General features: G+C 40.4%; 6 protein-coding genes across 9 annotated transcripts; all 6 read left to right on the top strand.

Moving 5' to 3' along the window:
• Positions 1–23437: 23437 nt before the first annotated feature.
• LOC148373903 (vascular cell adhesion protein 1-like) lies at positions 23438–35948 on the top strand. Its single transcript, XM_088330275.1, has 11 exons — positions 23438–23569; positions 23866–24135; positions 24892–25221; positions 27395–27634; positions 27763–28026; positions 29362–29469; positions 31156–31416; positions 32036–32194; positions 33053–33271; positions 34220–34462; positions 35034–35948. The coding sequence occupies exons 1-11, from the start codon at positions 23512–23514 to the stop codon at positions 35234–35236; spliced, it is 2355 nt and encodes a 784-aa protein (XP_088186401.1). The 5' UTR covers positions 23438–23511; the 3' UTR covers positions 35237–35948.
• A 1013-nt stretch (positions 35949–36961) lies between these two features.
• LOC148373902 (vascular cell adhesion protein 1-like) lies at positions 36962–45021 on the top strand. Of its 3 annotated transcripts, none has more exons than XM_088330298.1 (6): positions 36962–37287; positions 40019–40062; positions 41013–41285; positions 41375–41704; positions 43765–44016; positions 44428–45021. In XM_088330298.1, the coding sequence occupies exons 1-6, from the start codon at positions 37268–37270 to the stop codon at positions 44580–44582; spliced, it is 1074 nt and encodes a 357-aa protein (XP_088186424.1). In that variant the 5' UTR covers positions 36962–37267; the 3' UTR covers positions 44583–45021. The 3 variants fall into 3 exon arrangements, with proteins under 3 accessions (XP_088186424.1, XP_088186434.1, XP_088186415.1); XM_088330289.1 differs by having other exon boundaries at positions 37000–37071; XM_088330308.1 differs by lacking the exon at positions 40019–40062 and having other exon boundaries at positions 36966–37287.
• Positions 45022–47379: 2358 nt separating this feature from the next.
• On the top strand, positions 47380–51975 carry LOC148373901 (transmembrane and immunoglobulin domain-containing protein 1-like). The gene is made up of 4 exons (XM_088330321.1): positions 47380–47547; positions 49742–50008; positions 50481–50813; positions 51541–51975. The coding sequence occupies exons 1-4, from the start codon at positions 47493–47495 to the stop codon at positions 51804–51806; spliced, it is 921 nt and encodes a 306-aa protein (XP_088186447.1). The 5' UTR covers positions 47380–47492; the 3' UTR covers positions 51807–51975.
• Positions 51976–54405: 2430 nt separating this feature from the next.
• Positions 54406–54809, top strand: LOC148373900 (cx9C motif-containing protein 4-like). The gene is made up of 2 exons (XM_088354106.1): positions 54406–54510; positions 54592–54809. Exons 1-2 carry the CDS (start codon positions 54453–54455, stop codon positions 54726–54728), a joined length of 195 nt encoding a protein of 64 aa, XP_088210232.1. The 5' UTR covers positions 54406–54452; the 3' UTR covers positions 54729–54809.
• Positions 54810–59826: 5017 nt separating this feature from the next.
• LOC148373899 (hsp90 co-chaperone Cdc37-like) lies at positions 59827–70013 on the top strand. Its single transcript, XM_088330267.1, has 8 exons — positions 59827–60197; positions 63082–63363; positions 65101–65206; positions 65293–65408; positions 67523–67645; positions 67731–67913; positions 68000–68071; positions 69756–70013. The coding sequence occupies exons 1-8, from the start codon at positions 60090–60092 to the stop codon at positions 69894–69896; spliced, it is 1131 nt and encodes a 376-aa protein (XP_088186393.1). The 5' UTR covers positions 59827–60089; the 3' UTR covers positions 69897–70013.
• A 1411-nt stretch (positions 70014–71424) lies between these two features.
• tyk2 (tyrosine kinase 2) lies at positions 71425–100438 on the top strand. 2 transcript variants are annotated; one of them, XM_088330250.1, is made up of 25 exons: positions 71425–72405; positions 73295–73500; positions 75209–75332; positions 75979–76083; positions 77036–77156; positions 77225–77388; positions 77452–77806; positions 77894–78064; positions 82117–82274; positions 88269–88386; positions 89037–89220; positions 91162–91277; positions 91358–91519; positions 91597–91684; positions 92441–92568; positions 93736–93871; positions 94958–95109; positions 95186–95336; positions 95405–95511; positions 95577–95766; positions 95831–95949; positions 97982–98154; positions 99450–99567; positions 99648–99758; positions 99838–100438. In XM_088330250.1, the coding sequence occupies exons 2-25, from the start codon at positions 73314–73316 to the stop codon at positions 99988–99990; spliced, it is 3591 nt and encodes a 1196-aa protein (XP_088186376.1). In that variant the 5' UTR covers positions 71425–72405; positions 73295–73313; the 3' UTR covers positions 99991–100438. The 2 variants fall into 2 exon arrangements, with proteins under 2 accessions (XP_088186376.1, XP_088186383.1); XM_088330257.1 differs by lacking the exons at positions 99450–99567; positions 99648–99758; positions 99838–100438 and having other exon boundaries at positions 97982–98158.
• The last annotated feature ends 2073 nt before the right edge of the window (positions 100439–102511 follow it).

Below are 102511 nucleotides of genomic sequence, written 5' to 3'. Positions count from 1 at the left end.
TGGCAGACTAGTCAGGATAGAAGGAAAAATGAATGCAGCAATATATAGAGATATCCTGGATGAAAACCTGCTCCAGAGCGCTCTTGACCTCAGGCTGGGGCGAAGGTTCATTTTTCAGCAGGACAACGACCCAAAGCACACAGCCAAGATCTCAAAAGATTGGCTTCAGAACCATTCCGTGAATGTCCTGGAGTGGCCCAGCCAGAGTCCAGACGTGAATCCGATCGAACATCTCTGGAGAGATCTGAAAATGGCTGTGCACAAACGTCTCCGATCCAACCTGATTGAGCTTGAGACTTATTGCAAAGAAGAATGGGCAAAACTGCCTAAAGATAGGTATGCTAAACTTGTGGTATCATATTCAAAAAGACTTTAAGCTGTATTTGCTGCCAAAGGTGGATCAATAAAGTATTCAGCAAAGGCTGTGAATACTTATGTAAATGTGATTTCTTAGTTTTCTATTTTTAATAAATTCAAAAAAAGTAAAAAAAAAAAAAACGTTTTCACAATGTCATAATGGAGTATTTTGTGTAGAATTTTGAAATAAGAGATTAAATTAATACAATTTGGAATGAGGCTGTAACATAACAAAATGTGGAAAAAGTGAAGCGCTGTGAATACTTTCCGGATGCACTGTAAGCATCTCTCTTGAGCAGAAGAGGACCCGTGATGTCACACGCAATACATTGTTGGCGGAAGTACTCATGAATGCTAACACAAAGCGCATCTAGAAATTTCAAAGTTATTGTGTTACTAGAGGGTGGACAAAATTGTCCCTCCAAACCTTACATTTCTAACATTGAATGCTATCAGCGTCTTTGTCCTCTATGGTGTGTTGATTTCTACGCTTGGCGGAAGATCATGGAAAGCGAGCAGCCGCAAATTCGTTGTTTGCTATTTTGTCCATTATTATTGCCGAAAGTTGTCCGTTATTTTGGCGCACTGTTTTTTGATATTTTGACATTGGCATTATTAGCCAATCATGTTGCTGTTCTTTGACATCCACTACCGTTGCTTACCGGGTTCGGAAAAAGACCTTTCAAAACAGGTTGGAATTTCTATACCCAAGGGTTTTCACCTGTTCTCCTCGCAACTTCAAAATGAATTGATGTCTTCTGTCCTTATTTTGAGTGTCCTGTTGATAAACTTTCCAGAAGATGAAATGAAGTTCAAAAAGAGACTTTTTTAATGATCGTTTTGTCACAATCTGCAAAAAATAGCTTTCTACATGTTTTGCAAGTGAACAGGCGGTGGAGCTGGAGAATGTATCAACACAACATCCCCTCCTACAAAGGCGAGCGGATGAAAACGCTGACACGAGTTTCAAATCTTGTCAACAAAGTCATTGCATTATTGTTCTTCACTAAAACTCCCCACCCAACACCACCACCACCACCCTGCATCAGCTCAAATGGAAAACATTGACAATTTATGACTCCCAGAATGCATGACATCATCCACTACTCAGCACTTACCCCACCTTAACCCACATTTCTCTCACATAATCAAACACAGACTTGAAAAGAAATATTCATAGATGCCCCACAACCCCACCCCGCCGTTCATGACAACTTTTCCACATTGGACATAGTGCCCCTTAAATATTCACATATGCTGATGATATTATTACATTTTACTCCACTCCTCCAATTGTATCGCTGGACATGTTAAAACCCGTCTGATTCTTGAAAATATTTATTGAGATCATATGCAAATGTGTCTTATAAACAGGGGTGCCTCATGCGGCCCATCAGGCTTTTTCATCCGGCCCGCCAAACGAAATCAGTCCAAACAAAATGATAATAAATATTATAGCAAATAAAGTATTACGGACAAAAAAAAAATTGGAGATGGCAACTTTGTCCCTTTGTGTCTCTATAACATGTGTACAACTACAGAAAAACTACAAAATTACTGCAGGACTGAATATCAAATGTATTGCTTAAAAACAAGGACCTAAATAATATTTTCCTTTCATCCTGAGAAGAAAGAAATACCAAATCAATGCAACAAAAATATAACTACAGTACTGCTCCAATAAAAAAACACATCTACAGAAGTATTAGATCAGAAATACTACAAAAATACTACAGAAATATTACACAGGAATACTACAGAAATACTATTACAGAAACCTTATGACGGAAATACTACAAAAATATTATCGCAGTAATACTACAATACAAAATACTACTACATAAATATTACAGCAGAAATACTACAAAAATACAAATACAATGATATTACAAAAATACTACAATAGAAATACCCCAAAAACACTACAGATATTGTCATGATTACTCATTGCACTCCCCTGTGCCCGCTCTTTTGGCGCCAGCTGCTGCTGGTTACCTGATTGGTTCCCCCTCCTATTTAAGCCCAGTACTTTCACTCTCCCTTTGTCAGTCCGTCAGCGAACATCTGTTTACACAAGGCAAGCATTTTGACTCTAACTCCCTTCCGTCCTGTTTTGTCACCCGTTTCCCACTCGTCTGTTCCTGATTTTGCCGTTTGTCTCTGGCTATGACCCGTTTTTTTACCCCGACCACGTTTTGATCTCCCGTCCCGGCTAACGACCCGTTCTTTTCCTGTTTGACCACGCTACAATCTTCCGCTTCAGACGATCCACTTCCGCATTCGGAACACGCTCTGATCCCGCGAACGGCTTGCTTCCCTCGCCTAGCGAGCACCGGATCGCTGGCGCTTGTTTTTTCCCCTTTATCTCAATAAACTTGTGAGTAAACGTTACGCGTCTGGGTCCTCCTCCTGTTCTGGTCTTTGTAGTAAAAATACTACAAAAATAAAACTTCGGATATTGCTACAAACATACACAGAAATTCTACAAAGACACTACCAAACAGCTACTACGGAAATACTACAAAAATATCACAAAAATAAATCTACAGTAATTTTACAAAAATAAAAAAAAAATAAAAACAGAAATCCTATGAAACTCCGACTGCAGAAATAGTACAAAAATCTTTAAAAAAAAGTACAACTACTGTAATATTACCAAACCAAATATCAAATCTAGTGCTTAACAGAGGTACGTAATACATTTATTTTTAACTCAATTTCAATTTGATGGAATCAATCATATTCAAAATAAATATGAAAATAAATATAACATGTATATTTATCCATAAATGAAAAAAAATGAACAAGACTCCAGAATTGGCCACAATTTTTCACCCACAGCAGCCCGCCACTCCAAATAGTTGCCCAGCCCTGCTTTGAATATATACATGTGTTTCGAGGCTTAAATGGAGAGTTGATTTTTGGATTGCTGATTCAGTCCTCATGTGAAAGCCATTCTGCAATTCCACCATTCCACAAGCAGCTGTGTTTGTCAGGAGTGTTTTGCAAAATCGAGCTGATTTTTTTTTTTATATAAACGTGATTATTCATGTTCCTAGTGTTGTCTCTGTAGTGCGTATGAACACATTAAGCGCTCGTTTAGACTCACTCCCAATCCATGCTCCCTCAAGCCCATTCAAGAAAGAAGTGGTTGCATTGTAACTGTAGTTGTAGACAACTTATTGTGTACAGGGCCCAGGTTTGTGGTCAACATTTAGAAATGTTATTATGGTCATGTCTATGGAAGTTGAGAGAAAATGGACTCTGCTGAAGTTGTGACCTAAAATTTCATAAATAAGGCCTATCAGTTGCTGCGACACAAAAAGAGAACATTCTAGATTAAAACGTGGGGATTTATTTTGAGCTGTAGGGATCGTCCAAGGTAAATAAAAAGAAAAGTCCCGAGATAGTCAAAACCCGTGCAGTAGAAACATTTCTTTATTAGATATCAGTAATATATATATATATATATATATATATATATATATATATATATATATATATATATATATATATATATATATATATATATATATATATATATATATATATATATATAAAATAAATAAACTATAACAGTTTGAGTTAAATTCAACTCGTTGCGTTACATCCTTGCTGCACTTAATCATTCAACAATGTCACAAAACAAATAAAAATTGGTAACTATGAATACAATTAATGAAGAGAGAGGGAGTAAGAAAAAAAAAACAAAAAAAACTAAGATATATATATATATATATATATATATATATATATATATATATATATATATATATATATATATATATATATATATATATATATATATATATATAGGGCAGCACGGCGACGCAGTGGTTAGCGCTTATGCGGCACAGTTCATGTCATGGGAACCTGTTGTGGGTTCAAAATCCAGCTCCAGACTTCCTGTGCGGAGTTTGTATGTTCTCCCCGTGCTTGCGTGGGTTTCCTCCGGGCACTCCGGTTTCCTCCCACGTTCCAAAAACATGCATTTCAGGTGAATTGGCCGGTCCAAATTGTCCCTAGGTGTGAATAAGCGAGTGAGAAGTCTGTCCCCGTATGCCCTGCGATTGGCTGGCAACCAGTTCAGGGTGTCCCCTGCCCACTGCCCGGAGATGGCTGGGATGGGCTCCAGCCCCCCGCGACCCTGATGAGGATAAGCGGTACGGCTGATGAGATGAGATGAGATATATATATATATATATATATATATATATATATATATGTATGAGCGGCACAGTTCATGTCATGGGAACCTGTCGTGGGTTCAAATCCAGCTCCAGACTGTCCCTAGGTGTGAATGAGCGAATGAGTTGTCTGTCCTTGTGTGCCCTGCAATTGGCTGGCAACCAGTTCAGGGTGTCCCCTGCCCACTGCCCGGAGATGGCTGGGATGGGCTCCAGGCCCCCTACCCCCCCACCCCACGACCCTAATGAGGATAAGCGGTACGGCTGATGAGATGAGATGATATATATATATATATATATATATATATATATATATATATATATATATATATATATATATATATATATACGACTACAACAAATAAAAACACAGAACACAGAAGTGCAAGCTAGCATCAGGGATCTTTGGGTTGAGCCAGGTCACCATGATGATTAAAACACAAGAGTCACAAATGTAGTGGTTTACAACGAGCTGCAACTCCAGGTCATCCGTTTATATGGGTAATAGATATGGCGTTGGTGAAATACAGGGGTGGCTTGTAAGAGTTGTTACGTAGCATAGCTGCAGTAAGCCAGACCTGTGGCACCGCTATTGCTTGCTCGGACAATGTTACCTAAGTCTCTTTTCAGACCAGATAACAATCCACGGAGCACCAGGTAGTGATCAGCATTTTTTCCGCGCTCTTCTGGCTGTCCTTAGAGTCTGATTTAATGTATATGTTTCTTTTTAATTTAACGAGCCGCTAAAATACTATCTGTTGTCATGCTTCGCAGTTTGTTAATTGCTGCACCCATTAACTTGTGCGTCTACCCAGATGTTTGATTGACAGCGTACACCAGCCTATCATAGTTGCCCACCCAACACACACACATGCACACACACACATATATATATACACACACAAGCACTCACTCACACGCACACACCCACACCCGCGCTCACACATAGCTCTCCACCATCTGCCCCTCTGATAGCATTTGTTGTGTGGTGTCTGCTGCTGAACACAATGCACGATAAAAATCTGTGAAGTATCAATACCGCGAAAAGCAAACTGCAATACAGAGAGAGATTACTTTATACCAAGGGTCACCAATTTTTGTTGGTTTGAACTTGATGTACAAAAAACTGAGCAGAACTGTCCCAAAATATGCACAGGCCAACATGATATTTTTTCCTTATGGATTGCAGGGATTGCAGAGGTATTATATTTTAGATAGTATGGGCGGATGGCTGGTTGGTTGGTTGGTTGGTTGGTTGGTTGGTTGGTTGGTTGGTTGGTTGGTTGGTTGGTTGGTTGGTTGGTTGGTTGGTTGGTTGGTTGGTTGGTTGGTTGGTTGGTTGCTTGTTTGGTTGCTTGGTTGGTCGGTTGGATCCCTTACCCACAAGGGCTGTAGGGGCATTTCCTGTGGTATGTTTTGGGCAAGTTCGGCCTGGTGTACATTTGTTTCCACCCAGGTAGATACAAAACATAAAATCAATAATTGTCTTCCCTGTGCTAAACTATATCGTATTATGAAATATCTTTAAATCTAAATCTCGTGAATCATGCCCCAATGCAAGTTGGCGATATTGGTGTAATCTGACATTATTACATGTATGTTACACTAATTGAAGCGAGACGTGCAATACATCAGTCTCTATCAGCACAGGACTGATCTGATTGATAATGCAGGAATGAATAAACAAAAAAACAAGGAGAGTGTTAAGTCAACACAATGCGATAAAGATAGATTTTTTTCCCAGTCACTTGTATGTAAGTACATCAATCAAGACTGCTTGGTGTCCTTTAATACTTCAGTGGAAGCTAACAACCTGAGTAATGATCCGTTCACATGTGCTAACACAATAATTATTTCTCAGAAATTACTTCGCTGTGGATATTTCTCTGAGGGATAAAAAGTAATGTTTCAAGTCCCACAATACTGATAACAACTGTATTTGCACACAAACCTTGTAACACATTATCCATTCACACACTATCCAGAACTAAACCACCCATCTACAATACTGAGTCTCAACTGGTTTGACTTCAGGACCCACCCTAATGACAACTTGAAACCCAAATGTAACAAATGAAATGATTGTGCAGTTTAGGGGGCGGTCACACAGCCGTTTGCGTCTGTATCGCGGGTAAAATTTTGCGGGGTTTTTTTGCCCGTGGTTGCCCGCGATGGTAAATGCGCGAAATTGGCCAACCCGCTGTTCATCGGTGGTATGCCCGCAAAACAGACGCCGGCGACTGTTCCGCTTCCTCATCGCGTCATTTCCGCGTCATTTTCTCGTGTGGACCACGGGTATAAAAGCTGCCGAGCACGTCATTCCACGTCATTTCCGCGTCATTACCTCGTGTGCCGCCCGCGGTTAACACGTGGTCTAAAGTTTTGAGCAGCGCAAAACTTTTTCGCGCGGCCAACCGCGTGTGAATTTCCGACCGCGTGTAAAGCACTGCTGTATCTCGTCTACAGGTATATGGCGATCTCAAAGCGTCCGACATCGTCTGCTTCACGGGCAGAAAATCCTGGCCGTGATTCAGCTTCGATACGCCCGTGAAAGGCTTGGTGACCGGGCCCTAAAGTTTTGAACAGCACAAAACTTTTTCGCTCTGCCAACCGTGTGTGAATTTCCGACCGAGTTTAAAGCACTGCTATATCTCGTCTGTATGGCGATCTCAAAGCGTCCAACAGCGTCTGCTTCACAGGCAGAAATTTCTGGCCGTGATTCAGACGCAAACGGCTGTGTGACCGGGCCCTAAAGCAGAGATAGAAGAATACATTCACCTTTTTTCTTCAATGAACAAAATGACCAGCAAAACCAATAAGGTATCAAATACCGTGTATATACTCACATATAAGCCTACATTGCATATGAGTGACACCCTAAAACTGCTTTAAAATAGCCATTCTAAAAGAAACTCACAACTCCAATGAAGCCTGTACCTAAACATGGATAATTATTTATTTAAAATAAAGATTAATACACTGGCATGTGCGGCACAGTTCATGTCTTGGGAACCTCCTGCATGGGTTCAAATCCAGCTCCAGACTTCCTGTGCGTAGTTTGTATGTTCTCCCCGTGCTTGCGTGGGTTTCCTCCGGGCACTCCGGTTTCCTCCCACAATCCAAAAATGTGCATGTCAGGTGAATTGCCCGGTCCAAATTGTCCCTAGGTGTGACTGAGCGAGTGAGTTGTCTGTCCCCGTGTGCCCTGCGACTGGCTGGCCACCAGTTCAGGGTGTCCCCTACCCACTGCCCGATGATTGCTGGGATGGGCTCCAGCACCCCCCCGACCCTACTGAGGATAAGCGGTGTAGCTAATGAGATAAGATGGGAGATGAGACACTGGTAAAAAGCTCAATATACAGGGAGTGCAGAATTATTAGGCAAATGAGTATTTTGACCACATCATCCTCTTTATGCATGTTGTCTTACTCCAAGCTGTATAGGCTCGAAAGCCTACTACCAATTAAGCATATCAGGTGATGTGCATCTCTGTAATGAGAAGGGGTGTGGTCTAATGACATCAACACCCTATATCAGGTGTGCATAATTATTAGGCAACTTCCTTTCCTTTGGCAAAATGGGTCAGAAGAGGGACTTGACAGGCTCTGAAAAGTCAAAAATAGTGAGATATCTTGCAGAGGGATGCAGCACTCTTAAAATTGCCAAGCTTCTGAAGCGTGATCATCGAACAATCAAGCGTTACATTCAAAATAGTCAACAGGGTCGCAAGAAGCGTGTAAAAAAACCAAGGCGCAAAATAACTGCCCGTGAACTGAGAAAAGTCAAGCGTACAGCTGCCAAGATGCCACTTGCCACCAGTTTTGCCATATTTCAGAGCTGCAACATCACTGGAGTGCCCAAAAGCACAAGGTGTGCAATACTCAGAGACATGGCCAAGGTAAGAAAGGCTGAAAAACGACCACCACTGAACAAGACACACAAGCTGAAACGTCAAGACTGGGCCAAGAAAAATCTCAAGACGGATTTTTCTAAGGTTTTATGGACTGATGAAATGAGAGTGAGTCTTGATGGGCCAGATGGATGGGCCCGTGGCTGGATCGGTAAAGGGCAGAGAGCTCCAGTCCGCCTCAGACGCCAGCAAGGTGGAGGTGGGGTACTAGTATGGGCTGGTATCATCAAAGATGAGCTTGTGGGGCCTTTTCGGGTTGAGGATGGACTCAAGCTCAACTCCCAGTCCTACTGCCAGTTTCTGGAAGACACCTTCTTCAAGCAGTGGTACAGGAAGAAGTCCGGATCCTTCAAGAAAAACATGATTTTCATGCAGGACAACGCTCCATCACACGCATCCAAGTACTCCACAGCGTGGCTGGCAAGAAAGGGTCTAAAAGAAGAAAAACTAATGACATGGCCTCCTTGTTCACCTGATCTGAACCCCATAGAGAACCTGTGGTCCCTCATCAAATGTGAGATTTACAAGGAGGGAAAACAGTACACCTCTCTGAACAGTGTCTGGGAGGCTGTGGTTGCTGCTGCACGCAATGTTGATCGTGAACAGATCAAAGCACTGACAGAATCCATGGATGGCAGGCTTTTGAGTGTCCTTGCAAAGAAAGGTGGCTATATTGGTCACTGATTTGTTTTTGTTTTGTTTTTGAATGTCAGAAATGTATATTTGTGAATGTTGAGCTGTTATATTGGTTTCCCTGATGAAAATAAATAATTGAAATGGGTATACATTTGTTTTTTGTTAAGTTGCCTAATAATTATGCACAGTAATAGTCACCTGCACACACAGATATCCTCCTAAAATAGCTAAAACTAAAAAAGCCCCACTCCAACTTCCAAAATATTCAGCTTTGATATTAATGAGACTTTTGGGTTCATTAAGAACATGGTTGTTGTTCAATAATAAAATTAATCCTCAAAAATACAACTTGCCTAATAATTCTGCACTCCCTGTATAACCCTTTAAACCATTTATTGGACTTTCTTGCAGTGAGTCAATGGCAGACACTAGTACAGCACTTTCGTATTTTGCAATCATTTATTTCTTTGACTCAGTTATTGTTGTCATTGTTTTACCCTTTTCTTTACTCATATTTCTAATTTCCTCCGGACCCATTATTATGCGCAGAAAATGGTAATGAAACCAAGAAATCACAGATAAAATGAGACGTAGTCTCTCCCAAAGAGGTCGGTTGAACAGGTAGAAGAGATCGAGGGGAGCATTAATGCCATCTACTGTTAAGGAGTGAAATTGGCCCTCTGTTTTTGTTTTTTTTTGTATTATTTTGCCAAGGAAACGGTCCACGACCCACTTGTGGGTCCCAAATCAACAGTTGAGAACCCTTGTTTTATAACATAACAGACTTCTCTGCTGCGAGTTAACAAAACAAGGGAATCCTGACAAAGGGAAAACTAAACATTTCAATTAGAGAGATAAGCTCTTTCTGAGTCAGAGGACCAACCCGGCCTCATTTCCACGTCTGGAGAGTGCTCACATGAAAAAAGGAAAGCCCTAGAAAGGAGCAGACAGAAAATAAAAGAGAGGAAAGAGAAGACGTGGGGTGCATTAAAACAGATGAAAACAAAAGTGTCATGCGGGGGGAGAGTTAGGCCGACCTCAGCTGAAATTACTTCGCACTGGCGCCACAGGAAGTCTTTGTGAAAAAGTTACAGGCTTCACTTTTCAAACAGACCACATTTGGATGACATTGAGCTGGGCAAGAGGTCATCAAATTGCAATGATTCCTGTCCTACTCCCATATAACATGTCCTGAATGTTTACATCCGCCATTATGTCCACAAAAAAGCTTGCGGTTTCAAAATGATACTGGATTAGCAGTCTTCTGGCTGACAAGCAAAACATTGTCTACCCAGATGAATTTAAGCTATAAAAGCTGCTAGTCCATGTTTACCATTATCACATTCTGCAGTCATACCATACAGAAATTCATCATCATGCTCGGGAAAATCATCAGCTGCTCTAACAGACTAACAGGCTCAGAGACAGTTTCTTCCCCAGAGCCATCACCACCCTAAACAAGAGCACAAGACTGAGAAAATACATATATCTTGCCTATGTATAAAAACAGTTATTCATATTTTATCTATCAATTTATTTTGGAATTATGTTGTTGCTAAGTGTCATTGCACTATTTTTGATTGGACTGTGTTGGTTAGCAAGCTCTCAAGATTGCACACGCCAAGACATTGTTGGGCATTGTTAACCCATATTTAATAGAGAATATGTTTGACTCTAAACCTTTTAAGGACACCTCAAATTACTTACCCCACCTGATGCACTTACAACTTAGGCCAGCCTGCACCTATTTTCCCAATTTATCCTGACATTCTTTTTATTTTGTTTTTAAGTCTTTATGACCTGTTTATCCTGGAGTGTCATGTCTAATCTCATTGTAAATAATGTTTACTAGGTTTTTTCAATGACAATAAAGACAGTTCTAATTCTTTAAATCACCGGGGACGAGAGGTAAGATCCTACGCCCAAGTCCGGCCCGAAATCGGGGTCGGGTCGGGGATAAAATGTCCATCGTTACGTTTGAGTTCGGGGCAGACCGGGCTTCTTTCTTGGGATTTATTTTTTTACTATCTGGTTCTTTGTTTCTTTTTCTTTGTGGAGGATTCTTTCCCGCTCTTGCGCAGCAAAGTCAAGTCAAGTCATGTTTATTTGTATAGCCCTCAATCACAAAGAGTCTCAAAGGGCTCCACAGACCACAGATTATTGCAAACCACAGACTATTATTACACCATCCCCTGATCTAAAACCTACATGACGGCAAGGAAAAACCTGCATTGCACAAACACCCCTTCTACTCCGGGGGGTCAAGGGAGTTCAGCTGCACTTGCTTTTCAGGATGAAAACTAGGGAAGAAAGTTTACGTCATTGAATACAATTTTTGTAGGCTGGAAAAATTGTGAATTCCTTTTTTGAACATTTTCATTTCATTGCTATGTTTTGCATTTTTAAGGTTTATATAAGTATGTTTAATGCCTATGTAAGTAACCTGTATTGTTTTGTACTAAAATATTAACATTTTATAAAAAAATGCTCTATAAAGGTAAACAAAGTTGATTTCAACTTACTTTTAGAAGATGGGCTTCAAGAATTAGGCTACTTCCTGCTCTGTGGTAAAAAGTGGCTGAAAAAAAGCGATTGAACCATTTTCTCAACAGCATCACGCGTCCATATTCCACTTTCATTTCAAATTAAACGGCTTGCGTCTTCTTTAGACTTTACACCAACCATATTGTATGGATGCAACAATAAACTACAACAATAAACATGTCAAAGTTCTTAGCACTCTAGAGATACAGTATAGAATGTTTACACACAAACTAGGAAGAGGAAGCGGGATTTCTTCTTCGAGTGGATGCTGGGTGACCTCTCATAGCGCTGGTAGCGGTGGAAAGAAGCACTACAGTAATGTCCTGTACTCTGAAAAAGGTCCACAATACAAAATCTAACTTACAGCAATGTCCAGATATTTTTCGCCATACCGAAATTTTTTTTCGTATCTACCGTTTTTCGTAAGTCGAACGGTCGTAAGTAGGGGAGCGTCTGTACTCGGCTAATATGTGGCTCTTTACAAAGCTCCACAAAGTTCCTGAATTTTTCAGTGCAGCCAAACTGATTGATCAAGGTATGTAAAGCCCTTATTGTTTTGGTCATTAAAATCAGACAAAATTCGTGACAAGAATGATAAACTGGAAGCCAAGGAGGGGTGCTCAATTCAAGAAGTAGTGCCTTGGATGTCAAATTTGGCTTTTGAGTTTATAAATCACAGGGTGCACACTACAACAAATGGGGTGTGAGGGATAATACATACAGCTAAAGAATATACTTCTAACATTGCATTACATTTGGAACACAGGGGAGATGAGATGCCAAAAAACGAAAACACTGAAATTTTTGACTTTTCTTCTTTTTAATTCCTGTGGGGGTGATCACCATTTCACATTCACTACTGACCTACCCATATGGTTGCAATCACATTGCAACATTCTCTCTCTTGGAACTGTGAACGTATGGAAAGGGACCTGTTTTTTTAATGCAGGCATGTATCCGAGGAAAGGTTTTGCTCTGTTTAAATAATGGTCCCTAACAATGGAATCATTTTTGGCAGATGTGCTCCAATAATTTCCAGTCTTGTGATGTTGGACCAGGAAGTTTTAAGCCTAGAATTGTTTGAAAAGAATGACAGGAAATGCACTTAATTAAACAAACTAAAGATGCTTTGGATAGCATTACATCCAAATATGCACTTTCCCCTAGTATGTCGAAATAAACGATTAACAGCCCTCTTATTTTTTTAGTGTTGGTTATTCGAATAAGTGGAACCTTAAAAGTCAATCGCACTTAGGAAAAAGATGATTGCCTTTAAAGTCACACAAATAAAAACGTTTGATGAGAATTCAACTTTACAATGATCAATGGAAAAACACCACGAACAAAAAGTATTAATTGAACATGGACTTACTTTGGGCTTTATTCAAGCATCGCTGAGATTCTTCTCCAACATCCTGAGAGCGGAAGTGAATCCATATTTCATAGGCCTACATCAGTGTAGGGGGTAACGTGTTACAAAGGTGTTCCTGGAACGCAATTACTTTTCTGAGTAACGAGTACTATAACGCTTTATACATAAAATTTTGTAACTCAACTGGTGTTAAAACATGGTGCATTGCTTGCTATTTTTTCAAAGACAAACATGCATTATTATGTTTCCAATACTCAGACTGATCCTCTTCCGCCTACGATGTAACATACAACCCTCAACCCACAACTGAATCCAGTTAGAGTGGTGCCGTCTCAAGCACAGTAAGAGGACGCTTAATTCATCCCAACTGATATTCTTCAGACCGTATTTACTCACATCCAAGCCATACTCAAAAATATGAAGTAAAATATTGAAATCAGGGGGGGTGTTCAGGTAATGCGCACATTTAGTTGGGTGTCACCAGTAGTGAACGGTAGGCAGCGTGTAGGGAGGGGCGTGGCTCATACAGGAACAACAAAATCATTTTGGCAAACGGGAGCACAGAATTTACAGTAAAAGTGCTGAATTTTGGTCTTTTTATTTGTGAAATTATTTTTGCAATACACCATGACTGGAGAAAAAAAAGGAAAAACACGTCTTGGCCATTACTGAGAAATAGAGTGGAGAGTTTTAAGACAAAATAGATATCAAGTGTCTCGGCTATGTTAGTTAGCAAGCGCTCAAGATTGCACAAGCCAAGAAATTGATGGGCATTGTTAACCCGTATTTAATAGAGAAAAAACTACTTACACACCTTTACCCGTATAAAAAATAGAAATATTTCTATTACAACTATTCCAGAACAAAAGCCAAGTGAGTCAAACCAAACAAGCAGCAGTGTACTGAAAAATCAAATACTTTACACCAATGTAAACTAAAGAACTAAAATACATTCCATTGCACTTTTTTGGGAAAATGAAGCCATTAACAAGAATGAAGTGCCAATTATCTCTTATTGGCTCTATTGCAATAGTGACAACACATTTATTGTTTTTTGTTTAAGAACAGCAACATGTTTGCAGCACGTTGCTCATTGTAGGGTGAGCTTTTTCATGATCTTATGTAAATTAGTGGTGTTGCCACAGTGAAACTGTGGCCGCTTCACCCCACAAATTAGACCTGGCATTGTCCTTTTCTGCAGCTAAAAAAAAACCCATCCCGCGTGCTGCACTTTCTGTTTACTTCTGTATTTTTTGTGTCTGGTAAGGAGTTAACATAAATTTTGACCTCTCTTTTGACTGGGCCCCGAAGGAGGAGTTGCTAAGAGTATGCCTGTCGGTCAAACACTCAGAGAGAGGCCAAAAGCAAACTCATACAGTGGCCGAAGGCATTGCGTGACAACAGCATTTGATACAAGTACTTTCTTAGTACCGATCATATTATCATTTGGATTGATCCCACACCTAGTCCATAGTATTATGAAAGTGGACGTTCTAAGAGATCGACTAAAAACAGGTGGATTTTAATTCTTTACTTATATTTGGCAAGCACAAAATGTATTCTTTAGATGACTAAGACCTTATACAATGTAAGGTTTTTAGGAAATCATTTGACTTGACATTGTCTTTAACGTTATGTACAACAAAGTGAGGCCAGCTAAATTGCTAATCTCACACTTCATAATATCCAACTTTGAAATGCGGACAGCTACGGTGCAGTATGTATATATTAAAGGATATTTGATCCGTCCTTCTCTTATAAGACTAATGGGCAATCAGACACTTAAACTGAGATTTATTTAGCAGTTTTTGCTGTCTTTTGGGTAGCATTCAAAGGAAAAAAGAGAGTCAAGGAAGATACTTGGATACTTCCCTTCTCTTGCACAAGAGGCTAAACAGACACGCAACAACGTGCGCACACAGAAGGACCACTGTTGCTACGATCACATTACACTAGGCCTTGTTTCACAAGGTCACTTGTGTTCTGGATTTGGTTATTAGAAGGGGAGGTAACGGCTGATATTGGAGGAATGGCGAAGAGAGGAGCATCTGGCCACCAAATGCTGATGTCAGTCTAAAACATACAAGTGTCTTGCTTCAACGCCACGCGATCTGACAAAACCTTCCTCGTTACTCATTCGGGGTCTGCGCTGTGTATGACTTGCAATTGTGCGTGCATTTCTCTTTCATTGTGGTTCTTTCGCAACCCTTTCCAAAATAAGTGTGTTCCTTGACAACACTTTCAAAACAATATATCTTAGTGACGTGACATGTGCGTAAACACATCACTTGGACTTTTTGTATGGATCCTTTTTAATATTACTGTTTGTATGCTATTTTTTGTGGGGTAATTTGGGTTTCTACTCAATATGTCATAATGAATCCTGGTAAATATGTATCATTTCTTTGCTCTTTTAAGACAGAATAATGCCCGATTGTGGACCGTAACAAGCAATAGTTACTAGTGTACGTGTGTGTGGGTATCTGTGTACATACGACTGCGGCCATTCTTGTGCATTTGCTACTCCTTACTGACTCAAGTAGTCAGGAAACCAACAGAGGTGAATTGTAGATGTGTGACGCCAAACTCCATCCTCATCAACTCCGCATTCTGAAAGCCAAAGCTGAAAAGAATTATGGAGTGGAGGGTGGGGATGTGGGTTGGGCTGTTCAGACAAGTATGTGGTAGTTCCTTAGTTTGCCAGATCATTTTCCTTCACCAGATCCAAAGTTTCACCGAAGTCAGTCCCTATCTTCAGAAACTATAAGAGAAATAATGATGAGATTAGCAGAAGTTAACTACAAACACTGGTAGCTATCATCTGAGTAATCTTGGGGAGATTTTTTTCCTGGATCATGGTAGACGCTAGTGTGGTGCAAGACCCTGACATGCAAGAATCCCGTATCAAAAGTGTGCAAAGCCCAACAGTGCGACATCCCCTCGCATCCAATCAACCCACAAGGCCCCCGGTAGGAGCCAGGCACGCCATTTCCATCCCTTTCTAATGAAAGTCTGCATTAATACTTACCGGTAATACTATTAATAATCATGAACAAGATGGTAAATCTGTCTTTGCATTAGTTTAATATGTGGACAGAAAACGTTGATGGGCAATACTCGTTAGTGAGGACATTTTCGTCATCCTATCGAACATTTTAAAGCACATGGGCAGGGTGGAGAAAAGGTCGCCTAATGTGATGTGATGGAGTGGAAATGTTTCAGCAGCATGGCTGAAATATCAGCGTTTTCTCACACTTCCAACATTTTCAGGCCCTTCCCTTGTTTAACATATCTGGCTTGTTAGAAAATTTGAAAAAAAAAAAAATCGAGGTAATAATGCGAGTTTAGGTTGATTATGGTTGACAATGTTGAATTGAAACAACTTGTGTTGGATTTTATTGCGCTCCGAAAAAATCAACTGGTAATTCGTGGAACTTATTGGCGCATCGAACACTACCAGCCTTCAAATCCATTAATGCCAGAGTTCACCTGCATTTCCTCTTAATTCCTGTATTTGTTCCACATATAACAGTGTACACGCTACAAACAGGATGTCAAGGGACAAAGTGGAAAACGTGAAGTCCAACGTTTATGTTGGCGCATCCCGAAAGCAACACAAAAGATATCTGGTTTCATCATAAGACCGGTTTCTTTTGTTTGTCTTAGAATTTTTAAAGTGAAAATATATACAGGAGTCTCTTTTCTTGCCATTGTAAGAATGGCCTCAGAGGAAACGCTGATTAAAAAAAGAAAAACATGCAGTTCTAGTTTGTGTCACGATCATCAACTAAAGAGGAAATGTCCATCCATTATCTGCACCGCTTATCCTCAGTAGGGTTGCGGGGATGCTGGAGCCCATCTCAGCTGTCCTCGGGCAGTGGGCAGGGGACACCCTGAACTGGTTGCCAGCCAGGGCACACAGGGACAGACAAATCGCTCGCTCATTCACACCTAGGGACAATTTGGACTATCCAATTAACATGACATGCATGTTTTGGGGAATGTGGGAGGAAACCGGAGTGCCCCGAGGAAACCCACGCAAGCACAGGGAGAACATGAAAACTCAACACAGAAAGGTTTGATCCGATGACCTCAGAACTGTGCCGCGGACGTGCTATTGACTCATCCGCCATGCTGCCCTTATCTTAAAAAAAGCAATGAAACCAAAAATCTTCGGTAATTGAAGCAAAAAAACACAAAAAAAAGACATAAACATAAATTAACTCATGCAGGAAGCTGTGCTCTATAGTGTAAATGCGGTGTATGGACATGACAGTAACATTTTATATTGTGGTATAAAAACGCACGCGTGCTTATTGTTCCTGTCATGTAAAAACAAATGTAGACCCAAGATTCTTGTTTTACAGGAAGATGAGAAAAAAAAAACATTTTTTGGATTCTGTGGATTTTATAAAAAACATTTTTTTGAAAGAAAGTAATGCTACATTTAATGTTGACATATTTAAAAAACGACTACTCTTAAACTAGCTCTAAGGCAGGGGTGGCAAACTCATTTTAACTCGGGGGCCACACAATAGAACAAACATTCTGTCAGGGGCCGGACTAGTAGATTGAAGAAAAAAAGAAATAAGAGAAAGAGAGAGGGAAAAGGAGAGGGGCAGGACAAAGAAAGAAAAAGAGAGAGAGGGAGAAACCGTGAGAAACAAAAGACAAAAAGTCGTGAGAGTTGGGGAAAAGAAAGGGAGAGGAAGAAAGAAATCCAAAGAGACAATGAAAGACAGAAGGAGAGAAAAGAGAAAAGAAAGCGCAAAGGGTATGAAAAGGGAAAGAGAAAAGAGAGAAAAGGAAAAAAGGAAGTTAGAGCGAAAGAGGTTAAAACACAGAGAGAGAAAGAAACAAAGAGCAACAAAGGAAGAGAAAAAGAGAGACACAGAGAGTGAAAGAGACGAAGACAGAGTGGGAGAAAAGGGGTGGAAAAGAAAGAGAGAGAGGGAAAGAAATACAAGTACAGTGTCTTTGTTTGCGGCACCTGGCTTTGGCAACATCAAGTGGACATATTTTAACCCGCAGCTTGTTTTTCTCTTGCGCTTCTCTGAGTGTTGTCTCGCGGGCCAGATTCAATCCCTGACCTGGCCCGCGGGCCGCCTGTTTGACACATGTGCTCTAAGAAATGATTTAAACGATGAACGAACAAAAACGGATAGATATGTTTTTCCACATGAGCGTAACATTATCTCATCTCATCTCATTAGCTACACAGCTTATCTTCAGTAGGGTCGCGGGGGTGCTGGAGCCCATCCCAGCAATCATCAGGCAGTGGGCAGGGGACACCCTGAACTGGTTGCCAGCCAATCGCAGGGCACACGGGAACAGACAACTCACTCGCTCATTTACACCTAGGGACAATTTGGACCGGCCAATTCACCTGAAATGCATGTTTTTGGAGTGCCCGGAGGAAACCCACGCAAGCACGGGGAGAACATACAAACTCCGCACAGGAAGTCTGGAGCTGGATTTGAACCCACGCAGAAGGTTCCCAAGACATGAACTGTGCCGCACATGCGCTAACCACTGCGCCGCCGTGCTGCCCAGCGTAACATTATGTCACTTGTTTGTTTATAAGGTTATTTGGTGTTTTACATAGAATGGGTGCTACTATATAAACATGTTTAAATATAAAGTAATTAACCAACCATTAAAAGGACATTGTGTATTACTTTGAGACTGGGAGGTCGGTGGTTCGCGCCCCGGCCGAGTCATTCCTAAGACTTAAAAAGTGGTCGGCGGCGCCCTCTGTTGGCTGCGGCTGCATCGGCTCGCTACAACGGGTCAGGTGCAATCGACATTTCGTTCTGTGTACATTGTTACACAGAATGACAATACAAGGAAATTATTATTATTATTATTATTATTTAACACCACCTTGTGGTAAAATATATCTTTAGTCATTTAAAAAAAACATGAATTTGAATGAGCAAAAAACTTAGACTAACCTATAAACGCACATTTTCAGAAAATGCTTGTAGGTCAAGAAATTAGTAGTATAAATTAGTTATTTGCAGCACTCTTTTTTGGTTGCACTATTAAAATAGCAATATCTAGGTGTGAAATGTTACACAGTGGCCCTTTTAAATATTCTTGACTTATTCAGAAGTATGATATTTTTGAAATTGTATTACATTGAAAAATGATAATGATCATTCAACATTTGTGATAGCCCTTTTAGCCCTAAAATAACCCAAAGTTCCTGAAAGTTTAAGTAAAATTGTGTCACCTGTCAGGAAAGAAAAGTCACCTGTCAGTTAACTTCATTGGCAAATATGAAGAATTATGGTCCGCACCGCTTATCCTCAGAAGGGTCGCGGGGATGCTAGAGCCCATCCCAGCTATCTTCGGGCAGTGAGCAGGGGACACCCTGAATTTATGGCCAGTTAGTCGCAGGGCAAACAGAGACAGATACTGTATATATTAGGTCAGGGACAAAACAGAGGTCTTAGACATTGGTCCTGAAAGTCAGAGTGAAACCTTTACCAAAACCATTTTAAAGCTTAAAAATGTGAGTGTTATTTTTGACTCTGGCTTCAATGTATTCCAAATATTAAAAAAAATAACTTCTATTGGGTTGTACAATTTGAAGAATATAGCCAGAGTCCGCCCATTTCTCTCTCAGATAAACACGTTGTAATGCCCTGTTCTCTGGTCTTTCCAAAAAGAACATTGCCAACTGTCAGCTACTACAAAAATCAGCAGCACGTGTGCTTATGGGGGTGGGAAGGATCACATTACACCAGTTTAAAAAATACTGCATTGGCTGCCCATGTGATTCAGGTATGATTTTAAGGTGCTTTTACTAGTTTTTAAATGTCTTAACAGGGCCATTCAAATCTGTTTGCTTTTATTGTATCAGCCCTCGTAGTCCCTGTGGTTCATTAGCAACGGTATGTTAACTGTTCCTAGGGTGAGGACCTAAACCTATGGTGAAACTGTCATGATTACTAACTCTGATCACCTGGATCAATAAGGTGGTGCCTGGGTGGGCGCCTTCTGATTGGCTGGCGCTTCGCTCTTAAGCGCGCTGCGCCTAAAGTTCGATGTCAGAGTGTACATTTGTAACTCTGTGTGACTCTCCTGATTTCCCGTTCGTCTAAGAACTCTGCTTACCTGTCACGGTCGCCTTGGTGACCAGTCTGCCCCGCCCCCTGGGCAACAGCTGAAAGCAGTTCCACTAATGGTGGGGCTGTATTTAAGGCTGCATGGTGGGCTCTGCGGTTGCGGGTTCATTAATACTCATTATTCACAATCCCGGTCTGTTATGCCTTGTCCTGTTTTAGTCTGTTATGCCTTGTCCTGTTGAGTTCGTGCCGGAGGAACTCTGTATTGTTCTGTTTTGCCTCGGAGTATTGGGCGACTTTTATTTTATTAAATAAAACCTATGGATCGTCAACGCATTTGAGTTCTCCCTTCATGCCTCCTGCCTCCGTTCTGGTCCGGTCACCTTCCACGCCACCACGCCATTCCGTGACAGAATGAACCCGCCAACAAATAGAACTCAGCGAACGATCCCAGCGCGACTTGGGGAGAGCTGTAGAGCGCAGTTCGGCAGGCGCCTACTGAGTTGGCCTTCCTTGCCCGTTCGAACCACGGCCCCGCCCGTCGTGGCCCTTGCTGTGCCTCGAATGGGATCCCAGGAAGAATTGACGCCTGCCTGCCCGACTCCCGTGCCGATTGCCTGCTATTCCCTCTCCCCTGCGTGCAAGTCCGAATCCGACTCCGCTGCCCGTCGGGCCGACTCCGACTCCCAAGCCTGCCTGTTCGACTCCCAAGCCTGCCTGTTCGACTCCCAAGCCTGCCTGTTCGACTCCCAAGCCTGCCTGTTCGACTCCCAAGCCTGCCTGTTCGACTCCCAAGCCTGCCTGTTCGACTCCCAAGCCTGCCTGTTCGACTCCCAAGCCTGCCTGTTCGACTCCCAAGCCTGCCTGTTCGACTCCCAAGCCTGCCTGTTCGACTCCCAAGCCTGCCTGTTCGACTCCCATGCCTGCCTGTTCGACTCCCATGCCTGCCTGTTCGACTCCCATGCCTGCCTGTTCGACTCCCATGCCTGCCTGTTCGACTCCCATGCCTGCCTGTTCGACTCCCATGCCTGCCTTGAGTCTCCCTGTACTGATTTTGTTCAGTCTTTCCTGTCCTGTCTTGTCTGTTCTGAATCTGATCCCCCCCGAGTCTGACTCTTCTGAATCTGATCCCCCCCTGAGTCTGACTCTTCTGAATCTGATCCCCCCCTGAGTCTGACTCTTCTGAACCTGAACCCCCAGAGTGCGACTCTTCTGCATCGGCCTGACCTGAGTGCGACTCTTCTGCATCGGCCTGACCTGAGTGCGACTCTTCTGTAGAGGCCTGTCCTGTTTACCTGTTCTGATTTTGCCTGTCCTGTTCTCGTCGGTTCTGCCTGTCTGTTATCCCCTGTCCAGCTTGCCCGCCGGACCCCCCCCTGCCGAGCGCCGATTCCGATCCGCCCGACGCAGATGGCGCCTGCCTCTCCCCGTTCCTGCGTGTTCGGAGGAGGGAGCGGGGTTGCCCCAATCGTGAGCGTCGAACCATTCCGGGGCGTGAGGTTGTAATTTTTTCTTTTTTGGGACCTCGGGAGCTGTCCCTTAAGAGGGGGGCTCTGTCACGGTCGCCTTGGTGACCAGTCTGCCCCGCCCCCTGGGCAACAGCTGAAAGCAGTTCCACTAATGGTGGGGCTGTATTTAAGGCTGCATGGTGGGCTCTGCGGTTGCGGGTTCATTAATACTCATTATTCACAATCCCGGTCTGTTATGCCTTGTCCTGTTTTAGTCTGTTATGCCTTGTCCTGTTGAGTTCGTGCCGGAGGAACTCTGTATTGTTCTGTTTTGCCTCGGAGTATTGGGCGACTTTTATTTTATTAAATAAAACCTATGGATCGTCAACGCATTTGAGTTCTCCCTTCATGCCTCCTGCCTCCGTTCTGGTCCGGTCACCTTCCACGCCACCACGCCAATCCGTGACATTACCTGTATCTGCCTGCCTCCGATCCGACCTGTTTCCGCCCCACGCTCTCGATCTCCTCTCCAGCCCCGGTAAACTCGACCTGCCTGATTTCCGCACTCCGATTTGCCACTCGATCCGAGGCTATCTCTCCGGCGCCGCTGCTGACGTCTGACGGCCATCACGTCTCCCGCAAGCCCTGAACGCTTCCTTAAATAAAGAACTAAAACGAATGCTCTGGGGTTTCCTGGTCTGTTTTGGTCTCCTGATAGAAACAGCATCCAGCTGCTTTGGTCCTCACCAATGAATGGAACGGTCTCCCAGAGGATATCAGGTCTGCAGGACCCTCGATATAATTAAGATGAGGCTCGAATCCAAATTTTTTAATTTGGCTTTTAATTCTTCTTCTTCTCGCCTTATCCCGATCAATCAGGGATTGCCTCCTGTACAAAAATGTGCAACTGTACAGAATTTTTGTTGTTGATGATACTACCAAAATGATGTGTTGCAACACCTGTCATTGGGAGTCATTAGGTGACCAAACCCTCCCATTTCAACTCCTATTGCTGAGTGCCAAGCAGGGAGGCAATAGGTACCAATGTTGTAAGTCTTTGGTAGGACTAGGACAAGGCACAAATCAGCGACCTCCCAGTATTGAGGTGGGCACCCTACCCCAAGGCCACCGAGCTGGTGAATTTGGCTTTTAATTGATCATTTTTATTTAGTTTGACTTGTTTAACTTTTTTTGCTGTAAAATACTTTACTTTTTACTTCACATTTTTGTGTTTTTTTAAAAAGTTATTTATTTAATTATTTCAGTGTGGGGGGAGGAGGTGGTTTGGGGTACTCTGTGTGGTTCAAATGCTGAAAATCCTGAGTTCATCTGCTGCCATCCTATCAGTGTGGATAAGCATCCCTCAAGTATCGTTCCTCGCATGGCCTTGCCATAATCCCATTTTATTTCCATTACTATTTTTATTGTTTTTATTGTATTTTAACAATTGTGTATGTCTGTGTTTTAGGTGCTTCGGGTTATTGGGGGGATAAAGGAGTTTTTATTATATTATTATATACTGAATGTCTTTAGACAGCACTTTGAGTTGCAATTTATTGCCCAAAAAGTGATTTATAAGTAAATTAGATTAAATGATAACCATTTACTTGATCACTCATTATTAGGGTCATTTTGGACCAGCCAATCAACCCGACATGCACGTGTTTGGAATGTGGGAGGAAACTGCAGCGCCCTGGAGAAACTTTTGCGACTTGGGTGGGTATTTTTTAACTCCCATCTGTGCTCTAATGCAGCTGCTGTGTTGACTTGTTGGTTGGCCTAACACTTTGGCGACAGGAATCTCTTGCTCACACATTCACATACGCACACACACATCCAGTGAAAGTACCTCCTTTTTTCTTTCTCCTCCTTCTCTCTCTAGCTATCCTTTTCTCCTCTTGTACTTGACTTTGGTGCAAAGCAAGAGAGCGGGACACGAAGGAAGCTGAACCACATAGACGGAACTTTTGTTTGCCATCGGAATATGCATGATAGGATGATGTTTGTGTGCCTCTTGATGGGGCTTATGCTGAGCACCAGAGGTAGGCAAATCTGTTTGCTTTTCAATCTATACATATACATATACATATACATATACATATACAGATGTACATTTGTACGTACATAAATACCGGCATACATTCATCCTTACATACATTCAAACACAAAAACATACATTCGTCCCCACATTCATACATACACATATATGTACATGCATTCATACACCCTACATTCAGATAGATAGATAGATAGATAGATAGATAAATGGTACGACAGTATCCCAAGGTAAAACTGCAAACTACAAAGTGACTTAAAGCCAAAATATCCCTCCACACAGGCATTTGCTGCCCAATTGAGTTGAGCCCATCCAAGGTGGCAGTCCGATATGGAGACCCGGTATCCATCAACTGCAGCACATCAGACCCTCTGTACAAAGGGATGGGTTGGGAGTCACCCTTAGGTGGCACGGGTCTGAAACGTGTGCGCCATCTGGCTTGGAGCGTGGACGCACTCACGGCGTGGAACATTTCACCCACGTGCTTCCTCAGCCCGGTGCCCAGAAGTGGGCGAGAGCAGTGCTACGAGAAGGCAAACGTGGTGGTTTACAGTGAGTATCTATTTGCTGTGGCTTAACAAATAATTGAATATTTTTGTTAATTCTGTCATTTGGATTTTAACAATCGGAGTCATTCTAAACCAAAGTTGAAATTTGTACTGCAAGTTCCTGCATTGTAAAAATACCCTGAATGCATCCTGTTGCTGACGCAGCAAGTGTTTCATGAGCGTTATCCTGCCCTCTCTAAACTGGCAGTTTTCCTACAACACTCCAGTTTGAGTACAGATCCAAACCACCAAAAAAAATCACAATTTCGTACTCGAGATTCAAATACAAAACACTGCTGTACTTTGCTTTACAAACATGATCACAGCAGACACCAAATCTTCCTGGCGTGCAAATCACAAAATTAGAATTCAGGTTCTAGTATGATTTTCTTTTGCCACAACACATGCGGAAGATAACAGTATCAACGAAATACAGTGAATTCTAATACGATATAAAATGTTTCACTTGAAACTTTCTTCTTCTATTGTTAAACTTTGATATTTCTGTACTGCACAGCTTCCTGTTACAACGAGATACCGACATACTCAATCTATACTGCTTCTTTCTTTGTGTCTTGCTTTTATTCTTTTTTTTTCTTAAATTATTTTTTTAGTTAATTTAAGTAATATTAAAAATTGGTAGATGAGACCCAATAGATATAAATCTTGTACACTAACTGCAATTTCAACGCCAATTAAAATAGATCTCCTTTAGATTACAGTGAAAAGATTGATCAATTTGTTCTTTTTTCTTCTCCAGCATTTCCAGAAAATATCTCCATTGAAGCAAACAATTCAGTTGTGAAAGAAGGAGATTCGATTGAAGTGACATGTGTCATAAGCATGATCGCGCCCAGTCAAAGTGTCACCGTCCGCTGGTACAATGGAGAAACAGTCATCATGGAAAAACAACCTGATGGGTCCCATAGTGGACCCGTTGATCTTATATTAGGTTACAGCTATCAATTCCTTGAGTCATTTTCCGAACCGGAGCAATTTGTCAAGCTCAAATGTGAGGCAGTGTTGGACCTGACACCTGAGGGCCCGCTACTCAACCTATTTTCACCTGAGTTAAATCTCATGGTTGAAAGTAAGTATACTGCATTCATATCTATCTATCTATCTATCTATCTATCTATCTATCTATCTATCTATCTATCTATCTATCTATCTATCTATCTATCTATCTATCTATCTATCTATCTATCTATCTATCTATCTATCTATCTATATCTATATCTATATCTATATCTATATCTATATCTATATCTATATCTATATCTATATCTATATCTATATCTATATCTATATCTATATATATATATATTGTTGTTTCAAACCTTGGCCTCAATGAAGTCCTTCTCAGCCTGGATTAAATAAATACCCCCCTTACCATCATTTATGACACCACAGCTGGAAAAATATACGGAAGCGCATATACAACCCCAATTTACATAAAATACATTTTAGAATATCACAATACATTTTACATCCATTTAAACAAGATACTTTTAACAAGAGATCGTATAGTGGATTTTTAACGTTTACAATGAATTCAACATATTTTTCTTTAGTCTGAATTTTAACCAACATCATCCTTTTTAATATATATGAGAAAATAGAAGTAGGAACAATAATGAGTATAAAAACGGATACAATTTACCTGCAAATGAATGAGTCACAACATTAGCTTTTCTGCTGGCTTTGATCTCTTTGATCTCTACAAGGGGAATTCATATTTTAGTAAAACAGAAACAAAACGAAAATAAATCTAAACAGCTTGACCACATCAATCACATTACTGTGCATGTTGAGAGAGCACCAAAAGATGTGTCTTACCAGTTGCAGTTCCCTCTGAAAACTGCCAACAAACCCCGCGTCCCGGTTACATGTCAGAAGCCAAAACTAACCCACCCCATAGCATATACAAAGACAATAAATACAGTTAAAACATGTTCTTTGTTCCTTTATCTCTTTGTTTCATTATCCTCACTGTAAAATGTGGAACTGGAGTCGTCCAATTTCGTTGTTACAATATATCCTATGTTGTAACAATGACAATAAAGGCATATTCTATTCTATTCTTTTCTATACACACTTCAGGGCGTTGCATCACCTCAATCATGTACAGCACGGGTTATTTTTAGTAGCTTTCAAACACTAATGAACCAGCCTCAGCAATTAAAACGTATCACTCGTGAGACCTAGCTTCTGTTGGAAAGTTTGTCTTGAAAATGGCGTTGCAAGAATATCCAAGACCAAATCAATGTTGTCATCTCCTTCAACCATTCTTGGTTAAAAGTTTTATTAAGACACTATTTTATCTTTAAAAAAGTCTAGATATATTTCATTATCGCAACTATCATTAACTATGTTCACTTACTGGGCAGACGCCTGCACTGTTGATTCTGAAGGCCTCAGGCAGATTTCATACAAGCTAGCTGAATTTCATTTGGATACTAAAACAACAAGACTGTAAGTGACTTAACCAAATGGATGTAACATATGAGAACCGAATATGGATATTAATTATATACACTTTTTGTACATATTTGAGAAAAAACATGTTTCAGATCCCCCTTTCCAACACAACAGAATCAAATAAACAGGATTCTTGGCAAACTGCTAAACGCTATATTTAGATATATTAAAGCAGGGAAACATGGATCTCTCAAGGACCCGACTTGGAAACACCTTGCATAAAACAGCATTTTGTTCTTTAACTTAAATTGTGTGTTTGGCAATAATTCTGGTACCTATTGTTAAAAAGAGAGGGGTCAATTAGTATAACAATTGGTTGCAGAAACACTTTTAACTTGGTGAAAAAAAGTGCAAGGACATATTGTTGACTTTAGAACATACAGTAAACCTTATCCTAGGATTCCTACACGATGGTCGTCTTCTGAGGCCAGGAGAGTGCTTGTTAAGGTTATGAGCCTCCATATACCCCAAAGACCTGTTCCCTAATTAACAGGGAGCATCGGATTGACTCATTTAAAGAAGTACTGTGCAAACTTAAACATCATCAGTGTTAGAGCTCAGTGGGAGCAAAGGTTCCCAGGAATAAGGACAGCGGGCCTATGTCCTCATTACAAGTTTAATTTATTGTGGAAGTCCAACTATGCCTTGGTGAGTTAGAAAAAAACAGGCGTCAAGACAAATCATAAATCTTAGACAGATAACGCTAAATCATCATCTAAAGATGGTCGAACTTGTCTCTTAGTCTTGACTGCAGCGTCAATTAATTTGGCCTTGTTTTTCAGATACTTTAGAAGATATAGAGCTGATCTGTCCAAATAACTACACTGTGGTGGAGTATGTTCCTCACAACCTCACCTGCTCTGTGAAGGGTGGGTCTTTCCAACCTCTGATCACCTGGTACAAGGATGGAGAGGAGGTGGAGTTGATGGACACACTGACAAGATACGACACGGGGCAGTATGTTGTTGTTGCCACCTTGTTTTCAAAAACGATCAATGCCACAGTGGACCTTCATGTTATATGTGAGTCCATCTGATGTATTGTCATCAACAAATATGTCTCCTCTTCAAAATGTTGAAATGCTGGCAGACTTGACATACTTGAATAGACATGCTGACTTGAATACCAAACAACAAATTGTTGTGTTTAGATCCCCCATCGCAGATAGAGGAGCTGGAGGACATCGAAGTACAACTGGGCTCCGAAGTCTGTCTCAAGTGCTCCACGAGAGGAAACCCGCGGCCCAAGTACTCTTGGAGTGCGCCCACCTTCCAAAATGTAGATCAGGTCAATGAAGATGGAGTTTCCCGTCTTCTGATCCCATCCGTGGGCTCACACCATACAGGTGTCTACAGGTGCCACGCCATGAATGAGTTAGGGAAAATCTCTAAACAAGTCACAGTGAGTGTCAAAGGTAAGACTTCATACAATCCGAACAAGTCAAGTTAATTTATGAAGCTCTCGAACATAATACCTTTTTAAGAAAACAGTTCACAAAAAAACAGCAACGATTCTTGTGACTGAAATTTCTCTCAAGACAGGCTAAACCTAAAGATAATCACTAATCATATTTTACATGTAAGTGCTCTGGGCAACTGAGATGTTGTTTTTCAGTAGACATATCAGACCCCACTGGGTGGTGCTAGAGCTTCCATCCTGCTCCACTTTATACATAAAAAAAAAAAAAGGAAATTTAAAAAAGGCCATTTTCTTCTCGCCATTCATCTTCTGATGCGCTTATCCTCACAAATGCCGCAGCCCAACCATCAATATATATATATATATGTATATATATATATATATATATATATATATATATATATATGAAATGAAATGAAATGAAATGGTCTGCATTTATATAGCACTTTTCAAGTCAAGACTTCCCAAAGCGCTTTACAGTGTTCTTCACATTTCCCAATAGCGGCCATGCAGCCATGTAAGGCGCTAACCTGCTTATTGGGGGCATCAGTGTCTTACCCAAGGACACTTCGACATGTAACACGGAGGAGCCGGGATTCAAACTGCGATCTCTTGATCCCAAGACGAGCGCTCTACCTCCTAAGCCACTGCCACCCCATATATAAAACAAAAGAGAGAGGAAGAAAAAAGGAGAAAATAAGACGTTTTTTGTATGTCTTGTTTTTTAAGTGTACAAGAAGGAAGGCTCAAATTACATAAACATAAAAAGAAATTCGTCCACCTACGAGTATTTCAAAATTAAGTTCAGCTATGATAGTTATGTAATGTTATTTTTTTTTAATGGATTACATTTTCTACCAGTAGAAGGTCTTTTTCAGTGCAACTGTTGGTGATTATGGATTAATGTATTACCGTTTTAATGATTGATGAATTGATTGATTTTTATACGAATTCTTAATTATATTTTTAGATATCATTTGGTGCAAGGAATTTAGAAATGTAAAAAAATAGATATTTGAAAAGAGTGGAATGTTTGTGTCCTAACTGTTTTGTGGAAAACACAATTTGGCTAAACCTCACCCAGACCCAAGCTTTGGCAGGCCCCAGGTAAATTGAGTTTGATACCCCTGCATTAGAGCATCCCCAACCCCTCTCTTTGAACAACTACCGGACAAAATCTGAGCACGCATTTGCCAGCCGCTACACGGCACCAAAGTTACAAGTAGGAATCCTTTAAATGCCAAGTAAACTTCCTTGCCCGGGAAACTCACTTTTCCGTGGTGAGACATTGAAAGATTGATTCCCTTGTGTTTGTGCACGTATGAGACAGAGTGCGAGCCAGGCTGGTTTCGGTGCGCAAGTGGAGCCTGCATCTTGTCTCATCGCAAATGTGACGGAGATGACGACTGCTATGATGGGAGCGATGAAATTTTATGCGGTAAAAAAGTACTATTTGTGTTATCATCATAAAAATAATAATAATAATAATAATAATTTCCTTGTATTGTCATTCTGTGTAACAATGTACACAGAACGAAATGTCGATTGCATCTGACCCGATGCAGCCGCAGCCAAGAGAGGGCGCCGCCGACCACTTTTTAAAAAGTATGCTTATTGGAAGGATCACAGTTGTTTGTGGCATTTTATGTTGGCACAACTTTAAAAACAACGTCAATCATTAATTAACAGAAGGAAACAATGCAGTATTTGCACAAAACACCTGTACAATACGGTACAGTAATACAATATTTAAGCATAGGCCCAAAGGGAGTAGGTAGAAGCCGAGGCGTTTAAGTCCCTACCCCTATTCGTTTTTTTCTTGAAGGAAAGTTCAAAATCAAAATAGGAAACCGAATCTTAGCCCCTTAGGGACAGTGTGTAATATTCAGTGCCTCCTAGTGGTACATGAAATGAAACGATCTGCATTTATATAGCGCTTTTCAAGTCAAGACTTCCCAAAGCGCTTTACAGTGTGCTTCACATTTCCTAATAGCGTTTCCTCCCACATTCCCAAAACATGCATGTGGGGTTAATTGGCTGGTCCAAATTGTCCCTAGGTGTGAATGCGCTAGTGAGTTGTATGTCTCTGTGTGCCCTGAGACTGGGCGAGCAACCAGTTCAGGGTGTCCCCTGCTCACTACCCGAAGATAGCTGAGATGGGCCCCAGCACCTACTGAGGATAAGTGGTGCAGATAACGGATGGATGGGTTTTACCCATTGATGAGGAATTCCTCGTATTCCATCCTGTGAACTAAAATATACTCACTTCACTCGCATACACGACAGTGGCATGATTGCGCATGCTCAGTAGCAGCCCCTAAGAGGGGCGTGAGGGGGTCAGTTGGCTGGACCACTGTCATGTTTCCTCTCCAGCGGGAGGAGCAAAGAAGAAATAGGCCACTATGAAGTAGCTTTAGCTTTTAGCTCAGCTGCCACCGGGAAAAGCGGACACAAGCTCACCGGAGAGGGACGCCACCTGGTTGGAGCGACCCTGGTTAGCTAACGGAATTCGGCGGCAAGGAAATTCAAAGTCTAATGGACGATTACAAGTGCCTGCGTCTCGTTTTCTTGACTTTCGAGCTATGGCTGTCTAACGGCGTCCAGTCGAGTGAGTTCAACGGTTGGGGATGTGCATGATAAAAATATGACAGTTCGCTAAAAATAATCCAGTGGTTGTTTGCGTTGTTGTGAGCGGCGCTTTAAGTAGAGGAAGACTGCACATGAATTTCATTTTTTCCTCTTTTATCATAAAAACAAATTGTGTGCATACAATGTTTGCGATGCAATTTTAATGTTACGGTTGTTTGTATTCAAACAACAACACAAACGTACTGGTAATACCTAAATCCCGGACTTGTTGGCGAATAATTGAGGAATGTGATGGTGTATGGTGTGTTCAAGTCCAGCACAAAGAACTCAAGCTTGGGAGGGTCTTTCCTTCCTGACTGCCTTCCTTTCCTGTTAGACCTTGACAAACAGCTTTTGTTTTACATGTTACAGAACCTTGTGTGGGAAGGTGTGTTTAAGGAAATGCCCCTTATTGGCACATTGTATCAATTTGTAGCTCATTACATCATTTTCCATCTTATGTGTATTTTTTGTTTATCTATCCTTGAAACCACAGGTAGGAGCCATGACTGCCCTATCCGGATACACCCCGAGGCCCTGGTGCTCCAGTACAAGGGCGAAAGCCGGAACGCCACATGCACGTTCAGCGGCTTCAATGCACCGAGAGCAATAGCCTGGTTTGATGGACCTGTCTTGCACTTAAATAAAACAACTTGGACCCCTGACACCCACACAGGCTGGGAATCTGCTCCTCTTTGCACTGCTTTTCACAGAGGTCAAGAAATTTGTCAGAAGCCTCTGAACTTCACCCTTTACAGTAAGTATCTTCAGGTTCATTCAATAAAATACATTATTCTTATATTCTACATATTGCACTCTATATAAATTCAATGCCATACCAATACTTGGATCTTGGTGACCCTATGTTTCTGAACGAAAAACAACTGTATTGAATTAAAATGGTAGTAATTCATTTGCATTTAGATAAGTGAACCATACGAAACAGGTTGAATGTTCGATAAATGGGATTCTTTCCAAAATTAAACCCACAAAAAGAGCCTGGACAGAATAATGGTCTGTCTACAAAATATTGAAACTCATTTTCAACTAAAGCATCCTAGGTGTTTCTACTTCTGCAAACCTCTTGCCAATTTTGTTAAAACTTGATTTGTGATATCATGCATGTTGTGTATGTTGTAGAGGGAATCGTGAATTTTTGGTTTCAGTCACACATGGTTCATAGGGATGCTGGAGCACATAACAACTATCTTTTTAAATTACATTATCATGTTAAATCCATCTTAATTTGCTCAAAAATGTACTTGCTTGGTGTGAGAAAGATTAAAAGTGCACCTGATATACTGTGATAACAGTAGATGGGAATTACTTCTTCAATGTCTCTTGTATTTGCTTTCTTTCCCAACGACCACAACCAGAAACCCCTGACAGTGTCAACGTACGTCCGATCAACAAAGCTATCTTTTTGGAAGACAAACTGTGCCAGCTGAATTGTGACATCACCAATGTAGCTCCAGCACAAAGCCTCATTGTTCGCTGGTACAACGGAAATCAGACTATTGAGCCTTGGGCCAAAGGTAAGAGTCATATTTGGAATTTTTCTCATTGCTGGTGCTTTCCTACGCTTAGAAACCTAAAAAGTCTTACTAGGTGGTGTTGAGAGATATACTTTTATTATTTTTTTCAAAGACCAATATCACCGTCATAAATATGAAAATCATGTATCGTACATCTCGAATCCCTCATCATTGAGAACAATGGAAATGCCATTCATCCCCAACATGAATGCAGTTGTAAGTTTTTACTGAAAAAAAGCTATTTCATGTGTCATTATAAAGACTAAGTTAATAAAATGTTTGAAAAAAAAGATGGAATTGATTACCGGTACATTTTTATTCTATTGTCTGCCTCATTTCAATCGAAATTGTACTGGTGAAAAAAAATCAATGAATGAAATGCTTTGCGATTCATGTAATTTTATATGTTGAAGACCAATATTCGTTCAGTGTTTTAAACATATTTGGCCAGAAAAGCAAATCTAAATCTAGGTTTGTTACTTTCAACAAAGGAAATAGTTATTGGCATGGTTATTTTTTATTTTTACGGTAAATTGATTCCATCTTACAGAATTTAGTTTTAAAATGAATACCTTTTAAGTATGGAATATTTTCTTACTAAAGATCCATCTATCCATTATCTGCACCGCTTATCCTCAGTAGGGTCGCGGGGGTGCTGGAGCCCATCCCAGCTGTCTTTGAGAAAACCCACGCAAGCACGAGGAGAACATGCAAACTCCACACAGGAGTTTCTATCTCATTTAATATTGAAAAAAATGTATTTGTGATTTATTATAGTAAGCTTTTGATGCAAGCTTTGCCAAGTTCGAAATCTGACAAACTTGTGAATTCATTTGGCAACCTTTCCTTTCTTCCAAGAACCTCTACGGTTGACTGACTGCCCGCAAGATTTGAATATGTCGTGTGAAGTAGACGCCGGCAGGACGCCAGTCAATGTGTCGGCCAGCGCCAGCTTCTTCCTCAACCGGACTCATCATGAAGCGGCTTTGAGTTGCGAAGCCATTCTTGAGTTGGGACCGGCTGGACCGCGTCTTTTACCCTCTGTCTCGTCACCTGCCATCAGCCTCAGTGTCCACTGTGAGTCATATTTTGTATTTAGTTGGATTGGATTATCTTTATTGTCATTTGTATCTAGTTGTGAATCATTGTATGAAATGAGTTTTGACATGGCACTCCTGACCTTTAGCATCTGTAGGAGAGCAGCAGGTCATAATAGTATTAGTGGTGAGGGTCAGAGGAGACCTTAATAATGTTGTTGGCTCTGCTGTGGTACAGGGAGCTGGCAATGTCCTTTAGATTTGGCAGAGCAGACAATTGTTTTCTTAGCTGGAGTTATGACCCTCCCGCGGCACTGTCGCTGAGTGGTTACCGCATTGACATATGGTGCAGAAGTGCAGGGTTTATTTACTTCCAGCTACCAGCCTCTCCGTGCAGTTTGCATGTCTTGTAGAGTGATTTCACGCTTGTGCTTGTTTTTTTTCTTTTATTCTAAGATGGTAATGGTTGTTTCAAATACAGATCTCAACACAAACCCCAAAAAGATGAAAATAGAATTTATTTGAGCACGTCTAGGAAAGTCACATATTTGCACCCGCCAGACAGCTTGACAGACGCTGCAATGCTAATTTTGCCAGAAGGTGGCGCCAGCGAGTAGAATCGTTAGGAATTCCTACACCACTTTTAAGCCTAATTTTTTTTTAAGTTTAAAGTAATCACCATTGTTCTGCATTTTAGGATTTTAGAACTAAATACGTTTTTAAATATTTAGAGATCACATTAAGGAATATCAAACTTTTTTCTGTCCTTCTCTCACAGCACAACCGGCCTGAGAGATTTACCTTTTTAGGATTACTCCCATACGGAGATACAGTATTCATATGCTGTATTTTGGATATATTTTTAGAATTTGAAATGAAATGTATTTAAAATCTGTCAAACTTTGAACGTTATTTTTGGTATGCAGGAGTTTACTGTAATAAAAAAAGTACAATATTGTGTAACTATATCTGCTCTTGGTTCAAACAGACAAGCCGGTCATCAACACCACAAAGCTCCCGAAAGTTGTGCCGCTGTTCCGAGGCTATCCTGAGGAGCTTGTGTGCGAAGCAGACGGTCAGCCGCCTCCCGCCATCTACTGGTCCAATGTCGCAGAAAAAGTCTCTTGGGAGGCACGAGGCAACATCACCGTTTTGCAGGCGGGCCGCTACATCTGCATGGCTGTCAACCACGTGGCTTCCGTCATCCACGAGGTTGAAGTGATCCCCAAAGGTAATGTTTCTATGAAATGAAACACCCAAAACGTTTTCAATCTCATCTTTCCAGCAACACTCTCTCATAGGCCTGGAAGACATGAGCATATTTCTTCTTTTAATGGTACTGAAGAATTTGGAGAATTGTTCTTTGAAAGTCCTAAAAAGTGCTTGAATAAGGCCATGAAAAGGTGTACGAACCCTGAATGGAAAATGTGACAATTGTTAAAATGTTTAAGTTGGACTACACAACGGGCAGCATGGAAGCTGCGTGGACGGTGCTCAGCCCCAATGTGAAAATTAAAATTAAAGTAAAAGAAAACGTTTTTTTCGCACAAAAAGCTGTGCAACACAACAACACAATACTTAACATGTGCTCATGGAGAATAGGCTGAAGCTTTATAGTCCCCACCCTTCTTACATTTTTTTTCTTGCAGGGAAGACCTAATCAAAATCAAAACAAGAAAAACAGGATTTTACCTCACAAAGGAAAATTAGAAAACAAGGAAATTACATTTCAAACTCACATTATCTTTTCAAAAGAAAAAGAAAATAACACTCTTTGCTGGGTTCTGTTCTTACCTCCACAGAGGACTACCTGCCCCTCATTGCTGGATTTGTGGCAGCCACGGTGGTGATTATCTCAGCCATTTTCCTCTTTATCTACTCCATCTACTACAAGAACACCAAGATGCGACGCTACAGCCTGAAGAACCCCAAACTCAGCAGCCACAACGCCAACGTGGCCCACAACGGCTGGGACTTGCAGTTTCCTATGACCAAGCTGTCGTGAGGGGACCTTTTCACCCCTGAAATCGCCCCACAAAGATGAGCCGTCTAGCGGCTGACTCACACTGGATTCACAGTCATGTCTTCTTCCAGATTTGACTTCTCGTTCGCTCTTTCGTAAGACTGACTTGCGCTGTTCACGTCAGTATTTACGACTCCTGTGTTCACTGGAGAGAGAAGTGGAAAAAAGGAGACTGCATAAGCTGAGCCTTGAATGTTGAAAAAGCACAAAAGGGAATTTGATATAACGGATGAATGAATGTTTGCTTTGCTGCTTAAATTCACGTGTAGTGTGGTTCACTAACTTAACACATAAGCACCCCTCGGGATAGTGTGATGGCTCCGAGCCCTTTGCGATTTCTGAGAAAATGTGCTGACTTTTTTGATTGTGTGTTTAGTTTTGTTTTGTGAAACAGGGTGACGTATGTCAATCACTGAGCCTTCTATTTTTTTCACAATTCTTTACGTTCTTGTGTAATGTCTCCCTTGCTCAGTGCCTTTTGCGGTCGGGGAAATTCTGTCTGGTTTTTGACTTACTTTTCCCAACGAATGAATGCCTTTTTAAAGCTTTTTCTAAATATTTTGTGCGTTAAAACATTGTATTTCAAGACTAAGCAAACACTGCATAGTGGATGTGGTGTCCACATATTTGTGAATTGTGCTGTACATATTTATAAGAGAATTTTTTTTGTAATTAAATGTGGCATTTTGACAAAGTTGTTTTTAAAACGCAGTATCGGTTTACGGTTTTTGTTGTTTTTTTGGGGGTCAGAATTCACAAATAATGTTAAACATGTGCTTGGACATATGACTACTATTTGATACATATAAAGCACGAAACGATTAAATGTCTTGCTCCAGCATAATTTTGAATGGTGAGCTAATCCTTGGATAGCAGTTCTGCCATTAACACATTAAGTGCCAAGGACATATTTTCTCTACATTAACTTTTATTTCCCTTCATTGGGATGAATGAGCCAAATTCAAACTTAACCAAAAATATTTATTGTACAGGTCTGTGGCGTTCTCCAATGCCTACTTTGTTCTAGTTTGGAAGATTTTGTTAAACTTTTCCATGGATAACTGCAGCCATCTATGACAGGGAATAGGCGTGCTAATGGAAAACCATACAGACCTATTTTTTGGAACCAAGTGGCACTTATTCACCAATCTAAGATTAATATGAGGATGTGTCATTATTGGGTCCAAATAACAGAATTTGGGTCAAAAATCAACACGCAAACATTTTAAATTACGTTTTTACCAAGCATCGTTATTAGTTCAAATGCCAGTATCAATTTTCCCCCCAAAACTGAACAGTTTTACTCTTCACAATGCGTTACTTTTGACTGAGCTAAGTTTTATTCCACGTATCACAAATATAAAAATCCGCTCAACTCTCTCAGGCAAAACGAAGGTGCTGTTGCATGCTTTTATCTACTCTCGTTCAATACTTGTATTTCCATGCTCTCCGGATTTCCCCAAAACAAAATATTGCAAGCCTTCTGCTGTTGCCAATTGTTATTCTTGGACGTTGACTGTTTTTTATACAGCATTTGTGGTTACATTTCAGTGTCTATACAAATACATTTTGATTAGGGATACTACTCTCATTGTACATTTGTGTATTTGTGCACTGGCAGTGTATGAGTTGAGAGAAAAAGCAAAAAATGCCGAAAAGCAACGAGTTAAGCTAGTAAGCTACACTGCATTTTTCAACATCACACGTTAACACGATGACGCAGCGGCACAAGGCTAAATGGTTTATTGTTTTGCAACATTACTTTGCAGGAAAAAAATACAAATGACGCACGGGGCATCGAAAAAACAACTTTTGTGGTACTGTGTGTTGTACTTGCCGATTGCAAGAGCACTACTGTTTCTTATTTGGGAACGCCCCTTGAATGCATAGCACTTTGTTACTTTGGGTTTTGGTTTGATTTACGCTAGAAAGAACCGTCCGGTTAACAACCACTAAAATCACTTTCTCTCTTCCCTTTTATTGTCACGTAATAATGATTATCAGTCTATTTGGATGCTTTTTGGTGTTTGCAGGTAAGTGTTTTTTGGCGTAATTATTTCCACGTGGTGGCATTCGCTAAGTCATGTTATATTGTTATAATTTAATAATATATAATGGTATATTGTCATAAACTTTGTAATGGCAGTGTTAGTTTTAGTCAGTGTGTCCACGAGTACTGCTACAACCATACTTTGTCAAACGTAAACGTTTGCGTACTTATTAATCAAGTAACGAGGCTGGTCCCAGAAAGCAAGTGGACCACACGGCTAAAACTTAGTGACTTCCGACATTTTTACAACGACAGTTGAGCTCATTAGAAACAAAACATGTTTACGAGCCAAAATCGAAGGAAATGATTACTAAAACGTGGAATATGGCCGTGACTTGCTACAGTGGACAAAGGGTCGCTTACTCTGATGAATGCGGGCACATACTTATACAGTGGAACCTCGGTTCTCGACCATAATTCGTTCCAGAACCCTGTTCGAAAAGCTAACCCAGGCTAATCGTACATTCACGTTATCGTAATCTTCCGTACGAAAGATTACGCTAATATGAACGTGTAAAAATAAAACAAAAAGGATAAAGAAAATAATTACGAATAGGATTTCTTACCTTTGTGGTGGTCAGCAGAAGGCGCAGGTGGACGGTGGGGAGAGGGATGGAGGAGGAAGGAAAATTATTGTTTGGAAGGATGTTCTTTTCTCTTAAAATACCGATAATTAGGGGCTAAAACACTTCGTACACCTATATTAAAAGCGAAAGCAAAACGAAGCACATCCGCACGCGATAACAGTTGGTCACGAAAAGAGCATTCTACACCCGTACGCCGCCCAGCATCGCACCCTAGCGTACGCACTCACGCATTACCGGCATTCTACACCCGTACGCCGCCCAGCATCGCACCCTAGCGTACGCACTCACGCATTACCGGCATTCTACACCCGTACGCCGCCCAGCATCGCACCCTAGCGTACGCACTCACGCATTACCGGCGTCCGAACTCCGATTTTTTGACCGAACAGCGAAGCAAGAATTTCTCGAAACTTTTGGTCGAACTCCGATTTGTTCGAACTGAGAGGCGTTCGAAAACCGAGGTTCCACTGTACCTTAAAGCACCACTGTTAAATAATTGACCACTAGAGGGTACTGTGATAAATGATCACTGCCAGACAAACATGGGGGTGACTACTAGGGAAGGATTCCACTATGTAAAAGAAAGACACATTTCTCCACCGATGATGAGCAATTGGATTAAATACACCAATAACTATATTTTTTAATATGGTCTGCATTTATATAGCGCTTTACAAGTCACTGAAGACATCCCAAAGCGCTTTACAATGTACTTCCACACTTACTAGAGTATCTTTACAACTTTATTCAATCATACTGTTTCTTTACAATACCATGAAAGTCATGTCTAAACTTTACCGCCATGAAAATGCAATTTCGGTTTTGTTGTATATGCCCACGTTCAAAAAAAAATATATTGCCATTATTATCATCCTTATTGTTAAAGTTATTATTGCGCTATATATATAATATTTAAATCCGTTTGAATTTAGGTTTAAAACACACTTCTATTCTATAGCTTATGAATGACCTATATTTTATGTTGACAATATCTGTGTATTTATATTTTTGCAACATCCATTGAAGGCTGGTCATCCTGGGAGGGGGATTACCTCATGTGCGGCCCCTTCTTGAGGTTTCTTATTTTTCCTCATGTTGAGGTTTTTGATTTTTTTTCCTTGACCGCATGTAGGTTTTAGATCAGGGGATGGTGTCATAATAGTCTGTGTTTTGCAATAATCTGTGGTTTGTGCAGCCCTTTGAGACTCTTTGTGATTAAGGGCTATACAAATAAACATGACTTGACTTGACATTGGTATGATAATTCATGTATTTTTGTTTAGTATTCAAATCAATGTATTGTTTTTTTTTTTTTACTAAATGAAAGTGTTTTGTACCACCAGGAGGCACTAAATATCACACACTGTCGCTTTAACAACTATAAGAAATTGCAGAACAATTGATGTGGAATGCTCTTTCCCCTGAGATCCGATCTGCAACCTCAGTGGAAATGTTTAAATCTAAACCTAAAACTCACTTCTACTCCATAGCATATGAATAACCTACTCTTCTCGTCGGCTGAAAAATAGTCTGTGTAATATAGTGTAATAATCTGTGAAGCCCTTTGAGACTCTTCGTGATTTAGGGCTATACAAATAAAAATGACTTGACTTGACTTGACTAACAAAGAGAAACCTCCTCATTCATTGCTCAAAGTGCGTGAGAGGAAGAAGTTACCACGAACAGTTGTTCATTCCAAAATCAATCCATATTGACCAAAGTAACAATTTCTAGTGTCTGGGTTCTAATGAATTAGAATACCTTTATAGTCAACCTCATGCAATTTCTCCCCTTGTTTATGATTCAAATTCCTATTATTAAGCGATAATACATCTTATAAACACACTGCGCCATCTATGCACCATAAACAAGGATACTGAGACAATATTAGCAATCTACGAGGACATTGTCGTCTGCTACCAGTGACCGAGACGATTCGGATCTGAGCCGAAGTGGGTAAGATGGTCTTACAACACAATTCCGTGTCATTTTGGTATTGTGTTCATATTTCATGTTATCAATAGATTACTTAAATCATGGCTGCACTTATTCAACAACGTGGTACTAGAAAACATTGTGTGACGACGAGATAGAATCTAATATCTTTTCCTGTGTCTGCTACTTTAGTGGTCTAGTGGTTCAGATGTGGCGCTCTCATTGCTGCAATCCAGGTTCGATTCCCATTGCATTTGATATTGTGTAAATGTGGTCAGCGATATATTTCGACTGATCAATAATTGCTCAAATATTTCCATGAAACCTCATGTATAATGTGCACCCACAATTGTGTGTTATATACAGTATAAGCAATTATTAAGGTACCTTTTATTCATTTCTGTGCGGCCTGGTACGATGTAAGCCACTACCTGATACTGATGCTGAGCCTGATGGTTGCTGACCACTGCATTAGGAGTAAAGATTAATCGGGGTGGCATTGAGGTAAAGTGCTCGTTTTGGGATCAAGAGGTCGCAGGTTCGATTCTCAGCTCTTCCGTGTTATATGTTGAATATGTTTGGTGCTGAATCCCTAATGCCCCCGATAGCACATAGTTGCCTTGCATGGCTGACGCTACTACTGGTTAGTTAGTGTATAAAAGGAAAAAGTGTAAAGCATATTGTAAAGCGCATTGGGTGGTCTTCATTGACTTGAAAATCACTATATAAATGCAGACCATTTACGAAAGGGAGAGATAGACTGTTCAATGGAGCAGCTACAAGATTTGTATTTTTCATTATAAGCAGCTACTTTACTCAAAGTACTAAAGGAGAAGGAACCTGCTAGTATTTTTCTTATTTTAGATCTTTCTGCTGCTCTGCTACCTTCGTCTGTTGCATTTTATTGTCCGCTAGGAATTTAGGCACTGAATGCCTTTTTTGTTTCATGAGGATTTGATAAATGTATTAACAATCAGCTGCTACTAAGTAATTTATATTTTTATTCTATTTCTTTCAAGAAAGTCAGTCCTAAATAAAAGTTTGATGTACTTTAAGATATTTTGGAGGTGCTGCTTTTGTTTTCATTTTAAAGGTTGTACATGTTCCGTTTTTCGTTTTTTTTTTTTTGCTCCACGTGTCCATTTTAGTTTAAGCGTCAAGGCTAATTTCATTTGTGTCCTTACAGCAAAGTCTGCAAGCACTTCGTGCCCGCTGGAAATAAGTCCTACCCATGTGGTGGTTCCTTTCAATGGCTCAGTCTCAGCGGTATGCAAGTCCTCATCTGATCTAGCAAGGGGCATGGGTTGGGAGTCGCCCTCCGGAGGAACGGGACTGGTCAAGGGTGTGTCCAACATCACTTTGAAAATTGATTTGTTGCAACACTGGAGCCTCCGTCCCATTTGCTTTGTCAACTTCAATGGTTCTCAGTGCATTAAGGAGCTACCTGTCACCGTCTACAGTAAGCCACCTTTAACGTGGAAGTGATGAACCTTCACCAGGAAAATGTTAACGTCAATGCTTGCCTCACTTGATGATTCCTCCTTGCAGAAATGGCGGACAATGTGTCCATAACGCTTGAGGATCATGTTGGCCACGTCGTGGAATCGCAAGTCCTTGTTGTGCTGTGTGAAGTCATTCAGGTTGCACCAATACAGCGAGTCTCTTTGGAATTGCTCTCCCGCAATGAGAAATTGGCCGAAAAGCGGTTCAACGAGACTGTCATCAGCAAACCGGTTTCTCGATCCTTTCGCCACACAATGGTTTCCAAACGAGAGGATAACGGGAAGCATCTCCGCTGCGTGGCAAGGATGGACTTCGGCCTTTTGAGGCGGAATCTACCTGAAATATCATCGGAGCCACTACAGCTGATTGTGAATTGTAAGTTGACACAGAGTGAGATAGGATAGCAACCAGGAAAGGACAAGTGTTCTGTTTTTGTGTGAGGTTGCATGTCGCAAAAAACATAACAGAAGCGCTGTTTACAATGCAGCAGAAAGCCATTAGCTTAATTCTGTAAGCACACAACAATACAAGGAGCAAGACCTGCCATCCTACACAGCTGCACCAAAAAAAGAACGAAGCCTGGAGCAAATTTGACACAATGCAAAAGAATAAGACACAACTGCAAGATACAGGAAGTAGCAAATATGCCAAGAAAGGGCATGACTGACGCAACATGAAATTTGGAAATTAGCACAGCACTTGAGCATTTTGAACAAGAGAGCACTTAACGGGACAGTGTGTAATATTTAGTGCTCTCCATCTTTCATCCAGTTTATAAAAACATTGATTTGACTACTCGGCAAAAATACATGAACTATCATTCCAATGTTATTTTTTATAAAAATAATCGTAGGTCGAGCAATTTATATTTCTTTTACATGGTGGAAACCCCACTCAAGTTTGTCCACCAAGCTACGTATCAGACAATACAGTGCCACTTAGTGGACAAATTGGGGCTTTAAGCTGTTCAAGTAGCACACTGGAATGGTTCGAACAGGACAGAACAGCATAAGATCTGGAAACTGGTATCAAGTAGTACAGGACAGAGCATGGGAATCAGGGAATAGAGGGATAAAATTGATCAGGACAGAAGAGGTGAGCCAGAATTGCTAAACTGTTGGAGTAGATGTATTAGTTTGCTACTCGGACAGGCCAAAACAGAAGTAAGAAATGCTGAACAGGGTTGAGGTGTGGTGGTTACTTTAAAAATGTAATCTAATACACTTATTAGTTACCTGTAGAAAATATAATCAGTAATATAATAAAAATACCATAATATTGTAGTAATGTAAATCAATTACTTTTGAATTACTCCAAGTAGCTAGTAAAAGACAAAATAAACTAAATATAAATAAAATGACTTAATGTTGTTTTACATAAATTAACAATGTAACCTTGAAAAGAAATGGAGGAAACCAAGATCAGGTAGTTGCTTGTAGTCCAACAAGTCAAGTCATGTGTACTTGTATAGCCTTCAATCACAGGAGTCTCAAAGGGATGCACAGACCACAAATGCTTACATTTAAATCACATAGTATAGTTAATTTCGCAGAAATAAAACTCTTTCACATGGCATATGAGATATGCTTTGTTTTAGTTCACACTAAGAACCCAATATTGATTTTAACAAACAATGTTTACTTTCTAAATATCCCCTGGGATGTCTTGTCATCTCTCTCTGTCTAGTGTCAGTGATTTATATTAAGATAGACGCAACTTGTCTATCAGCGCATTATGCATATGGAAATGTGAAACACGTGAATGAGTTCATGAAGGTAGTGAATCGATACTTGAAAGGATGCCGTGGAAGAGGGCACATGCTTCAAGACATTCAATTGCACTGATCATTACATGTTATTTCATTTAGACAGTATGTACATACTTGTTTGTTGATGTTGTCTCGTTAGTTGCAATTTAATAACATGATACTTGTGTGTTAGTTTTGTAAAGTTTTTGGTTGTGTCTTGTACTCGGGCACCTTGGGCATCTGCGAGGGGACCTGAGAGTGCATATGTGTGAAAATGAATGGGAGGCATGAACAGACTAGGCGATTGTAAACGAAGGTTATGCGAACAAGGAAAAAAAAGAGTCAAAACTAACACACCCTGGGTTCAATATTGTCCCCTGAAGTGTGCAACATAACTATGTTTTTTTCTGTAACTGTAACGGAATACAATTTTAAGAAATTGTATCGTGATTACATAATGCCGTTCCATGTACTCCCCTAACCTGATATTGAGGATGCACACCTGGCTAGTAAGAAACGACCAGACAGGATAATTTGGAATCCTACATTTGTAAACATGACAGGGCAGGTTGCGCTAGACAAGGCAGGACAGCAATAGAGATTCAGGAAGTGCTGTGACCTGCGTAGTGCGAACTGGACAAAAGCCGACCGGTACAGGACTTAAAATCCGTCAATTTTTTATCAACAGACCCGCCGACTTTCAGCCAAGTGGAGAACGAGACCGTGGCACTTCCATTTGGCGGACAGCAGACTCTGAATTGCAGTGCCTTTGGGAACCCAGCGCCGAAATACAGTTGGAAGATTCCCCCTCCACTAAAAGGAGTAGCTGGAACACAAGCTTTTTTCAACGCTTCTTTCGAGCATCCAGGGATGTATGTGTGCACCGCCACCAACTCTGAGGGAACTGCCACCAAATGCTTCACAGTCATCCCGGTTGCAAGTAAGCACTTCCACATCTCAACAACTGTACAATACTGGGTTGATTATTCATCTGGCTTATTATAGTACACCTTTTCCAAATAATTATAACAACCCGACATGGTTTTGCCAATCATTGCATTCCGTAATCTTGCTTTTGGAGTAAAAGCTTTTCAGTTAGAATAGGCAGCAAGTAGAGGACACGGAGAGCAGGTAGATTGCAATTCACAAGGAATTATGATGTCCTCGGAAAGTCCATATCGTTCGGGCTCAAATCCCCACCTATTCGCTTTACTTGGAATGATTGTAGATATTTTGGTCACGATAATAGCTATGGTGTACGGGTTAACTCTCGAACGGGAAATGAAAAGGAGTGTACGTTTGCAAAAAGAATTCATGACAAGACAATAATGACACTTTCTGTCTTCTACAGGGACTTGCAGAATGTTACTGTTGGTAATGGGACTTTTTTTGACCCTGGCTTTCCTGTTCATTTTTCTGAGTGCTTTTGGTTTCATTCCCCAAGGGATGTTTTCTTTCAAGAGGGACAGCTATACTGCAGCAAGCGCTACATCAGGTTCTATATGACACTTCTTTGATGTTTCTTTTCACCCACATGTTTACAAATATAATTTCGCAGTGTAAATGCTGCTCCTTTTTGTTGCATAATTTGTTTTGAGTGTTTTTGTGATTACAGATGTTATGTTTTAGTGTTGACTGTATGGTTGTGTACAGAGCAACTTTGTTAAAAATGATTGTTTTTGGCCTAACTTGCCACCTGTTTCTACTTAACACCAAAGCATGTCTTAATGATTGCACTACTGTTATAGCTGCTGTTAAAGTATTTTTTATTTAATGTTTGGAACTCTATTTTTATGTACCTGTCAAGCTACTTTTAAATGTGAAATGCACATGTTTCAATCTTTTTTTTTTTTTACACTTTTGACCAGTAATGTGCAATGAAGTTCAGGACTGATAGTGGGGCACAGACCACTTCAGAGTTCACAATAAAAAAATGAGAAGAAAATTGTGTATTAAGTCAAGTCATTTTTATTTGAACAACCATTAATCACAAAAAGTATTAAAGGTCTACATAGACCACTTTTACAGCATCCCCGGATCTGAAACCTTCACAAAGGCAAGGATAAACTCAAAACACCTCAGCATAAGGAAAAATAGAAACGAGTTGCAACAGAGGTAATTCCCTTTCAAGGGTAACCAGGCTGCTTGCGCTCCGTGCATAGCTCCACCCATCCCTACGGCTCACCTAATCAAATTGATCTGGATGCTTGCTGGTGTTTTGGGGTGTTTACGGTTTGTTTTGTGGGTTTTCATCATAAAGTGTCTCACAGTGAACTTGGATTATTTAATGAGATTCCATATACAGTGGAACCTCAGTTCTCGACCATAATCCGTTCCAGAACCCTGTTCGAAAACCGATTTGTTCGATCCCCGAAAATCATTTTTCCCATTAAAAGTAATGTAAAATCGTTTTAATCCGTTCCAACACCCTGAATGTTTACCATGAACGTAAACATGAAGCTAACCCAGGCTAATAAACATGAAGCTAACCCAGGCTAATAGTACGTTCGCGTTATCGTAATCTTCCGTTCAAAAGATAACGCTAACATGAACGTGTAAAAATAAAAAATGGATTATGAATAGGATTTCTTATCTTTGTGGTGGACGGTGGGGAGAGAAAAATCATCAAAAGTTTTTCAACCTCTTCCAAAACTTGTGGCAGTTGCTTGCTTATAGCGCAAACTTCCTTAGCCGCATCACTCGATTTCACAGCCTCCTTGTTCTTTACTATCGTGCTGATAGTAGATTTAGCCATGCTGTATTCACTAGCAAGATCGGAAATTCGTACACCTCTTTCATATTTAGCTATTATGTCTTTCTTAAAGGCAATAGTTGTACGAACAACATGTCTTTTTTCACCTGTCCTGCTTGCACCGACCTTCTTCGGAGGCATAATTAGGGGCTAAAACACCCGTACGCCGCTCAGCATCGCACCCTAGCGTACGCACTCACACATTACCGGCGTTCGAACTCTGATTTTTTGACCGGACAGCGAAGCAAGAATTTTTCGAAATTTTTGGTCGAACATCGATTTGTCCGAACTGAGAGGTGTTCGAAAACAGAGGTTCCACTGTACTGTACAGAGGTTCGACTGTAAAATATTTACATATACACATGAAATAATTTGACCCTGCAGAGAACAACGAGCTAAGACCAAAATGTTAATATGTTGCTGTTCTTCAGTGCTTCTCAATAATTTTCTGTCACTGCCCCTCTGGAGGAAGAAAAGATCTCACCCCCCCTAGACAAGCCCCCAACCCACAAGACACCACCAAAAACAAAAACATTTTTGATTGAAAAATGAAATTACATAGAATTAATAAATAGTCATGTATTCAAACAGATTGTCAACAATAACTTGAAAACACAATAATGAACACTTGCAAAATAAAATATGAAATGATTAGAGATGATTTTTTAAAAAACAAAGATAAGATGAATGAATGGGCAGCACGGCAGCGCAGTGGTCAGCACGTGTACGGCACAGTTGTAAGGTCACGGCATCAAATCTTACTGTGTGGAGTTAACATGTTCTCCCTGTGCTTGCGTGGGTTTCTTCCGGGCACTCCGGTTTCCTCCAACATTCCAAAAAACATGCATGTCAGGTTAATTGGCCGGTCCAAATTGTCCCTAGGTGTGAATGAGCGAGTGAGTTGTCTGTCTCTGTGTCCCCTGCGACTGCCTGTCAACCGGTTCAGGGTGTCCCTTCCTCACTGCCCAAAGATAGCTGGGATGGGATATATATATATATACATATATATATATATATATATATATATAATTAAATTAATTTAAAAAATTGTAAGTCTTTAATGCCTAAACTCTTGATGCTGTGTTCATCATAAGTAAAACCCAACTTAAGGGGGAGGGTTCAAATACACAATGATCATGACCTCCACACGCGAAAAGTTTCGAAATGGATCGATACTACCAGTCATTTACTTGGATCGGATACTTTATCCCCCCCCCCATAGCAACCCCCCCCCCCCTATTATTATTCAGCTTTACATCCTGTAAACACTCCACAGGATCTAATGCTTTTGCACTCATGCAGCATTCTGGTCACAGCGTGTGTCTGGCGAACAAAAACAGCACTCCTGCAGCCCAAGAATGCACATTGAAGTGGAAATCATTTTATGACTTTGAAATATGAATACTTACTACTTTGTTTCTAGTAACTCTGTTTCTAAAATAGGCCAAGCGTCGGTGGGGATCCCAGTCCACCTGTCATGTCCCCACTTTTTAACTTTCCTTAGCCTTTGACACACACACACACACACACACACACACACAAGCTGAAGTCAGCTCGGATGAAAGGGGCCCTTGTATCCAACAAGCATTGTTGCCTGCAGAGTTTGCCAAGCTTGTGTAACTTGGGATTTTTCTTATCCGGGGCTCCTTCGGCATCAAGTGAACATGGCCAATGTGGCGTTTCTGCAATGGATCGTGGCTCTGCACTTGTTTTGTTCAGGTAGGAGGCTATTTGACCCTTTTGTACAGACTGGCTTCGGTTCCAGTTGTTGGTAATCGAGGGATATGATTGTTGAGGTCAATATGTACATTTTAGCTTTGCAATTTGTATCTTTGAAGCTGTAAAACAACTGTTGTGACATTCTATTATTCTTCATTATGTATCACAAATGTTACTCATGTTTACAGCTTAAATGTTTTTACTCATTGTGTGTTATACATTTTCAAAACAATTCAAAATCCCCCAAGATAGGTGTGAAAGACCTTATTGGAACTTTTCAAAATTCCAGTCGACCTAGGGTACTTGTGTGGTACTTGTTATACACTCGTGATCCTTTTCAATCCATCAATATGGAAATTGCACTCTCTATTGGTGTGTTTGTTAGATAGTATTAATACAGGAAAACCGAGAATTACCGATACAGTTCCTTGCAAAAGTATTGGACCCCCAAGAACTTTTTGACATATTGCCATATTTTAACTCAAAATATTTTCCATGAATCAACAACACGTGAGACAGTTGGGAAGTGGAACTAAATTATTTCAACATTCTAGGTTATAATTATCACGAAAAAAACTGAAAAGTAGGTGTTGCCTAATTATTGGCCTCCCACTATCTCAACCAAGCAAATGACTCCAGAAGTTTCCTGATGACTTCTGATTAATCCAATGTTGATGATCCATTTATACATCTCCCGGAGCACTGTGTGTGCAATAATATAAAAATTGAGAAGGCATGAAACCACAACAAACCGGACTTCCCTCAAAACCTTCAGCACAAACAAGGAGAAATTTAATCGGAGAGCAAACCAAGAGGCCCACGATCACATTGGATGACCTGTAGGTATGCATTTCTGTGCATAAGACAACTATTAGTTATACTCTACATAAATCTGCCATTAATGAAAGAGTGGCAAGAAAAAAGCCCTTTGTGAGAGAATCCCATAAAAAGGCGTTTGCCGGAAGCCACATGGGAGACACAAATAACATGTGGAACAAGATGCTCTAGTCAAATGAGACCAAACTCAAACTTTTTGGGCTGAATGCACAGCGTTACATTCGGCGTAAGAGTAACAATGCACATCTCCTTGAAAACACCATCTCCACTGTCAAACATGGTACTTGCAGCATCATGCTCAGGGGTTAGTTTACTTCAGCAGGGACTGGGAAGCCCGTTGGATGATGGATGGAGCCAAATACAGGGCGATTCTAGCAGAAAATCTATTGGGAGTCCGCGAGAGACCTGAGAATAGGGCGCGGGTTCACCTTCTAAAAGGACAACGACCATAAACATAAAGCAAAATCTACAATGGAATGGTTTAAAACTAACAATATAAAGGTTTTAGAATGGCTAGGCCAAAGTCCAGACCTCAATACCAAAGAGCATTTGTCGAAACACCTAAAAATTGCTGTGCACAAGTGATTACTATCAAACATTTAGTAAGTTGAGCTGTTTTGTAAGGAAGAATGGGCAAGTATATGTTTCAATATGTGAAAACCCTATAGAGACATACCCAAAAAGACTTTTGGCTTTGATCACAGTAAAATGAGGTTGTATAAATTCTTGGCTCAAAGAAGATTAATATTTTTCCAATGCCTACCTTTCAATTTGTTATTTGTTAGATCAATATAAAATGTTCAATACATTTGGTTTTTTTTTCATGATCGTGTCTCACATGTTGTTTCTCAGAAAATATTTTGAGGGTTTTTATTTTGAAGCCGGAAATAATAATAATAATAATAATAATAATAATAATAATTTCCTTGTATTGTCATTCTGTGTAACAATGTACACAGAACGAAATGTCGATTGCACCTTGACCCGTTGTAGCGAGCCGATGCAGCCGCAGCCAACAGAGGGCGCCGCCGACCACTTTTTAAGTCTTAGGAATGACTCGGCCGGGGCGCGAATCACCGACCTCCCAGTCTCAAAGCGGGCGCCTTACCATCTAGGCTACTGAGCTGGTATAATGCAATATGTCAGAAAGTTCTTTGAGGACTATACTTTTGCAAGGCACTGTTATATTAGAGGGGACTCAATATTGGTGGGGACACGTCCCCTTCGTCTATGACATAACTACTCCCTTGGTGTGAACGCTTTTGTCAACTTACCCCGGTGACATCGCTGTGTAATATTACACCTCCCAGAATAAAACTCAAGTTATTTGGATTTGAGTGAATGTTTTGCGTTTCAGTTTCAAGTGACGGGTGCTCCCTCATCCTGAAGCCCGCCAGGGTGGTGGTGGGCTTCGGAGAACCGGTGTCTGTGACCTGCGAGGCTGCCCGGCCGGCTCGGGTCTTAGGCTGGGAGTCGACCCTTAGCGCCGCACACACGCAGCAGGGTTCGAGCATCCAGTGGAAGGTGGACAGTCTCATCGATTGGATCGAGGAGCCCATCTGCTATGGCGTGTTCTTCACAGCGCCCCGCCAATGCGAGGAGAAGCTCAATCTCGTCCTTTACAGTGAGAACAACACCTGGCATCATGAAGATTAGCTGTATGCATTTGACTTAAAGGGACAGTGTTTATTATTTGACCACTAAATGTCAGAGGTAAGATTGGGCCTTAAAAAAAATCAAGCCAAACTCAGCCTGAGCCCATCCAATTAACGTGATTTGCTGGACCAATGTGTCCATTATTGGCATTATTTACTTGTGTTATCTTTCACATTTTTTATCATTGTAGTGACATTTAGTTTCCACAATTTGGTTTTGCCCAATATATTTTGGGAAAATTCCTTTTTTGGTGAAATTGTTGTTCTTAAGATCATGAGTTGACATGGTATTTTTATGTTTTTGTATTTTTTAAATTTTTTCTCATGATACCATTGATTTTTGTTTCCCTTCTGGCTATCTTTAATGCCTTGTTGTATTGCTCTTAGATTAATATTAGTAATGTATTATTATCCTGTTTGTTTTGCATTTTATTCTCACAGAAAGCCCAGATAGTGTGTCTATCAAGGTGGTAAATCATACCGGGCCAATGTTGTCAGGATCGCAGTACCATCTGCTTTGTGAGGTGCAGAATGTGGCTCCTGTTCAGTACCTTAACTTGAGGTGGTACAGGGAGCGCAGCCAAGTGTACAACCGCTCCTTTACTGAATTGACTTCTCCCTCGCCGGTGCAAGTCTCTTCCATTTTGGTCATCACACCGTCTGAGGCCGACAACGGCGCTCGGTACAGCTGTGTCGCGGAACTGGAACTGGGACCGGAAGGACCACAGCCGCTACCGACCATAACTTCTGAGAAGCTGAGAACATCTGTGTACTGTGAGTTGAGATGCTCCATATTGGTAGGGGGAAAGGGTTATTAAAATTCTGTCCGGGCATGCAATTGTCAAAAGTATGGTGCATTTCCCTCATCTATTCAAAACAGTTAAGGATCTTCATAACACACTTTAATCAAAATAGCCAGTTGCAGCTATGTGCACGCCCTGTTACTCTTGATATAATCAGCCTGTGGTCCTGTATCAGGAAAGTGGGCCACTTTGCATCTTGCTTCATAAGCTGCTGCTGTGATACCAGCTCCAATTTATATTACAACACCCTTTTGTAATATGGAGAACAAACTTTTCTTCATCCGCTTGTTCTTTCAACATCTGGGTTCAGAGACGTGACAAGTATTACAAACTCTGAAGTGCAGCAGTTGCATCGAGGTTTTTATTGCAATAAAGACAAACAGTGCAGATTTTTTGGGGCTTGTGGGTACAGAAAAAGGCTGCAATAGTTTCAAAAGTCCTCGTTCAAAATGGCTGACTATCATTTATATACTAGAGGTGCGGATCACTAACAAAAACAAAACAAAAGTCGATAGAAAATTCCCCAAATCCCAGCTTCACAGCAGTCTTTTGTCCAGACTGAATCTTGCAGGTATTTTAAAGTACGGAAAATACAGTATTTAGCGTACACTGTAATCAAGTAATTAAAAAACAAAAGCTGAATGGAAAGGCTTGTTCCGAAAGCGAATATTTAACACATACAATTTCCTCCAATGTAGTTCCTCCAAGATTTCAAAGTCCCAAAGCTGAAAGCGAGGATCTACTAGAAGATGATGACACAACACTGAATTGCACGGCCTTGGGAAATCCTCCACCTGTCTACAGCTGGCAACCTGAGCTAGAATCCAAAAGCGGAGACGGAGCAGTTTTTACTTCCTCGTCACTGCTGCCTGGGACCTATACCTGCACGGCCTCCAACACTCTCGGGAAAATCAGCAAGCAGTTCTTTGTCAAAGCCAAGGGTGAGGGAAGGCAGAAGTCATGAAGCAATTATCAGGGATTTTTTTTACGGCATACTCATCCAGTATTTATGCTAAATACCACATGATTTTAACTTGAAAATTTAAATCAAAGCACTTCACAGCCAATTCATTACTACTCAAAGTGCTGTATAAAAACATTCAGTGTTCAATAAAAACAAATTAAAATTGTCATAGATTAGCACTTGCTGTCCTTTTCCTTCTCCAAGAGATGGCAACTATTCCCCATTTTCCAGTCCCCTTCATAACTCCTCTGCCCAGCGGCTCCAAATTGGACATTTGGACAAGCTCTACCATTAATACTCTAGGCTCCCACTTCACATTGTTTAGTTGCTTTTTAATTGTGCTCAAGACATTTAATTCCTAAGACAACAAGCTTCTCCTCCCAAGACTTGGATCTTCAGTGCCCTCCTCGTTCCAGAATCATCCACTCGAAGACCTGCCACTCCAACCCTCTTCTTAAAGGTACTCCCAGATCTCCCTTTAAGTTTCCCTCTCAAGTCTCCCTCTCAGGTCTTCCTTCCTCAGCAGTCCCGGTTCAAGTCTCCTTTATCATTAGTGAAGTATTTTTTTTGTTTCTTCAATAATTGCCCCTCATTGGGGTATGACCACATCCCCATTTTACGTCTCCTTGTGTCCTGCATTTGGGTCTATCTAACGTCCCGTGACAAAAATACCCTCCTTTTTCCCCGCTCTATAACCGGGAACACCAAATACAAAAACACACACAATGGAAAACATAACGAAGAGTAAAAATAAATCAGTAATAAAACAAATACAATTATAAAATACATACAACTATGGCAAGGCAAGACTAATCATGTAAGGAAAGGGACCTGAGGGAGACTCATCCACACTGTTGGGGATGGCCGCAGATGGTCTCAGGAAAGGATTTTCTGCCATTAAACCATACCCTACTATTACTTGTTTATCTTTTTTTAAATTTAGAATGGCCAATTGTCTTGAATCGTAGCTATAGACTGTGGTTTGCAATAATCTGTGGTCTGTGCATCCCTTCGAGACTCCGTCTGATTAAGCACGTGACAAATAAACTTGATGACTTAGCTGCCTGAAAAGTTCCTTAATCAATGGAACAGGAAGCATCCTTTTTTGTAATCCGATCTTTTTTTTTTAATGAAATATTTTTTTTCCCCAAAAATGAGTGAACCAGCGATAATTGAAGTGCGAAGTTTCGAGGGGTCTCTGTACATCGTAATTCTAACATGTGATCATTTTTCAATGATGATATAATGATTGAAGAAGCGTCCAAAATTATTTTAGGGATGGGTCTCTTATGAGACTTTGGCTTCACCCTGTCCTCCATTTTATCTTTTCAGGAGATTTGTTCATTATGTGATGTGATGTTTATAACAACATGTCTGAAGAGAAAAAAATAAACGAGAAATTCAAATACTAGTGAATTACAGCAAATTTCCGTTCAAATATTCAGAATTTAAGCAAAATGATACATTAGGTCCCTGATATTAAGCACTGAATTTGTTCAACTTTGATGAACTGCCAATGCAATAGTTAGGTTTTTTTTGTGTGAGTTTAATTTGACAAATAACTTAATGAAAAAACATGATGAAAAAAAAAAACAAGTAAAGAAAACTCAGGGATCAGAATGGAGATTTTCATTTTCAGCTGAAATAGCCAGGGTCCAGGAATAAAGCAGGGCAGGTTGATTGGTGAGCGCCAGAGCAATAAAGGAAAGAGTGAGACAGTCGGATTTTGAATTTGTTTGCTACGCAAGAGAAAAAGTCGGAATGCCTTTGGGGTTCAAAAACAGTGGAAATCCGCGAATCCGCGGAAAATTCTGATCCCTGAAAACTGTAGCAAGGCATTTGAATGTCTGTCTTTAGCACAGTACAAATTAATGCTAAATGAAAAATATATTCTTGGGGGATGACGCTGAAGATGCGTGGTACCAAAATTGAAAGATGTTTTATTAGTTGTATTATATTTACTAACACATATATTATCCCTACACGTTTACCATTTTTGCTTTGAAAGCCACATTCAAGATACCAATGAAATTGACTGGGCAACCCTGGTGTAAAGTGTTTGTAAAGGAAGTTGAAACCAGAAAACACCAAAAAATGAAATCAGATATGTATATCCAATTTGGGAGGTTTGAGATTTCTGAATTGTGTCCCAAAGTTCAACAGTTTTGATCCGATGGATTGTATAAGAGCCTCGTGTAACGTTGTAAAACGTTACACAGGTAAAGACAAATAAACAAAAACTTACATGGGGGAACTACGAGCCGCTGCGTGTGCACGCACCGCCATCTTAACTACCGGTATTTTGCATGTAGCCTCATGGGCCGTAGTTTTCCCACCCCTTTACTCAAATGATGATCAAATGTATCTGTTTTTTGGGGAGAACATTTCTTTAAAAGTTAAAATATGAAAAAAGGAGTACGTGCATGTTTAAGAGAACATCAGGTAAATACGTTTTCAGGATTTAAAGAAATAAAAGGATGACATAAATATTTAATGAAAACTGAAAAAAATCCCCTTGATCAAATTGTTACGCCGTCGTGCCATCAAGAGCCAAAAGATGTCGCCTGTGTGAGATTCCATTGGTCTGTTTTAAGTCACGTGCTCACAACACTCCACGCTAAAGGCGGAAGCCGTTTCTTCTCAACAATGTCAGAAAAAGATCCTTGTAAAAAGTACGCTTGTGCCATCCAGGTGTGCTTACAAGGTACAAAACGATCGAAACACTTGTTAAAGACATGCTTTTGAATATTGTTTGTGCAATACTAACTCCTTCATATTCCGCCAGCTAATAAGTATTTGGAGAGCACGTGTGAAGATGTGATCGATGACATGCGACGGTGCTGCCGCAGGCATGGAGCCTTCTCTCTCTGCTGTTCTGGTTTTAAAGACCCGGAAATCACCAAGAGAAAACCCACTGCTTGACCTCCAACTTGAATTGTGATGAATGATTTTTGTGACACAAGAAGTACAATTTATGAAGTATAAAATGAGTTTTAAAAATTGTTACAATGGGACATTTCTATCATGACGTGAACTCTTTAGTTACATTGTTATAACGGGTACAAATCCACAGGAAATGGCGCCAGAAAAGACCATTCAGTTAAACAAAAGTAAAATAATGGTTTGATAAAGACAAACTATTGTAAAATGTAGCAACAGTTATTTGGGAAATCCCAAAATATATCGGAATACAGATAAAAATAGGTAAATTTAGTGCAAAAGGGCCCTGGTTCGAGACTGGGGGGGATACATATGTTGGCCTGGAGATAGATGGGTGCCACCGAGCTGTATGTGCCCAAGACCCACCACAGGAATAGGTGCACCATACAACCCATGTTGTGAAAGGATCCAACCAACCAATGAACAGATAAGGAAATTCAAAGAGTTTAAGTTTCTCTAAGTTATTATTAGCCATGATATCAGCTGGAGAGTCCATATACTGTAAATAGCATAAAATCATAATTAGCAAAGAACATTTTAGCTATGAATGGTTACAGACATACATTAGACCAGTGTTGTCCCTGCAAGGCCTCTTTTGCATGTCTAAAAAATATCCAACTCTTGTGGGGGGGCGGCACAACAGCTGAGTGGTTACCACTTTAGCCCTTCAGTTCAAATCCAACTACCCCTGTGTAAAAAATAAATAAAAAGAAAAACTTAACCCAAGAAAAGTAAAATCACCTCTTCACTAAGTTTATTAATGCACAGTGGCTAACTGCTATTGACTGGTTAGCATGTCTGCCTTACAGTTCAGAAGTTCAGGTTCAATTGCAACTATAGCCTTCGCTGTGTAGAGTTTGCGGGCAGCCTGGTCTCTTCCCACATTCCAAAAACATGCATGGCAGGTTGATTGGTGAGCCCAAATATTTCCCTCGGTATGTGTGAGAGTGTGTATGGTAATATGTGTGCCCTGCGACTGGCTGACTACCAGGTAAAGGTCCACTGTCCCACGGCATGCTCCAGCATCCCCGTGACCCTAATGAGGATAAGCGACACAGAAAATGGATGTATGTTATTTGATTACATTTTGTTGTGTGGGTTGGATCCCTTAACTACCTGGGTAGTAGGGGCACAATTTCCTATGGTGTGCCTCGGGCAAGTACAGCCTGGTGGCAACCACCCCTCTCCAGGCCGACATATGTTTTCACCCGGTCTTGAACCGGGAATCTTTTGCATGTCAGGCGAGTGTGCTAACCACTGCACTTATTTTGTCATGTACCTGTATACTTTTCAGTTTCCCCCTTTGTTGTGTTCCTTCTGGATTTGTGCCTCCATATCTAAGCATTCAAACAATCACATTTTAGCCATTACTTGTTTCTAGGCTGAGAAATCTGCCAGGAGGCCTTCAAAGCAGATCTGCAGGCCCTCCTGGGCAAAACAAGCAGGGTTGGGTAGGGTTACTTTAACTGGATTACTTTAAATTACTTTTGGATTACTCCAATATCAAATATGCTAATAAAAGACAAAATAAACTAAATATGAATACAATTACTAAATTTTGTGCAGGCTTGGGGAGTAACGGAACACATGGAACGGCAAAAATGATGTTGGCAAGCTGTTTGGATTAATTTTCATTTAGTTTCTGTCGCATTTTATGTTAGTTTTGCCGGAGATCAAAGGCAGGAGAGAAAGCTTACCACGTGTTGTGAGTCATAATTTCATTCATATTTAGTTTCTTATGTCTTTTATTAGCATATTTGGTATTGGAGTAATCCAAAAGTAATTGAAAGTAATCACGTTAAAGTAACCCTACCCAACCCTGAAAACAAGTGATGGTTAAGCCTAGGGATGTCAAGTCAAGTCATTTTACACAGACTATTTTTCAGCCGACGAGAAGAGTAGGTTATTCATATGCTATGGAGTAGAAGTGAGTTTTAAGCTTAGATTTAAACATTTCCACTGAGGTTGCAGATCGGATCTCAGGGGGAAGAGCATTCCACAGCACCGGTGCCCGGATGGAGAACGCTCTCGAACCAGCAGAACACTTCTTTGCTCTTGGGATCACCAGCAGACCGGCACTCTCAGATCGTAGGCTTCGGACCGGGACATAGGGGGAAATCAGATCTGAAAGATAAGAGGGAGCAAGTCCATGTATGATTTTGTATAATACTAAGAGAACCTTGAAATCACATCTAAGGCTAACTGGGAGCCAATGCAGGTTAGCCAAAATCTGTGTTATGTGATCGTACTTTTTTGTCCTAGTTAAAAGCCTCGCTGCGGCATTTTGTACCAGCTGAAGAGACTTGATTCTAGACTTCGGGAGACCAGAGAGTAGTGCATTACAGTAATCGAGACGGGAGGTAACAAACGCATGAATTATAATTTCCGCATCCGACTGAGACAGTATTGAACGGATTTTAGCAATGTTACGAAGATGGAAGAAAGCCGTTCTAGTAATTTTCTTTACATGCGTTTCAAAGGATAGATCAGGGTCAAATATGACACCTAAACTTTTAACTGAGTTACTCTGTGTAATGTGACATTTGTCAATGTTCACAGCAGTTTTTGAGAATAAGTCACGGCATTTAGATGGACCAATGACTAACATTTCGGTCTTTTCAGAGTTGAGACGTAAGAAATTGAGTGACATCCACTCTTTTATCTCAATGAGGCAGGCCTCCAAATTTCCACAGTTTAGTGTGGGAGATTCCTCCAACGAAAGATATAGTTGAGTGTCGTCTGCGTAGCAGTGGAAGCTGATATTGTACTTGCAAATAATATCACCTAATGGAAGCATGTAAATGCTGAAAAGAAGGGGGCCAAGCACTGAACCCTGCGGAACACCACAGGTAACATTAAAGGGCTCAGATGTCATTTCGCCATATTTAACACAGTGCGTCCTATCTGAGAGGTAGGATCTGAACCACGAGAGGACGGTTCCTGAGAGACCAATACATTTTTCCAACCGTTCTAGTAGGATATTGTGGTGCACTGTGTCAAAAGCAGCACTAAGATCCAGCAGCAGCAAAAGTGATGAAGCGCCAGAATCCATTGCCAGTAGGAGATCATTTGTCAAACTCAGTTTAGCTCTGTGGATAGATCCAGACTTTGTTTCCGAGGTGGGCCAGATTAGTGAAACTCCAAATTTTAAGCTTTGGTTTTCAGTGTTATGCTTCATTCAGTAAATGTGTTTTGCACCCGCACTATCTCACCGTGCTATACAAACTTAAGTGCGAAGTGTTGCTATTTTTTTGTTGTTGCCTTATCCGTCCACCACAGTATTTGACCAAAAATCCATCCATCCATTATCTGCACCGCTTATCATCAGTAAGGTCTCGGGGTTACTGGAGCCCATCCCAGCCATCCTCAGGCAGTGGGCAGGGAACACAGCAACAGACAATTCGTTCGTTCATTCACACCAAGGGACAAATTGGACCGGCCAATTAACCTAACATGCATGGTTTTTGGAATGTGGGAGGAAACCAGAGTGCCCGGAGGAAACCCAGGCAGGCATGGGGAGAACATGCTAACTCCACACAGGAGGTTCAATCTCATGACCTCAGAACTGTGCCGCACACGCGCTAACCTCTGCGCTGCCGTGCTGCCCTGACCAAAAATCAGTCATATAATGTGCTGGTGTGTGGTGGATCCCTTAACCACTACAGTTCATTATATTTCCATACTTAAAATATTGTATCGAGATTTGGGGAAATGCTTATAAGAGTAATAAAGAATCGCTTATTTGATCACAAAAGAATGCTTTTAGGATTGTACATAACGTAGGGTATGAATAACAAACAAATCTTGTTTAAAAATCCGACCGGTTAAAATTTGTAGACATTGTAAAACTTAAATTCCTGCCTTTCAGTAGTGTAGAAAGCAAGTTAAAAACCCACTTCCAACAAAAACATTTGTTTCTCTACAGAGCAGACACTGAATCAATATTCATTACTTCAAGGTCCAGTATTGGTCCAGTATTCTCGCACTACATTGAAAAGGCATTGTGCCACCCGAAAAGGTATTCATTTATGTAACGATTTTCATTATTTTAAACATAAGAGTGTTTAGATCAATTTTTAAAAATCAATAACTAAACAAGATTAATAAATCAAGAGTTTCTTTATATATCATATATGGGCAGCACGGCGGAGCAGTGGTTAGCGCTTGTGCGGCACAGTTAATGTCATGGGAACCTGTCGTGGGTTCAAATCCAGCTCCAGACTTCCTGTGCGGAGTTTGTATGTTCTCCCCGTGCTTGCGTGGGTTTCCTCCGGGCACTCCGGTTTCCTCCCACGTTCCAAAAACATGAATTCCAGGTGAATTGGCCGGTCCAAATTGTCCCTAGGTGTGAATGAGCGAATGAGTTGTCTGTCCCTGTGTGCCCTGCGATTGGCTGGCAAACAGTTCAGGGTGTCCCCTGCCCGGAAATGACTGGGATGGGCTCCAGCCCCCCCGCGACCCTTATGAGGATAAGCGGTACGGCTAATGAGATGACATGACCAGAGTCACTAGCGATACTATTATACGTTTGAAATGTTCCGGAGCCCATCCCAGCTATGTTCAGGCAGTGGGCAGGGGACACCCTGAACTGTTTTTTGCCAGTTGCAGGGCACACAGACAGACATCTCACCCGTTCATTCACACCTAGACACAATAAGGACTAGCCAATTAACTTGACATGCTTGTTTTCGGAAAGTGAGATGAAACAAACTGCACACGGGGAGGCTGTGATCACTGGAATCAAACCCTGCATCCCCGCACCATCGGGATGTGCGCTAACCACTCATCCGCCGTCCCAGCCTACATATCTTAACAGCCTCTTTATATGAATTTGTGATTGATAGTGTTTTTATGCTTTGCCTAAATATAAAAGCCACATTAACAAAGACGGCATGATGTTTCTTTAAGAAGGGGCGGGGTAAAACAGCATGGTACCTTATTTTCCGTATGATATAAATTGTTGTATTGCATTTTTTTAATATTCATTTTATGTCTTTTAAAACCCACCAGGCGACTGCATTCTAATTTAAAATGTTTATTTGTAACAGGATGACCTAAAACCCCATGGATGCCGTATGACGTCAACACGTATGACGCAGACAGGAAGTACTGGTACTTTCTAGAATACCTTGGTGGACGAACGCTAGTTTCCCCCCAGTCTATTTTCATTGCACATTTCCTCGACGCAGTTATCTACAACCGGTTTGTAATCCAAGCTACCCAAGAGTGTAAGATCTTTTGCCCGATTTATGATTATCAACTCAACGTAAGGCCTCAGCTGTTTCAGCGGGATCTCACGAGCCACACAAAGCTAACGTTCCCCGCTTCGAAGATTTTTCAATCATGTCCGGAATCGACTACAGCGTGTGGGACCACATCGAAGTGTCGGATGACGAAGATGACACACATCCAAACATCGACACTCCGAGCCTCTTCAGGTGGAGACATCAGGTAAAATAATTGATGCCAGTTTAAACGATCGAGCTTTTAGTGATGCTACGTTTTTCTTTTTGCGATCCATGATGATCAAGCACCAAATCCTCATTTAATTTGCAAGAAGTAAATCACGGTTTCAAAGAAAAAGTCCAGGCCTTGATATGTTTGCCAAATATTTATCCCGTTAGGTAGATTAAATATTTCTTACTTAATGCAATCCAACTTAATCACTGGTTCTCAACTGGTCTGACCTCAGGACCCACTATTCCACCCTAATAACAAGCTGCGACCCAAATTAAGAAGATATGATTTTGCATAGAGATAGTAAAATGTGTTCACCCCTTTAAAAATGACCTGCAAAACCTAAATCAACTTCACGTGCCATGTCTCTATCTTTCTATCTCTCCCTCTATCTCTCTATCTATCCTGGTCAAATCCCTCGAGGGGTACCCTACGGTAAGACAATCACATGCACAAAAACAAAGAGAAGGAAAAAGAAGCAAAAAAAAAAAACACTAAAAATTTGACCATGGCCAACCCATATGCCCAAACATCCAAAGTAGTTAAGCACCTCGGCACCAAAGTTGGTCATGCTTTTGTCTCACCAGACAAAACGGGACACAAGAAAGCGGCCATGTCACTCGGGTCAGGGTGACACAACACACTTTTCTGTTCAACAGCAGGGCCCGACAGCTTTCACTGGTTTACCCCTGCTGCATCATACAGGTGCCCTTCCCATCCCTTAGAACACGTCCAAACATCCCACTATCCCTTCATAACACCTCTCCACTCATTCCTATCACCAACAAGAGCTCTAGCTTACACTACATTTAGACCTATTTCCTCCAGTGCACTCATAACACCATCCATCCACATCAGTCGCGGCGTTCCTCTTGGTCTCCTTCCATTTGCTTCTGCTCCGTAGATCCTCTTTAAAATTTGCTCCTTATCCACCCTCTCCATGTGTCCAAACCAACCGAGTACAGTGGAACCTCGGTTCTCAACCATAATCCGTTCCATTTCTTTGTACGAAAACCGATTTGTACGATCACCAAAGTCGTTTTTTCCCATTAAAAGTAATGTAAAATTGTTTTAATCCGTTCCAACACCCTAAATGTTTACCACGAAAGTAAACATGAAGCTAACCCAGGCTAATCGTACGTTCGCGTTAGCGTAATCTTCCGTACGAAAGATTATGCTAACATGAACGTGTAAAAATAAAAAAATCAGGTCGTTTACACGTCATTTAGCACCCGGGTCTCCACAACAAGTGGTGAGTAGTTAAAGGATAAAGAAAAAGAATTATGAGTAGGATTTCTTACCTTGGCGGTTGTCTGCAGAAGCCATGCTGTATTCCTGAAAGAAGGGAAACTCGCACACCTTCTTCATATTTTGCTATTATTTCTTTCTTAAATGCAATAGTTGTACGCACTACTCCTCTTTTTTCACCTGTAGCAACTTTGCTGCTTGCACCAACCTTCTTCCGAGGCATAATTAGGAGTTAAAACACTCCCTTCACCGCTATTGAAAAACTAAAGCAGAGAAGGAGTGCGCGTTGCCGTGACAACAGTTCTTCACGAGGGGTGGGGGCAATCTACACTCGTACGCCGCTCAGCATCGCCCCTAGCGTACCGGCGTTCGAACTCCGATTTTTTTGAACGAAAAGCGAAACAAGAATTTCTCGAAATTTTTGGTTGAGAACCGATTTGTTCGAACTAAGAGGCGTTCAAAAACCGAAGTTCCACTGTACTCTCTTATACTCTAATAAATGAATGAATGAATTGCTTTTATTGTTATTATACAAGTATAGCGAAATTGGAGGGCTTCTTTGAGTGCATGGAAATAAGTTAAAACATTTACATATGCACAATAGGATAAAAATGTAAAAGAAAAAAACATTTTATAAACTATACATAATAAATAGATTAATAGAATGGTAAAAAGCTAAAGATATAACATATTCAAACTGTCTACAGACAGAGAACCAGCTCGGTGGCCTTGGGGGTATGGCACTCGCCCCGAGACTGGGAGGTTGTGGTTCAAGCCTCGGCCTAGTCATTCCTAAGACTTAAACATTCTGGCGTTCAGCATTAGGGGTCTGAATTGGGGGGTTTGGTTACCTAATGACTCCCAACACCTCAGTTGGGTTGAGCGAGGGGGCTGGGAATCCCCTCCTCTGTATCAATCTCCCAAAAAGAGTCAGAAATGACTCTAGCCACCTCCCACTAGGGGGATATGGCTTATACAAACTGTCTACAGCAGCATTTATTGGCAGACACTCATCATTTTTGTATTTTTGCCATCGTTTCCTTCTCCGACACAATTATTGTTGTCACTGTTTTCCACTTTAACTCCCCCTTATCACTTACTTTCTTGGGACCTGTTATTATGGCTGATAAAATGAAATAATACAAACAAAATCTCAATAGAATTAGATGTGGTCCCTCTCAAACGCACCGATTAACTAAACAGGACTAAGAGATTGACCTTGACATGATTGCCATTTACTGATGAGGAGTTTATTTGAACCAGTTTTTTCATCTTTCTTAGCATATTTTTGCCAAGGCAAAGGCCCACTGAAGATTGGTCTGTGACCCACTTTTGGGTCCTTACCCACCTTTTGAGAAACGCTAATCTAAAGGCCCCTGTGTTGCAATCTGAATTTTATAATGCTTATGAGAACGTATTTATACATTATGGCACTAAATTAGTTAATTCATCGAATTGAATACATAGTTTAAATTGATTATCTACATTTTTATTTGTTTAGATATTTGATGGCGCAAAATCTTAGTTATTTGATTTCAGTTTCTTTAATAAACTAAACATTGAAATATTAATATTCAGTACATATACATTCAAATACTTAATGTAACATTTATGTATCTCTCATTTGAAGGCCCGTGTGGAGCGAATGGAAGAATTCAACAAAAAGACAGAGGACCTGAACAAGGGACTTGCAGAGTGTCGCCGTAGGGTGTCAGAAGTACAAAAGAAAATCCAGGAGTTGAACCTGTCATCATCAGAAGAAAGAAAGGTGGACTTGCGCAAAGTGCAAGAAGAGGAGAAGAAACTGAAGAAGGAGCAGCGTGAGTGGGAGAGGAAGCTGGAAGATCACTGCAGGGAAGAGAAGAAGATGCCTTGGAATGTGGACACGCTCAGCAAAGAAGGCTTCAGCAAGGTAAAACCACAAAGCAATCACTGTATTGCAATGATTTTCAACCTTTATCCATGAAGTCTAAAGACCTCTTTTATAGTTCGACCACAGTGACCGACAACGTTTCAGCAATTTATGGCAGTAGTTCTTAACACTGTTGGAACTACTGAACCCCATCAGTTTCATGTGCTCAATCTCCGAACCCTACTTAGTGTATAACATGTTTTTTTTCCAATTCAAGAATTAGTTTGTCTCTAAGATCTGTGACTGCTTGAACCAATCTGTCTTTATTCATGTCCTCTATTTTGTCAACATCAGTGACAAGTCATTTGGGATAATTTACTTTTGTTTACTGTTCTTAGTATTAGATTTGCCAGTCTTAACGCAACGTTTTTTTGCAAGTGTTTCATCAATGGTGTGTGGCTTGCCCTGCTTTCTGATCATGTACGTGCCTTCATATACTTTTGACGATTGGTTTGGTAATGGGTACAAATCCAAGAGAAGGCAGAGTGACCTTATCAAATCTGTTTCTCTTTATCGTAAATTCAAGCAATGGGTTCTTATATTCCCCATCTAAATGCAGCTTTTTTAGTTTTGCTGGTGTGAGTTAGGGTTGCTCAACTTGGCATTGCCAATCATGCATGCAGGACGCTGACTCCCATCCCTCTCCATAATGGATGAGAATCCATATCGTACATATTTGTCTGACCATTTTCTGTTTTTACTCGACATGGTATGGATTGAAATATCTGAAGAATGTAATTAAACGACGTAATACAAAGACATTCACTGAGTGTACAAAATTCTATACAGCACTGATTGGGCAAGTAATGTCACTTGATCATCTGCAGCCAGATATTGCCAAACAGGACATTTCATTGCATATAGACATGATGAATCGGTAGGTCTTGAGAGGCTCCACTGAACCCCTTAGTCGAGGGGTGTCATACTCATTTTAACTCGGGGGGCCACATGATAGAACAAACATTCTGTCAGGGGCAGGACTAGTAGATTAAAAAGAAAAAAATGAGAGATAAAGAAATAAGAGAAAGAGGGAGGGAAAAGGAGAGAGGGCGGGGCAAAGAAAGAAAAAGAGAGAGGGAGAGAGCGTGAAAAAAAAAAAGATAAAAAGTCGTGAGAGAGGGGGAAAAGAAAAAGAGGAAGAAAGAAATCCAAAAAGAAATAGAAAGACAGAAGGAGAGAAAAGAGAAAAGAAAGCACGAAGGGTAGGAAGAGAGAAAGAGAAAAGGAAGTTGGAGCAAAAGAGGTTAAAAGACACAGAGAAAGAGACAAAAAGCAACAAAGGAAGAGAAAAAGAGAAACAGAGAGTGAAAGAGACAGAGTGGGAGAAAAGGGGTGGAAAAGAAAGAAAGAAAGAAAAAGAGAGACAGAAAGAAAGAAATACAAGTACAGTGTCTTTGTGAAAGGCACCTGGCTTTGGCAACATCAAGTTGACATATTTCAACCTGCAGCTTGTTTTTCTCTTGCGCTTCTCTGAGTGTTGTCTCGCGGGCCGGATTCAATCCCTTAGCTGGCCTGATCTGGCCCGCGGGCCGCCTGGTTGGCCCCCTCCGTTTTAGACTGACTCACTGAACACCTAGGGTCTGATCGAAACCATGTTAAGAACCACTGAGAAAGTATTCTCTTTATTAAAGAGTATTGTACATAATATAACGCAATATGATGTTTTCACTGCAAAGTTCCACCAGAAAAATCAAGCTGTTTGTTTTTTTGTGACGTCCGTTGGGTTCTATTTTGCAGAGTGTCGTCAATGTCAAACCTGAAATGGAGGAAGAGTCTGAAGAGGACAAGGAAAAGAAGCACAAGACCTTTGTGGAAAAATATGAGAAGCAAATCAAACACTTTGGTGAAGATCTGCTTTTTGCTCCCTTGGCGCTACCTCCCTCTGAAAAGTGAGCTAAAATGTCTTTCCTTGTTGTGGCTTCCCTTCAGGCATGCTGCACCGCTGGGATGATAGCCAGAAGTACTTGTCTGACAACCCTCACCTGGTGTGTGAGGAGACAGCCAACTACTTAGTCATTATGTGCATCGACCTTGAAGTGGAGGAGGTAATGCACTCTTTCTTTATAGAGATGCTAAACTGCCCAATACGCATTATATTAGGCAATTGTGTCAAAATTGCTGAAGCCCATCCGGTATGTTGAGCATTTGTCATTACTTCAGCGTTGGCTCTGATGCTATAGCACAAAAATAAGTTTACAAACTTGGATTAGAGACATGGACCATTGCGCAGTATTTTAGCGCCAGCTAGCTCATAACGGATGGAACATTTTAGAGTCTAAGAAAAGAACCTTGGATTAAACTGGGATCAGTGACATTCATTCAATTATTTTGATCTAAAAATGACCGTGTTTTTTTTTTTTTTTTACTTTTTCAACTGAGTTCTTTTTTAGCTAAGTACAATTAATAATTGTTTAAATATGGAAATTTGGAACTCTCACAGCCGCCACCTCTGGATCGTGTTATTATTACTGCCTGTCGCGCTTCTTTTTCATGTACGTGCATGTTGACAGATTCAAGCCCGATCGAAGAATAAAACAAAACTGGGACATCTGACGGTGATGTGAGAGCTCAACATGTAGGCCTTACAAGGGATATGTATCAATAAAAGCAGCAGAGTGACTAAATTGCACAACCAAACCTGCATCGATCTGGTATATTGATATATTTTTCATCCAGTTCTACCTGCTGAAATTTGGGATGACTTGACTTGTAGATACATGGGGGCAATTAGCAGGGTTTATACTGAGTTACAAGTTCAGTGGGAATACAGCACTGTCATTTATTAGCTAACTCCTCTCAAAAAAATATGCCCCTTGTTATTCTTTTTATTAAATCACTTTGTGCTGTTCAGCATTTTTTTCTTGGTGCCGTTAGTGCGTGCATCAAAAGTAATAATGCATATGTAACTACAGTGCTGGGATACATGTTTTTTTTAGGTAGTGCGTACAGCACTATTAATCATTAACTATCTGGAGGACGGTTTTGTTTTTCTCTATTGTTTTTCTAGTGCTTGAAGGTTGTAAGCAACCTGCTAAACTGTGCACAACTGCCAATGTTACATTGATAGCTAAGAGCTTGGCATTGTACATTTTGTTATTTTCTAGTCCTTCATGTTTCAACGCACTCTAGCAACTTATGGTGCAAATGATGAATATTCCGTCATACAATAACAAATACAAACAAAATAAAACCTTTTGGACCAGCATGACATCACTCTCCGTGTACCCTCCTACCAAATGTGTTCGCATTGAAGAGCTTTGCTAAAAGTAAGATAAAAGCCAGGCATGAAAACTTCTCACCTATAAGAGAAATTCAATTCAAAAATGGGAACCCACGTGAATTGTATATATCTAAGGAGAAAATGTGTTGAAGGGAGAAGGTGGCTATTGTGAGATTTTCCAAAGTGAATCAGCCGTTTGAGGTGTTGCGTTTGAATTAAGTTCGGTGTATTCGCTTAGGCTACAGCACTGTCTTTATTCGTGTATGAACCGCTTTAGATTTGATGATGAATCGGACTTAGAAGGACATGAAATAAAAACATTATAAATTGTATCTTGTTATTGTGTTTATATATGTCAAATTATTCGAATCATGGCCGCATGTATATTTCAATGCTTAGTTTGAGCTAAGTCAAATAAATTCAAACAAAATTTCATACGTATTTTTGTCAAAAATTAATGGGTGTGCATTTTACACAAATAGTGTTTCATCCACACCCTCTCACCTTTTTAAGTTCTTACCCATTTTAATCCCTGTAAAAGCAGATAGGTGCAATGGCAAACATTACTCTTGGTGTTGTAACGCATACTTATGAGTAAATAACTCAACTTTTTTAAGGACAACTCATGACGCACCCTACCTTTTAAAGAGACAGTCTGCCATATTTAGTGCCTCCTAGTGGTACAAAGAACTTTCATTCATTAAAAAAAAAGATTTGAATATGAGGCAAAAATACATGAATTATCATACCAAGGTTAATTTTCATTTAAAAAAAAAATCATACGTCAAGAAATTTGTTTACTTTTAAAATTGGAATCGCTACGTTGTTGCTACGTTGTGCTCCGTGGCACTGTTTTTTGTTCTCATTGAACAATACGTTGCCATCTAGTGGTCAAACATTACACACGAGCCATTAATCTGCTTTGGCTTCTTTCAATAGAAACATGCATTAATGGAACAAGTGGCTCATCAGACCATCGTCATACAATTCATTCTGGAGGCAGCGAAAAGCCTCAAAGTGGACCCCCGAGGATGCTTCCGTCAATTTTTTGCCAAGATCAAGGTGAGATTCTGTGCCTCAAACTGGTAGCAAAAATGTTTTCACACTCCTCATAAACAAGGAAATTAGCAATTTGCTTCCTCTGCAGACCTCAGACCAGCAATATCAGGATGCGTTCAACGATGAGTTGGAGTCTTTCAAGGAGCGCGTACGCGGTAGAGCCAAGATCCGTATTGAGAAGGCCATGAAGCAGTACGAAGAAGAGGAACGACAGAAGCGCTTAGGACCGGGGGGACTCGATCCTGTCGAAGTGTATGAGAGTCTACCAGAGGTCAGTCCTGGTAACCTTTAACAGTCTATTGCATCCCTCAAATATTTGACCGTCAAGTGCCTCACCAATTCTGTTTCCAATTTTAGGACATGCAGAAATGCTTTGATGAAAAGGACATTCAACTGTTACAAGACATTATTAGCAAGATGGATCCAACGGTGAGTTTTTTGTCTGCACCTGATGGGACAAAGTGATGGTGTGTAAGCTCAACGGTTTTTCTCTGATGACCCATCATCAAACAAAGTGGGAAAGGCTACTTATGTAATAAGAGCTTAATTGAATTTAAGGAGGGATGTCAAACTATGTTTGGTTTTGGGCTCAGGTTCATATTTACTATTTTTAGGCGTGCCAGAAGAGTGAATAAACACCAATTCCCAACTTCTATCTTTTTTAGGATCATGCTTATCATTCAGTCTACATTTATAACCTACCCTACATATTATAATCACAGATTACAAGGGATATTTTCTAAACACAAAATATTTACAACCAATGGGGAAAAAGTATTTTATTTGGCATTGAACGTGTTAACTGGTTTGTTCTAAAGAGTGAGTGAATGCAGTTTTACACCTGTACCAAATAGCCATCCTATACAAACTCAACACTGCACTTTAGCGGGCACTGAGCATTTTGTTTACTTTTTTAAAAAAAATCATAACCTTTGATAAGAATTACCTAGAAACTTTGTTTTATATATATATATACTCGAAAATTTATGAAGGGCCAGATTAAATCATCCAACAGGCCTGATCAGGCCCACAGAGGTCGTATGTTTGATGTGCCTGTCTTAAAGGTATTGTGTTTAATTTATTTTCTCCCAGTGCTAAAAATATATTTATAAGTCCAGAACTCTATTTATTTGACATAAAGATGAGGCTTACCTAGAGGGAGCTGACTTAATTGTCTGCCATCTTGTTGCTACAACCAAAAAACCTTTTGAAAAGCTGGGCATAAAAATTAAGAGATAAATAATGCGGTTTTGATGACTTTAAAAATCCATTGTAAGCATTCTTTTTTAGTTGCACTAAACAATACAGCTACATCTAAATGTCAAATGTTACATAGTATCCTTAGGTTTATCTGAATACATTTTACAGGGTTCGTATGGTTGCTTGAAATTCTTAAATGCTTGAATGTTAATGTTGTGTTTTCAAGGATTAAACATTGCTGGCATTTCGGATGAAGTGCTTGTAAAGGCCTGAAGTTGATGCCATGTTTCACAATGTCTGCAATGTCTGTCTGACACAGCTCTCTGTTGGCTTTGCAATTTAATTTCTTCCTCTGTGATTAACGGCACCTGGCATTAGTTAGTATGAGTTTGTCCTATGAAGCGGCCCCCTACACGTTGCTCCCATAAGGACAGGTGCATGCTACACCTTAACAACTGTGAAAAGTGTATTATTGCATGGAATACATATCAACTATAGACATTTATCATAGTCCATGCCAAAATTTAAGGTAGTGTTTCCCAGAGGTAAATTGTAATGCGAAACCTTGTTGCAACTGAACATGGAAGCGACATATTACCTTCAATGTTTCCAACACTATACGGAGAGATATTTGTTTAAAAAAAATCTTTACACACATAATGTTCAGTTACACAAATATATCAATTTTTTTTTGTGAAAGTGGCTTTGAAAGTCCTTAAAAGGTGCTTGAATTTGGCCATGAAACAGGTGTACAAACCCTGATTTGAAAATTGTAAATCAAGTATAAGTTGGAGTCCTAGCATTTTAAAGATCCATACTTGATGTTAAAAAAGTCCTAATAACAGATGTATTAACATGAGTTACTCAAACTTTTTTTTTTAATCACCCCCATCTCTTTTTGGCTGCGGTTTAGGAAGCCAAGGTGCACATGAAGCGTTGCATAGACTCTGGCCTTTGGGTGCCCAACTCCAGGATGGACAACGGAGATGGGAAAGAAGAAGACTCCACTTATCAGGATTTCCAAGGAGAGATGGAAGAAACTAAAAAGGACTGAACAACAGCAAGAGACTGCAAATGTACCCTGTTGCAAACTTATTAGGTGTGCTACTAGTTTGCCTTGAGAGAAAAACAATGAGCTTGACACACGTAATTAAAATTTACCAGTAATGGATTGGCTGTCATACAAGTTTTTTTTTTCATGTTTAGTAAAAAGCACAGCTTGTATTTAGAGGTTGTTTTTGTTTTGCATTACTACCTGGACACAAAGGTTTCTCATCTGTACACTTGGGTATCCTAATTTCCCTTTCAAACAATTGTCAGATACTTGATGTTGAACTTCAACAGTCAGTGTAGTTTCCCATCAATTTTCTATAAACCTGTGACGGTTGCTTTACCCACATTTTTGTGACAATTGGTTCAATTTAGGAAATGATTGTAAGCTGTTTTATGTCTTGTCACCATCGACTCATGGACAGTGTTGGGCACATTACTGGAAAACTAATTACAGTTACTCGTCACTTTATTTGAAAAATAATTAAATTACCCTTATAGATTACTGACACCATAAAGTAGCGTGTTACTTGAAAGTAACTCGTTATAATTATAAATTACTGTATATACTTGCATAGAATCCAACCCCCTAAAACGGCTTAAAATTAGCCACAGTAGATCCTTCATATTTCTTGTCATCCTAAAAGCTTGCAAACTATCAGTCAAGACACTCCATATCCATTTTGTCACTCTGCTTCAAACCACTCGAAAACCTCAGACCTCAGTTTCTTGTTTTTTCTGAGGTCAGTTTCTTGGACCTCAGTCCAAGGTGGGGTTTTTTCTCCAGGCATGGTGTAATACAAAAATAATTTTAAAAATAAAAGACCAAAGTTTAGCACACATTTACTGTAAGTTCTGTGCTCACGTTGTCCCCTTCTGATTACGTTGTGACTTTACAAGCCATGCCCCCCTCTCCACGCACTTTCTTCTGTCACTACTAATGAAACATTCAAATATGAGCATATACCTTTAGGTGACCTCATGAAATTTTATTGTTCTTAATTCCTCATCAATTTGACAATGTACTGGAGGGAGGATATCTCCATGAGGAGAAATTCAGTTTTCTTGTACTCTGTTTGAGAGGGCGCCACCATAACTGTATTCAGTTGTACTTTATAAGTAAACATGAATATGCACACCCTTCCAAGTATGTTTTGGCAGATGGGGGCTTGAATGTGACAATGATTCAAGATCTACATTTCATAAGTACCGGAGTTATGCAGTAATGCACCACGTAGTAACGACAGAGTTACAACTTTTTTTATACTACGTTACAGTACTTGTTACTTAGAAAAGTCCTTGTGTTCCATAAATGCGTTCCATTGTAATGCCTGTGTCTCAACACTGCTTATAAATGTCAATGCTACATTTTTACTGATACAGCAGTAAATGAGTTAACTTTCCATTTGTCATGTGTAATCATGAAAGCTTGCAAACTAACACTTAGTAAAGACACTCCATGTCCATACTGTCACATGGCTTTAAAACACTCGAAGAACTCAGTTTCTCTGTACTGTCCAAGGTGGTTTTTATTTTTTAATTTTTTTTAAGTAAACATCCAGAGCGTTGGGGTGATAGGGATTTGGCCAGGGAGGGTGTTCAGCATCCTGACACCCTGATGAAATCTAGCTGTCCTTCAGCCTGCTGGTTCTCGCACTGACACACTTAACCTGACGGCAGCAGGTTCTAGAAGCTGCGAGATGGGTGCGTGGAAATTTTGGTGGCTTTGAGGGTTTTCCAATCTTGCTGCTACGGATGCCCACCAAAACCACAATTTTTTATAAAGTCCTAGTTAAAAACAACCAAAAAAAAAGATGTGCAATTTCTGATACTGAGTCTCTGAAGTTGGTAATCTGCACACTGTCTCTCTAATGGTAAAGTATTATGCACAGTCTGTCCATCACTATCCGTAAGACTGAGAAGTAGCTTTGAAGACCACGTTCTTTTCCCCCTAGGGAGGTCAATGTAACCCACATTCATAGACATGTAGCATACCAATAGTAACCATTTATACGTTTTTCTCAATTTTTTTCTTTTCTCGCAAAACAAGTGAGGGAAAACCCCACTGGTCACTTTGAATATTCGTAGTTTTAATATCTCCCAGCTCAAAATTACACTATCTTTTATCTGGGGGGGAAACGCAAAAAACGCGTAGGGGCTTTTCGTTCCATCGTAAGCATCATTAGAGGTTCGTCATGCCAGCGTAGCTTCGTGTGTTTTTCATTTTAAATTCAGAGTGTATTGGAACTATAATTTGGAACGATTATTAACCCGATGTAACTAAAAAAATGATAAAAGTATCGATTATCGAACTTGTATTACCTGTTGTGCGTGAGTAGCTTGTGGCTAGTGCATTCTACGTCACTTCCTGGATCGCTTTGAGGAAGTGAACTGTTGAAAGCTTTCGGAATTATCGAGAGAATGAAGGAGATGGGTCGAAATGCATACACTTTTCTTTGGATTGGTTTGCTTTTATATAACAGGATATGATTTAATGAGGGTTCTGTCGAGAGGTAAGCATATCAGATTGGTCCTTCCCCTTCATTTCTCTAATAAAGTTATGAATACGACAACTTTAACATCATATTTGGTTGAGTCTGACTCGTGTTAATACATATTTCTTCTACGTGCGTGATTACTTAAGCAAACCACCGCACTGTTTCCGTATACTACCGACACGTCGGTTTTGTAATTCTTCAAAGGTGTAATTTATAGAACTGTATTTTCAATTTTCTATTTTCATGTTATATTTCAGGCTTGTAAAAGGGCCACGACTTAAAGGGACAGTGTATATAATTTAGCGCCTGCTAGTGGTAAATTATGTACTTCATTCATTTACCAAAAAATACTGATTTAAGTAACAAGAAAAAAATATCGGAACTTTCAAATAAACATGCACTTTTTAAAATGATCATAGCTCGAGAAGTCTGTATTCATTTTACATAACTTGAGACTCACTTTGAGGTAGCTCACATGATTGTCTGCCATCTTGCTAAGGGTATCCCTAAAAAGCCAGCCTATCTTTCTTTTTTCTTTTAAATTTATTTATGTCTTCTACTGATGCATTTTTTTCTCTTTCTTTCCCCTCCCCACTTTTTTTCCCTTCATTTCTGTTTTCCTTCCCTTGGTTCCTTCCTTGTATTCCCTTTTCTTCCTTCCCTTTGTCATTTTTCTGATGGCGAATGATAAAGCATAATACTGAAAAACGGCAAAAAATTGGAGTTGACATTCTTTTGCTGATCTGCCTAAGCTGAGAACAAAAAGTCTGGATCTGGCCCAAGGGCCAAACTGAGTTGGACATCCCTGATTTTAAATCTCTCCTGCCCATCACTAACCGGAACATGTAGTCCAATATACATGTAATAGGTATACATTTGTAAAAGTGAATATGTGCTTTTACAGGCGTCAGGTGTCTTCCATTATGCCTGTGAGATGGTGGAACGAGCCTTCCAGGCAAAGGAACTTGGCTTTGCCCCTTTTAACACCTCAGGCTGATGGCATCCATGTGTATCTCTTCTGGGCCCCCAATGACGAGCGTTATCTGTCACACACGGCTACGGTACAGATAACCGCAGAGGAACTGTGCATTTCTGCCGCAGAAGCAGTCGGTGAGAATAATAAGTGTAACCCATAGGGCAGGGGTTTGCAAGCTATGACACGCGTGCCAGCGCTGGCACGCGAGGGGTTAGCCTGTGGCACACGAGCGCACGGCAAAGTAACAATATATATATTTTTTAAATGCATATTTTTACCTGAAATTTAGACATTTTCATTGCGCGCTGTGTTTAGCGGCATTATGGTGAGCGTGTGTCTGCACGGTGCCTCGCAGAGGAAGAGAGATCTGTGTTTTAATCCTCCCACAGAAACAACGGCGCGTGATAATTGAACGAATCTCGTTCTTTTCAGCCAGCGTGGACAGATGACTGGGGCTTTGTGCAAAAAATGACCATGCTGTTTTGTGCATTATGCCTCGAGAGCGTTGTACCTCGCATGTCAAGTGTTAAACGTCATTACTAGACGAAACATAAACATAAATTCAAGGACGATTTTGAAAAGGTGGATACGTTAAAACGCGCTGTGTCCAGGTATGGTGTCGTGCCTAAATCTGACCCCCCTGCAAAATCCTTCCCCCCTCGCGTGAACGCGCATTCTGCTGCGCTTCCGACAAAAGCGATCGTATTCTATATAATAAGTTTAATAAAACAATAAAGCGAGCTAGTTAAAACAATTAAGTGATCATAGTCTATACAACGCATTCATTAAAACAATAAAGCGCGATCGTATTCTACAAAATGCGTTTGTTAACGCGGATGCAAAAGTCACCAACACCGGAGACGAATCAATGTACGCTATGATATCCACAATCACAACTAATTGTACACATATAGCCTTTATTTGATTTACTATAATAGCCATATGTAATGTATTTTTATTGTGAATGAAACCCTGGTTGCATTGGATCCCGCGGTGTAAACAAATCGTTTTTTTTCCATTTAAAATCGGACTTCCCTGCCTATTCTGTTTTCAAAGTAAGACACACTTGAAGCTTGTTATTATTATTTTTTGGCTTTGGGATCTAACTACAGAGGAATACCCCCACTTTGTGATGTGTTACTGAATAGGTGTTCGACAAATCTAGAATCTTTTTATTATTAGCATTATTGCTAATAATACTAATATTTTGAGAAACGTCTGAAACTCTTTAAAATCAGTGTGCTGACATATTTATGTCACAGAAGGTTACCCTAGAAGTTACAAGTCTATATCTCAAACAGGGTCCATTTAAGCAGGGAAGTTAGATTTTGGCAGGTAAAATGCCTGACCCCCCCTGCTAACTTCTGAATAAAAAGTCCTAATGTGTGTGTGTGTGTGTGTTTCAAGTTTTGATAGTTTCTGAAATAAGATTTTATTGATGAACGGTATGGTAGCTGTCTATATCACTTCTTTTTTGATTGTAGTTCATTGTTGATGAAGAATGGTTGAAGTCATGGATGTCTACAGGCCTTTCCACATGTTGCTCACATTCATTTTTTTAGTTTGTTGATGAACAAGAACAGTGGAAGATAAAATTGGTCAGTTATACGATTTCAATGTATATCCACGTTGTATATTTGGACTGGTGTAAAATTGCAGCTCTGTTGGATATAAAATAATTATTGTGCGAGTCATTAATCTTGGTGTGGCACACTGATTTACAAGGAATTTGAAAGTGGCACTCCACACCGAAAAGGTTGCTGATCCCTGCCATTGGGTAATGGATAACGTATAAAAAGTGTCGGTATGTCAAGTTTGTAACCTTACTATGTGTCTTTACAGGGATAACACCTTTGTTCAATGCATTGTTTGCTCTCTATGACCCCCTTTCATGCTGCTGGTACAGTCCAAATCACGTTTTCCACCCGGAGGAGGGTTCTAGTCTTTTTCTTCAATACCGAATGAGGTTGGTGATGCAATCATTGCGTGCTGTCGATTCATCGTCTTGTGCAATTTATGAGCCATCAAGCACGTTAATCAATGGAAATAAGTGCATTGGATCTCGTTGTGGAGTTGTAAAGTTGTAGGACCATTTTGGTCCGGCAGAAAGCGCTTTGATACAGTTTCTATAAAGGTATCTTACTTTTTTTTAAAAAAAACAACGTTTTTTTAATTGAACATTGCATCATACAAAATCCAAATACGCTAACTCCATTTTTTGCCCCACACAAAATATAATTTATCTCACTTTGTTTCTGTTTTGTGATAAGTCTTATAAAATATGATGATATAATATGATCTCTGGATAAGGATGTAGGAAGAGTATCTTGCATATATTTGTATGTATTTTTCTTTATTGTTAAGTTATTAGACAAACACTTGCTTTTTGTTTTTTTTATTGTTTTAGATGATAAAATGTTCAGTTGTGTGGTGCACTTTTTCTTTCTATTTGTCCAAAACTTCAATTTTTTAATATAGGAAGAAATTAAAATTGTGTTTTTAGAAAATCAAATTCATAGATAAATTGAAAGAAAAATTGAATGATTTGTTTATCATTAAAAAATAATCGTTAGTTGCGGCCCAAGTGCAAATAATTGTTTTGTCGTGTGCAGGTTCTATTTTCGTAATTGGCATGGATTTAATGACAAAGAGCCAGCAGTGACTCGTTTTGCTGTCAAGACTGAGACTGGTGGGACGTGTAAGGAGGCTCAAGACTGGTAAGGTACTGACTCTTCTGGGGTTGTTTCTAAAAAAAAAAAAGAAAGTTTGAACTTGGGCCTTAGCAATTGGTTTTTCAAGTCAAGTCATTGATTGGTACAGTATAGCTCTTAATCACCAAAAGTCTCAAAAGAGCTGCAGACTACCATTATAACATCCCCTGACCTGAAACCTACATGAGGTCAAGGAAAAACATTAGGTGACCGAAATCCCCAATTCCAACCCCTAATGCCAAGCGCCAAGCAGGGAGGCAATGGGTACCAATGTTGTAAGTCTTAGGTATGACACGGCTAAGGCTCGAACAAGCAACCTCCTTGTCTCGGGGAGAGCGCCCTACCCCCTAGGCCACTTAAATTAAGATTTTCTAGTGGGTTTCACTTGATTCACCCCAATCTCATACTGCTGGGATGTCAGATAAAATAAACACACAGTGAAAAGTTCCCAACATTTGTGAATACAAAATTATGCACCCAGCCTTTTATCCAAGATTGTGCATGAATTCTCAACAACAGGTTATTGGAGCAAATCACTGTATTGATTTGAATGAGAAATAGAATCATTCATTCATTCATGGGCCAAGAGCTTCCAACAGTTGATTCAGCAGGGTATGTCTCTTTTGAAAATGTTTCATTACATTTCATCATCATCACCTTTCAATATGTTTTGGCAGAGAAAGAACTTAATATGCATATTTTTTTAAATTTTGTTTTGATAATTGGATGGAATTCATTGTCATTGGTATCAACCTTGTGAATTACTGTATTCAACAAGATTAGACATGGCACTCCTGGGTAAATATGTTATACTGCAAAGACTTTAAAGAGAAAAGTAGGAAAAGATGAAATGATAAAACAACTTCATTAACGTGATTACATTTCAAAGGAAACCATTTAAATTATTGATTAAATGGGGATGTAATAGGTTTTTGATGTTGTTACTTTTCCTATTAAGGGCAGAGGATACGGAGGCTGTGCCCATCCTGACCACACACCTCTGCGGGACAGATGGTGGTTCCACTAGCACCCTTAAACCGCTGCTGGAAATCAAATCAGTGGAGTATCTATATGCCCAGGTTTGTGCTGGACTTCTCAATGCACTTTGCCTCGGTGGTTCGCTAACACCGCAGTCTGTTTCAAACAGGCAAAATATGATTTTGTAAATGACCTCATTCCAATGGAGAACTTAAGCTCAGAGGAGGAGCTAAACCACTTCCATACAGAGAGCTTAGGCATGGCTATGCTCAACATCATCCAGCTTGCGCTGGAGACTGGCAGCACATTGCAGAATGTTGCAAAAAAGACCAGGTAATATTTTCATTATCTGATCTGAGGTACAGTTATATGACTATGTATGTATTTTTTTTCCAGCTTTGTAAAATTTGTCCCGAAGTCTTACGCCAAACATATATCAGAAGAGAACCTTATTACAAAATTAAGACTCCGTTGGAGGTTTCAACAGTCAATGCGCAAACACCAGAACGAAATTGAAGCAAGCCACCCGGAGGTTTTGCAGGTTGTCTGCAACTACCTCTTCTCGCTCGAATGCTTGGCGCCACGTTTTGGCACCGAGACATTCGCTGTGCACAACTTGAGGCTGAGCAATGAGGATGAACACACCAATCAGGATTCTTTGGAAGGGGACTGCAGGGATGCATCTACTCATGAGCTGATGGTATCTGCTTCCATGGGGCTCCAATGGAGGAAAACGACAAGTTGTGAGAAAGTATGTTTTGTCGTGGTAGCAAATGTTTATACCGTTACTTCCTGATCTTCTCTAAATTTGTCCATTTTGTTTCATTCTGCTTTACAGCCCAACAACATGCTGTGCAGCGATTACGTAAAGAAAACTAAGCGACGTCCCAGCCAGATGAGCGTGTCTGCTCCTTTTGAGTGGGCAACTTTTTGTGACTTCCCAGAGATTATTCACATAGCTGTCAGTGACTCTAATGTTTACATCAGCACTCAGGACAGCAAATGCATGGTAAGAGTTTTGTTTCGTACTTCTGTTGTACATCTGCTTCCTCGTCAAAATGTGGCTTTATCTGTGATATGCACTGGCCATTATGTTAAAACTACTACTGGGAAAAAAAATGAAATACAGAGATCCCTTTGTTTCCTTGGTTAATGGGGAGAAGTCAGAATCCGCGATGTAGAGTCACATCTCCACCGAAGCCCCCGAGGGGAAAACTTACTTCGAGATTGCTTCATTACAGACTGAGAGTACACAACTGTAATAACAACTATAGATCTACAAATAATTACACGCAGCACATAATTGCAGTTGAATGAATGTTTTTATTGTCATTATACTAATTTAGAACAAAATTGTAAAACAGGCTTTATCACCCACCGACCCCCGCGGGGAAATCAGTACGCTTGGACCCTTACCACACCATCATGCCTGTGTGGTTATGGCACAGAGCAGCTGGCTAGTTGCACATGTCAAGTCAAGTCAAGTCAAATTTATTTATATAGCCCTTAATCACAAAAATGTCTCAAAGGACTGCACAGGATTACAGTTACAAAATTACACAATTACCTGATCTTAAACTAGCAAACCAGCATGCGGGCAAGGAAAAACTCAAAAACCTCAGTGTGAGGAGAAAAGAGAAACCTTGAGAAAGGACCTCACATGTGGTAATCCCCCTTCCAGGATTGAACAGGGTGAATTACAATTAGCATTACTGTACACAGAATAGTAAACACTAGGTAAGATGTTGAAAATGTCCGGAAAGAGCATGACATCAACGACGACGCCAGCTGGTAAATGCAGGGGTTGACATGCTGCAGGTCAGACCCCGGTCCGCTGACCCATCCCAAATCATCCTTCTCCTTCGTATCAGCCAGGCAGGCCTCAGAAAAAGACAGGACAAAACAGAATACGAGGTGGGCATCAATCATATGCTTTGGAATAGAAGTGTGTCTTAAGCCTCAATTTAAAAACTTCCGTTGAGGTTGCAGATCTTATCTCCAGAGGCAGGGCATTCCACAGCACCGGGGCCCGGATGGAGAACGCTCTCGAGCATCAGGTGTTAGCTTACCCAATTAGTAAGCCGGACCTGCAGCCAGGCTATTGTTTTTCCTGCCTCAGTTGATTACTGGATGCGATAACAATCCACGCACCACCCGCTGGTGATCAGCATTTCTTTATGCTCTTCTGACTTTCCTTAGAGTCTGATTTAATTGATGGATTTATTTTCTGTGTAACAAGAAATCTAACGCTAACAGGTGCAATTTTTCTCCACTTTATTTTAATTCTTACACGTTGACTGCGCATGCCCAACCCAGCTGTTTGACTGACAACATACACCAGGCTCTCACAGTCGCGCACACATACAGCACTTACCGAACACAGAATGCCCTCCTTAATATGTTCCCGCTGTCTGTTGTCTATTAGAAACACCATGCACGACACATTAATATAAGTGACATTAAAGACTATTGAATTCAATTAAAAATCTGCAAAGGAGTGAACCAGAGATAACTGAACCGTGAAGTAGCGAGGATTCTCTGTATATTGTATATCAATAATTCCATTCCGAAAATTGACAATTTATATATGTGATATATCTGGAAATGAAGCCAATTAATTTAAGAGTTTAATTTGATGCATTCAACACTGATATTGATCATAGAAAGCTTTTACAACAGTGGCAGAATTCTTTAGGAGGTGGTATACAAGATGTTCGTACAATAGATACCAAATACTTAATTGTGGTTCAGGAACAAGCTATGAATGTTCAGTCTGTGTTATAAGCCATATAAGATTAGGTATTTATTTCAGACCCATTTGCACTGGATGTTTTTTCTTATCAATCATTTTTAACAAAATGTTTGCTGAGTTAGCTTTACGTTTTGTCTAAAATTGAATGAAATCACTATTACATAGAATGACTGATAAAAACGCCATTTTGATTTTGAGCCATATTGCCACTCTTTGGTTAAAATTAATTGGTGTTTCAAAGCTATTTAAAAATTGATATAATCCTGAACATAAATGTATAGCTCACTCGAAGATACTTATTTCTTACTTCTGTTGCAGTGAGTAAAAAATGCCCACAGGGGATGAGAGGGCAGTTTCTTTAAGTGATCTTCCTTATCTATGTTTTATAAATTCCCACGCTCAATGGCCTGGCATTGCCGGGCTTAGCGTTGCCGGGCATTCTACTTGAGCGAAGCTGTTGGGGCCGTGGTATGTTGAAAAAGCGCCAGGGAGCCACTAGGGAGCGCCAAAGAGCCGCATGCAGCTCCAGAGCCACTGTTACACGAAAGCAAATGTTTATTGATTATTTTGTATCTTTTGGATGGGATTTGAAACAAAAACTAGCTTAAGTCACATGCAAAGGCCTTTAGTACAGTTGTGCATATTTTCACAAAATTCAGTTCAGACGTTTTAGAGCTTATGAGTCAAATACAAACACACGCACACAATTGGGGATTTATAAACTAGTTTAGATTAGATAGATAACATTAGATAGATTTATATCAGTTAGATTATATGTTTTATAGGGCTAAAGATTAAATTTAATTGCATTCTCATTGCAGCGGTTTTCGTCTAACAATTTGTTGATGTTTTAATTGTCAAATAAATCAACTACAAAGACACATTTTTGTTTTTATTAATGAGTAACACTTTGTTTAAAATAGACAATCCATAAAAAACTGTTGTCTAATTAAATTATCATGCATTTTCTTGTTGTAGTTCGTGACTAACCTACTCTTCTCGTCGGCTGAAAAATAGTCTGTGTAATATAGTGTAATAATCTGTGAAGCCCTTTGAGACTCTTCGTGATTTAGGGCTATACAAATAAAAATGACTTGACTTGACTAAATAAGTGGTGGTTATGTTGAAAAAGTAAAGTACGTCTGGAAAGGGCGACTTTAGCTACCACGACTAGGGGAACTGCCCTCTTCATGCCATCTCATTGTTGATTGGCCCAACATATACACAATAAGAAATGACATCATCTGTTGGAACCGATAAGCCAATATCCCCTCACCCCCTTCATAGTTTCATTGAGGTAGCCAGTTACTGTAAAAAAACAGACCAAAAAATCATCAGGTCTTCAATGCATATTTAAGCAAATAGGCAAGGTTGCCCACAGTGTGCTTTTTTTGTGTCTTGAAATTCAGTGGCGGGCCTGGTATTTCACACCTACTGTAGGCCTTCAGCAGGCCTAATCAATCCAAACCTTAATAACCATTTTATGGCAATTAACCATTTACTAAAGCTACACATATACAAAAAGTATCAATAACCTCATAATATTGCAAAGAATATGGCCAAATTTTATTCACCAAAAATCTGTTTTATTTGTGCATAAAATCCATTCTCCTTTCTTTCCACAAGAAGATTTTAATTACTCTGTCGTACAGATTGTCCACGCGTTTAATTTCCATCAAGAAGTTCTTCTCTTTAGAAATCCAAGCTAATGCTGAAAGTCCAGTCTGTTCTGTCATAAGTTGTTATTCGATGTAGGGCGAAAAATGTCTGTTAGACAGCAGCAGTGGGCACAGGGATACTGTATTTTTCTTCACCCTTTTGTTGTGATACTTTCGTTACCGGCCCTGAGCTTCTCATACTTCGTGAAACAGCTGACGTTTTGTTACGCCTTCTAGAAGGCGCTTACTTGCCAGCTCCAAATCTGATTGGCTAAACAAACAGCTTAATCGTCACTCATTTTATGCATCAGGGCCTGCAGAGCTGATTGTGAAAGGCCCCTGGGTAGATTTCTTAACCTGGAAACAAATAATGGCAGATAAATGATTGGTTAGATGGTTAAATATAAAAGCACACATCTGGAAGGAGCGCAACCCTTGGAAAACCAATGAAAGGAAGCTGACAGACGTTTTGGAATAGTTTAATTTGTATTCGTGGACAAAATATAATTTACATTAGATGATTCAGATATTAGGCCAGCAGAGAAGGCCTTGCAGGCCCTGAAGGGCTACCATTGTTGAAATGTGAATTAGTCCGTAGGTGGCAGCTGTACTGGTAAGCCTCACTCGTTGTTCTTTATGATACACGTGTAGGAGGTTGAGATGAAATCCAGCCAGGAGGCCCGTTCCTTTATCTCCCTGCTTGATGGATACTACCGGCTGACAACTGACGCTCACCACTATCTTTGTCGTGAGCTTGCACCACCCAGAGTGCTGCTAAGCGAAGTTAATGGCTTGCACGGACCAATGGAGTGAGGTTTTGTCTTTACGCTCACTTGGGGAGTAATGGGATTCATATAACAGAGTTACATAATTAGGATACCAGAAACATTTAATTGTATTCTGTTACAGGAAAAAAAGATGTTATCAAATTACAGTTATCTATCTACCTACCTACCTACATCACCCCCCCCCCCCCCCCCAGTTCGTTCTCTCACAATTTCATTTCTCAGTCTATCCAATCTTGTCACTCCTAACATAGTCCTCAAGCACTTCATCTCAAAAACATTCAACTTCCTTCTTAAATCTGCGTTCAGGCTCCAAGTCTCTGCACCATACAACAGTCGGCTCAATCACACTCTCATACAGTCCTCTCTTAACATCCATACTCATACTCTTGTTGTTCATCACTCTCCTCAGAGCACCCAAAACCTTGCTTCCTTGATTCACTCTGTGAAATACCTCACACTCCATTTCACCAACTGCAGCCACATCACAACCAAAGTACCTAAAGCTTTCAATTTCTTTCAGCACCTGTCCATGCAACCTGGTTTCTAACGTCATGCCCACTCCATCACGTGAACACTTCATCACCTTACTCTTCCCAACATAACTTACGCCTATCACATACTTTTCCAAACTCCGTTACCAACCTTCTCAATGTTTCCTCAGAATCAGCCACAAGCGCTGTGTCATCTGCAAACAACAACTGACTTACCTGCCACACTGTTCCACTTTTGTCCATCATGTCTACACCTCTGCCAAATACTCTTGCGTTCACTTCTCTCACCACACCATCCATGTACACATTCAACAGCCATGGTGACATCACACACCCCTGTCTCACACTAGTCAACAGAGGCAGGGATCAGAATTTTCCGCGGATCCGCAGATTTCCGCTGTTTTTGAACCCCAAAGGTCATTCCCGTAAATCGTCTAAATTCGATGAGAAAATATTTTGGGGGGGTGAGGTATGATACGTGACTGTTTCATCACCCCAAGTTAGCAGTTAGAGATCGTGTTGTGAGGGTCAAACAGAGTTCCCGAATGTTTGATCTTACATTACACAGTCCAGCGATTTTCCGAATTGCTCAGTCCAGCGTTTTCCGAATTGCTCAGTCCACAATTAGTAGATTTGGGAGTCCACAATTGAAAGGATTTGGGAGTACAGTCAATAACATGCCCGATTAAAGTCGCCGTCGACGATAAAGCTCCGTTGGGGTAGTGCAAGCTGATGTTTAGCAGCGGGCAGGAGATATAGCGCTATGCTAACGTTAGCATCTGGTGAAACTGTTAGCGGTGGAAAGTATACAGCAAACACAAAGACCACAGTTAACTCTCCCGGTACATAGCTAGAAACTCCATGTCGAGTGAGCATTGTGTATCAATGGTTCGACTATTATTGTAGCGCGTAGTCTCCAACCCCTGTTTTTACCGGAGTTCTCGTCTCGTTCGAGCCGGTGATGTAGTGCGGCGTCGGGAAAGCCAAGACTCCGTGATGGCAAAAAAAAGTCCTCCAATTCCGGACGTTGTTTGTGGCGATCCGCAGCTCAATTCACTCATTGTGGACGGATGGATCTAGCGTTGGTTGAACATGCTTGGGAGCGCTGGTCTGTGTGGTCGCCTTCTTAGCTTAGCTCAGCCTTTGCTCCGTCGTCGTTGTCATTGTCGGCAGGCGGCAAATCTTCCAGGGAGATCCGGTGGTCTCTGTATATCCCTCGGGATGTAGTGGATATTATTGTAAGTGCGAAGGGAGTCGAAGGGAAAATAAGAGGGATCAGGAGACACTGAAAAACAAAAGACGAACTGGAGCTCGAGCCGCAGCGTCTAGTAGACGCGCCGCCATCTTGAAAACCCTTATTCCCTTATACAATGGCACCACACCAGCACTACACCAATCATCAGGAACCACACCACTTAAAAAGCATACATTCAACAAGCATACTAACCAGTCAATCATAGCTGTGCCACCTTTTTTCAGGCATTCAGCAGTACAACCATCAAACCCAGGGGCCTTCCCCCCTTTCATTTCTTTCACTGCCTCTTGCACCCCCCATGTTTCCACAGGCTTCACATTTAAATCACCCAACACGGGCATTCTCTCCATACCATCGATCGCCTCGACTCTCACTTCTCTCCCATCCTCCACATTTAGCAACTCCTCAAAATACTCTGCCCATCTCGTCCTCCCCCTCTGGACACTAGCATGGAAGACATCCCCCCACTAAAAATAACTTCAGCCCAGGTGTGTGGGGAGCTGAGAAGGCTACGAACCAGCAAGGCAGCTGGTCCGGATGGAATATCCCCCCGACTGCTGAAAGCCTGTGCGTCTGAGCTGGGAGACCCTCTACAGCGCATCTTCAACCTGAGCCTTGAACAGGGGAGGGTCCCTCAGCTGTGGAAAACATCCTGCATCATCCCAGTCCCAAAGAAATCAAGACCAGAGGAACTCAACGACTTCAGGCCAGTCGCCCTGACATCACATGTGATGAAGACCATGGAGCGGCTGCTGCTGCACCACCTGAGGCGACAGGTCCGTCACGCCATCGACCCACTGCAATTTGCTTACCAGGAGAAGGTGGGAGTGGAGGATGCTATATTATACATGTTACACCGATCCCTCTCTCACCTGGATAGGGCGAAGGGGGCTGTGAGGATTACATTTTTGGACTTCTCTAGTGCCTTCAATACCATACAGCCTCTGCTACTGAGTAGGAAATTGACAGAGATGGGAGTTAGCTCACACCTTGTAGAATGGATTACTGACTACCTGACAGGCAGACCGCAGTATGTGAAACAGGGGGGCTGTACATCGGACACCGTGGTTAGCAGCACAGGATCTCCGCAGGGGACCGTTCTCTCTCCGTTCCTATTCATTCTATATACATCGGACTTTAAGTACAACTCTGAGTCCTGCCATGTGCAAAAGTTTGCAGATGACACTGCGATCGTGGGATGTATCAGAAACGGGCAGGAGGAGGAGTACAGGAAATTGATTCAGGACTTTGTCCGATGGAGCGACGCAAACCACCTGCACCTAAACACCACCAAGACCAGAGAGATGGTGGTGGACTTCAGGAGAACCAGAACTCACCCGGTTCCTGTAACCATCAAGGGAGAATGTGTAGAATTTGTCCAGACCTACAAATACCTGGGTGTGCAGCTGGACAACAAACTGGACTGGACTGCCAACACAGAAGCTCTATGTAGGAAAGGGCAAAGCCGACTTTACTTCCTCAGAAGGCTGGCCTCCTTCAACATCTGCAAAAAGCTCCTGAAAATATTCTATGAGACAGTAGTGGCAAGCGCCCTCTTCTATGCGGCAGCGTGTTGGGGAGGCAGCGTCAAGAAGAAGGATGCCTCTCGTCTCAATAAACTGGCTAGGAAAGCGAGCTCTGTTGTGGGCAAAGAGCTGGACAGCCTAACAACAGCAGCTGAGAGACAGGCACTGAAAAAGCTGAGGTCAATCATGGACAATCCATCGCATCCGCTTCACAGCATTATCTCCGGACAGAAGAGCAGTTTCAGTGACAGACTGCTGTCACTGTCTTGTACTACGGACAGACTGAAGAGATCTTTTCTTCCTCATGCCATGAGGCTCTTTAACTCCACCCGGCAGAGTAAAGGCCCACATTAAACCACACCACCTACATTGGATCTTACTGCATTATGTGTTCTGTGTAGCACTATTTAGTTAATCTATATAACATGCTAAAGTGGGCATTTGCACGTCACACTGGGTATTTGTATATTGTTTTCTTTTGGCTTTATTATTGTATTGTTCTCAGCTCAGGGATGCTGCTGGAAATGTGAATTTCCCTTAGGGGATGAATAAAGTATCTATCTATCTATCTATCTATCTATCTATCTATCTATCTATCTATCTATCTATCTATCTATCTATCTATCTGACTGCACTACCGCTAACCAGCAATCTACAATCCTTATCTTTCACTTTCTCTTCCTTTCCAGACTCACTGTTTCTTACTCTTTTCACTTCTTTCCAGAACACTTTTCTCCTTTCCTCAAAGTTCACTCCTATCTTTCAACACCATTCATCATTTGCTTTCCTTTTTGCTGCTTCCACTTCCGCTTTTACCAACATTTTCTTCACTTTACATCTTTCATACGCATCACCACTCTTATCTTGCAGCCACTCCTCAAAGGCACGTCTCTTTTCTGTCACAGCCTCTGATACCTCATCATTCCACCATTCACTTCCTTTCCTAATACCTCGACCAACTTTTCTCATTCCACACACTTCTTTTGCACTCTTCAACTCTGCCTCTTTAAGCCACTTCCATTCAATTTCCACACTCTCCATTTCTCTTCTACTAACCCGTTCATACTCTTGAAATTATCTAAAAATGAAATGATCTGCATTTATATAGCGCTTTTCAAGTCAATGACTTCCCAAAGCGCTTTACATTGTGCTTCACATTTCCCAATAGCGGCCGTGATCTGTGCAGCCATGTAAGGCGCCAACCTGCCCATTGGGGGCATTGGGGGTCCAGTGTCCTACCCAGGGACACTTCGGCATGTACACGGACAAGCCGGGACTCTTCCCTTATCCTCTCTTTAAACTCTTTCCTTTCCTGCCTTATTCAACTCTGACATTTTCACCTTACTTCACTGTGAATGTGTAAAACTGGAGTGTCATGCCCAATTTCGTTGTCACAATATGTTAACCCATTTTGTAACAATGACAATAAAGGTATATTCTATTCTATTCTATACTAATCTCTTCCCTCTCACTCTTCTTATAAATAGCCCTCCACGATCCATCTATTTTCAGTTTTCCTTCCACATAAAAATGATCAGACATACAACTCATTTCACCTCTGTAAACATGCACATCCAACAATCTACTTAACATCCCTTTCTTAACCACTACATAATCCATCAGTGCTCTGTCCACCATCTTGCCACTATCCACTCTGACAAAGGTATACTTATTCACGTCCCTCTTTTTAAACAATGTATTTCCAATCACCAACTCATTTTCCACACATAACTCAATCAATTTCTTCCCACTCTCATTTCTTTCTGGTACTCCATATCTACCAATCACATTTTCAACCGTTTCATCACCCACTTTAGCATTCAGGTCACCTAGTATTACCACTTTCCACCCTTCTTTCGCACTTGCCACACATTCGGACTAGTCCTTCCAGAACTCCTCTCTCTCCTCAGCGCTTCTTTCTGAACCAGGTCCATATGCACTTATAAACATCCATACTTCTACACTCCACTTCAACCTCACCCACATCAATCTGGAAGATATCTCTTTCCACTCCACCAGTTTTTTCTTTTCTTTGTCACTCACAAGCACAGCCACTCCTTCTCTAGCATGTCCACCCGTAACTCCAGGCCTTCTACCATACATACCTCCAAGCTGTAATTCACCCTTTCCTTTCATCTTTGTTTCACTCAAGGCTAACACATCAACCTTCCTTTTAGTCATCATCCTTCCTATCTCCTCTTTCTTCCATTCAGTTTTACTTCCACATCCTCTCACATTTAATGACCCTATAACTAGGGTTTGCGAGACCTTTCGGTCTCCCGCCCCCCTTTCTTTGCCTTGCTGTCTCTTAGGGAGTAGAGATAGAGAGGACCCCCAGTCCCCTCGCTCCCTCCACTTTACAGTTATACGTAGTAAAAATAAGGATTTACAATTGTATTGAAAATTATATTTATGATGCATACTTCATGGGACAATGATGAAGTCCGGTGTGCGTTGGTTTTAATTTTTTTCATGCTTTCCCTCATACTACTGTCCGTTTGCCTCTCTCTCTCTTTCCCTCTCTCTTTCCCTCTGCTGTCTCATTCATTCCACACACGCACCAGTGCACTCACTCTCAGGCCGCCCAGTTACATTACTGCAATGTTACAGTATTAGGATTATGTTACTGATTACATTTTTTAACGGGTAACTATTAACTGATAGGATTACACTTTTAAATCAACCCTCCTTTGGTAGCTCAATAGGAACAATGTATGTTTTTGTTTGTTTGGTGTATTTTCAGTGATGACTTTGTGCTGCACAAGCTAAAAAAGGAGGGACCAGAAGAAGGAGCTTGCCTCGTGCGGTGGAGCGTTCTTAACTATCATCGACTTGTCCTGGCTGTGGCAAACAAAATCCAGGTGAGGCACAATCAATGCTCTCCTAAACTCTTTAGTTATTACAGCTCAGTGGAAGTGACAGTGTTTTCTAAATACCGCATTTTCCCCACTGTGAAAACAGTCTTCTGTCATATGTTTTTCATACATAAGGCGTACCGGACTATAAAGCGCATGAAATTGAGACTAGTAAGAGCTACCGTGTATACAGGTACTTGCATAATATGTTCCCCTGACCAAACTCGCATAACATTGTATGCAATGCGAATCGAACCCAAGGAATTGACATACGAAATGGCATTAGAGATTATCATTACTCGACTATTTTTTGTGGTGCCAAAAACACTGATTTGCCTAGTGCATTCTTATAGGTTAAACAGTCTCTACTTCTTCACCTGCACAATCGTTGCCCTAATACATTTTTCCTGTAAAACCTTGTATGGTAATGCACACCTATAAGTACTATATGCATTTCTAATCTCATCCGGCATATTCCGAGTTTATATAAGGCCCACAAGGTTATAAGGAGCAATTTCAAATTTCTGGCCATATTGGGGTATTTAGTTGCGCGCGATATTCCGGAAAATACAGTAATAATAATAATAATAATAGCAATGATAAAAATAATAATAATGTTAATACGACCAAAAATAATGGTCATAACTATCCAACAGAATCAATCAATGGCGGGCCTCAAGCTGTTTTCCATCCAACATGAAGATTCAGTCTTTTCCATGGACAACTGGCAAGAAAAATTCTCCAGTGTAAAGGATCTCACAACCACTCTTAAGAACTACATACTTAAGTCTGGCAGTGAGAGCTTTAGTGTGAAAAAGTGCTGTCGGCCCCTGCAAGGAGGTTTGTGTTTCATTTTTTTCCTTAATTCTTATTCTAACCGCTTGTCCTCACGAGGGTCACGGTGGTGCTGGAGCCCATCCCTGCTGAGACAGGGCAACGGGCAAGGGACTGTTGCAGGGCACAGAGAAAGGCAATCCATACACATTCCCATTCAAACTTAGGGATAATTTAGACTCATCAATCAACCTCCATGTTTTTGCATGTTTCGTACGAGTGCTTGAAAATTATTCAATTTTAATTTTGTGTTTTCAATGATTGAAAAGTGCTTACATTTTCTCAAAATGACACTGGGGGCTTCGCTTTGCCATGGCATTTCTTCTTTCCTCATAATTCACAGTAGCTGATTTTAGTTTGTCTGGCCGAATTAGACCCGCCAAGCACATTTGATTCTGCCTGCGAGACAACGCCGAGAGAAGCACAAGAAAAAACGAGAGCCAAACAATGACAAGCAGTTTTAGCTATGTCCACTAGATGTCACCAAAGCCAGGCGCCACTCTCAAAACAACTCTGGCTGTATTTTTTTTCTTGCTCTTGTTTACTTGCGCTCTCTCTCTATTTATCTCTCTCTTTTTCTCTCTCTCTCCCGTGTCAATGTCAAAACTTGAGATTGTATTGAAGTAAAGAAAGAAACACACTCTGAGTCAGAGATTGAATTTGGGTAGCCATTTCATCGGAGCCGCATCCCACCTGAGCTTTCCCCTAGATCTGGTTCCAAGATCGGCTCGGAGAGGAAAGACACCCATCCGATAACTACCAACCCATTTATTCAGAACACAGGCGTAAAACAACATTTCTGATTAGCTTAAACAATATTACACGATTACATGGAGATATATACTGTTGGTCGCCAGATTGCGTGCGGGCACAATAAATGAACAGTAAGAAAAGTGAAACTTTTGTAACTTAAAAAATCAATCAATTACTGTAAAATCAAGGGAGGCAAGCATGTGACCAGACTTCTCGGCACTAAAGTAAAGGACATCTTGATGAATAGTTTACGGGGCCCAAAATGATACAACTGTTGTAAGAATCCAAACAGCACCTGGATATAATCTTTATCTTGGTTAGGTACTTATGAGGAAAAAAATCATACAAACGCACATTCAAACTATAATCACCCTATAATTTCCCTTACACTTGCTCTCTCTTCTTTTCTCATCCCCACACTCTGTTTTACTCTGTCTCATTATTTTTCTCTTCTTTCTTTCATTCTCTTTGTTTTCTCTTCCTGTATTTTTCTTTCTGTCTTTCCCTTTTTTCTGCATTCCTGGGTCTTTCTTTCTTTCATTCTATTTCTTTCTTGTCCCCTGTATTTTCCCTTTATTTCTTTCTCTTTTTGTATTTATACATTTCTTTCTTTCTGTTCTCCCTCTCTCTTTCCTGATCCCTTTTCATCTCTCATTCTCTTTCTTTTTTTATTTCTTTATTTCTTTCTCTCTCAATCTCATTCTTATTTTCTTTTTCTCAGATTTTCTCTCTTCCTCTTTCTATCTTTTTCACACTCTCCTTCTTTTCTTGTCTTTTTTTCTCTCCTTCCTTTTTCATGTTTACATCTCTCTCACTATTGCATTCTTTCTCTGTCTGTCTGTCTCTTTCTCTCTCATTCTTTTTCTTTCTCTCTTCCTCTTAAAGGATCTATCTCGCTTTCTCTTCTTTTTTTTCTCTAATGTCCTTGTCTGGTGCCCAGTAAGAGTGCTTTCTTTACGACGTGGCCCTTGAGCTCAAACTAGTTTGACACCCCTGCTGTAGATTATCCTATCATTAAAGTCCATTTCATTCAATTCATTGCGATATCTAAGAAAATTACTTGCTGGATTTTACTTTTCAGCAGTGTTTATTTTTTTTGTGACTGCTACTGAACATTACACGGTGCATGCCAAGTGTGTTTAAATGTCTTGTGTTGTGATGTGCTCCTGACTACCTAATGATTGCCTTCGGCAGAGATTTCCAACCTGCTGGTGAACAGACAAGGGAAAGAACCTCATGGCAACTCACGCAGTTTAGCCTCAAACCAGTTGGAAGTTTGTTTCCAGATCAGATATAGAGACCTCAACGTGGTTAGAAGCTTGTTTCTTGCATCTCTGAAGATTTTTAAGTTCTGCTCTTATGTGGCTGAGGTTATTGTGTTTTCAAACAGGGGCAGCATATGGGTTTTGGCACGAGAACTCACATCTACTTGGCACATCTGAATGTCGGGCGAGTGGCTCATGAAGAGGAGGATGACCTGAACAGTGATGAACTCAAGAGTGTCCGTGTGGTGCTCAAGGTCCTTGAGCATAGCCAGGAAGATATTACATCGGTAGGAGTGCAGTACACTGTGACCTTTTTGGAATTGACAGTTCATTAAAAATCTAAATTTGACCTTATTTGTTTTAGGCCTTCTTTGAGATGGCAAGTCTTATGAGACAGGTTTCTCACCGGAATTTGGTGTTTGTCCATGGTTTGTCTGTCAACGGATCTGAGAGTAAGATATCTTCAACTCTCCCATTTGCTACATTATCAACATGCTCCACAGACGCACAACGCACTCTTTCTAAATTTGTTGCCGTTTGACTTTAATGCAAAGTGAAACTTGTGAAACTGGTATTCATTCATGCTTGTACTCCCATTGTCAAACAATAGAATAGGTTTTACAAACATAATAACGGCATAATAGGTCTAAAAAGAAATTTGAACAAATCAATAGCCCTTAGAAAAACCCGATGTGATTAAGTTTAAAATGGGACTTTTACCTTACTACCATTCATATTTATAAAGACATGGGGATTTCAAATGTGGTCAAAACCTTTGGAACACCCTGTATTTGGTGTTTTTAAAGGGTAGTGGACCCTATTTTCTTCTTAAATTGGTGAAACATGAGTTAAGAAGCAATCTGCTTACATTTTTATTTCATCTTTTGAACAGGGCAACTATTCTTTCACTTGGGGTTATCTACATTTATGTTGCTCATGGCTCAGGTTTCCACCAATAACTGTATGAATTAGAATGAATGAAATGAAAAAAAAGGAAACTCAAATATGTTACAAAATGTCATAGAAATTTTCAATTTAACATTTACCAGGAGAGGATTGTTGGTTTTCTTTACGAGGCCTGTCTCAGTAGAGTGATCAGCCCTGAAACAAAAATGCCTACACTCAAAAATATTATTCTGAGATATAAAATCATTCAGCTGTTGTGCCGCAACTTTATCAAGTAAAAATACATTTATCTTTCCTTACAGACATCATGGTGGAGGAGTTCGTGGAATGTGGGCCATTAGACCTTTTCCTTCAAAAGGAAAAGGCTAGGTTGACTTCTCGGTGGAAATCAATGGTGGGCAAGCAGCTTGCCAGTGCCTTGAATTACCTCGTGAGTTGTGCTTCAACCAATGTGTCTTCTTTCTATAGTCAGTTTGTGTCACTTTACTTGCCATACAGTCAAGATAACTTTCTGAAGATGACTGTATCATTTCATGTCAGTTGGGAAATGTGTCTCATTTGGTAAGGTACAGAGGGCACGAATCCTTTATTCTCTGTCAAACGGATCAGACCTGCCAACAGATTGAATCCAGCCTGCAAAATAATGCTGAGAGAAGTGCAAGAAAAAAATGAGCTGCAGTTTTGAACATATCCACTTGATGTTGCCAAAGCCAGTCGCTGCTCGCAAAGCCACTGTAGCTGTACTACTTTCTTTCTCCCTTTATTTCTCTTTTTATCGCTCTTTTTTCCTCTCCGTCTTTTTTTCTTTTCCTTTCTCTTCATTTCTCTCTCTAAGTCTCTTTCTATCTGTTTCTGTTTTTCTTTCCCTCTTTCTCCCTCTTTCTACCTATTATTCACTCTCTCTTTCTCTGTGTCGCTTGTACTCTTTTTCTCTTTCTTTTAGTCTCTATTGCGCCCTCTTTTTTGTCTTTCTCTCATCGTCAAATTTCTCTTTTTCATTCATTCATTCATTCAATCTTAATTTTTTTATTTCTTTCATTCTTTCTTGTTTTCTTTCTCATTGTCTCCCTTTTTCTTTCTTCCCCCTCTCTCTTTGTCTTTCTCTTTCTTTTCCTCTTACTTTCTCTCATTTTCCCTCTTTTCTCTTTCTCTCTCCCTTTATCGTATTCTCTCCCTTTTGCTCGCTATGTCTTTTTGTCCCTCTCTCTTTCTTTCTGCCTCTGTAATCTACTAGTCCCGTCCTTGTGAGTTTTTTTGTTTATGATGTGCCCCCCTAGCACAAATGAGTTTGACACCCTTTTTTTCATACTGATCAAGTTGTTTTCTTTCCTCTTTATGATGCTGTAAAACAGTTCTCCAAAAATATGAATGGCTATTTTAACCATGTGTTGTACCGTAAATAAAGATGAAGTGATTAGAATCAGTATTGATTGTATAAGCATCTGCATGGAAAGATCTGAGAAGGAGCTCCTCTTAAAAACAACCTGCAATAAACCATTTGAACACAAGTCATACATGACTTGTCTCATTACATTTGTTGTAAAGGCTCTGGTGTCAACATGTCACTAAGTCCGAAGGAATATCTGTATTTGTGTAGGCGACCAAAGGTGTCACCCACGGAAATGTTTGTGCCAGGAACGTCCTGGTAGCAAAGCAAGGTCTGGAGCATGGCACTTCTCCTCTTATCAAGCTGAGCGATCCGGGCATTGCCGTCAATCTGCTTTTTCAGGAAGGTCAGAAGCCCTAAAAATGATATAGCATGAATGAAATGTATAAAAAATGTGTTCCTAAGACAACATCTTACAGTGTGAATTTATGGCTTCTATATATGTATATTTTATGTTCACGAGAGGTTTTAAGGGGTTTGAAGTCTCAGTGAATATGTTCTTTCGTATATGTCTCTGTGTCTTTTTTCGAAATCCTACAATTACAGTAGGATTTTGTTCAACTAAATAGAACCATGTTTCAAACAGTGAAAGTCAACCCTTAACTAAAGTCAACCCTTTCTCTGTATTTTTAATACTTAAATTATCAAACTTGAATTCATTTTTAGGGTTTGGGTCAAGTGGCTCAGTAGCCCCACCCTAATTACAAGCCCAGGATCCAAATCAAGGAAAAAATGTCTACATCTCAACCTCATGGAATGAAAAAAAAGTGCAGTTAAAACCAGAAAGGCATATATTCAAGTTTTTTTTAAAAAAACATTATGACCAGCCCAGCTAAAATGATGTCAAGTCATAATATACCCTTCTATGCTCAATTAGCTGCATGTTAATGGAATACAAAATGCTTCACATCAGTAGTTTTAGCCATTTTTAACAGAATCATCATGCACAAACATAAATTGAAAGGTGGAACATTTTTGTTGGATCTGTCTGAATTTCTGCTGTGTGTCCACCAAAGAGTGAACTGCAGTCTTGCCTGCGATCTCAAAGCCACGATCGCATATTGCTGCGAGAGGGCACTTTTGTTAGGAGGCTTGCGGCACTGACCTACCTAAAGTGAAAAGTTTATGTTTTCTTAGCCTGTATTTTCTGAAAAACCTTTTTGATCGGCACAATCTTTTTTCACCCTTTGATAACTAAATGTGTTAAATCCTTGTAGTTTTCTGCTTTTACCATTTATAATAGCTTACTAACGTGCAGAAAAATTTGCCTAGCGGTGCCTTTTCTGCCAAGAAATGGCTCAGACTTTTTTGTTTCTTTTGGTGCAGTTACAATTAAGCATAAAATGATAATTACAATAAAATTGCCGTGTCTGGTCAGTAGTCACACATACAATTTTCAAAGCGCTTCATATCATTGGCCTTTCTGCTGCAGAGCAACTTGAACGAATTCCCTGGATTGCTCCCGAGTGCATTAACAGCCAGGCGCCCGTTGGTTTTGGCGCTGACCAGTGGAGCTTCGGCGTCACCCTGCTGGAAGTCTGGAATGACGGTTATCTTCCCATCAGTAGGGCTTCATTGGAAGAGGTCGGCCCTGCAACAGTAACTTAACTGGTTATAATGGAATTAAAAGTCAAATTATCTCTTGATCTACTTTTGACAGAAAGAGCGCTTCTATCAAGAGAGAGGGAAGTTGCCGGAGCCATCCTTCCACGAATTGGCCATCTTAATAAACCAATGTCTTGTCTATGAGCCCTGGGAGAGGCCTTCCTTCTGTTCTTTGCTCAGAGACTACATCGATATCATGACAAAACGTGAGGTCTTTGAGATGTTCGACGGTAATGATTTTTTTTTTGCATTCAGTTGTTTATCTTCTCCACAGATCCTAATATATGCATCAGTAATACTCCCCGTCAGGCTGAAACTGTTCCACAGACTCAATCCACATTCCTCAAGCGACATCTGAGAAAGATGGACGTTTTAGGAAAGGTGAGTAATGGAGCTATTTGTTTCTTCAAAGAACTGACGTAACACTTCATACGTTCCAACTTTAGGGTAATTTTGGAGTAGTGACGCTATACATGTACGACCCCGCCATTGATGGCAAAGGAGAGCTTGTGGCTGTTAAGGCTTTGAAACAAGACAACACCTCTTCGCCCAGGTATTGGCTAAAGGAGATTGAGATCCTCAAGTCTCTTGATCACGACAACATAGTCAAGTACAAGGGATGCTGTACTGAGATGGGTGAGTCGTAATATGTTGTATGGAAATCTGTATCGTTCTGTTGACTTGCATGCTTTTTTGACAGGAGGACAAGTGGTGCAGCTCATAATGGAGTTCCTTCCGTTAGGCAGCCTAGAAAAATACCTTCGAGAACAAGAACACAGTACATCCCAGTGCCTTCTTTATGCTCAACAAATCTGCAAGGTGAGTTGTTAACGTCACTATTCTATGCTTCATAGTTGAGAATGTGCAAAAATTGAATGCCGGTGGTATGGAAATGAACATTTATTTGCTGCTCTGGAAGAAAATTCAGTCTTGTTTTAATAAAGTTCCCATTTCTTAACGAGGAAGTCAACTTATTTTCTTTACCAAATGATCAATGTAGCCCCAGTTAGCACAGCCTGTAATTTTTTTTCACAGTGATTCATGGTCTTTATGGTTGGTTTTCTCACGCAATATGGGATCCAGAAATGGGTTTGTGAGTTTTGCAAAGAGTTGTCCTTTTGGGCTTTGCTATTGCAAGTCTTTCAATGCACAAACTTATGTCCATTCTACGATCGACGACCCCCAGTGGATGCAGGGTTTGTATGGGTGCTTGAAATCCTTGAAAATGTTTGAATTTTAATGTCAGGTTTTCAAGGAATTGAAAAGTGCTTTAAAATGGGTGAAGTGCTTGTAAATGCCTGAAATTGTTGCCATGTTTCTCAAAAAGTCTGCTTCAAAATTAGACTGACAATACTCTATAATGTCTTCGCTTTGCCATAGGATTTCTTCTTCCATTGTGATTAACTGTAGCTGGAATTCGGTTGTATGGTATTGCCCTATGAAGCATTATCGCTCCCTTTGTGTCGTTGTGCCCAAGGGGACAGGTGCATGCCACACCAAACAGTGCACTATGAAATGTGTATTAGTGCAAGGTTTACGTATCAATTATTGACATTTATTATGGGCCATGCAAAAAATTAAGGTCGCGTTTCCCAGTGGTAAACTGTAATGGGAAGCATTTCCTGCAACTGAAAACGTGAGCTACGCAGTACTGTCATTTTTACCCAACACCTATATGGGGATAAATTTGTCTCATAAGCAAATATGTTCGCAATTTACTTAAGATCTAAAAATCGCATGTCTTGGTAAACATTCATACAGGCTTAAAAATTGCATATATAAATTGCAGATATATTTTGGGCTCTGCAAAATACATGATTAACACCAGATTTCTTCTTTTAATGGTACTGGAGAATTTGAAAAATTGACTCTAAAAGTTCTTGAATCTTGCCCAAAAAAGGTATTACGGACCATGCGGATAAATATTTTTGCCACACTTCAAACTTCTTTTTAATTCGTTTAGTCATTAAAAACAAAGCACCTGACAACAGTAGACCCATCTAATTCAATGAAGACATATCTCAAAACCAAATGCAATGTTTTCACCTTGCATCACCAGAAGAGAAGCCTCCAGCTGCTAAAAGTAAGATCAGGCCTTGTGAATCCAGCCCGACCCGCAACCAGACACACGAGAAATAAGAAATAAAGTCGGACGTGGCCAGGGCCCAACCAATTAAGTGTATTTTCAGGCCTGAGCCTGAAGCAAATACCAAAATTTGGAACTTGGTCCAAATCCTCTATCTTTGACCTCTGATCTTACCTCTACCTTTGACTATTTTAGCTGCCAGTGAAGGTCTATTAAAGTTAATGGATAGATTTCTACGTGGCGAATTCATGTTATATATAGTCTCTACGGCTAACATCCCACCAATAAGTGCACTTTTTGGCCCTAAGAATGTAAATACAGTTTGCGGCAAGTTGGTATTGCGCTTCCTTGGTCGATAACAGCAACAACGGTAGATCAAAAAGGTAAAGGTAATACTTGTAGGAACTAATGTGGCTGTGTTTGGAGCTCAACGGGGACGTTAAGGATCACGCCCGTTTGCCAGCAAATGGTATGTTTTGAGATGCCGACGAGACTGGGTTTGTGATTAAAGCAGCATAAAAATATACAGTCAATATGAGTCTTTGGCATAATGACAATGTATAGAAGATTTTTGCAACCTCCACTCTTTATTGACTGATTCATTTGACTGACTCTTCGGTGCCATCAGCCCCGCGTTGAAATCAACAGCATGCAGGTTAGTTTCAAGACAGATTTGCTACTACAGAAATGAGTTATGTCTATAGGCTAAAAATTTGAAAAAAAGTTTCCAAAATTCAGAGTATTTGAACCTATTAATTTTTCTAGGGGATGGACTATCTACATTCAGAGCGATACATCCATCGGGACCTAGCAGCACGTAATATCTTAGTAAAAAATGAGGGGTTGGTAAAGATCGCAGATTTTGGCCTGTCCAAGTATATCCCGGAAAACTCCACCTATTACCGTGTGTCTGAAGATGGTGAAAGTCCTGTTTTCTGGTAAGTTTATGAAACATGCATAGAAAATGCACACTATTATTCCAAGATATTTTTTCACTTCTTGGACTTTGGAAGTACAGATGCTCCCCTACTTACGACCATTCGACTTATGTAAAACGGTAGATGCAAAAATGTTTTCAGGATGTTGAAAAATATCCTGGACATTGCTGTAGGTTAGATTTTGTATTGTGTACACCTTTTTCCGAGTGGAGGACAGTACCCTAGTGCTTCTTTCGGCCGCTACCGGCAGGTGGCGCTGTGAGAGCTCACTCAGCATAAACCCCGAAGAAGAAATCCGGCTTCTACTTTCTACTTCGTGTGTAAACATACAGTACTACGTGTACTGTATCTCCAGTGCGCTAAGAACTTTGACTTTTTTATTGTTTAATATCTCGTGCATCCATTTGATATGGTTGATGTAAAGTGTAAAGAAGAGGCTGGCTGTTTCTTTGTAAATGAAAGTGGAATATGTGTCACGACCCAGAATGGAATCTCTGATTCAATTGCGTTCGTTTTATTCGATTGACCTGACAGAGCTGGCTTTGGAAGCCGATGGTTGTCGGTCGCTAGCAGGCGTTGGACGGAATGGCAGTTCCGTGACTGGTAGGCAGAATTAATACGTCTTAGCAGGCAGGTCGATGGCCAGGGCAGGAGAGTAGATCGTAACGCGGGGCAGAAACAGGTCGGAACTGAAGGCAGGAATCAAAACAGGAGAGTAGTCTTTGGTACTTGGTAATCTGGCGAAACACACAGGAACACAATTACGCTCTGACGTCCTGATCTGAACACTGACCGCTTAAGAAGAGAACATCAGCCAATCAGAGAGCACGCTCCAGCGCACCAAACGATTGTCACAGGTGTCTTCACTTCGGCAATCATGACAATATGTAGTTGAGGAAATGGTTGGAAAGCGTTTTTTCGGCCACTTTTTACCACGGAGGAGGGCCTCTTGAAGTGTAAGTCCCAAAAGTAAGTTAAACTCAACTTTTTCTTTATAGAGCATATTATTTTATGAAATGTTTATTTTTTTGGTACAAAACAATACAGGTTACTTATACAAGCCTTAAACATACTGATTTAAACATACAAAATATAACACTGAAGCAACTTACGAAGAAATTCAACTTACAAACGATCGTCCGGATCGTCTCGTTCATAAGTAGGGCAGCGTCTGTATTGACTTTTTTTAACTTCAGGATTCACACATCAACCAATCGGGTCACCGAATCTGTTAAAAGCGCTGTCCACCACTTTGGCAGCTATTTTATCAATGTTTTTTGTTTAATGTTTTACAGGTATGCCTTGGAGTGCCTAAAAACAAACAAATTTGATTTTTCGTCTGATGTTTGGTCATTTGGTGTAACACTGTATGAGATATTGACGCACTGTGATCCTGGGCAAAGCCCACCAGTGGTACGTTATGGCTAGCCTGCAGAAATACACACATTTGCTTGAGGCTCCATATCCAATGCATCATGTCTCCTGCTTTGTAGAAGTTTAGCCAGATAGCCGGGGTCTCACCTGGAGATATGACCATAAATGTGCTCATCAGCTTGTTGGAACGGTGTCAGCGCTTGCCCTGTCCCAAAGACTGCCCACCTGAGGTAAAGAATAGCTTGACATATATATTTTTGTGGGTGGTAATGGGCATGCACTTTAACTTATTTTTTTTGCCAAGGACAGTTGAAGAATATATTCACCTTATGCTGGAATCAGGATCCTGACAAAAGGCCGTCGTTCCAAACCCTTGTTGAGAAGCTGGAGTATATTTGCTTACTACCAAGTGGGGACTTTTTTAGCCGTGGGTTTGAATCTACTCACTTTAATACAACTTAGCATTACATTTGCAAATATCAGCTTGTGTTCTGCCATAATGATGCATAGGGCATCATGAAAAAACTCACCTGAGAAAAATCGTGTAAACTTGTAAGTATACATTTGTTTTTTAAATTTTTGTAAATTTTTCATGTTTGTTGTATTCCGTGTTTTTTTTTTTTACGTTTAACCGATGTGTGTTTTCTTCCCGGTTAAATAGTATTGTATAAATACATTTTCACATTATTGTTTGCGATGTCTTTCCCTCTGTTTTCATTTCAGAAACAAAGTTATTTTTAAGACACTTTGATGTGACTAGATAATTGAAACTAAAGAAAAACATGAAAAAGCCTTAGCTTATCTTGATCCCGTCCCCCTTGACAACTTGGACTTTTTGTACAAAAGATACAATTTAAAATACTCAAATCAATATATATATTTGTGTCAAATATAAATCTTCGGAAAAGTATTTCCCCGCTTCCCGATTTCTTCGTTATTTTGTACGTTTACCACTCACAATGGTTTCAGATCATCAAACCAATCTTAATATCACATCGAGACAGCCCAAAGAAATACAAAATGCAGTTTTGTATTGTATTGTATTTATTAATTCAGCCAGTATAAACTGATATATACAAGAAATCATTTGACACGCGAACACTCAATATGATATGTTATTTCCACTTATTAAGGCACAAAAAAAATCAAAACCTATCCGACCAATGTGAGAAAGTATTTGCCCCCTTTTTTAAATCACAAAGTAACTGACTAAATCTGAGATCAGTTCCACAGTCCACACCCATTGACTGCCACCACCTGTGGTCAATTCAAGATATAACTTAAATTGAACCTGTTGGACAAAGTGAACTAGGCGACAAAATCTAAAGAACACAATTAACATGCCACGATTAAATTTTTTTTTCAAAAGGAATTAGAAAAAAGTGATGGAGATCTATCAGTCTAGAAGAGGTCACAAAGCCATTTCAGAGACTGTCGGGCTTCAGCAAACAACTGTCTGTGCTATTATCCACAATTGGAGAAAACTCAGTGGCCAACAATGTTCCCTCTAATTTTCCATGGGTCTGAGCGTTCACACAAAGTCTGTGAGCAACGCTTGAAACAACAGTGAGCAACACCTATATGGGATGCCACCGATTCTCGGGCTATTTCTCCTTCTGTTTTTGTACATAACTAAATCTTGTTACAGCAATCCCAAGTGTGGCAACTAAGTCATTATCAAACATGTCCAAAACTTGACACCACGTTACATTTTGCTGAGTTTGCGGCAATGCAAAAAAATGTTTCACTTTTGAATGAATTGACTAATGTATTATTGTGAAGGTTGTAGGGCCTACATACGTCATTTGTTTTTGCAACAATTCTTTCACACGATTCCCATTTCTTTTTTTTTCCTGGTATCTTTTGTCGCATAATACTAACATTTTTGGGGGCTTATTTAGTCGGTTGCGCGATACACAACTGTATTTAATCACATTTTTTAGTGGAAGTACAATGTTGGCAACAAGATTGACTTGGTATAATTGGAAATTATTTGAATGCAACACAAACTTTTTCTTCTTTTTCCTGATTTCTCTTTTTTTTAATTCCTTTAAAAAAAATGTGTATATTTTTTCCTAGCTGTTACTTTTTTCTTTTTGTTCTCTATTTACTTTTTTTCCATTGTTTCTTTCTTTTCTTTTTTTCTGGCTTTTTTCTGAAATTTTCCTTCTTTTTTCTCTTCCTTTTGTTTCTTTTTTTCTCAGCTTTTCACTACTTTTTTAATTCGTTTTGTTCTATTCCCCCTTCCTTTAAGTCATTTTGTGCATAATTTTACATAATTGGTCATATAGGGATGAAAGAAACAAAAACAACCTGAAGAGCCGTTTACGACCCAAAAGAGCCGGTTACTTTTAGTGAGTCGAGCCGAAAGAGCCCGTTCTCGAAAAACTCTACTGACTTTACTCAATTTCATTGTATTTCGACCTTGACTTCAAAATACCGCATTTAGAACACAACGTCAGGGGAACCCTTGTATTTTTACCAGACATGGGACCAAGTCACACATGTGCAAGTCTCAAGTAAGTCTCAAGTCTTCACCTTCAAGTCCCAAGTAAGTCCCAAGTATTTTTTTCTTGGGCAAGTCAAGTCACAAGTCAAGTCCCGAGTCTTAGATTGCCAAGTCCAAGTCAAGTCACAAGTCATAAAAACAGCGACTCGAGTCGACTCGAGTCCAAGTCACTAAGTCTCAAGTCCCCATGTCTGATTTTTACCTTCATGCACTGTAACTTTGACTTAATTCGCTTCTTAATTAGCAATTTCGAGCCCTGGTTTTTGTGAGCTGGCTAGATTTTCTTGTGCGCGGAAAAGCTCTGGGTAGTGCGCAATTGCGCACACACGCGGCTTAGAGGGAACATTGGTGGCTAACCTTCCCAGGATCGGTCGACCAACTAGGATTACTCCTAGTGAGCGATAACGGCTCATCCAAGAGGTAACTAAAGAACCTCAAAAAACATTGAAAGAAGTTCAGTCTTCATGCCTCCAC

The sequence above is a fragment of the Urocampus carinirostris genome, chromosome 1 (genome assembly GCF_059441175.1).
Source record: "Urocampus carinirostris isolate Australia breed hairy pipefish chromosome 1, RoL_Ucar_1.0, whole genome shotgun sequence".
Lineage (NCBI taxonomy): Eukaryota > Metazoa > Chordata > Actinopteri > Syngnathiformes > Syngnathidae > Urocampus > Urocampus carinirostris.
The sequence above is the reverse complement of the archived record's forward strand: the minus strand, read 5'-3'. Positions and strand labels throughout refer to the sequence as shown.

Bases quoted from the DNA above. Each gene is read 5' to 3' on its own strand.
- LOC148373903 (XM_088330275.1), top strand. From the start codon at position 23,512: ATGCATGATAGGATGATGTTTGTGTGCCTCTTGATGGGGCTTATGCTG. The intron at 25,222-27,394 runs GTAAGTATACTG...CTTGTTTTTCAG, and splicing joins GTTAAATCTCATGGTTGAAA to ATACTTTAGAAGATATAGAG. The intron at 28,027-29,361 runs GTAAGACTTCAT...CGTATGAGACAG, and splicing joins AGTCACAGTGAGTGTCAAAG to AGTGCGAGCCAGGCTGGTTT.
- LOC148373902 (XM_088330289.1), top strand. From the start codon at position 37,037: ATGACGCACGGGGCATCGAAAAAACAACTTTTGTG. The intron at 37,072-40,018 runs GTACTGTGTGTT...CTGCTACTTTAG, and splicing joins TCGAAAAAACAACTTTTGTG to TGGTCTAGTGGTTCAGATGT. The intron at 44,017-44,427 runs GTAAGCACTTCC...TGTCTTCTACAG, and splicing joins CACAGTCATCCCGGTTGCAA to GGACTTGCAGAATGTTACTG.
- LOC148373901 (XM_088330321.1), top strand. From the start codon at position 47,493: ATGGCCAATGTGGCGTTTCTGCAATGGATCGTGGCTCTGCACTTGTTT. The intron at 47,548-49,741 runs GTAGGAGGCTAT...TTTGCGTTTCAG, and splicing joins TCTGCACTTGTTTTGTTCAG to TTTCAAGTGACGGGTGCTCC. The intron at 50,814-51,540 runs GTGAGTTGAGAT...CCTCCAATGTAG, and splicing joins GCTGAGAACATCTGTGTACT to TTCCTCCAAGATTTCAAAGT.
- LOC148373900 (XM_088354106.1), top strand. From the start codon at position 54,453: ATGTCAGAAAAAGATCCTTGTAAAAAGTACGCTTGTGCCATCCAGGTG. The intron at 54,511-54,591 runs GTACAAAACGAT...ATATTCCGCCAG, and splicing joins CATCCAGGTGTGCTTACAAG to CTAATAAGTATTTGGAGAGC.
- LOC148373899 (XM_088330267.1), top strand. From the start codon at position 60,090: ATGTCCGGAATCGACTACAGCGTGTGGGACCACATCGAAGTGTCGGAT. The intron at 60,198-63,081 runs GTAAAATAATTG...TCTCATTTGAAG, and splicing joins TCTTCAGGTGGAGACATCAG to GCCCGTGTGGAGCGAATGGA. The intron at 65,409-67,522 runs GTAATGCACTCT...TTCTTTCAATAG, and splicing joins TCGACCTTGAAGTGGAGGAG to AAACATGCATTAATGGAACA.
- tyk2 (XM_088330250.1), top strand. From the start codon at position 73,314: ATGCCTGTGAGATGGTGGAACGAGCCTTCCAGGCAAAGGAACTTGGCT. The intron at 76,084-77,035 runs GTAAGGTACTGA...TTTCCTATTAAG, and splicing joins TGTAAGGAGGCTCAAGACTG to GGCAGAGGATACGGAGGCTG. The intron at 78,065-82,116 runs GTAAGAGTTTTG...ATACACGTGTAG, and splicing joins CTCAGGACAGCAAATGCATG to GAGGTTGAGATGAAATCCAG.